The sequence below is a fragment of the Nicotiana tabacum genome, chromosome 4 (assembly GCF_000715075.1).
Source record: "Nicotiana tabacum cultivar K326 chromosome 4, ASM71507v2, whole genome shotgun sequence".
In the NCBI taxonomy this organism is placed as follows: Eukaryota; Viridiplantae; Streptophyta; class Magnoliopsida; order Solanales; family Solanaceae; genus Nicotiana; species Nicotiana tabacum.
Genome location: NC_134083.1, coordinates 48,940,091 through 49,084,104, shown reverse-complemented (window position 1 = coordinate 49,084,104; position 144,014 = coordinate 48,940,091). Strand labels below are relative to the sequence as shown.

The 144,014-nt window shown below is 39.0% G+C and overlaps 3 protein-coding genes and 1 long non-coding RNA gene across 12 annotated transcripts; all 4 read right to left on the bottom strand.

The window, feature by feature from the left end:
• Positions 1–16,528: 16,528 nt before the first annotated feature.
• Positions 16,529–33,009, bottom strand: LOC107816235 (GDP-Man:Man(3)GlcNAc(2)-PP-Dol alpha-1,2-mannosyltransferase-like). 5 transcript variants are annotated; one of them, XR_012708670.1, is made up of 10 exons: positions 32,888–33,009; positions 30,977–31,443; positions 29,600–29,821; positions 24,203–24,306; positions 23,969–24,124; positions 23,070–23,179; positions 22,749–22,982; positions 18,472–18,634; positions 16,870–17,459; positions 16,529–16,741 (listed from the first exon to the last, which is right to left on the bottom strand). XR_012708670.1 is itself a non-coding variant. In XM_075251830.1 (7 exons), the coding sequence occupies exons 3-7, from the start codon at positions 29,659–29,661 to the stop codon at positions 17,363–17,365; spliced, it is 666 nt and encodes a 221-aa protein (XP_075107931.1). In that variant the 5' UTR covers positions 29,662–29,821; positions 30,977–31,443; positions 32,888–33,009; the 3' UTR covers positions 16,529–17,362. The 5 variants fall into 5 exon arrangements, 1 of the variants encoding a protein (XP_075107931.1); XR_012708671.1 differs by having other exon boundaries at positions 23,969–24,306; XR_012708669.1 differs by lacking the exons at positions 23,969–24,124; positions 24,203–24,306 and having other exon boundaries at positions 29,600–29,831.
• Positions 33,010–43,454: 10,445 nt separating this feature from the next.
• Positions 43,455–48,555, bottom strand: LOC107821196 (uncharacterized). Its single transcript, XR_001656088.2, has 3 exons — positions 48,203–48,555; positions 44,618–45,083; positions 43,455–44,434 (listed from the first exon to the last, which is right to left on the bottom strand). It is a non-coding gene; the product is annotated as an uncharacterized LOC107821196 (long non-coding RNA).
• A 3,099-nt stretch (positions 48,556–51,654) lies between these two features.
• LOC107821197 (transcription factor bHLH51-like) lies at positions 51,655–53,351 on the bottom strand. Its single transcript, XM_016647618.2, has 2 exons — positions 52,992–53,351; positions 51,655–52,473 (listed from the first exon to the last, which is right to left on the bottom strand). Exons 1-2 carry the CDS (start codon positions 53,280–53,282, stop codon positions 52,033–52,035), a joined length of 732 nt encoding a protein of 243 aa, XP_016503104.1. The 5' UTR covers positions 53,283–53,351; the 3' UTR covers positions 51,655–52,032.
• An 8,933-nt stretch (positions 53,352–62,284) lies between these two features.
• Positions 62,285–130,562, bottom strand: LOC107763396 (putative cyclic nucleotide-gated ion channel 20, chloroplastic). 5 transcript variants are annotated; one of them, XR_012708667.1, is made up of 14 exons: positions 130,325–130,562; positions 128,506–129,025; positions 126,945–127,136; positions 125,636–125,734; positions 125,065–125,202; positions 124,534–124,782; positions 123,767–124,021; positions 110,085–110,230; positions 109,518–109,595; positions 102,693–102,822; positions 92,399–92,528; positions 71,303–71,549; positions 63,615–63,777; positions 62,285–62,599 (listed from the first exon to the last, which is right to left on the bottom strand). XR_012708667.1 is itself a non-coding variant. In XM_075251826.1 (10 exons), the coding sequence occupies exons 2-10, from the start codon at positions 129,007–129,009 to the stop codon at positions 62,503–62,505; spliced, it is 1,944 nt and encodes a 647-aa protein (XP_075107927.1). In that variant the 5' UTR covers positions 129,010–129,025; positions 130,325–130,562; the 3' UTR covers positions 62,285–62,502. The 5 variants fall into 5 exon arrangements, 4 of the variants coding, with proteins under 4 accessions (XP_075107927.1, XP_075107928.1, XP_075107929.1 ...); XM_075251826.1 differs by lacking the exons at positions 92,399–92,528; positions 102,693–102,822; positions 109,518–109,595; positions 110,085–110,230; XM_075251828.1 differs by lacking the exons at positions 62,285–62,599; positions 63,615–63,777; positions 71,303–71,549; positions 92,399–92,528 and having other exon boundaries at positions 110,085–110,222.
• Between the last annotated feature and the right edge of the window lie 13,452 nt (positions 130,563–144,014).

Here is a 144,014-nt window from a genome sequence, read left to right as displayed (position 1 = left end):
CAATCAATGCCCCTATATATCGACAACGAGTCCGGTCATCAGGGTGAGAATAACAACATGGCGCCCGGTAATGTAGGGCCACCCGCTGATCCTGTTGGAATTACGCTTGCAGAACTGATTGATGTTAATTTACATCTGGATATCGACACAAACTTGCCTACCGACCCCGAAAATAACATCCGTGGTGGGGCCCGATCGGCAGCTCGAAACACACAAAATAATAAAGAAGGCGGGATCAGCCTACAGATGATCTTCGAAATGTTGCAAGCTCAACAAGTGGCGATAGCTCAATGGTAGAGCCAAAGCTAGACGCCAAGCAGGGTTGGACCCGATCTGCCCCGTGAAGTCACCCGTAGAAATGAACCGGTCGTAGTAAGGTCAAATGAACAAGACTCGGATACTAACCCCGAGATTATAAAGATGCTCGAGAAGCTGATAAAGCGGATAGAATCAGGGGAAAATAAAATCGAAGCAAACAACAAAAAGGTAAAAACCTACAATTCCAAGGTAGATCAAATCCCAGGAGCACCTCCGATACTGAAAGGACTGGATGTCAGGAAGTTCGTGCAAAAACCTTTTCCTCCGAGCGCGGCTCCGAAGCCGATCCCCAAGAAATTTCGTATGCCCAAAATACCTAAGTATAATGGAATGACCAATCGAAACGAGCATGTAACCTCTTACACATGTGCCATCAAAGGGAACGACTTGGAAGACGACGAGATCGAGTCTGTTCTACTGAAATTATTTGGGGAAACCCTGTCAAAGGGAGCTATGATATGGTATCATAACTTACCTCCTAATTCTATTGACTCATTTGCTATGCTTGCAGACTCTTTTGTAAAAGCACATGCTGGTACCATCAAGGTCGAAACCAGGAAATCGGACCTTTTCAAAGTCAAACAGAAGGATAACGAGATGCTCAAGGAATTCGTGTCCCATTTTCAAATGGAACAAATGGATCTGCCGCCAGTCGCTGATGATTGGGCTATTCAAGCTTTCACCCTGGGACTCAATATTCGAAGCTCGGTGGATTCACAGCAACTAAAGCAGAATTTGATAGAATACCATACTGTTACCTGGGCCAATGTACATAATCGGTATCAATCAAAAATCAGAGTCAAAGATGACCAACTCGGGGGCCCTTTGGAGTCTGTTTATCCCGTCAGAACCCTCGACAGAGTCAAGAGAGACATCTATTGTGAACCAAGATCAAACAGGGATCGATATCTGCCATATAATGGAGAACGGAGGAGCAGTGGGTCCGAGCAGAACCCCATAACAAACGAAAGGAGAAATGACCAAGGTCGAAGTAATCGGGGGCTCATGGCCAAAAACAGCTTCGACAGGTCCATCAGGACTAAAGAACCGTCGAGGCTATCGGAATACAACTATAATGTTGATGTTGCCACCATCGTATCAGCTATCGGGCGCATCAAGTATACCAAATAGCCTCGCCCTCTATAATCTGATGCAGCTCAAAGGGATCCTAATCAGATGTGCAAATATCATGGGACTCACGGTCATAGAACGGAGGATTGTCGATAACTGAGAGAAGAAATAGCCCGACTATTCAACAATGGGCACCTTCGAGAATTCTTAAGCGACCGAGCCAAGAATCATTTCAGGAACAGTGATTCTAACAAACAGACAGAACAAGAAGATATCGAACCTCAACACGTCATTAATATGATCATCGGTGGAGTCGATATCCCACATGGGCCGATGTTGAAACACACCAAAGTATCCATCACTAGGGAGAAACGAACTCGAAACTACATACCGGAAGGAATTTTATCTTTCAGCGACGAGGATGTGGAAGGGATCGTACAGCCTTACAATGATGCACTGATAATATCAGTACTCATAAATAAAACTCAAATTAAACGTGTGTTGATTTATCCAGGTAGCTCGGCCAACATTATTTGGTCGAGGGTCGTGGAGCAGCTCGGTCTGTAAGACAAAATCTTGCCTATAATCCGAGTTCTAAACTGGTTCAACATGGCATATGAAACCACCAAGGGGAAGATAATGTTACCGGTCAATACCACCGGAACCATATAAGAGGCCAAGTTTTATGTGATCGAAGGAGACATGAGGTACAAAGCCCTTCTCGGGAGGCCATGGATCCACAACATGAGGACAGTACCCTCAACTCTTCACCAAGTATTAAAATTTCCAACTCCGGGAGGAGGGGGATTAAGACAATCTACAGGGTAAAACTGACCGCAAAAGAGATATTTGCAGTCGAAGAAGTGATTCCAATATCAATGCTCGCAACATCGAAGGAACTGAATTCAGGCGCAAACCAAGAGGGCAAATAGCACTCACCGATACCGGCCACGACCCAACCGGATAAGTAAAGGACTTATGAAGATGATGATTACGGGGTTCCCCGATCTTTTATTATCCCCGACGACTCCGACGCAACCAAATCGACTGTTGAAGAGCTAGGACAGGTTATATTGATCGAACATCTACCCGATTGGAAGGTATACCTGGGCACGGGGTTAACTCCCGATCTTAGGAAAAAACTTATTTCAATTTCTCATAGCTAGCATAGATTGTTTCGCTTGGTCCCATCTTGATATGACAGGGATCCCACCAGAGATAACCACTCACACGCTAAGCCTGAACCGAAAAATCAATCCGGTCAAGCAAAAGATGAGGCCTCAGTCCGAGGTCAAACATGTTTTCATCAAGGACGAGGTATCTAAACTCCATAAAATAGGGTCCATTAGAGAGTTTAAATACCCAGATTGGTTAGCAAACATAGTGGTAGTCCCTAAAAAGGGACAAATTAAGAATGTGTGTAGATTATAAGGATATGAACAAAGCATGTCCTGGGGACTCTTTCCCTCTGCCCAATATTGATTGCATGATCGATGCCACGACCAGCCATGAGACCCTCAGTTTTCTCGATGTCTATTCCGGGTACAACCAGATACGGATGGACCCGAATGATCAGGAAAAAACCTCATTCATCATTAAGTACGGCACGTACTGCTATAACGTGATGCCATTAAGATTAAAAACGTCGGTGCCACTTATCAACGCCTAGTAAACCGGATGTTTGAGGAAAAAATAGGAAAATCGATAGAGGTTTACATTGACAATATGTTGGTTAAGTCCCTGCGAGCAGAGGACCATTTCAAACATTTGCAGGAAACCTTCAGCTTATTGAAGAAGTACAATATGAAGCTGAACGTGGAAAAATGTGCGTTCAAAGTCGGATCAGGTAAATTCCTCGGGTTCATGGTATCCAACCGAGGAATCATGATCAACCCGACAAGATCAAAGCCATCGAAGATATCACGGTCGTAGACAACGTAAAGGCTGTACAAAAGCTAACTTGGCGCATACCCACCCTCGAGCGATTTATTTCGAGGTCATCCGATAAAAGCCATTGATTCTTCGCACTATTGAAAAAGAAGAATAACTTTTCATGGACTCCGGTATGCCAACGAGCTTTGGAGGAGCTAAAGAAGTACTTATCGAGCCCGTCGCTGCTTCACATACCAAGGACAGACGAACAACTGTACTTGTATTTGGCGGCCTCGGAGATAGCGATAAGTGGAGTCCTATTTCGGGAAGAACGAGGTACGCAATTTCCGATTTATTATGTTAGTAGGACCTTAGGTGAGGCCGAAAATAGGTACCCTCACCTAGAAAAACTAGCGTTAGCCTTGCTAAGCGCCTCCAGGAAACTAAAACCAACTTCCAATGTCACCCCATATGTGTCGTAACAACTTACCCGTTAAGGAATGTTATGCATAAGCCCGAACTCTCGGGTAGATTGGCCAAATGGGCCGTGGAAGTAAGTGGTTACAATATTAAGTACCGACCCGGACCGCCATTAAGTCCCAAATTTTGGTAAACTTCGTGGCCGACTTTACGCCGACCTTAATACCTGAGGTCGAAAGAGAGTTATTGATTAACTCGGGGACTTCCTAGAGAATCTGGACCCTCTTTACGGACGGTGCCTCAAACGCAAAAGGGTCCAGACATGGCATCTTACTAAAGCCACCAACAGGTAATATAATTAGGCAATCTATTAAGACTGTGAAATTGACTAGCAACGAGGCCGAATATGAGGCTATGATTGTAGGCCTTGAATTAGCCAAAAGCTTGGGGGCAGATGTGATCGAAGCCAAGTGCGACTCACTCCTTGTGGTAAACCAAGTTAATGGGACGTTCGAGGCTAGGGAAGAACGAATGCATAGATACTTAGACAAGTTATAGGTGACATTACATCGATTCAAAGAATGGGCTTTGCAACATGTACCTCGGGATCAAAACAGCGAAGCTGATGCCCTAGCTAACTTGGGATCGTCGATCGAAGACAACGAGATCAACTCGGGAGAAGTTGTACAGCTTATGAGATCGGTGGTGGAAGAAGGCCACGCCGAGATCAACTTAACGAGCCTAACTTGGGACTGGAGGAATAAGTACGTGGAATATCTCATGACCGAAAAATTGCCCTCGGACCCAAAAGAATTGAGGGCCCTACGTACGAAGGCAGTCCGGTTTAGTTTGTCCAAGGATGGAACCTTAGTCACAAGAACGTTCGATGGCCCGATCGCGATATGCTTAGGACGGGGGGATACCGAATAAGTTTTGAGGGAAATCCACAAAGGTACCTATGAAAATCATTCGGGCACTGAATCACTGGTTCAAAAAATAATTAGAGTCAATTACTACTAGATCGACATGGAAAAAGACTCAAAGGAGTTCGTTCGAAAATACGATGGATGCCAAAGGCATGCTCCGATGATTCATCGAGAAGGAGAGCCGCTACATTCGGTCTTGTCACCATGGCCGTTCATGAAATGGGGGATGGACATCATTGGCCCCCTTCCACGGGAACCCAGTAAGGCTCAATTTATTTTATTTATGACTGACTATTTTTCTAAATGGGTGGAAGCACAGGCATATGAAAAGGTCAGAGAAAAAAAGTCATCGATTTAATCTGGGACCACATTATATGTGGATTCAGAATACCGGCCGAGATTTTGTGTGACAACGGGAAACAGCTTATTGGCAGCAAAGTAAGCAAGTTTCTCGAAGACCATAAGATCAAAAGGATCCTATCCACTCCTTACCACCCTAGTGGGACCAGAACAAGCAGAATCCATCAATAAAACCATAATCCAAAACCTCAAAAAGAGGTTGATCGACGCCAAAGGAAAATGGAAGGAAATCCTGCCCGAAGTCCTTTGGGCATATCGTACAACTTCAAAGTCTAGTACCGGGGCCACCCCGTTCTCGTTGGTTTATGGTACCGAAGCTTTAATACTGGTTGAGGTCGGAGAACCAAGCATCTGATATGCAACAAAGGAATCGAACGATGAGGCTATGAGTACGATCCTGGAGCTATTAGATGAAAGGCACGAAACCGCCCTTGTCCGGCTGGCCGTCCAAAAACAGTGGATCGAAAGATATTACAATCGAAGGGCCAACCTTCGACACTTCAATACAGGGAATTTGGTACTAAGAATATTTACACTGAGCATTTGAAACACGAATGAAGGGAAATTAGGACCGAACTGGGAAGGACCGTAACAAATTATTAAGATCACCGGAAAAGGGTCCTACAAGCTCGAAACAATGAACGACGAGCAATTATCGAACAACTGGAATATAACTCACTTAAAGCGATATTACTGCTAAGGTATGACCCCTATTCTTTCTTTTATTTTTACATTTCAAACTAACACTAGCAGGTAACTAACAAGGGATGATACGAGATCCTAGGTCTGAAAGCACGCGTTGCACTCTATTTTCCTTGAACCGACTTTGTTCCAAATGGGTTTTTCGGCAAGGTTTTTAACGAGACAACAAGTAAATCATGCTAACTTAGAATTGGAGGTCGGCTACGAACCGGTGACAATAATCACAACAACATTTGAGGCCACTCTTCAGTAAGCCCCGAACACTAGGGGCAATACCCTCAGATATCGACTTTAACAAGGAAAGAAACTTCGTGATTGAAAGGTCTCGATCAATAAGATTTATTATAAGGGCCAAACTGTCAAATGATTTGTGCCCACACAGACCGCTCGAGCCCTGGCACAAAACATGTATACATGTACAACTATTGTGCACGAGAATAAAAAAAAGATTCTTCCTTCCACATAAACATCTTGTCCTTTAAAATATTTCTTACATCTTTCAAGGAATTTCCTAAAGCTATCGAGCACAAGGGTCACTTAATCCGAGTTCGAATATTCACTCTCACTCGGGGACTACCTATCAAAAATAATCTCGGGTGGTCCGAGATATCAGATCTCGGGGGCACAAGACCTATTAGGCAATGCCCAAAGTTTAAAGGCCACGGCCACCCCTACTCGGGGACTGTTATCTTAGGCATGCCCGGATAACTCGGGATAGCAAGCCCACTGGGCAACGCCCAAACTAAAAAGGCTACGGTCATATTAACACGGCTCGAAGACGTCCGACACTCGTAACAAAAACAAAACCTTCAAAAAATTCTTTTTTATAACCGGTTCTAAAGGCTACCCTCGACAAACCATAAACCTAAACTATTTTGGGGAAAAGTTTCGGTAACACCGAATCCCTCCGATTCCTAAACAAAAAATAATGTTAAAGGCAAGGTTTGTTCGAACCTTAGAACACAACCTAATTATTTCATGCTAAGGCATGTCGACCTTTGCGAATATAAATAAAAAAGTAAAGGAAAAATTCAAAAGCTGTGAAAGGGAAAAGCCTTAGATATATATCAAAATTTCTCTTTACAAGAGCTGAATAGCCCCAATACATGTTTTTACAAAGGCCGAACGGCCTCGACAAAAAGATAGTACAAAAAACAAAAGGCAAAAATGCCTAAAAATATCCTAAACGGCCTAATCTTCATTGGGGGCCACGTCAACACCTACGGGGTCTTAGCCACCATCGGAATTACCCGACTCTTCAGACCCCTCGGAATCTTCCTGGGGATAAGCCAGCTTCCTGGCCTTGGCTTCGTATATCTTGGTAGTCTCGACTTCAGCCAATAAGTCAAAATTCTGAGCATGGACTCTCTCGAGGGCCTCCCTTCGGGATTGCCACTTCGCATGCTTCACCATGTGTCTCGCTTGGTCCTGAATCGCCTCGGCATCAGCCTTGTGCTAGGAAACCTTATCATTTGCCTTGGCTCGAACCACGGCAACCTCTGACTTGGCTGCCTCAAGCTCTTTGGCTAGATTCTCTTGACCGCAGACAACCACGTTCAGTTGAGGCTGAAGCCATTCGATCTTTTTGGCCTGCACCAAGTTTTTCTCCTTTTCAGTACGAAGCTGAACCTCAACCGAAGCCAACTGAGCCCAGGCAGTCTCATTCTCCGAGGCCAGGCGATCCATGTTCTTCTTCCATTCTTCGGCCTCGGCTTTGACCGTATCCACCTCCCCCCGGAGCTGCTCGATATGGTCAAGCTTCTTTTGAACCTGTGGGTTCGGATCGTTAGCCACTATGTATGACTCATCATGACTAACTTCTAAAACTCTTCTTACCTGCTTGACCAGGTCGTAATGTGTCACGCCCCGATCTGGGAGCGAGACTGGCACCCGGTGCCTCAACTAACCTAGTGTACCAAATTGCGACTAAGGGACTCTAAACATATAATGTCATAATTTGGCCATGGGGCCACCTTACAAGACAATTTGCGAAGCAAAATATAAAACTGAATGGAAACTAGCACTGACTAAACATCAATATGAAGTTGGGCTGACAAGGCCGTCATAACTACTACAACTGACAAACCACTAAAATATACATACCAGGCCTACAAGCCCAACATAATGCACTAACTGATAGGATATGTCTACAAGCCTCTACTGATAGATATATTGTGATCGGAACAGGGCCCTGAACTACCCATAATATATATACATACAGAAGATGTACACAAAACTTCTAGACCCGGCAACTCCGAAGGACGTGGAGCTTACCGATAAAGCTGAACTCGGGCAACACCTACTAAGGAGGTCTACCCGTCTGTCTGTCTGAACCTGCACGCATGAAATGCAGCGTCCCCAGAAAAAGGGATGTCAGTACGAAATAATGTACTGAGTATGCAAGGCAATAAAATAACTGAAAGCTGAAACTGAACTGATAATATAATAACTGGAAGTAATTGGGAGTCAAAGATGATCTGGAGATATACTTACCCTGTTGATACTGACTCAACTCCTTCAATATAGTAAGTAAAATAATTATCCGGCCTTATAAGGCTCGGTATATATAACTGCTCTGCCGTAGTAGGCTCGCTCATAGGCACTCGGCCATACTAGGCTATGTATCTCGACCATGCTGGGCTCGCTCATAGGTGCTCGACCACAGTAGGCTCGGTATATAACTTTCCATCTGATCAGAGGTTGCCCAATAGGGGCCTGCTCATCGATTATAGCTCGATGGTAATGAAAATACTGTAAAACTGTATATATAGGCTTTCTGCTCTCTTGACTGGAAGAAGACAATACTAAATTGAATATAGAGTCTCGATAGGGAATAATATTGTAACTTATGAGACTAGAATAATGTGAATAAATTCATGAATACGAACTTCTCTTTATGTCTCATTACTAACACATGTAGCTACGAGATCATGCCAAAATGAAGGAAGGCTTAGCCTTAACATATCTTATCACACTCTTTTCAATCACCAAGTTGAACTCGCCTCTTCTCACCTTAATCTACAACAACGATAATAATACTATCATTAAGTTATGAAACGTATAACTATCGCACAACGAACGACATGCTTATTTTGTATTAAAACGGACAGCATTTCCCCTATAATCCTTACTTCCTCCAAATTCAAGATAACACCAACAACACCAAAAACAACAATAACAACATATATACATTATTTTACAACCTTATGTACACCACACGATACTACAAAACAGCCCAACACACCCCAATCTCTTCATATACAAAACAACTACCGTAGTAGTATCAACAACCCCGAAAATGTTACGACGAACGAACAGCCCAACATCCTGCATTTATGTGGTGTTTCTCCACACCCTTCCTCCTCCAAAACTCCACAAAACAGTAGTAAATTATGCAGCCCAACAGCAACACCAAACAGTCCACAAAACAATCCATAAAACAGTCCGCTACAAGTGAATAACTCAAACTCACGGCTTCCGATCACCGTCTCGTGAGTTCTTACAAATATAGAACAACTTACCATGCATCTACAACTGTAAAGAATGGATGAAAGAGAGCAGTAAACTTATTTTATTTGTGGGATAACTCAACTCCTATCTTGGTTCTTCAAACTCTAGGCTTTACCTCCAATTAGAACTTGAAAGGGAGAGAAAATCAATTGGGGTTTGTGGAAAATATTTGGGAGGATTTTTGCAGAGATTAAGTCTGGTTATTATGCCCTATTATCATCCTAATATATGAAGGCGATAGGCCTTTAAAAAGGCCTCTTTGAGCGACCCGAACTGGCCCAGTTTTGGACGACCCGAACTGGTCCAGTTTTGGATTCTCGTTTAAGCAAGTAGATGACAGTCTGCGTAGTCTCGCAAAAATGCCCATATCTCTCTACTCCGATATTATATTTACAAACGGTTTAATGAGCTAGAAAATATACTCATAGATCTTTAATTTGACAGGTGGAATACCCTATAACTCTAAGTATATTAGGAGAAAATCGCAGTTATATTTGACCTAAAGTTTCAGTAAAACTTATGAACGTAACTTGTGATGACTTTCATCGACTTTTGTTCCACCACTCGCTTGACTTTAAAACATAACACACAACTATCATACGAATAACATAACTCGTAACATAACCTCCTTATCATGTAAAACACCCTGGTCTCATCCCAAAAGTACAGGCTATAACATTCCTAATTTGTCGGCTTTCGACGAAACATTATTTTCTTCAATTCCTTTAGCTTTTAAACCTTCCAACCCTCTTTATACTTGTTGTTCATGATATTCAATATTTGTAACTTTCGAGGTAACATGATTAACTTGCTTTATATATTTTCAAAGGTGATCTCATTTTTGGGTCCTACATTAGTTTTCTCACGACGTAGTTTTACGTACAAAACAATATAGGGTGTAACAGCATGCTCCTTCCGAGCCGCTTCTAGCTTAGCCTGTGATTTCTCACTAAGAACCTTGTAAGCATCCTTCTTCTCAGTAAGCTCCTGAGTCTCAACCTCGTGACGGTTGAACTCTTCCCGATATCGAAGAAAATCCTCGTGATGAAGTACTGAGGTCTACAAGCACAAAGGAAAATGTCACGATTATTTACGAATAAATCTAAGTACATAATAAAGGGACATTCGAAGTTACCCGATTCAACACCTGTTGAGCTTCGTTGAACAGGCAGAGTGTTTCCACCTCATTCATTTTAGCCTGATCCTCTGCAGTCACCAAGCACCGAAGGTAACTGGCAATTACCACGAGGAAAGAGATAACCCAGGCATCCTTCTGAATGGACATAAAGATTTCTCGCTTCTAGGTAGGATCAACACTCGGAGCTGGGAACCGATTCACTACTTTTGGCCTCGAAGAAGACCCACCAGCTCCCGGAGACGGTATCTTCTTTGGTACCGGTAGGTCACCCAACCCGGTGACATCCTCCGAGGCGGTAGAATCCAAGTCGTCGAAGAAGTTGTGAAAAGAATCTGTTGCTCCTTGGGGCCCCTCGCTGAGGTGACCTTTCAACGTCTGAGCCTCGTTTATCATAGAACCAGTAAACGAAGGCGACCAGGAGAGATCAATCACCCCTAGTGCGTCCTTCAGAATATTATCTTCTTACCGAGAAGTACCACACAGTTTCTTTGTCGGCCTTACCAGCTCGGGGTAAAACGGCCTCTACCCTCTTTAGTTCGGGGGCCTCGACCATTGTTTCTTCTTCGGCCTCCCTGGTTTAAGACATTTCGGAACCGTTTCTCACGCGGGCCACCAATTCAGATTCTTCTTATTCTTCTTCTTCGGACTCATCCCTTAGCCGGTGGACTGAGTCCGATGGGAGTCTTAAGGTGCTAGTATTTTCTTTAGGTTTGCGCGCCAGTCGGTTCCTCGGTCTCTTCTTTTTGGGGCTCGAGCAACTTGGAGCTTTTCTTCTTTTTTTTCTCTTTATTCTGATTCGGATCAGGGGGCTCGGTGAAAATGTCATCATCACCGGACAGAGGCCTCATTTCAACATCTTTTGGAAAACCTACAAAAGGAAAGTAAAACAAGTTAGAAATCGACGGTAAAACAAGTTAAAAATTGACGACGTGAAAGTAAGGTCGAATGTAACTTAAAGAAAAATTATCACCATGAGAACGGGCCTCCCATCGGCCCTTCGAAAGCTCATGCCATGAGCGCTCGGAGTAAGATCTTTGTGTTGCGATACCCTCGACCCACTCCTTGAGTCGAGGAACTACGTCAGGAATCCAAGTAGTAGCTGCACTATCACAAAATATCGATGAGAAGGAAAGAAAAGGAAAAGCTATAAAATAAATCTTAAAGGCAAAATTATACTTACGTTTCATATTCCATTTTTCAGGAAATGACATATCCTCGGCGGGAATTAAATCTGAGGTCTTCACTCTAACAAATCGGCCCAACCAACCTCGGTCCCAATCCTCGTCGATACTCAAGAATAGGGCCTTACTGGCCCGACGTGAAAACTTGATTAATCCCCCTCGATAAAGTCGGGGGCTATACAAACGCATTAAGTGATCGATGGTGAAGGGATACCCCTCGATCTTGCTCACGAAGAAACGAAAGAGAATTACTATCCTCCAAAACGAGGGGTGAACGATGACCGAGTCCAAGGGGCCCAACGTGAAAGGATAAGTGTAAGTACTCAAAAAACCCTCCACGTGGGTGGTAATGGCTTCCTCTGGCTTGGGTACCACCATGTGCTTGCCAACCCAATTAAAATCTTCTTTGACCTTGGAGAGGACGTCCTCTGTGACCGAGCAGATATATCTCGAGACCGGCTCACACTGACCCGACACCGATGAGGTTTTCTCCACCTTAAAATCAGCACCGATTGGGCACCCCGTAGGTACGAACAATTTCATAGGGGGTTCCGGCACCGGTTCCTCAGCAGCAACAGACGAAACGTTCTCCTCAACAGATGGTCGTGAGGAAAAAAGTTTTCTTTTTGAGGAACGGACTTTGAAGTCTTTGCCATTGATTCTAAATAGAGTAGAAAAAAAGGTGCTGATAAAAGAGGAGGTGAAATTACCAGATAACTTATGAAAGCTTTCAGAAAACCAGAAGGGAAGAAGTTTTAAACTTAAGTTTTCAGAAAATCAGAAGATGAGAGTGATGGAGTTTTTCTTAAAACACAAGAGCCCAATGTAAAAGTTCTAATGCATGGATGAAATGGGGTATTTATAGGTTTCTCAAATGGCGGTTCACATCTTGTAGCGGCCACCGTTTACTGACACACATTTAATGCCTTGAAAACTAGACCGACGGGACTTTTCAACTATTCGTGTCACTTACGTCATGAATTCGTCGTCATGATTTATCGAAGTGAGAATCGGAAGCTCGTATCGTTTCTCATCTTTACTCTCTAAAAAACAAGGGGATTTGACGTCATGTTTTTGTCACTTACGTCATGATATATCAAAGTGAGAATCTAAGGCTCATGTCGTTCCTCGTCATCTACTCTCCGAAGAACGAGGGGACTATCTGTATACGGGTAAAATCGAGCTCGATATTTGATCGAGCTTCCGAACTCCCTGATTAGGCCATGGTCGAAATATCTGTGATTGTGTGAAGTCGAGCTTCAAAGATCGATTTGACGTCTAACACCATCAGCCAAGATCGACACATGATGATTATGATCGAACACAAAGCATTGTCAAAGTTAGCCATCGAAAGCATCAGATTTGCCCTCGAGTTTACCGAAGGCGTAACGGGTCCTGTTTCTAACGGTCTCAAAGAAAGCTTTGCTAACTCATCCGATAGGGGCCCGTAAGTCTCGCCGTTAACCAATCATTATGACAGAAATCACTGAACGAGTCAAAAAGGGACCAACGGTCAGCAAATCATGGACTTTTGCCTTTTATAGAACAATAAGATAATATCTTAAAAGGTAGTTTTTCCCTAATATATAAAGGGGGCTTAACAATTCATGGGACACATTGTAACATATACTGATAAGCAATACATTCTCTAAATTCTTACTCTTTGATATCTTTGTGTCAATAAAAGTGCATTCAACTCAAGGGTAACTTGCTTTCCTAAGCAGAAATCATCCAATTTGCATGGTTTGCAGTTAATTTGTCGCTATTTTGTTTCAATTGCAATCTAATTTATCGTTTTGTATCAAGTTAATTAGCATATTTTTTAAATCTCTAACAAATTCAATTGTTATCTGATTTTTAGGGTAAAGAGATTTATAAGAAACTAATAAAGGAGCTCTGAATAAAATATTTTAGTTGATAGACAGTGCTTCTGGTAAGTAACACCTCACATCTTTACACGCTAATATACAATTATTTTATTTTGTGCAGACCAATTCTCTTGTAACTTTCTTTACTCTTTGATTTGTTTCATAATCTCCATGTATCGGTATTTTTTCTTTCCATATTTAAATGGGGAGTTAATTGTCAAGCTACGTCCTCCTTTTCTTTTTTTTACTATTAATGTTAAAATTTGCTTCATCCACTTCGCCCGTGAGCTATTTTGAATTTTTTTTCTCTTTTTTAATGTCTCTTTCAGTCTCTATAATTTTAACGTGGTGAAAAAGGCAAATTAATTTTTTTTTCTCTCTATTTTTGCCGAATAAGAAAAGGACAGCATAGTCTATCAACTGAAAAAACAATACCGAAAATTTAGAAGGATGTTAGTAGTAGAAACTTAGCCACTGAAGTACACCCAAAGCAACAGTAATAAAAATGAACAAATGACTCAAACAATATTATCGATGAGCACATAATACAATTCCACTGATCGGCTGCCCAAATGAAAATGTTGTTACATTATTCCAATTCCAATCCAGAAGAATGGAAGACCAAACAACAAACACTCAAGCAAAATACAAAAGACACTACTACTTGCCTGTAGGAAGCGAATTAGCAATATTGCTCTTGTCGCCCATCTTGTTCGTTTCTTCGTCTCTTTTTTCCTCTCTATATTTCCGCCTTATCTAAAAATATTCTTCAACACAGCCAGAAAATCTTCTTTTTATAATGATGGTATCATAGACCATTTTGCGCAGAGATCTCGATTATTCCATACTAACATAAATACCGGATAATTATGTCAACCACAACTTAAAACGAAGAAATCAACATTTTCTTAACACGCTAGACGACCACAGACTCTTCTCTCTATTCTCTCCTATACAATAATGCTTAGCTCTTTCTGAACGTGTTTTTTGCTTTTTTATTTGAGAGAAATAAAGGTGGACAGAGTTTGCTCATTCGTAGTAAACTTGTAAGACGGTCAACTTGGGTTTCAAGAGCCGTCAAATAAATAAACGAATAGCGTTTACCCGAAACAAGAGAATTTTAATGCAGAGAGGAACACCTGATTAACTTCATATCATTACCAGCAATTAGTCGTCAATTTCTTTAATCAATCCAGCAAAATCTCCACCACTAACAGTTTGTCTGCGCTTTCATTAATTCGCAGCATATACTCCTTTTTTGCTCGTTGGTACTATCTTTCTGATCTCTATTGTTGTCAGAGTTCTATTGACTCTTTTTATCTCCACCACTAAGTTGTGGTCATTCAATTTTGTGTTAGAGTTCTATTGACTCTTTTTATCTCCACCACTAAGTTGTGGTCATTCAACTTTGTGTTAGAGTTCTATTGAGTCTTTTTATCTCCACCACTAAGTTGTGGTCATTCAACTTTGTGTTAGAGTTCTATTGAGTCTTTTTATCTCCACCACTAAGTTGTGGTCATTCAACTTTGTGTTCATTACGTAAAAATTATTTTTCTTCTTTTTGTTACGTAAAAATCATTCAACTTTGTGTTCATTAATCAAAAGTCATTTTTCTTTCTTTTGTTACACAAAAATTATTTTACTTTGCTCTATTTATCACAAAAGTCATCTTGGCCAGATTTTATAATACTTTTACTTGAAAAGTCTATTATGTACTTGACATTATAAATTCTCTCATTTATGTAATACCTTATATATTATATACTATATAATATATTTTTACCTAGGTATTTTACTTATAATTAAAAATACTTTAAATTATTTTATTTATTATTTTTATAATATATCCATACATCTAAGTTTTTTTTCATGGCACTCAATTTGTTTAATCATATTCAAACATGAACATATTTTAAATATAAAAATGATAAAAAAAATATTTAATTTTTAATATTTATTTAAAATAATAGAAACAGATTTGTTTAACAAATCATAGTTATTTTATAGTCAATAGAAATTTTTAAAGAAGTTTCAAAGATATTTGTCTTTAATATTAAGTTTTTTAAAGCTTAACCTGTTAATATTATTTATTTGAAAGTATTAATATGATGTGTCATTTTGCCGAATGTGAGTATTTTGTTTATTAAATTAATGGGTATGGCTTGGCTGATTAATCAATGAGCTTTGATTTTTTAATTTTCATTAAACATATTTTATTAAGCATGATTAAGAACGTGGACTTAAGATTTGTTCACGGTAATGTTACTGACAATTTTAATAATGCTATTATATATCTTGAAAATTAATATTAAGAAAAATTAAATTTATGAATATATTATAAAATAATAAATAAAATAATATTAAGTTATTTTAATTATAAGAAAAATCCGTGGGTAAAAATAAATTATATAACATATAATATAGAAGGTATTACATAAATGAGAAAATTTATAATGTCAAGGGCATAATGGACTTTTCAGGTGAAAGGTTTGAAAAATATGGTCAAAGTAATTATTGTGATAACTAGAACGATTTTTGTGTAACAAAAAAAAAAGTGACTTTTGGGTAATAAACACAAAGTTAAATGACTTTTACGTAATTAAAAAAAAAAAACTTTTGGGTAATGAACACAAAATTGAATGACCATCCTTCAATTTACTCCCAAAACCCCCCTCTTCCAAACCAAAAATAAATGGAGAATATGTGAAGGGTGATGCGACACGCCGTAGCTCAAACCTAGCTGCTCCTTTTACAAGAATAAGGATTCATCCTCAGTTTGTAAGTAATGCTTTAGTTCAAAACTGTCTACACTAAAAATCTTTCTAAAGTGCAAGTGGTAACTCATTGCACTATGGTTATGCAAAAGGTTATCCGGAGAGCAATTAGTGCCAACAAAATAAAGGGCAGTGCACTAAGCTCCCGCTATGCACGAAATCCGGGAAAAGGGTTAGACCACAAGAGTCTATTGTAGGCAGTCTTACCGTGCATTTTTGCAAGAGGCTGTTTCCACGGTCGAACCCGTGATTAGTGCCGATAAAAACTAGGTGGCCAAAAGTAAAAGGGTTGCTGGAAAAACAACCACCCTATGGCCACCTAAAATAACAGTAAAGGAAGCATATTCCTAGATAAGAACGAAAGTTGTAAATTTAACGCTAACCAATCTGTAAAAGTATGAGCCTGCAATGATAAGAGAAGAAATTGTACATTCTGTCTAGAGACACTACCCTTGAAAAAGTACGTGTTTTTGCAGGATAGTAGAGCATGATGTGAATCAATGGGGAATCATTGTCCCCCAGGACCTCAAAACCCATCTTCTGCAGTACTTCTGATGGAAAATATTGCTATTGTCGCGTATGCGTGCTAGTTTCTGAGCCCCTAAATAAAAACAACAAAGTTGCTCTAATGATCAGTACACAACTTTTTACTATCCCGGTGTTCAGATGCCATTACAATTATAACAAAGTGCAAAATAGGAGTAAATTTTGACAGTCAAAGTTTCTGACCTCTACTAGATCTTCACCTTTGTTGCGCAGCTGGAGGTGATATTGATGTGGCATACAGATGAGCTGGGCAAGTGTTGTACTTCAAATATTCAATAAGTTCCTGAAGATATTCGAACTTCTATATAGCTCTCTAGTCTACGCAATTTGTTCATTCATCAAGTATAAACCGTTTCAACAAAGCGGTGCATAAAGCACAGTATTACATCTCATCATCCATCTTGACACACGCACACATCTATATAGCCACAGAAGAAAACAGATTATACTAGTATTATTTTTTTCATCAAAAACATATTTTTTTAACATTATAAACCGTTCGTCTGGGGTTAATATATTGGTTATTTCAATACAAAGTTTCAGTCCGATTCTGATTACAACTACTATATATTACATACAAAACGTAGAAATAGATATACAGAAACAATTTGCAAATATTTTAAAATGTATTCAGAAGAACTAATGAATTATACTAAGGTAGTTTAAGATTGATATATTAGTGTCGGGGGCTGGAAGAGTCTGCTCGGCTTTGACGTTTCTTCTTGCATCTCCAGGCAACTTGTACTGGCCGCCGCCCATATGGAGATTTATACCTGAAATATGGCTTCTTTACATATTTTACATGCTACTATAAAGACTATCAGCTATTTATTAAATAGTGTCCAAGCTGAAAGATGGGAAAAAAGATAAAGAGCATCAAACAACAAGAAAACAAATATAGAGAATAGCATCATAAATCTTCTTCCTCCAATTTAAAGCTTTACATCTAACTCCAGCCACTGATCCGTCCATGATACCAGCAAATCCATTGCAATCTCGCGTCAACCCCCCTCCCACAGACACACACAAACCACCAAAAAAAACATCCCTCAAAGCAAAATATGAACATAGAAGAGAGCGAAAAACTTCCACAAGGTAATGCTTCAAGCCTATGATATGTCAGAAAAGGGAAATGCGGAGCAGAAACAAAGAGACAAGAAATAAGGGAAACAGGGCATTCTGTTATGAGGAAGAAGAGGGACAGAAGTATAGGATAGCTTAAAAAGACAACATAGCATTCCACAAAGTTTTGAACAAATAAGATGATAACTTCCTCCAGTTGGTGTTGAGTCTCCCACATCAGCTAAGGGATGGGGGAATTGGTCTCTTTATATGGCTTGGGCAATCCTCACCTCATGAGCTAGCTTTTGGGGTTGAGTTAGTCACAACGTCCATTTCTTTATCAGTTGGAGAGAATACAAGTATACTAGACTAAGTGTCGTTGTTCTAGTTCTGCAGAATGATAAAGATTATGGTTTTGCTGGTGGTCAGGAAAGTAGAAAGAAACTGGAATGGGTTTTAATTAGTGACATTAGCTTGAGTAAAGGCTCAATGACTTGAACTACCACCTAACTTGAAAACATATACATGTAAATCTGACATGATCAACTCCAGAGAGGCCCTTCTAGTTGATCTTCTCATATTTCGTCTACTTTACAAATCTGATACTATAGGTAGAGCCATGAAAAATCAATGCCACGTTATTTTGTTTATCACCATGTATCGAGTGTTTTCAACAAAACAAATAAATGGATTGGAGATTCAGTAGCTATAAATTTAAATTACCTTATGGCACCTTGAACACGTAGACTACTCGAGAATCTTGCGAAAAGATTGGTGACTTCTTTAAGATCTGCAGCGCGTAATATAAAGGCTTCAACATTTGTTAGGCACCTAACTAGTCTGTTGCTCAGCAATCTGTGTCCTGGAATTCTGATCTTTTTCCCATCTGCAAGGACAGAATGAAAAGCGACGATAAGAAATCATTACAATATGTATTTCAAATTCACAACTTTATCTCTTCCAAGACTGGAAAAATTACTTGGAGCTTATCAAAGTTTTAGACAGCCCACTGGTAGACTAAAGGCAGCAAAAGTTTTAAGCTTTAACCACTCTTCATATGGTTTTCAATTATATTCAATAAAAAATTGTGTAAGCTTAACTTCATTAAACAGGGAAGTCACCTCTGTGATTAGACTGATTGAAAGTTCACAGCAAATACTTATCTGAAAACCAAAACCATCAAATGTAGACACATAAACCACATACTTATTGACACTGACATTCTTATGACCACTGAATGTCCATCCTCTCAACACCAAAAATTTCGACAAAATCCAACTTTTGACATTTCCAGTTTATCTAGTCTGGTGCAAGAGAGCCAAAACTTGGTGAACCATATATGATATAAAGCTTCCAAATGATAAAACAGAAAAGAAGGGGGGGGGGGTGCGATTTTCTAGTTTGTATATCGGCTTTATATCAAGCACAAGACAAGAAAAACATCAATCCAGGGACGTTTGCATTATAGTTATGTCGTATAGACTTCATATTCTAAACATTTGTCCTAGTATAAGACCAAAATAAGAACAAGAAAAAAGAGTTGTTCCATAAGGAAGGACAATATCCAGAAGTCCAGCAAGACTCTGATAAGTTGGATTTTTACCAATTTATTCTGGACTTTACTTGCACTTGTCATGTCTTTTGAGTGATAATTATTGCCAAATCTTATGACTTTTGTATGGTTTCAGAAAATAATGTGCTGACAAGGTGGAAGAGTCCAAAAGATGGAAAAAACAACGACACCAATTGGTGGGTTTCAAGAGGCACATTGTTCCTGTCGAATATTAGGCACCCCACTTATCTCTTCCGAGTTGGATCAAACATTGCCAAAAGCTTGCAGAGAAAACCTTAGGTAGAATACGAACTTGATCAAATACGGAATCCAGAGTGACTAAAGATGGTAAGCTTGTTTTGTTTGGTATCTACACATTGGTTTAGGCTCTTCATATTGCCTAAACAGAAGCAGGTTATCAGAGCTATCTCACAACTGTTCCAATAATACTGCTATTCTTAATCAAATTTGGAATATTTCTGAAAAGGATTCTTAGTGCAATTAATGGGTGCATTTTCAGTGTTAACTTAGAAATAAGAATTTACAGGCAGTCTCAGATCCTCATAATTGCTCATGGTGTTAAATCCTGCAACTAGAGTACTAGACTTTTTATTCATTATCAAATTGCACATGATTGTGATATTTCTGTATGGTATAATTCTTCGCATTCTTTAGGACCATGGCACGAGGTTTTCTCTCCTAATTGCTGCAACAGTCATATTTGACTCTAAAATAACCGATTTGACTGTGGAGTATGGGCAGCATTAACCAACCAGAATCAAAAAAAATGCTCAACTAGTCAACTTTGGTGGAGCTTCTAACGGTTCATTTACCATCAATAATGCCATAAAGCAGAGACCTCTAACTTGGACTACAGTGCTTTGTTTCGCAATACGCATTTGAAGGATGGATTCATTCTTTGGCTTGCTATTCTAGATAGACTTAAGCATTACTCAAAAGTTGAAAATTGTGGACACTGAAAGTTGTTTGTGTATCAAACACCCTGAAAATGTACCCATCTGGCAGCATCTCTTACAACAGAGGCTAGTACATAGAGATATTTGCCTTTGGCCGGAGAACTCAATTGGTTGATTCGAGTACTAAACGGAGAGAACTGCGCAGCTGTATCCTGAGGTACTCTTTATTTGCCTGTGGGCAGTTGGCCTTGGAAGCTCATCTGGAAAACAAAATTACCCCCCAAAGTTATATGTCATAGCTGGACTGCATTGAAGGAAGCGTGTCTCACTCAAGATAATCTTTGCAAAAGGAGCATTCCCATAGTTAATAGATGCTATATGTGCCGGCAGGATTTTCAAACAAACAGACATCTATTTTTGCATTGCCCAGTTGCTACAGACATCTGGAATATTTTCCCTTCAGTTTTAGGATTCAACTGGGTGATGCCAGAGAGTATTAAAGATGCTTATAGTAGCTGGAGTCTATGGAAAGTTGGTAAATCCATCAGCAGGATCTGGAAAATGATTCCTGGATGTATTTTTTGGGCTATTTGGACAGAAAGGAATAGAAGATGTTTTGAGGATTTAGCAACTCCAAATTACTCCTTGATGGCTAATTGTATAGTTTTGTTATATAGCTGGAGTAACCTCTCCCCTATTAGCTCCCCCAAATTATTTTTGGATTTTGTTAGCTCCCTAACACTAGCATAGGACCATCTGTACAGAGCTAACATATCATCTTTTGTATTAGCACCTGGACAGTGCTCTTTTGCATCTTCTTGATGCTTTTTATAATATCTTTTACTTCATCAAAAAAAAGGTACTCTTCCGGTGGCAATTTACTTCCTATGACAGGAGTGGAAGGAATTGAAGAGTGCTTCAAAATTAAGCCCGCCCAACTACAACCCCTTTTATCTGTGATCCAAGAGAAATTGAATACTTGCCACAAATCTAGAACTAGAGTAGAGATAAGTGGGAGATGAACTAAAGTTTGGGCTTTCCTCTACACATTTTCAATGTGTAAAGAGTATCCAGTCGGAGCTCCATTGTATTTATTTGTGTGGGAGAGAGAGAGAGAGCGTAGTAAACTACCAGTTCAGACCACAATGCCTCACGGAGGACAAAGTTGAGCAATCTTTTCGTGTATAGCAGCATGTAAATTTCTACCATGTCTAGAATTATATCAACAATGGGATATTAAAAGTGTAAAGCAAGAATTGGTTATACAAGAAAAGAGAGGGAAAGAAAGAAGCATACTGTTGCTGAAAGCCCCCAAAGACTTGGAAACAGCTACTGTCTCCTCCCTTATTCTGGTTCCTCCAATGAGGAGTTGAAGACCCTACCATGAAAAGTGCTGGACAGTGGAGACTGCAGAAATTAACGGTCGCTGAGGAACAGTGTAATCAGCACTGGTGCACTTGGAACACTGCTTCTTCTTCACTTGCAAAATGTATGGTGCACATGGGGGCCCCGATATTATCCTCCACTATATTTTTCCTAATGGGATCTGAATTTCTATGATCTTACTGTTTCCCATGAACATAAAACCAACCAACAAATACATAAGCTACTGTTTTCCTTTTTTATTTTTGGTCTCAGAAAAGAAAGTCATTTCTAAAAGTGTATATGGAAATTAAGATATTAAACTTAAAATTTTACAACAATAAGTCAATAACAACATACCCAGTATTACCCCACACCGTGGGGTCAAACTTAAAATTTTACATGTAAATGAAAATTAAATTCAGAAGTGTTAGAAGCTTTTATTTATTCACTATGATAAACTTTTTTCCTTGTCAGACATATATAATTTCCACCGTTAATTTCATTTATTCACTGAAAAACTATATGAGAAGTATGTATAATCCATTTTTTGGGCAACACCCATCTTTTATTATTGTCAAGTAACTCCAGTTATTGCCAAGGAAACTGTCCAAGAAAAACATGTTAGACCAAATTCTTCCAAAAACATATCATTCTTTCTTTTAATAAATAAATCCCCCTCCTCCCCACCTTCCCAACAATAAATAAAAATGAAAACGAATTCTCGGATATGCTTAATGCATGAACATCACAGCAAAACTGATTGAAAAATTTACAGCTCCTAAGAAAATACGTAGCTGCACAAAATTCAACATGAATTAAAGATAGAATTGAATTTTTTTTCGCCAGACAGACATTAGACCCATAAATATTATTCCCTTCATCTGTAACGCCCCGCTGTGCCAGTATATATGACTATCTACTTTAGCTAAACCTAAAGAAAGGAGGACCATCTCTTTTATTCTAACTGCCAAATCAGAGGCAAACTTTTTTCCTGTAATTAGTAACTTCAAGGCTAAGTTACTGACAAAGTATAAATACAATCTAAAGTAAAATTTATAAGAAAAAGGAAAACCAGAAAAAGACAAGATAGGACAAAGTTTAAGTATGTTGCAACAAAATTCATCTCTTGTATTTATGGAAACAAAGATTTTGTAATCATTTGGTACCATCACAAAAGATTGGTCGCACAGCAGCCTTAAAATCTTCATAAAACCTTTGCTCTGAGAACATGGAGGCTCGCTTCCTCGCAGCAGCAGCTATCTCCAGCCTCTCATTCTCTGGCATCTTAATGACTTCAATAATGGCTTCAGCATATTCCTCTATGCTCTGGGCAAGGAACCCAGTCTGCTTCGAATCTTCTAGTAACACAATATCCATCCTTGGGCCAGCTGAATTATGTGCTGAACGAAACCGACAAACTTGAAGTCAACCAAATAAGTCATATACTCAAATACAGAACAAGAGAGAAACCACATAACATGACTAACCAATTGGTATCACGCCAGCAGCCATGTATTCAACTACACTTATGCCAAAGTGCCCATCTGTCATGGAATGGATTCCAGCTACAGCACCACCCAAAAGTGTGACCAAATCACTGCACCAACAAAGATTAAAAAACAAAAATGAAGATTTTTCACCATGGTAATCATGTATTAAATTGACGGAAATGGATAATCTACCAAAACATTTCACATTCTATGTCTAAACACAGAGCTAACAGAACTACCAAGATATCCAATCCAGTGGGGTAAGCAATTTACACGCATGCATAAATATATTTCCTCTTTGTGTATTACATTACCTGAACACCAGATGCCCTGTCAAAGCGGAAGCTGCGGGTTCGAGTCCCGTAAGTCCCGATGGATCCAATAAATATATCAATAAATCTCTCCCTTTTTATGAATTTTATGAAGGGGACCGGGGGCAGAACTTCATTGTCAAAGCATTCCTAGAGCTCCTCGTAAGGCTTGTTGGAAAACCCATTGTCGGACTTGATTAATCGCCCTTTGTTGTTCAAACTGAATCGTTTCGTTTTTGTAATTTTCTAATTGTTCCAAAGTCTTATAAGTTGAATTAATCAAATTCAATTTTTCTCGTTCTATTTCGGAGTATCCATTCACTCAAAACTGCTCGGCTTCGGTTTCTACTTTCCGTAAGTGAGAACGAGCCTTTTCGAGTGCAATTTTTATTTATTTTTTCAAAAAGCACTCCTCTTTTTTCATTATTTTTTCCGGGGGGGGGCTGCTAGCCGACGCAATAAAAAGCCCATCCCTAATGAATAGCTTCAAGCAATTAAAGAAAAGTTGTGGTCCTAAAAATTCAGTAAAATCATGCCTTGGAGTTAAAGAATTTCAGACAAACAAAATGGAGTTGTACCACTAACCACATTCAGTTTAATAGCTAGGTCCTTCAGATTTTGCAACCTTTTCTCATCTGCTTCATTCCTACAACTACCCACTAATTGGATAATCGGCCTTGGCAGATCTTGGTCTAACTTCTTGATGGCAACTGCAAATGCCTCAAGTTGGAGAGGGTGTGCCTAACTCACAGAAAAACCAAGTTTTACAAGAGTTCAATATTGCAATATACCTTGAAACACCTGCAAAAGTATGGGTACCTTGATTTCTACAAGGACCACACAAAAATGCCTATCTTCTCTGGACGGAACTGAGCCACAGATACTATCTTCGGAGGCTTCATTGACTTTTCCAGTGGAAGCGCCTGTCAAGAGCAGTGTCAAGTTTTTTGTTTATATTTGCCATGCAAAAATGCAATTGCTTACCATCCATCCCAGACTGAACAGAAGAATTAATAAGACCTTCTAAAAAAGGAATACAGTAATTTCCCACAATATTCAACAAAATCACGAGTCATGAAAGTCCAAATAAGGATTGAGAGGAGAAATTTGTCTGAAAGTTACACTCAGTCCTACTTTCGTCATATACTTCATTAATGCAAAAATGAAGGACAGCACAATAGTAAAATTATTAACCACAACTTATTAATTTAATCAAATCTACAGAAAAGAGGGAAAGCATAAAAACTTTAGGCGTCAGGAGGAGCAAGAAGGATTATATTAACACCAAAAGAGTTAAAGAATACAGACCTGAAGCATTATCATATTCAGTCCCTTGGATATATAATTATGGAAGACCCACTAATGCATCTAGATGTACACTTTCATGGAGAAGTGGAATAACATGTTGCCATTATATCTTCTTACGACTGCCAGTTAGTGAATGACCACATTAATTTGGAAAAAAGATACGCATACATGTCACAAGGTCAGCTGATAAAATTGTTAATATTAGTAGGTGTGAGAAGGCACGGGAGAAAATATGTTATTGATATTGGATGATAAATACAATACAAGAGGCCCCTATTTATAGCTATACACTACAAGGAGATATTACTCCTCTTCCAATGTGGGACAAGACTACACTATACATATCTATAAACTAACACTCCCCCTCAAGCCGGTGCATACACATCATATGTACCGAGCTTGTTACACATGTAACTAATACGAGAACCAGTAAGAGACTTAGTGAAAATATCTGCTAGTTGATCATTCGACTTTACAAACTTTGTAACAATATCTCCTGAAAGTATTTTTTCTCTGACAAAGTGACAGTCGATTTCAATGTGTTTAGTCCTCTCATGGAACACCGGATTTGACGCAATATGAAGAGCAGCTTGGTTATCACACACTAGTTCCATCTTGCTGATTTCTCCGAACTTTAACTCCTTGAGCAACTGCTTGACCCAAACTAACTCACACGTTGCCATAGCCATGGCCCGATATTCGGCTTCGGCGCTAGATCGAGCAACTACATTCTGTTTCTTGCTCTTCCACGAGACCAAATTACCTCCTACTAGAACACAATATCCAGACGTAGAACGTCTATCAAAAGGTGATCCTGCCCAATCAACATCTGTGTACCCAACAATCTGCTCGTGGCCTCGATCCTCAAATAGTAATCACTTGCCTGGAGCTGACTTTATATACCGAAGAATGCGAACAACTGCATCCCAGTGACTATCACATGGAGAATCCATAAACTGACTTACAACACTCACCGGAAAAGAAATGTCACGTCTAGTCACTGTGAGGTAATTCAATTTGCCAACCAACCTCCTATATCTCGTAGGGTCTTTAAGAGGCTCCCATGTCCAGGCAGAAGCTTAGCATTCGGATCCATAGGAGAGTCAATAGGTCTGCAACCCATCATTCCAGTCTCCTCAAGAATGTCTAAGGCATACTTCCGCTGTGAAATAACAATACCTGAGCTAGACTGAGCGACCTCAATACCTAGAAAATACTTCAATCTGCCCAGATCCTTAGTCTGGAAGTGCTGAAAGAGATGTTCCTTCAAATTAGTAATACCATCCTGATCATTACCAGTAATAACAATATCATCAACATAAACCACTAGATAAATACACAGATTAGGAGCAGAATGCCGATAAAACACAGAGTGATCAGCCTCACTACGAGTCATGCCGAACTCCTGAATAATTATGCTGAACTTACCAAACCAAGCTCGAGGGGACTAATTCAAACCATATAGTGACTTGCGCAATCTGCACACACAACCATTAAACTCCCCCTGAGCAACAAAACCAGGTGGTTGCTCCATATAAACTTCTTCCTCAAGATCACCGTGGAGAAAAGCATTCTTAATGTCTAACTGATAAAGAGGCCAATGACGTACAACAGCCATGGACAAAAAGAGACGAATAGATGCTACTTTAGCCACGGGAGAGAAAGTGTCACTATAATCAAGCCCAAAAATCTGAGTATATCCTTTTTCAACAAGACGAGCCTTAAGCCGATCAATCTGGCCATCCGGGCCGACTTTGACTGCATAAACCCAACGACAACCAACAGTAGACTTACCTGCAGGAAGAGGAACAAGCTCCCAAGTGTCACTCGCATGTAAAGCAGACATCTCGTAAATCATAGCATGTCGCCATCCTGGATGAGATAGTGCCTCACCTGTAGACTTAGGATAGAAACAGTGAACAAAGAAGATATAAAAGCATAATGTGGTGATGACAGACGATGATAACTTAAACCGACATAGTGGGGATTAGGATTAAGTGTGGATCGTACACCTTTGCGGAGTGCAATTTGTTGACTAAGAGGAGACAAGTCCGCAGTAGGTGCAGAATCTGATGCGGGGCGTGAATCACCTGGGCCTGATGCTGGATGTGGACGACGATGATAAGTCAAGAATGGTGGAGCTGCAGAAGGTTGAACTGGATTATGTGGAGGAACTGGAGCTATAGGTGGTGGAGCTACAACCGGAGCTGTAGGTGGTGGAACTGGAGCTATAGGTGGTAGAGCTACAACTGGAGCTATAGGTGGTGGAGCTACAACTGGAGCTGTAGGTGGTGGAGCTGGAGTGACTGAATCTCCAAAAGATGAAACTGGTAGTACCTCAAAAATATCTAAGTGATGACCTGAACCTGTGAAGTATGATTGGGTTTCAAAGAAGGTAACATCAGCGGACATAAGGTACCGCTGGAGGTCAGGAGAGTAGCATTGATACCCCTTTTGTGTTCTCGAGAAACCCAGAAATACGCACTTAAGAGCACGAGGAGCTAACTTATATGTTCCTGGAGTAAGGTTATGGACAAAACAAGTGCTTCCAAAGATACGGGGTGGAAGAGAGAACAAAGGTAAATGGGGAAACATGACAGAGAATGGAACTTGGTTCTGGATAGCTGAAGATGGCATACGATTAATAAGATAGCAAGATGTAAGAACGGCATCCCCCCAAAAACGCAACGGAGCATGAGATTGTATGAGTAGGGTACGAGCAGTTTCAATAAGATGTCTATTCTTTCTTTCAGCTACCCCATTTTGTTGAGATGTGTACGGACAAGATGTTTGATGAATAATCCCATGAGATTTCATAAACTGCTGAAATGGGGAAGACAAATACTCTCGGGCATTATCACTACGAAATGTGCGAATAGAAACCCCAAATTGATTTTGAATTTCAGCGTGGAAGGTCTGGAAAATAGAAAACAACTCATATCGATTTTTTATCAAAAATATCCAAGTGCACCTGGAATAATCATCAATGAAACTGACAAAGTAGCGGAATCCTAAGGTGGAACTAACCCGACTAGGACCCCAAATATCTGAATGGACTAAAGTAAAAGGTGACTCTGCTCGATTATCAAGACGTCGAGGGAAATGGGAGCGGGTATGCTTACCGAGCTGACATGACTCACACTCTAGAGCTGACAAGTGAGATAAACCAGATACCATTTTCTGAAGTTTTGACAAACTGGGATGTCCCAACCGTTTATGTAATAAATCTGGTGAATCAGTAACAGGACAAGTTGTAGAAGGAAGACAAGATGTGAGTCCATATGATTTAGCAAGGATGAGGTAATAAAGTCCGTTTGATTCACGCCCGGTACCAATGATCCGCCCCGTACTGCGTTCCTGTATAAAAACATGGTCATCAAGAAATAAAACAGCGCATTTAAGTGATTTGGCTAAGCGACTAACAGCTATGAGATTAAAAGGACTATTGGGAACATAAAGGACTGAATCTAAAGGTAAGGAAGGAAGTGGGTTTGCTTGACCTATTGCAGTTGCCATGGTTTGAGACCCATTGGCCATTGTGACTTTTGGAAGAGATTGAGAATACGAAATAGTAGTGAAAAGAGATTTGTTACCAGAAATATGATCTGATGCACCTGAATCAATGACCCAAAACTCAGAGGATGAAGATTGGGAGAAACAAGTCACGCTATTACCTGTTTGAACAACAGAAGCTATCTCAGAAGATGTCTGCTTACATGCTTTATAATGAAGGAACTCAATATACTCTGCTAAAGAAACCATCCGACTATTCAAAGCATCGGTTCCCATGTCGCTACAATTTGTAGTAGTAGGGTTAACTTGAAATAGTGGAAATAAGTAACTCCTGTGAGAAAACTGAAGAAATAGCTTGAAAAACACTGTTTACAGCAGGAAAACAGAATACTGTTCTGTGCCGGAACACTGTTCACGCCGGAAACACTGTAGCTCGCTGGAAAATTCCAAAGTTATCGGAATTTGTTGTAACCAGGATGGATAGACTCGGAATTTCTTTGCGAGCAAGCTGTCCTGAAGAAATATTTTCAAAAAAATGGCCAGGAAGGTCACTGTTCACGCCGGAAAAATATAAAAGTGGCCGGAATTTGATTTGAATTAGATGGGTGGGCTCGGAATTTTGAGGAGAACACACTGTCCTGAAGAAGCTTCGCGAAAAAATGGCCGGAAAGTGGCCGGAACCCTCGCCGGAAAAGTTGTTGCCGGCGCGTGGAGGAGCGTGGCGGCTTTTCTGCCAGATAAAATTTCAGGGGTTGGTAGTCGGAGGGTGATCTACCTCGTAGTGGTGTTGGTTTTAGCACAACACCAACAGAAAGTGACTTTCACTTAGACAAGCCTTAGGTCACCGGAAAAATTACACGATGACTAAGTTCTTTCTTCCCGGTTAACGCTGGAATGACGCACAGCGATCTTTTCTCACTAATGCTCTGATACCATGTGAGAAGGCACGGGAGAAAATATGTTATTGATATTGGATGATAAATACAATACAAGAGGTCCCTATTTATAGCTATACACTACAAGGAGATATTACTCCTCTTCCAATGTGGGACAAGACTACACTATACATATCTATAAACTAACAGTAGGCAAAGAAAAAAGACACAAGCAGATCAACAGTTCCTCATACGGGCCTTAGGCACCACTTAAGTTGACAGACAATGACAAAGGCTCGCCAAACTAAGCATGGCCTTTTCCTTTTTGTTTGAATAGCCCATTCTCATTTTTCTTCAACAAGGTAGACCAACGTTTAGGTGCTTAGTAACGGAAACTTCCATCAAAATGACTAATTGACTTGTTATCATGAAATTCTACAGATGACAGATTTTTACAATTTACAACACAAAAGAAAAAGGGAAAGATATCATATAGATGGCATATGCTGATATGTAGTACCTCTTGGCAATCAAGGAATCATTGTTGTACATTGAACTGCGCCCACGAACACGGGATAGCATGTCTAAACTGATAGTTGGATAATGAGTATAGGAAAAAACTTTGCATCCAAATACACGGGCAACTGGATAAGTAAAAGCATATCCACTAGAATCAAAGTAATATAAAGGTGTATATTTGCACAAAGCTTTGACCAATCATTGTAAACTGCAGATGGACCACCTGATGTAAACTGCAGGAAATCAGTAATCTTGAGCAAAATGACATTGAATGTCAATATATTGAAGTTTCGAAAGAATAACTACATTATTCAGCAATTATCTGGACAGGGTATTATATGTGTTTGTGATTACCACCGTCAAACATATACCAGTAATAAACCATCAAAAAGAGGAATATAAGATGCAGCAATACAGGTAAAAGGAGAAGAAGGAATATATAATACAGATATCTCAAAGCAGCTACAAACTAACATAAATAAATATTAGAATTCAAAAGAATAGGAGTGTATTCCTGATGCTACAATAAAGAATGTTGAGGAGGATTTCAATGCCTTATCAGGGATAGAAGAAGCACAAAGACTACGTGATACTGTTGAAATTAGTGTTGTCAAAGGCAAAAAGCCTTAAAAAGCGTTCTAGTTCTATCGGGAATTTAAGTGCAAAGCGCAACTAAAGTGTGAGCTTTAGTAAAAAAAGGCGCAACGGAGGAGGAAAAAAATACATATTTAATGCAAGAAAAAAGTAACAACTTTATTCATAATGATTTACTTAACAATTGATATAGCTTCATGCCAATCATATTAATTGTTTACTAGCGCTCTATTCAAGATAGAATTAATGGGCAATGAGGCGTACGCCTTAGTGCCTTGCCTAAACTGAAACGCAGCTTAAGTGAGGCAAAGCGCCTAGCCCGAGCTTCTATGAGCTTCAGGGCTTAAGCGCCCTCAAATGAGCCTTTGACGACCTGGGAGTTCCCTTGATAACTAAAACACTTGATACTAATGGTGGAGCTTGGGCGTGGGTATGGGGAGGGGAGGAAGATGAAGAAACGGGAGCAAATGTGAAAAAAGGAAGTTGTTTGTTTAGCTAAACAGAAAGCAAATGTGACAACATTTTATTTTGTGACTTAATGATTGATAGTATTCTAGTTTAATACTACTTTCACAACTTTTAAGAATTTAAATCCGTTATACTTTCAAATTTATTGACATTTCCTATCAAAGTATAACTTTTCAACCATCACTTTGATATTATTCCACTGTCGCTGATAAAATATGCAAGTCAAATAGATATCCCTAGAGTTCATTTCAAGTCAAACTCTATCATGAAAAATGAAATAACGGAAATAATAGCATGTACGCAGAGAAAAACACACCGAGAAGTAAAGGGTATCTTAGGAGGGTGGATTAATTTGACTCCAAATCGATCAAGGGCACGGCCAGTAAGGCTGTCGGGAGAAGCATCATGATCTCCTGTATATATGACACAATCTAGATTTGGGTTTTCATCTTGGATGGCTTTCACAGCGCACCACAAGACTCTTTCTCCACCACCTCCGTCATTGGCGTATGGGTGGAAGACCACAACAGCCTTCTTTCTATTTCTCCAGCCATTGATTACCATTAACAATAATCTTACTGCTTGAGCAATTACCACCGTAACAGCAATAACAGCACTGAGCATAAGTCAATATCCCATATTTCTTCCCCCTCTTGCAGTTCTCTGAAACGTGTTTTTATCAAATTACACTGCTTTCACAATAGGTTGTTGAAGTCACTGATTCTTTAGGCTTTTTTTCTCTAAAATGAAATTGAAGATCCTTGACTAACACGGATTTAGCTTCTGAAATAGAATTATATCAAAAGATCAGAGTGCATAATATGCAAAAATAAAATAAACAAATAAATACATAAAGAAAGAAAGATATAGATAGATATCTTTGGATCAACAAATGGGATCCTAAAAATGCAAAAAATAAATAGAAAGAAAGAGTTTGCAGCTAAATGGATAATGAAAAACAAATAGAAAATAAACTTAAAAATTTAAAGCTTGCTAAAATTTTACAATAAAAAAGAAAGACAAAGAAGACTTAAGCAAAAATCACAGTGGTGGATCAAGGTGTTCGCCACAGCAGATTCCTTTTTTTTGTTTTTTTTAAAACTGTGGTTTCCGGTCCAGCTTGCGCCCACCTTGACTAATTTCTCGACTAATTCCATAGGGTACCTGCCACCTCCCACCAGCAACAGGTACCAGGTAACTCTATCCATCAAGGCTTGGATAGATTGGAAGAAATCACCTAGTGTTTTTTGCCTCCGCTGGGATTTGAACATGAGACCTCATGGTTCTCACTCACTTCATTGACCACTAGCCACAACCTTGGGTGCAGATTCTATTAAGACAACAACTTCAAATCAACAAGCAACAATGATTGGATCAAGTTAACAAGTAAAATATATTTTCAGAAAAGTAATTTTCTCCAAATTTCGTTCTTTTTATTCTAGTCATTACAAATATCTCTTTTTTAATCCAAATAAAACTAAATAATCTCTCCGAAAAACTCTATTTTGGAGATTTTCCTTTAACTTTTGAATACTTCACTCTTGATAAGATAATCACTAAAAGTCGCCAAGCAACAAATTAAGAGGAAAATAAAAAGTTTATGACCTAAGAAGCAAAATCGAGTTGGTGTCAAGGCCAGCTTGTGCGCACCACCACCAGTTCCATGGGATACCTGCTACCTCCCACCAACAACAAGTATTACGTAACTTTATCCACCAAGGCTCGGACATATGGGAGAAATCACTTAGTATTTTTTTATCTCCGCTGAGATTTGAACCTTAGAGTTCATGGTTCTCAACCCAATTCATTGACCACTAGGCGACACCCTTGGGTGCAGAAGCAAAATCTACATAATGAGTATAGTATTACTTATTCAGGAAGTCCGTAACTCTCATAATTTACTTATCTAAGCCATCCATGATTATTAAATAATACGTTCTAATTCATTTAAATTCCAATGTGAAGTTACTTAAAAGCTGTTGTAAGCTAAGAAACATGAATTTCACTAATTAAATGACAAAGAACGTCTCCTGTAACCCAATAACAAATTAACAAATAGAAATTCACTGTAAGCTCGTAAATCATAACTAGCAATTCACTTTCACAAAATCAGAGTATTCAATGTTCCTTAATCATTCTCCAATTGAAAAAAAACGAAGCAAAAACTCAAAAACAAAAAGAGAAGATCAAGTAAAAAAGTTTAGAAGAGAGGAAAAGAAGAAGATACCTAGCCGAAGGCGCACTAGCAATAAGAGCGAGCCGATCGGCGGTTCTAATCCTGGTGGAGACTGTATGGAACCAGCAACTTTGGAAAACAGGTAAACTGTCAAAAATGCCCTTCTTCCACTTATTAAATCACAAAAATTGCCACTAACTTATTTTTAGTATCAAAAATGCATCTCCTTCCATCTATTGTATCACAATTGTCATTAACATTATTTTTTGGATTAAAAATAAAAAAAATAATAACGCAAAAGGCCCCTATAAGAACTTTATGACCAAAATGTTTCCTTTTTAAATATATACTAGTAGTATTTATACTCGCGCGTTGTACGGAGAATATTAAATATAATATTACTATATCAACTGATAAATATTGATGCAATATAATATAAAAACATATGAGTAATAATATAATTAATAGGTTGAAAAGTTGCCTGATTTGATAAATATATATCCCTTGGAGAATATTTTTAGGCGACCAAGAAATCTTTCTATGGTACAAATTTCATTTATATATTGTTCGTAATAATTATCACAATTTGTGAGAATGCTGAAATATGCTGGCATAATTGGATCAAATAGAAATTTTGAGAATAATAGATTTTTTTATTAAGAAGATGTTTTTTTATTTTATTAAGAAGATGTTTTTTTTTATTAAGAAGATTTTGATGATGGAATAAAGGGCAATTTCTTTTTAAGACGTGGGTTTTGGGTCAGATGTTTCTAGGAATTGTCAAAATTTATCAATAATTTTATTGAGTGATATTATTTAAATTATTTTTCCAATTAATTCAATTTATAAATATCCTAACATTAAGTCTAATTTCCTCCTTTCATATATATTTTTTTTACTGCTATATTTGATTAGTAGATAATATTACTATATAAACCCGTCAAGTGGCTTTTTATTATGTTGCCACATGGCTTACTATGGTGTCTTTGCCTGTCTTATTACATATAGATAGATGTTTAAATTCAAATTCAAAAACAGTAACTAGTTATTAACAACACATAGTGCATGATTTGTTTTTTTAAAAAAAATAAATTCAAAAGATACTAATTATTACTTAATTTAACTAATTTAGTCCTAAAATTGCCAAGTGACTTTTTATTATGTTGCCACTTGGCTTACTATGGTGTCTTTGTCTCTTCTATTATATATAGATAGATTTTTTTTATTGTTATATTTGATTAGTAGATAATATTACTATATAAACCTGTTAAGTGACTTTTTATTATGTTGCCACTTGGCTTACTATGGTGTCTTTGGCTCTCTTATTGTATTTTATTTATAGATAGATAGATAGATAGATAGATAGATAGATAGATAATTAAATTCAAATTCAAAAAGAGTAACTAATTATTAACAACACATAGTGTATTTTTAAAATTTAAAATTAAAAAAGAAACTAATTATTACCTAACTTAACTAATTTTGTCCTAACATTGCCAAGTGGCTTTTTATTATGTTGCCACTTGGCTTATTATGGTGTCTTTGCCTCTCAAATTATATATAGATAGATTACTATGTTGCTTGTAATTATTTCAAATTAGACTTGTCTTCTATATTTAAATCTAATTCAAAAAGAGTAACTAAATATTAATAATAAACAATACATAATTTAATTTTTTAAAAATTTAAATTGAAAAAGAGAGTAATTATTACCTAACCTAACTAACTTTGACCTAAAATTTCCAAGTTGCTTTTTATTATGTTTGCACTTGGCTTACTATGGTGTCTTTGCCTCTCTTATTATATATAGAGGAGATGTTTAAATTCAAATTCAAAAACAGTAACTAATTATTAACAACACATAGTGCATAATTTATTTTTAAAAAAATTAAATTCAAAAAGATACTAATTATTACTTAATTTAACTAATTTTATCCTAAAATTGTCAACTGACTTTTTATTATGTTGTCACTTGGCTTACAATGGTGTCTTTGTCTCTCCTATTATATATAGATAGATTTTTTTTATTGTTATATTTGATTAGTAGATAATATAACTATATAAACCCGTCAAGTGGCTTTTTATTATGTTGTCCCTTGGCTTACTATGGTGTCTTTGTGTAACGACCAGGCCGGTCGTTTCGAGAGTTATAACCTCATTTTCCCCATTCCTACTTCTTTTTGTGTTATTCAGCTATATTATGTTATATCGGGTTAGTTGGTTCGAGTCCGGAAGGAACTCGGAGTGAAATGAGACACTTAGTCTCATAATTGAAAATTTTAAGTTAGAAAAGTGGACCGGATATGGACCTATGTGTAAACGACCTCGGATTTGAATTTTGATGATTCCAATAGCTCCGTATGGTGATTTTGGGCTTAGGAGCGTGTCCGGAATATTATTTGGAAGTCCGTCGAGGAATTAGGCTTGAAATGCCGAAAGTTTTATTTTTGAGAAGTTTGACCGGGGGTTGACTTTTTGATATCGGGGTCGAAATCCGATTCTGAAAATTGGAATACCTCTGTTATGTCATTTAGGACTTGTGTGCAAAATTCATCATTTTTGCTCACCTTTGCATTGAGCCTTTGTTTGAAAAACTGTTGGAAAAATGTCTTTAAATGATTTTTTTTTACTGGAACTGGGTTTAAACGAGATGTTTGATTCAAATCCTGATTTTTTTAAGAGCATGTGGTATTTTATTGAGATTTTCTGATATGAACGTTATATGCTTTATTGCTCGTCACTACTGCTCAGTCTTTATTTATTGTTGTTACTTACTAAGTTGGCGTACTCACGTTACTCCCTACACCTTGTGTGCAGATCCAGGTGTAGTTGGACACGGTAACAGTTATTGACTGTTCTGGTTGCAGATTTTTTTTGGTGATAGCAAGGTAGCTGTTTGGCGATCGCAGCCCCTGCTCTTCTCCCTCTTATCTTCCTCTAGTTGTATTTAGCTATTTTCCGGGCTGAGTTAGCCTTGATATTGGAACTTAGAAATTTGAAAATAAAATTTATAGATTTGAGGGTCGAGTTAAGGTTGGATTTTGGTAAATTGGTATGGGTAGACTCGTGGTTGAATGGGCTTTCGGATTTTGTAACTTTTGTCGGGTTCCGAGACGTGGGCCCCACGGGCAATTTTTGAGCTAATTTTCGGATTTTTATGGAAAAATCATTATTATCTTGTGGAATTAATTCCAATAAATTTTATTGACTGAAACGAATTATTTGTGACTAGATTCGAGGCATTCGGAGGCCGATTTGCGAGGCAAACGCATAGCAGAGTAAAAAGTTTCACATTTTGAGGTAAGTAACAATTGTAAATCTAGTCATGAGGGTATGAAACCCCGGATTTTGTATCATTCTACTATTTTTTTGTGACGCACATGCTAGGTGACGGGCGTGTGGGCGTTCACTGTTGGGGATTTGTGACTTGGTCCGCCCCGTAGCAACTGTAAAGTTGCATACTTTGTTGAAACCATTGATACTTATATGTTTTAGAAAGATTTTCTGTAAATTGGGTTGAATGCCATGTTTGGGCCTTGCGCCAATGCTGTTTGGACCCTTAGGGGCTGTTTCTTACCATCCTCTCACTGTTTTCGATTGAAAATCTATACTCAGTCATGTTTATACTTGTTTACCGCATAACTCAGTTTTATGACTCTATTTTGATGCATATAAATATTTTGGGCCTAATGCCCTGTTTTACTGAAATGCCCGAGTGGCCTGATTTGTGAGGATGAGTGTGGATCAGAGCTGCCCGCCTGCAGCATACTTTATGACTGAGTGAGGCCGAGGGCCTGATTTGTGAGGATGAGTGTGGATCGGGGCTGCCCGCCTGCAACATATTTTATTATTATTGCACGTGAAATGTACGTGCAGATTATAGCGCTTGGGCTGAAGGAGCCTCTCCGGAGTCTGTACACACCCCCAGTGAGCGCAGGTACCTACTGAGTGCGAGTGCCGAGTGCCGAGTGTTGAGTGACTGGGAGGCAAGAGTGATTGTGAGGTATGCCCGAGGGGCTTTATACGAGTGATGTTTTGCCCGATCAGGGGGTGGTCAGGCCCGTTTCTATGCTCTCCCTGCCAGACCAGATGCTATTGCTTCAGTTGTTGTGATTACAGGTATTGTCTCAGTTTGCCACAGAGATGCCTCAGTATTATTTGACCCTGGTTCCACGTATTCATATGTTTCCTCGTATTTCACTCATTTTCTGGATATGCCCCGTGAGTCCTTAGTTTCATCTGTACATGTATCTACTCCTGTGGGCGATACTATTATTGTAGACCACGTATATCGATCATGAGTGGTGACTAATGGGGGTCTGGAGACCCGAGTAGATCTAATGTTGCTTAGTATGGTTGACTTTGATGTGATATTGGGTATGGATTGGTTATCTCCATGTCACGCTGTTCTAGATTGTCACACTAAGACGGTGACGTTGGCTATGCCGAGAATTCCGAGGGTTGAGTGGAGCGGTTCTGTAGATTATGTACCAAGTAGGGTGATTTCATATTTGAAGGCTCAGCGCATGGTTGAGAAGGGTTGCCTATCTTATTTGGCTTTTGTGAGGGATGTTAGTGCAGAGACTCCTGTCATTTATTCTATTCCGGTGGTACATGATTTTCCGGATGTGTTTCCTGCAGACCTACCGGGCATGCCGCCTGACAGGGATATTGACTTTGGTATTGATTTGGTGCCGGGCACTCAGCCCATTTCTATTCCACCGTATCGTATGGCACCGGCGGAGTTGAAGGAATTGAAAGAACAGCTTCAGGAACTCCTTGATAATGGGTTTATTCGGCCTAGTGTGTCACCTTGGGGTGCACCGGTTCTATTTGTGAAGAAGGATGGTTCCGTGAGAATGTGTATTGATTACAGGCAGTTGAACAAGGTCACAGTCAAGAACAAGTATCATTTGCCTCGCATTGATGATTTATTCGACCAGCTTCAGGGAGCGAGGGTGTTCTCCAAGATTGATTTGAGGTCCGGTTATCACCAGCTGAAGATTCGGGATTCAGATATTCTCAAGACAGCTTTCAGAACCCGATATGGCCATTATGAGTTCCTGGTGATGTCTTTTGGATGACCAATGCCCCAGCAGCGTTCATGCATCTGATGAACAATGTATTCCAGCCCTATTTGGACTCATTCGTCGTTGTATTCATTGACGACATCCTGGTGTACTCTCGTAGCCAGGAAGAGCACGCTCAGCATTTGAGGGTTGTTTTGCAGAGATTGAGGGAGGAGAAGCTTTATGCAAAGTTCTCTAAATGTGAATTTTGGCTCAGTTCAGTAGCATTCTTGGGGCACGTGGTGTCCAGTGAGGGTATTCAGGTGGATCCGAAGAAGATAGAGGCGGTGCAGAGTTGGCCCAGACCGTCCTCAGCCACGGAGATTAGGAGCTTTCTTGGTTTGGCGGGTTACTACCATCGCTTTGTGGAGGGATTTTCATCTATTGCATCGCCTTTGACCAAATTGACCCAAAAGGGTGCTCCATTCAGGTGGTCGGATGAATGTGAGGAGAGCTTTCAGAAGCTCAAGAATGCTTTGACCACAGCTCCAGTGTTAGTTTTGCCATCAGCTTCAGGTTCTTACACCGTGTATTGTGATGCCTCGAGGATAGGCATTGGTTGTGTTTTGATGCAGGAGGGTAGGGTGATTGCCTATGCCTCGCGCCAGTTGAAGACCCATGAGAATAACTATCCTGTCCATGATCTTGAGCTAGCAGCCATTGTTCACACCTTGAAGATTTGGCGTCATTATTTGTATGGGGTTCATTGTGAGATCTATACTGATCACCGGAGTCTGCAGTATCTGTTAAAGCAGAAGGATCTTAATTTGCGTCAGCGGAGATGGTTGGAGCTTCTTAATGACTATGATATAACTATTTGTACCATCCGGGGAAGGCCAATGTGGTGGCCGATGCTTTGAGCCGACGGGCAGAGAGTTTGGGGAGTTTAGTATATCTTCCAGCAGCAGAGAGACCTTTGGCATTAGATGTTCATACCTTAGCAGGCCAGCTTGTCAGATTGGATATTTCGGAGCCTAGTCGGGTATTGGCTTGTGTGGTCTCCAGGTCTTCTCTTTATGACCGTATCAGGGAGCGTCAGTTTGATGACCCCCACTTGCTCGTTCTTCAGGACAGGGTTCGGAGAGGTGATGCTAGGGATGTGACTATTGATGATGACGGCGTGCTGAGAATGCAGGGCCGGATATGTGTGCCTAATGTAGATGGGCTTCGAGAGTTGATTCTTGAGGAGGCCTACAGCTCGCGGTATTCTATCCATCCGGGTGCCGCGAAGATGTACCAGGATTTGAGGCAGCACTATTGGTGGAGGCGGATGAAGGAGGATATAGTTGGGTTTGTGGCTCGGTGTCTCAACTGTCAGCACGTTAAGTATGAGCATCAGAGACCGGGCGGCTTGCTTCAGAGATTAGAGATCCCAGAGTGGAAGTGGAAGCGGATCACTATGGATTTTGTAGTTGGGCTTTCACGGACTTCGAGGAAGTTCGACGCTATTTGGGTTATTGTGGATCGGTTGACCAAGTCCGCGCACTTCATTCCAGTCGGTACTACTTACTCTTCAGAGCGGTTGGCTGAGGTTTACATCCGAGAGATCGTTCGCCTGCATGGTGTCCCAATTTCCATCATTTCAGATAGGGGTACTCAGTTCACATCGCAGTTTTGGAAGGCCGTGCAGCGAGAGTTGGGTACTCAGGTTGAGTTAAGCACAGCTTTTCACCCTCAGACGGACGGGCAGTCCGAGCGCACCATTCAGATATTGGAGGACATGTTGCGTGCATATGTCATTGACTTTGGGGGTTCATGGGACCAGTTTCTGCCACTCGCGGAGTTTGCATATAACAACAGTTATCAGTCGAGCATTCAGATGGCTCCGTACGAGGCTTTGTATGGGAGGAGATGTAGATCTCCGGTTGGATGGTTTGAGCCGGGTGAGGCTAAACTCTTAGGTACAGACTTGGTTCAGGACGCATCCAGAGAAGGAGGACGTAACTACCCGGCCGGTCGTTTCGAGAGTTATAACCTTGTTTTCCCCATTCCTACTTCTTTTAGTGTTATTCAGCTATATTATGTTATATCGGGTTAGTTGGTTCGAGTCCGAAAGGAACTCGGAGTGAAACGAGACACTTAGTCTCATAATTGAAAATTTTTAAGTTAGAAAAATGGATCGGATATGGACCTATGTGTAAACGACCTCGGATTTGAATTTTGATGATTCCAATAGCTCCGTATGGTGATTTTGGGCGTAATAGCGTGTCCGGAATATTATTTGGAAGTCCGTAGAGGAATTAGGCTTGAAATGCCGAAAGTTTTATTTTTGAGAAGTTTGACCGGGGGGTTGACTTTTTGATATCGGGGTCGGAATCCGATTCTGAAAATTGAAATACCTCTGTTATGTCATTTAGGACTTGTGTACAAAATTTGAGGTCAATCGGACGTGATTTGATAGGTTCCGGAGTTGTTTGTAGCAATTAAAAATTTCAAAGTTCATTAGGCTTGAATTGGGGTGTAATTCATGGTTTTAGCGTTGTTTGAGGTGATTTGAAGATTCGACTAAGTTCGTATAATGTTTTAGGACTTGTTGGTATATTTGGTTGAGGTCCCGAGGGCCTCGGGTGAGTTTCAGATGGTTAACGGATCAAAAATTGAACTAGAACAGCAGCTGCAATTTCCTTCTGTTAGAAATTGCTTCTGCCCAGAAATCGAACCCAGATGTGAGCCCAGATCGAGCTCAGGGTCGAGGGCCACGATCGAAGCCATGATCGAGCCCAGAGTCGAGGGCCACGATCGAAGGCATGATCGAGCCCAGGGTCGAGGGTCACGGTCGTAGGCCGGGTCGAAGACATAATCGAGGGCCAGGATCTAGGGGCAGGACCGAGGACCAGGATTGAGGACTTCGATCGAAGGCCAAGATCGAGGCAGAGCCGAGGTTGTTTGGGCAGAATTATAAAAACAGGGACTTCGTCCCATTTGCCATTTTTGACAAATTGGAGCTTGAGCAGAGACGATTTTTGATATATTTTCAAGGAAAACTTGAGGTAAGTCCATTGTGATCATTTCTACTCCATAATATTGAATTATCATCGAATAATCTGACTAGATTACATGATTTTGAGGTGTAAATCGGAGATTGGAACTTAGAAATTTGGAAATAAGATTTGTAGATTTGAGGGTCGAGTTAAGGTCGGATTTTGGTAAAATTGGTATGGGTAGACTCGTGGTTGAATGGGCTTTCGGATTTTATAACTTTTGTCGGGTTCCGAGACGTGGGCCCCACGGGCGATTTTTGAGCTAAGTTTCGGATTTTCCTCAAATCTAGTCACAAATAATTCGTTTCAGTCAATAAAATTCATTGGAATTAATTCCACAAGATAATAATGATTTATGGAAAAATCATTATTATCTTGTGGAATTAATTCCAATGAATTCTATTGACTGAAACGAATTATTTGTGACTAGATTCAAGGCATTCGGAAGCCGATTTGCGAGGCAAAGGCATAGCAGAGTAAAAAAGTTTCACGTTTTGAGGTAAGTAACGATTGTAAATCTAATCCTGAGGGTATGAAACCCCGGATTTTGTATCATTCTACTATTTTTTTGTGACGCACATGCTAGGTGACGGGCGTGTGGGCATGCACTGTTGGGGATTTGTGACTTGGTCCGCCCCGTAGCAACTATAAAGTTGCATACTTTGTTGAAACCATTGATACTTATATGTTTTAGAAAGATTTTCTGTAAATTGGGCTGAATGTCATGTTTGGGCCTTGCGCCAATGCTGTTTGGACCCTTAGGGGCTGTTTTTTACCATCCTCTCACTGTTTTCGATTGAAAATCTATACTCAGTCATGTTTATACTTGTTTACCGCATAACTCAGTTTTATGACTCTATTTTGATGCATATAAATATTTTGGGCCGAATGCCCTGTTTTACTGAAATGCCCAACTGGCCTGATTTGTGAGGATAAGTGTGGATCGGAGCTGCCCGCCTGCAACATACTTTATGACTGAGTGAGACCGAGGGCCTGATTTATGAGAATGAGTGTGGATCGGGGCTGCCCGCCTGCAGCATATTTTATTATTATCGCACGTGAGTTGTCCGTGCAGATTATAGCGCTTGGGCTGAAGGAGCCCCTCCGGAGTTTGTACACACCCCCAGTGAGCGCAGGTACCTACTGAGTGCGAGTGCCGAGTGCCGAGTGCCGAGTGTTGAGTGACTAGGAGGCAAGAGTGATTGTGAGGTATGCGCGAGTGACAAGAGTGATTGTGAGGTATGCCCGAGTGGCACGAGTGACTGTGAGGTTTGCCCGAGGGGCTGTATATGAGTGATGTTTTGCCTGAGGGGTTGTTTATGATTTCATCATTTTTGCTCACCTTTGCATTGAGCCTTTGTTTGAAAAACTGTTGGAAAAATGTCTTTAAATGATTTTTTTTACTAGAACTGGGTTTAAACGAGATGTTTGATTCAAATCCTGATTTTTTTAAGAGCATGTGGTATTTTATTGAGATTTCCTGATATGAACGTTATATGCTTTATTGCTCGTCACTACTGCTCAGTCTTTATTTATTGTTGTTACTTACTAAGTTGGCGTACTCACGTTACTCCCTACACCTTGTGTGCAGATCCAGGTGTAGTTGGACACGGTAACAGTTATTGACTGTTCTGGTTGCAGATTTTTTTTGGTGATAGCAAGGTAGCTGTTTGGCGATCGCAGCCCCTGCTCTTCTCCCTCTTATCTTCCTCTAGTTGTATTTAGCTATTTTCCGGGCTGAGTTAGCCTTGATATTGTTAGACAGATTGTAGTATGTGCTCATGACTAGTGACACCCCGATGTCGGACTTTTCTTTTCCGCACTTCTGTTTTTCTTTGATTTGAACTCTTTAAATGGAGGTTTTATGTTAAATAACCTTGAAATTTTCTTTGAAATGAAAATATCGGTTTGTTTTGAAAATGAGTCGGCTTGCCTAGTTCCACGATAGGCGCCATCACGACAAAGGTTAGTTTGGGTCGTGACACTTTGGCTCTCTTATTATATATAGATAGATATTTAAATTCAAATTTAAAAAAAGTAACTAATTATTAACAACACATGGTGCATAATTTATTTATTTTAAAATTAAAAAAGAAACTAATTATTACCTAACTTAACTAATTTTGTCCTAACATTGCCAAGTGGCTTTTTATTATGTTGCCACTTGGCTTATTATGGTGTCTTTGCCTCTCATATAACATGAGATAGATTACTATGTTGCTTATAATTATTTCAAATTCAAATTAGACTTTTCTTCTATATTTAAATTCTAATTCAAAAAGAGTAATTAATTATTAATAATAAACAATACATAATTTAACTTTTTTAAAATTTAAATTCAAAAAGAGAGTAATTATTACCTAAGTCCTAACCTAACTAACTTTGTACTAATATTTCCAAGTGGCTTTTTATTATGTTGCCACTTGGCTTACTATGGTGTCTTTGCCTCTCCTAATATATATAGATATATTTAAATTCTAAATCAAAAAAAGAGTAACTACTTATTAATAATAAACATTACATAATTAAATTTTTAAATTTGACAAAATACATAAGTTACCCCCGAACTATGGACCAAATCCCTATTACACACTTTTTACGGACGAAAATCATTTTACACACTCAACCTTTTCAAAGTGTGCCTAAGACACTGCTTTTTTCTTGACCAATTTGTCAAATTATGTATGATATCACGCACCAATTAGGTCTTGACACGTGTCATAATTAAAAAAATCACTTAATTTCCACCCTAATTAATATTTTTCTTAAAAAACAAAAATAATCAAAGGACCCCCCTCCCAAACCCATGTCTCAAATTTCCCTACTCCACTCTTAGTCATCTTCTCCATTAAAATTTTTTTCTCCATTAAAATCCGCCGGAATGATCCTCCAAATCACGTGTCCTCCATTTTCCTCCATTCTCCTCTCACTTCACACCCAACAGCTGCCAAACTCCTCTCTCACCATTATTAGCCACCGAACAACTTGACGCCAGTCGGAGTTGGCGGCTGGCTGACCAAATCGCTCCCTTGCCGATTCCAGATAATCGGATCTGGAAGAAACTCGCTGAAGAATGGTCAGATCTTGGCCGGATCAGCCGAATTTGACTGGAAAAGGAGCTTCTCCGTCGTTTTTTATTTTTGTGTCTCTTCTTCTCACCTTTTGTTTCATATGAAAGATTGACCGAAAAATGAAGGACTCCGGCGACCCATAGTTCTGATCAGTGTTGTTGTGAAGAGCGTGAAGCGAGAAAAAGCGACAAGCTCCTTTTCGCTTAAAGCGAGAAGCGAAGCGCTCGCTCTTTTGAAGTGAAGCGGAATTTTAAAAAAAAAATTATTAAAATAAATATTGCATAGACACATGTAACTGTAAGCAAATGTTCAATACTTCAATGTAAAAACTAAAGAGTAGCATCAATTCAAGCACAAAATGAGCATCATATTCTTCTACAAGATTATCAAATTCTTGTATTCCACTATCATTATTATATTGCTCGTCATCTTCTTCAACTTCTTCTTCTTCATCAATTACGAAAAAGGGCAGTATAACTGAAACGAAAAAATGGGCAGCATTTCAGCATTTTTATCACTGAAACAGTGCAAGAAAATGAAGAAGAGGAGAAGAATGAGAAAGAAGAACTAAAGGGAAAAAAAAATCGCCAACATTTCGCTGCTATTTGGACGCTGAAACAGTGAAAGAAAAAGAAAAAGGAGGAAGAAGAAATCACATACCTGGACTAAACTTGATGATCTTGAAGTTGAAAAGTGTAGAAAACTTGGAATTCTAGTCGCCTCTTTCTTTCTCTGTTGCTGCTGGTCGATATGTTTTAATAAAAGAACAACTTTTTTTAATTAAAAAGGTTGGCAGCCCTTTAAAACAGAGAAGCGCTCGCTTCAGTCGCCTCGCTTCGCATCGCCGCTTCTCGCTTTTTAGTGGGAAGCGACCGCTTTTGAATACCTACTACGCTTCAGATAGCAGAAGCGGTGGTTGGGTCACCTCGCTTCGCTTTTCTCTTTAAGCGAGGAAGCGCCCGCTTTTCACAACACTGGTTCTGATGTCGTTTTTTCGTTTCACGGTTGCATTACAATCGCAGCTCCGTCGATTGCCAACTTGCTCATGTTATCGACTGAGATCTTCACATAATACCTTGCTTACATCTCCAACTTGAACAAATCCTTTCTTTATCAATTCTGCCAACTATTAATTTATGGACAGCATTAGTGTAATTATAGGTACTAATAATCATTAGTAAAAGGTAAAGAATATCAAGAGTAAACGTCATCCTTGTAGGAAAATCATCATACTTCATCTTCAGTTTGCTCAAGTAACCTTCATCATAATAAAAAAAAATTAAAAGTGTAAATTTAGAGTGGAGTCAGGAACGAAATAGGAACACAATGTAGCTGAAATGACTCTAAAAATTTTTAAAAATAAAGAAGGCTGGATATGTGGCATTTAGATAATGGTTCAGACCGAAAAAATTTAACTTCACTCGCCCTCTTTAATGTGAACACGCGCGCGCCAGCTGTTAAAAGTAGTCTCTTAGGCACACTCTGGAAAGGTTGGGTGTGTAAAGTGATTTTCGTCCGTAAAAAGTGTGTAATAGGGATTTGGTCCATAGTTCGGGGGATACCTTATGTATTTTGCCTTTAAATTTAAATCCAAAAAGAGAGCAATTATTACCTAACCTAACTAACTTTGTCCTAAAATTGTCAAATGGCTTTTTATTATGTTGCCACTTGGCTTACTATGGTGTATTTGCCTCTCTTATTATATATAGAGAGATGTTTAAATTCAAATTCAAAAACAGTAACTAATTAATAACAACACATAGTGCATAATTTAATTTGAATTTAAACATCTCTTGGTTTTTCTTGATTTTATTTTCCCTATTCTAGAAGTCGGTTAACATGCAAGCCGAAACAAACAAATGCACAAGTAGCACGTAAGATGCATCAGGATGGTCTTTAATTTTGGGTGCACTTGTCCTAGACGGACTCAATCCCTGTGTTGAGTCCCCAAAGTCAAATGCACGTGATGCAAACAAACGTACCTACTAAGGATATGTTCTTCTAAGTTTAAACCTTAAAGATGTGGAGTTCTAGACCTTGCTTACCCGAGCGGACAACTCGAGCCGGGGGGCCAACATACCGAGAACCAAAAGGCCATCAGGCTTTGTAACTGATCCGATCCTCGTTCTAAAATTAGGGGTATGACACTCTAACAGAAAAGAAGTCACGCCAGCGTGCGCTCCCTAGAAGATTTAGAAGACTCAGAGAGAAAAAGGGTATCGTAATATACAATTCACGGCAATATCAAAGCGGTAAAAAGCGGCAATTAGCACATTAGGCTCAAACAAGTAATATCAGACAATCACAAGTAGCCAAGTATAACAGTTATTTTAAGCTCGAATTCTGAACCCTGAACCAAAAGGTCTGGGTTCGTATCCCCAGTGGAGTCGCCAGAGCTGTCACACCTCCTTTTTCCGAAGATAAGGAGTTTTTTCCAATTAAAGTGACATTGTTCGAAATGAGATTATTTATTTAATTAGAGTCGCCACTTGGAATAATTATTAGGGTGTCCCAAGTCACCGGTTTATTTTAAAGTCCCAAATCGAGAAAATTGACTCTATTTTATGGTCCGCGAACATAGAAGACCGGGTAAGAAATTCTGTTAACTTGGGAGAAGGTGTGAGGCACTCCCGAGTTCCGTGGTTTTAGCACGGTCGCTTAACAATTAATATTTGGCTTAATTATCTGAATTATTATATGTTTAAAACTTTTTATGTGTTACCGCTTCTATACCGCTTTTAATTATTTTAAACAATTATGAAATTTATTTAAACAAGTCACGGTGTCGCGCACTTGTCGTTTTCGTACACATCGCAAATCACGCCACGTGAAATATACCCGTGATTCACAACATATTTATTTTAATTATTTGAAGTTGTGGTCAAATCGCGTAAACGTGCACTTGAGTTTGGAGTTATACATCATGACTATGCCACGGGAACCATAGCCATAGTCACGATGATTTATGATTATTCCCGCCTAAAGCAACTAGCGCATTTGAATTATTTATCTTACTTTGAAATTATTGTGAGGCCTTTGAAATATGAAAATTATTTTGGGAATCAAGTGTACCAAAGCCTAAACTCATAAACTACAGATGTTCATAGAGTTAACACCTTTGATTCAATTAACTGTTGGTTTTAGTTTCAAATCATTAATTTGTAATTAGGAATTACAGTGAAATCTACTCATTTGAGTCAATAAGATCAATTTATCCAAACAAAACATCCACAAGCTAAGTCCCAAGCAAAGTGAGTTTACCAAACTTATTTAAACATTCTAGGGAAATAGCTGAAGCATGATATTCATATAAGCATAAAGACTACCATGACCATCTAAAACAAAATCTCATGTATTAACCAAGAACAAGATAAGCTTTATGTAGTGTTTGCGGGCTGGATTTCGGGGCTGTTTTGTTGCGTTTTTAGCTGGAGTTTCCAGCTAGTTTTCATGGAGTTTTCAGGTGGGTTTAAGGCTGATTTCCATGGCTTTTGAGGGCTGGTTTTGGGGTGTTTTCAGGTGGGAAAGGGGCAGCGTTTTGGACTATTCTGCTCGCATCTAGTGGCTGCGTTTTTACTACTTGTTATGGCTGGATTTTGGAGTGGTTTAAGGGAGCTTTAAGAACTGAATTTCGTGGCTGAAAAATGGAGTTTTTGAGGCTGATTTTCAGCAATAACGCATCTGTCTTGGAGCTAATTTGCAGCAACTATGGGGTTGTATTGTTGGTGTTAGAATGGAACTTTTGTTAGATAGTTAACGTGCTGGACTGGAGGACAACTCATGGATCACTTCAAACCTGACAGAATATTTACAAGACTAAAATGCGAAACTGTTCCTACGGACGAAGCTCAAATTCAAATTCAATCCACCAATGACTGATTACATAACTGAACTAGAAATGAAGTGATGTTTGAACTCGTTGAGAGTCTCTTAACGTCAAATCTGCATACAATAGCTTAACAGCAGCATATGAACTACTCTTTGGCTTTGGCATTACAAATCCAACCAATCAAAGGCTCACAACTAACAACAGTGTCCTAATTGAGAGCATGAAACGAGTAATTCACATAAACATCTCATTTCGAGTTATTTAACTGTTTCAATCAAATGGAGGCCAAATACACATTCAGTAAACAACAGAATCAGCACAAGTCATACTTGAACAAATAAGAAAAAAAAACTAAATAGGAATTCAACAGTTTTCATTCATTTACTGAAAGCATAAGACAGAAATTTCAAACTAACCTGGTTGAACAAAGAAAAGCTAGAATAAACCAAATAAAGGCAGAAGCAAACTCGAACGGAACTCGGCAATTCCAGAAACAGCAAAAACCAGCGGAATCGAATAACGATTTGAATCTGAATTCTCCTTAAAACCAGAAATTAACAGAGAGCCTCTTGTTTCAGATCTTAGAGTGTCATTTTAGTTTTCAAATCCGTTTTTCATCTCTCGTCCTTGTTTTGAATGTATGTGTCGATGAAATCAGAGAGACGTGAGAAGAGAAAAAGCGTGTGAGAGGAAGGTGGGCGAATTATTCTCTCTTCAGAGCATCAGGGAATTAGGGGCGGCTAGGATTTGTATTTTTTTAGGAGGATGATTTCTATATCGGATTGGAGGGAGTTGGGTTGTTTAAAACTTTAAATGTGGGGGGAAGTGGCAACGACGCCGTTCCTGGGATGAACGGCGTCGTTGGGAGCTGAGCTAGGCGGATCGGGTAGACAAGGGAATGGGCTGGTGTGATTTAAGAAGATTTGGGTCAAAGCATTTGGCCCAATTCGATTTCAAAACAAAGACACAGCGCCATTCTCCCTTCTTTGTTTAATTTCCTCACTAGACGTCTATTCTAATTAAAACTAACTTTTGCAAAGTTAACCCAAACTATCCATTTTAAATTGACCAATTATCTAACTAATTAATAAAAGAAAACTAACAAATTTAAAACTAAAATGCTAAAATGCAAGATAATTAATGTGCTTTTTGTGATTTTGATTTAATAATGCAAATTAAAATGTGACTAAGACTTAAAAGTGCAGTTAAAGTCTAAAATGCGACGAAAATGAAATATAAAAATATTTTTGATATTTTCCTAATTTAAAGTATTTTTAATCATGAAAATGCAAACAACAAATAGAGAAAAATCCTTAAGAATCCTACAAAATCCAAACTAATTAGAAAACTATTTTTGGGATTTCTATGAGTAATTTTATATAGGGCAAAAATTAGGTGCCCACGCCTTCTTGCAAGGCGACTTGGTTGAAGAAGTTTACATGTTTGTACCTCCAGGTTTCTCTAAAGGGACTGCCAAGCAGGGGGAGTACCTTGCATGCAGGCTACATAAGTCCTTGTATGGCCTCACGCAGGCATCCCGACAATGGAACATCAAGCTATCTGAGGCACTACAGACCATGGGGTTCTCCCAAAGTCACTATGATTACTCACTATTTACCCGGAAGACTGGTGCTTACATTGTCCTAGTGCTAGTTTATGTGGATGATCTGATAGTTACTGGGAACAACATTGCAGAAATCAACAGGACAAGGAAAAACTTGCAGCAGTTATTTAAGATAAAGGACCTAGGAGAGTTAAAATTCTTTCTTGGGATTGATTTTGCTCGATCAGACAAAGGCATATACACGAGTCAACGAAAATATGCTCTAGAGCGATTTCAGAACTTGGACTAGCAAGAGCCAAACCTGCTAGCACACCATTAGAAGTAAATCAAAAATTGACTTTTGTAGAATAAATTGGTATCCTCTTCAATGGATACTGCTCAAGACCCTTCAAAGACTAGTAAGAAGGTTACTATACTTAACAATGACTTGGCGAGATATATCTTTTGTTGTAGAGACATTAAGTCAATATATGCATTCTCCAAAGCAATCTCACTTGGATACAGCTAGGAGAGTTGTCAGATATGTCAAAAGTGCACCAGGGCAAGGACTGCTATTGCCTTCATCTGGTGATGGCACTCCGAAAGCATATTGTGATGCTGATTGGGGAGCATGTCTTCAAACTAGAAGGTCAGTCACTGGTTACTCAGTGTTCTATGGTAATGCTTTGGTTTCTTTGGAATCAAAGAAGTAGGAAACAGTAGCAAGGAGTTTAGCTGAAGCTGAGTTTAGAAGCATGGCTTCAACTGCAGCTGAGATTGTTTGGCTCATTGGGTTGTTTGGTGAATTAGATGTTAAGCTGTAATTGCTTGTGCCTATGTTCTGTGACAGCAAGGTTGTGATCCAAATTGCAGCAAATCTCATTTTCCATGAACGCACAAAACACATCGACATAGATTGTCATTTTATCAGACAAAAGATAAAGGCTGGAATTATAGGGACTGTGCATGTGAACACTATGGAGCCGATAGCAGATTTATTCACTAAGGGTCTTGGCAAAGCACAGCACCATCATATATATATATATATAGGAATTTTAGGGGTCAAAGTGTACACGATGAAAGTTAGCAACTAATTTAACCAATTAGCTATATTAATAGTGGTAGTTAGAGTTGTCTATACAGAACTTTTATTCTCTTATTAGCTTCTCATTTGCAGTCGACAATGGAGAAATGGAGTTCTCGAAAATCTCTCTCATCTCAATTCCTTATGCATGTCATCTTCCATGGAAAGTTAACAGTAGGGACCTACAAATTTATCACATTCTTATGAAAGAGTTAAATATCTTACTTCTCCTTATCCTCTTTAATTTGCTTTATACCCAACATGAATTCAAGGGCGGATCTACGTTGCAAGTTAGGGGTACCACGACACCCGCTCGCTTCGCTAAAAATTTTATCATGTACATAATATCTCTGTGAAAAAATATATAAATGGATAGAATGACACCCAAAAGTTACAAAGTGGAAGTGGGTGTCATTGGTTTAGCCTATAATTTCTATAGTAAACAATTATTTTCTATATTAATTTCTATCATTATACCTTACTTTATAAACAATTATTTTCTATAGTAATTTTAATTGATTTTAATTAGAATATAATTTCTTTATTTTTAATGAAACAATATTAATTTATATATTGGAATATAATTTGAGCAATATCTTCTATTGAGTTTTGAAAAAAAATTAAATGGCTTGATTGATAGTCGTTTTTGAGTTGAATATCATAGGTTGAATGTTGAATGTTGAAGGTTTTTCTTTGAAAATAATTGTCATATAACTCAACAATTAAGATGGAAAAATAAACAAAGAACAATACAAGTAAATTAATCTAGTCAAACAAAGAATATAATGTAGTTAAGGTACCCTTTAAGCAAATATTTATATTGGAGGCGCTCTTTCATGAAATGTTATTTTCCTTTTGCATTTTTATTTAGAATGTGTTTAAATTAAGCGTTAAAAATTTGAACTAAAATCAAATTTATTTGCTTTGTGAATGAAAGGCTTATTCAAATTAACCAAAAACTAATCGAACCGACCCATTATTCCTAATCTGTCTTTGTATTGTAGCTACTGACATGTATACTGTATGCATAATATGGTGGCACCCGCAACCTTCGAATCCTGGATCCGTTACATGATCGTTATATATTCTCACCTAGCATCTTTATGTTCAGGTCGAACTTACAGTTCAACAAATCATAATCTGGCTTGTCTCCCCGTATGTGCTATATGCAATGACCTCTCTTGGCATGTGTTGTGACTTGTACTTTAAAACACATATGTGGTGGAAACTGGAAACTGGGATACTGCAACTACTATTATATAGAATACTCAGGTAAAAAACAAGATGATTCACTTGGCTATTAAGATTCAAGGACATGATATATACTTTCTCAGACAAATACCATATTGAACCAGGGACTATGAAAACTGGCAACAAATTTAAATAAAAAGACCTGTTAAAAAAAAATAAAAAATAAACAGAGACCTGCTGAGCGAGTCCAATCAACACAGGAGTACTGCACGGACGCACACTAGATCAAAACAAGTTTAGCTGGTCCAGTGGCACAGACACCTACTTGGATGAGGCATAGCAGGAATTAAACCCGCACCTCGTTGAGCTACTCCAGCAAGCACTCATTTCGAAAGCTCAATATATAAGACCAGGATAAAATAAAAGAATTAAGCAAAATTAGCAGGCAAAAAGAATCTCTGCCTCTTACTTTTGATGCGATAATTGGATGTAGAAAGGGAAATAGCAATTCTACTAAGCACCACTCTAAGAGACTGTTTAAGTGAATTCAAGCAAACACCATTAACGGACTTAAGCACGAAAACGCACTTAATTCTGACGCCCAAACTAGTTATATTAGCCTCCTCAGTTGTTAGTTTGAGGTTCTTAAGTGCCCTGTTTAGCTCTGAGAACAATTCAGGTCGATCATCACAGCTTAGACAAACCTTGAGAATTATACTATTGCTGGAATTTTCATCCTCATCTAAATGCTCAATTATTACTTCATCAATGTCAGTTGGAGTGTTCACTACCTTGCTGATTTCCTTTGCTCTTTCTTTTAAATCTTTAACGTGCTCAACTACACTTCTAAGTAGAGCTGCCTTATCCATCTGCAAGTTAAATGATTTGGTAAATCATAGAAAAAGCATTTGGTACATGGAAGATATATATATTACCGATGTTTAGGATAGTTTAGTATGTTTGATACGATGGAAGTTATTTTCTATGAAAAATATATAGTTGGAGCATTGGCGGAGCGAAGTATTTATATTAAGGCAATTCAAATAAATACTTTGAATATCATAGCTGAGATTTGAACTTGTGATCTAAGCAACTTTTGAACCCCTTCTACCACTACCACTGAGCTAGAATTTTCCCGCAGTTTATATATTAACCAAAAAGTTCCTTCTTACCCTATTTGCACCCTTAGATTGGAGCAAGAAATATGAAGTTAAATTAAGATAAAGTATAAAGAAAATGACTCCGTCCATTAGTGAGAAAAGTCATTTTCCTTATACTGATTGAAAACATTTTCCTTTCTCTAGTAACCAAACATCAATGACCTTCTTATACAAAATATTGTTTAGAAAAATAGCTTCCGTACCCAACAGACAAAATAAAAGCTTACCTTTTCAGACATGGGAATGAGTTTTCTAAGAGTGGAAAGCTGAGCATTAATTCTGTCTCTGCGTCTTTTCTCAGCTTCACTATGGCTCCTAGAAGCACTTGCACTTGTATCTTCTTCAAACTGTTGAGACCAATAACAAGGGTTTTCATAAAGTTGAAAGGAGGTATCATCACAAGAATTTGGAACCAATGGAAGTAGAAAAGGTGAAGCAGCAACTTCTTGGAAATGATGAAAATGAGTCTCAGTTTCAATCTCAGGCCAATATTCAGAACATGAGGAATTATCCATCATGTCCTATGTTCTAATTTCTCACTTAATGATCTTGGCATATCTTGTGTTTTTAATTTAAAGATCCATAAAAAGAGATTTGGGTGTCACTGTTTATGCACTAGTAGAGTGATCTTCAAGTACTGATGCTGATGTGTGTGATATCTAGTAACCTTTAATTGGTCAAATGAAAAATCATATTTGGCCTTATCACTTATCACCATGTCATTTCAATGTGACAAAAAAGTTTTTCGTCTGAGCTCCCTTTACCAACAGACACTTCGATGGACAAGAGTACCTTAAATTCCAAGGGAGCATTTACACTTTTATGGCAGTACATAGAATTTTAGGTTTGCCCTATATAATCATATAATTTGATCTTTGTAATAGCATATAAAGCCCCCATAGAATCAGGCTACAGATTTTCCAGTAGTTAGAGAATACAAAAATGTCATTAGTTAACTGAAAACTTGTCAAATAAAAGGGATATGAAAAATGAAACTCGCACATAAAGTGATTTCTATAAAGTATACCTAATGATGACGAAGGGAATTTAACTAAAAAAGTTTCTTAGTCAAGCTTGTCCTGATAAGTCATCCCCTTCATAGACGATAGATACAAGAAAAGAGTTATCTTTATAGTGGGGAATGACAATACATAAGATGTTTTTTTTTTTTCTTGTTCATGCATTATGTGATCAATCATTTTGATGTGTAGAGTTTTGCTCCCTTTTATATAAATGTAGCATGTAAGAATTTCCCTGCAGAAGAGTACAAAAGAGCTTCAATTAACTACTACCCCTCAAATCATGGAGTAGGATCACAATTACTCTCCTTCTTGTAACTTCTACTATAAAGAAGATTTAAAATACGGCAAAGGGCCAAATATACCCTCTATTTTCGAAAATGGTCTAAGAATACCCCTCGTTATATACCCCTACAGTCATACTTTGGGTTCAAAAATACCCCTCATTTAAACGGAGGGACACATGTCATCGTCATGTTGGTCAATTCTAAATATCTCCTAATTAATTAAAAAGACTCATTACCCATACCCGAAAAATAATTATTTTTTTTTGTAAAAACTGGAAAAAACTAAAAAACAAAATTACAAAAATTGAAAAAAACGAAAATATTTTTTTTTTTCCAGTTTTTACAAAAAAATATACTTTAAAAAAACTGAAAAATATTTTCTAAAATTATTTTTGTAAAAACTGGAAAAAAACGGAAAATCAATTTTCTAAAGCAATTAAAAACTGGAAAAAACTGAAATATTTTTAACTAAAAACTGGAAAAAAAAATATTTGTTTTTTCAGTTTTTACAGAAACATTGCTTTAGAAAATTATTTTTTAATTTTTTTTTTTTTTACAAAAATATTATTTTAGAAAATATTTTCAGCTTTTTTAAAGCAGTTTTATTGTAAAAAACTGGAAAAAAATTTTCGTTTTTTTCCCCAGTTTTTAGTTAAAAATATTTCACTTTTTTCTAGTTTTTAATTTCTTTAAAATTACTTTTCAGTTTTTACAAAAATATTGTTTTAGAAAATATTTTTCAGTTTTTTGTAAATTTGTTTTTTAGTTTTTTCCAGTTTTTACAAATTTTAGTTTTTTTCAGTTTTTAGTAAAAAAATATTTTAGTTTTTTTCAGTTTTTATAAAAAAAAAATTATTTTTCGGATATGGGTAATGAGTCTTTTTAATTAATTAGGAGATATTTAGAATTGACCAACAGGACGATGACATGTGTCCCTCCGTTTAAATGAGAGGTATATTTGAACACAAAGTATGACTGCAGGGGTATAGATAACCCAATAGTATAACGAGGGGTATTCTTAGACCATTTTCGAAAGTAGATGAGTATATATGACTACCAATCTACCATTCCCCTTTCATCAAATCTAATAGAATTGTGTGGTCCTTGTAGTTACCCCCTTCCAATTTTTCCTCTCAATTTGATGTATAGCTTACTTTCAAGTGCTACTGCATTTATGTTCTGTTCCTTAGTTTCCTCTTCTTTCTCTTACCAGCCCCCCATCATTTTGTCCAATTATCCTTATATCCTTACATCTTTGTCGGTGTCACAGTATAAATGAGGGGAGTACTGAAAAAAAATCAGAAAAACATAGTGAAAATACGACAAGTCTGAGAAGGTGTGTCCCAGAAGAGGATTAGGACACAAGTTGGATACGCATGCAATGAAATTTCGGCAGCGTCAAAATAGCAAAGGACACACTGCACATGCCACTGGCCAAATCAAAATGGAACAGTTACCATGAACGCAATATGCTCCTCCAAAAGGAAAGGTTGATGTTGGAGTTGGGGATAGGAAGAAAGGGGAGGGGGGGATTGAAAGGTAATGCAATAATTCAACACGTGATTGCAAGAAAAGAAAACACTCAATCTTAGATTAAGCTCGTGATTTCAAGTTGAACCATCAAATATATTTTACATTTGCCTAATGAAACTACATCACAAAGCATATTGTTGAACAGCATCTTTCGTATAATCAAATATACCCCAACCTCCAGACACCCATTCCTCATGAGAACTAAGAAATCTAGAGGAACCATGGCCAGATATAGACATGACAAAAGAAGCACTTGTTGTACATAACTCTGCTAACATTGGTCCTCACAAACAGGGGCAGAGCTAGCTCTTTGGTTAGGGGTTTGACCGAACCCCAGCAGCTTTGATCCAAACCTTGTATTTGTCTAAAATATCTATTGAAAATATATAAATTATTAGAATCCAGTAACTTAAAAGGACTATAATTCCGAACTTATAAACTTCAAATTCTTGCTCGGGCTCTCCTCATGAATTGGTGAAAATGACAAGTTGTACGTCCCAAAAAGCCAAGGAAACTAACCACCTCGTGACCATCTATCTCAGTACTGAGAAATTAATAGCACCAACTTTCCACACAATGCATATTTTTTCTAACATAATTGTGCTGATAATTAAAAAAGAACATACTATGCGAAAGACAATGAGTAAAATTAAAACGCCCAGCCTGGTTTTGGAAGCCCCTTTTTCCCGGGGTTAATTTCACCCATGGTCATCAAACTTATCATTTATTTCACAAAAGTCACTTATTTATTTTTCACCACTTAAAAGTCACTCTACTTTACCTTTGTAACTTAAAAAGTCATTCTAGTTCAAAAAATATAAAAAAACCCAATAAAAAATATGACATAGCATTACATTTAATTAAAAAATCTAACAATAATGCCACATAAGCTTAAATAGACCATATCTAAGTTAGACTCATTTCTTCCTCAGCCCAATTTCAGTTGGTTTTTTGAATATTAGTTTAATTTATTTTATATGAAAAACCGACCGATTTCAGTCGGTTCCTTAAAGAATAAATTTTGCGGGATTCTAAAATAGTTTCCCGCATTTTTGTGCTAAAAACAACCGACCGAAGTCGGTCGGTCTCGTAAAAAAAATTAAAAAATAAAATATTTTGAAAAACCGACCGACTTTAATCCCACATAACATATAAATGTACCACTAACAGACAAGAACAACAAAGCTAATAAGAACTTATTTTCACAAATTACTATTCCATTAAAGTCAAAAGATCGGTAAGAAACACCCATTAAAGTCAAAATATTTTCACAACATTGGTAATTCGTGAAAATAGGTTTTTATTAGCTTGTTGTTCTTGTCTGTTAGTGGTATATTTATATGTTATGTGAGATTAAAGTCGGTCGGTTTTCCAAAATATTTTATTTTTAAATTTTTTTTACGAGATCGACCGACTTCGGTCGGTTTTTTTGGGCGCAAAAATGCGAAAAACTATTGTAGAATCCCGCGAAATTTATTTTTTAAGAAACCGACCGAAATCGGTCGGTTTTTCATATAAAATAAATTAAAACTAATATTCAAAAAACTGACTGAAATCGGGCTGAGGAAGAAATGGGTCTAACTTAGATATGGTCTATTTAAGCTTATGTGGCATTATTATTAGAATTTTTAATTAAATGTAACGCCATGTCATATTTTTTATTGGATATTTTATAGATTTTGAACTAGAACGACTTTTAAGTTACAAAGGTAAGGTTGAATGACTTTTAAGTGATGAAAAATAGATAAGTGACTTTTGTGAAATAAATGATAAGTTGGATGACGTTAAGCGAAATTAACCTCCTTTTCCTATCATCAAACAAATTTGTAGGTGCCTCAGGAAGTCCAGATATTTTTTCCCCTTCACTTTCTAGAAGGGCCTCTACAAATTTGCTTCCAAGCTCTAGTTTAGAGATCTTTTTATCAATTGTACCGGCTGAGAACCCTGGCAGCTCTAGTTTGTGATTCTCTTCAAGGTTGGTTCCATTCTGAGAAAGATGCAACCCCCTGCAAAGTTTTGGAAGTTACTGTAAACGACCATTTGAAACTTTTCTTGATGACCGAGTTTAACCACCAAGCTGCATTGGAACCTCTCTCTTAAAGATCAATGGGTAACATAATTCACAGTAGGCGTATTATTTTCAGACTCGAGCTTCCAGCACCATTAGCAACTAAAATATTACTTACTATAATTAGTGATTATATCTGTCTTCTTAAACCCAGCATCTGAGAGAGTGAGAGGGATATTTGAAGTGCTGAACCTTCTGCACTGAGGCACTTGACACTTCTTCGAGATGTGCTGGTAGTCGAGTCTGAAGCTTTCGTTGATAAGAAACTAGTAATGAATTATGGTGATACAATGGTCAGCTCTTCTCCATGTATATCTACATATATTGTACAAACCATCTCATAAATTTTTAAACAAAAATCATAGAGTTTTCCCGTAGAGTCTGATGTCATTGTTGGCTGTCCAATGACTATCAATAGACTCAACCCCCTCCCACCCAAAAGCCACAGAAAAAAAATGAAAAAACAAAATACTCTATGAAATGCCTTCAATAAATTCTTGAACAATGAAAATGGCCAAAACCAGCTAAGACCAAAGCAGCTAGAACTTTAATCAAATACTAGATATATATAATTGATGTTGATAATATGCCAGCTATAGCAAACCGTTTCACTAGGTCAAAGGGCAGGATGTCAAGAAAATTGGGCAGAATATGATGCATGAAGTTTGACTATTATCGCTTTGTGTTATAAAAATAACTTTGGGGTGTTTGATCACTATCATACGTTAGTTACTTTATATAAGAGGTTTGTAGGAGACCATAAACCTTTTATATATTTCTCATTTTGGGAAACGCATTAGAAATACTCAGATATTATCTCACTGGCCTGGAATCTAACATTTTCTGCTTCCACTACATATTTTTTGTGGAGAAAGCAGCAAAAGCTGCCATTAAGCAATTCAAGAAAAGCCTATGCTGCCCAGGTTCTTTCTCGGTCTCAACAGCTTAAACAACAAGTGTCTGCTGCCTACGACAAATAGGTCTAGATGGACTCTTCTAATACAAGAGAGGAAGCTTCTGCTTGATTATGTGGAAGCCCTGAGGTGCGAAGAAGAATTGTGCAAGGCCAAGGCCACAAATAAATGGTAACCAGTTGCTGATGCTAATGATGCTTTTTTTTTTATAAGGTAAAATTTTATTGAAAAGGTACCAGCTTGTATAAAAGAAAACAGAATTCATACAACCAGACAAACTGCTACTCTTTCCTTCCTAATAACGCTAGAATTTCCATGTATTGTGCCATGCTAACTGCTTTTTTTCTCTCAGACGACTAACTCAACATAGAGCAAGGAGTACATTTCTAAGTTGCTCCGACATGGCAGTTTAGGTGCCACACCCGTGTCGACATGACACTAATTGGGTGTAGGAGGTATGGGATCCGTATTGGATCTGGACAAACAATTTTGGGTACTTTGACCCCGATGGACAGAAATTTCAAGACTTAATACTTTTTGATTCCCAAGATCAGAACCAAAAACTAGGGTAAATTTGAAGAAAATAACATACATTATCTAGGAAAGCAATCCTTTACTTATCTACAACTTGAGAATATATAAAAAAAAAATCACACTCTAGAAGAGTACGTTAAAAAAAAGGGCAGCCCAGTGCACTAAGCTCCCGCTACGCGTGGGGTTCGGGGAAGGGCCGGACCACAAGGGTCTATCATACGCAACTTTACCCTGCATTTCTGCAAGAGGCTGTTTCCACGGCTCGAACCCGTGACCTCCTGGTCACATGGCAACAACTTTACCAGTTACGCCAAGGCTCCCTTTCAAGAAGTTGTACGTAAGTATTCCACAAAATTTCTCATAATTTATAGATATTTTTTATATTTTTATTTTTTTGAATTATTTTTAGCCGGATCCCCGCACATGTATCTGTACTAGGATCCGTATTCCCGAATCTTAGAATTTATATCTCGACGGATCCAACCTCTAGATCCGCACCCGTGTCCGAGCAACTTAAGTACATTTATCTGGAGACATGATCAAAGAGGGAGGGCGATCACCAAGTACAATTGAGCAGTAGGAGTGTCTACTCACATTTGTTAGTGAAGATGAAATTTATAACACACTGCTAAGTGATTGATGACTAAACATAAAGCTCCACGCCGTGATGGTTTTACAGCAGAATTTACCAACATAACTGGCTCTTAGTGAAGGTAGAGGTAAATTGCATCTTTCAACAATTTTTTTGTAATCATTAGCAGAGAGCTATCTGCTGCTCTTAATTGTACCACTATTATTCAGTTCCTAAGGTGAAGACATTACAAGGACTTAAAGCCTGTATCATGAATGAAAGTCATTCACACACTGATTTTCAAGATTATTACTAACAGATTGAAACCGCTCATGACATCTTTGATCAGTAATTGTCAGAATGCTACTGTGTAAAGAAGCAGCATTACATATAATATGCAGAATTACCATAAAATGATGGGAAACCTAGGTCCAATAAAGGTGGACATAGTTCACGGCTCCAAGCTCATGATAAGAAAATTGTTTATTTTTTTCAATGAATGTACTCAAAGCTTTTGGCTTTACAGCATTACAGATAATATGCAGAATTACCATTAAAATCATGGTAAACCTAGGTGGAATGAAGGTGGACATAGTTCACGGCTTCAAGCTTATTCAACTGTTTATTCTTAATGAATGTACTCCAAGCATCTTTTGGCATTTCCCATGAGGTCACCTCCCGAATAAAAGTCTTTCTCCATCTTATCTTATCAAAAAATAAATAAATAAAGTCTTTCTTCACAATGCTAAGTCCTACATGAACTTAAACGGTTCCTTAACCCCTCCACCCTCCGGAGGGGGGGTGGGGGGAGGTTGAGTTAAGGAGATTCTATACCTCCTTACCTGTTCCACTCGCCGTTGAGGTCCTCACATGTTTGTTCAACACAAATATTGCTCAGCAGGAATTTAATTTCCTCCCTACATTGCACATGTTTTTTGTGGGTTGTTTCTTCATTGGTGTTTGTTGTTAATGAGAAGTCCATCCATACTTCTTGTCAAACAGGCTGTTGATCAATTTGGAAACCTGGTTTATTCCTAATATGCCAAAAAGTGCTAAAGATTTTGCTGGCTTACCTGTTGATGATACTAAAAGATCAGCCATTGGTGGGTTTCAAGAGGCACATTGTTCCTGTCGAATATTAGGCACCCCACTTATCTCTTCCGAGTTGGATCAAACATTGCAAAATACTTGCAGAGAAAACCTTAGGTAGAATACGAACTTGATCAAATACGGAATCCAGAGTGACTAAAGATGGTAAGCTTGTTTTGTTTGGTATCAACATATATTGGTTTAGGCTCTTCATTATCACCCAAGTATTTTATGCCAACTAGATCATCAACTCTTCTTATAACCTGATAAATTCAAGAACTTTTAATTAGCTAATCAGTATGCTATATGGACTTCTTCTTTCTTTTTTTAATAGATACTCCATGGCCTATTATGTACTCTCTCGCAAAATTTGATAAACTGAGATATCAAAATATGTCATCCATGCATGACAATTCAAGTAAAATGTCCTTCACCATCTCCCCCCCCCCCCCCCAAACCCCCTCTTCCAAACCAAAAATATGGAGAATATGTAAGGGTGATGCGACACGCCGTAGCTCAAACCTAGCAGCTCCTTTTACAAGAATAAAGATTCATCCTCAGTTAGTACTAAATTGTATGCCATGCTTTAGTTCAAAACTGTCAACACTAAAAGTCTTTCTAAAGTGCAAGTGACAATCATTGCACTATGGTTATGCAAAAGGTTATCCGGAGCGTGATTAGTGCCGACAAAATAAAGGGCAGCCCGGTGCACTAAGCTCCCGCTATGCACAGGGTCCGGGAAAGGGTCGGTGCACTAAGCTCTAACCTCCAGTGCTTTATCAAAGATCTTCCCGTGATTGAGTTATGAGTGTTCTGGCCAAAAGTAAAAGGGTTGCTGGAAAAACAACCGTCCCTATGGCCACCTAAAATAACAGTAAAGGAAGTAAATTCCAACATAAGAACGAAAGTTGTAAATTTAACGCTAACCAATCTGTAAAAGTATGAGCCTGCAATGATAAGAGAAGAAATTGCAGGATAGTAGAGCATGATGTGAATCAATGGGGAATCATTGTCCCCCAGGACCTCAAAACCCATCTTCTGCAGTACTTCTGATGGAAAATATTGCTATCATCGCGTATGCGTGCTAGTTTCCGAGCCCCTAAATAAAAACAACAAAGCTGCTCTAATGATCATTACACAACTTTTTACTACCCCGGTGTTCAGATGCCACTACAATTATAACAAAGTGCAAAATAGGAGTAAATTTTGACAGTCAAAGTTTCTGACCTCTACTAGATCTTCACCTTTGTTGCGCAGCTGGAGGTGATATTGATGTGGCATACAGATGAGCTGGGCAAGTGTTGTACTTCAAATATTCAATAAGTTCCTGAAGATATTCGAACTTCTATATAGCTCTCTAGTCTACGCAATTTGTTCATTCATCAAGTGTAAACCGTTTCAACAAAGCGGTGCATAAAGCACAGTATTACATCTCATCATCCATCTTGACACACACACGCACACATCTATATAGCCACTGAAGAAAACAGATTATACTAGTATTATTTTATTCATCAAAAACATATTTTTTAACATTATAAACCGTTCGTCTGGGGTTAATATATTTGTTATTTCAATACAAAGTTTCAGTCCGATTCTGATTACAACTACTATATATTACATACAAAACGTAGAAATAGATATACAGAAACAATTTGCAAATATTTTAAAATGTATTCAGAAGAACTAATGAATTATACTAAGGTAGTTTAAGATTGATATATTAGTGTCGGGGGCTGGAAGAGTCTGCTCGGCTTTGACGTTTCTTCTTGCATCTCCAGGCAACTTGTACTGGCCGCCGCCTATATGGAGATTTATACCTGAAATATGGCTTCTTTACATATTTTACATGCTACTATAAAGACTATCAGCTATTTATTAAATAGTGTCCAAGCTGAAAGATGGGAAAAAAGATAGAGCATCAAACAACAAGAAAACAAATATAGAGAATAGCATCATAAATCTTCTTCCTCCAATTTAAAGCTTTACATCTAACTCCAGCCACTGATCAGTCCATGATACCAGCAAATCCATTGCAATCTCGCGTCAAACCCCCTCCCACACACACACAAACCACCAAAAAAAAGCATCCCTCAAAGCAAAATATGAACATAGAAGAGAGCGAAAAACTTCCACAAGGTAATGCTTCAAAAGCCTATGATATGTCAGAAAAGGGAAATGCGGAGCAGAAACAAAGAGACAAGAAATAAGGGAAGCAGGGCATTCTGTTATGAGGAAGAAGAGGGACATAAGTATAGGATAGCTTAAAAAGACAACATAGCATTCCACAAATTTTTGAACAAATAAGATGATAACTTCCTCCAGTTGGTGTTGAGTCTCCCACATCAGCTAAGGGATGGGGGAATTGGTCTCTTTATATGGTTTGGGCAATCCTCACCTCATGAGCTAGCTTTTGGGGTTGAGTTAGTCTCAACGTCCATTTCTTTATCAGTTGGAGAGAATACAAGTATACTAGACTAAGTGTCGTTGTTCTAGTTCTGCAGAATGATAAAGATTATGGTTTTGCTGGTGGTCAGGAATGAAAGTAGAAAGAAACCGGAATGGGTTTTAATTAGTGACATTAGCTTGAGTAAAGGCTCAATGACTTGAACTACCACCTAACTTGAAAACACATACATGTAAATCTGACATGATCATCTCCAGAGAGGCCCTTCTAGTTGATCTTCTCATATTTTGTCTACTATACAAATCTGATACTATAGGTAGAGCCATGAAAAATCAATGCCACGTTATTTTGTTTATCACCATGTATCGAGTGTTTTCAACAAAACAAATAAATGGATTGGAGATTCAGTAGCTATAAGTTTAAATTACCTTATGACACCTTGAACACGTGGACTCCTCGAGAATCTTGCGAAAAGATTGGTGACTTCTTTAAGATCTGCAGCTCGTAATATAAAGGCTTCAACATTTGTTAGGCACCTAACTAGTCTGTTGCTCAGCAATCTGTGTCCTGGAATTCTGATCTTTTTTCCATCTGCAAAGACAAAATGAAAAGCGACGATAAGAAATCATTACAATATGCATTTCAAATTCACAACCTTCTCTCTCCCAAGACTGGAAAAATTACTTTGAACTTATCAAAGTTTCAGACAGCCCACTGGTAGACTAAAGGCAGCAAAAGTTTTAAGCTTTAACCACTCTTCATATGGTTTTCAATTTGTTAGTTTACAGATATATATAGTGTAGTCTTGTCCCACATTAGAAGAGGAGTAATATCTTCTTGTAGTGTATAGCTATAAATAGGGACCTCTTGTATTATATTTATTATCCAATATCAATAATATATTTTCTCCCGTGCTTTCTCACATGGTATCACAGCATTAGTGAGAAAATCGTCAATGTGCATCATTCCAGCGACTTCCGGGAAGAAAGACCTCTTCGCCGTGCAATTTTCCGGCGACTTAGAAGGTTGTCCGTAAGCAAATCACTTTCTGTTGGTGTTGTGCAAAAAACCAACACCACCACAAGACTCCTCAGGCTCCGACGACCAAACCCCAGTCAACCCCACCTGAAAACACACGTCCACGCGCCCTCACGCGCTTGGAAAAGCAAAAAATTTCCGGCGAGATCTCACACACGCGCCGGCGTGTGAACATTGTTCCGGCCAGATTTTTAAAAAGTTCCAGTTGAACAGTGGGATCGCCTAGTAATTCCGATCCTACCCTCACTGATTTTGTTTAATTCCGACGACTTTGAGTTTTTCCGTCAGCTACAGTAGATTCCGGCTAGCTACACTGTTTCCAGTGTGAACAGTGTTTCCGACGCAGAACAGTGTTCTGTTTTCCTGCTATAAACAGTGTTTTTAAAGTTTTTTCTTCAGTTTTTTCACAGGAGTTACTTATTTCCATTATTTCAAGTTAACCCTACTACTACAAATTGTAGCGACATGGGAACCGATGCTTTGAATAGTCGGATGGTTTCTTTAGCAGATTATATTGAGTTCCTTCAGTACAAAGTATGTAAGCAGACATCTCGTAGCGACATAGGAACCGATGCTTTGAATAGTCAGATGGTTTCTTTAGCAGATTATATTGAGTTCCTTCAGTACAAAGCATGTAAGCAAACATTTTCTGAGATAGCATCTGTTGTTCAAACAGGTAATAGCGTGACTTGTTTTTCCCAATCTTCATCCTCTAAGTCTTGGGTCATTGATTCAGGTGCATCGGATCATATTTCTGGTAACAAATCTCTTTTCACTACTATTTCGTATTCTCAATCTCTTCCAAAAGTTACAATGACCAATGGGTCTCAAACCATGGCAACTGCAATAAGTCAAGCAAGTCCACTTCCTTCCTTACCTTTAGATTCAGTCCTTTATGTTCCCAATAGTCCTTTTAATCTCATAGTTGTTAGTCGCTTAGCCAAATCACTTAAATGCGCTGTTTTATTTCTTGATGACCATGTTTTTATACAGGAACGCAGTACAGGGCGGATCATTGGTACCGGGCGTGAATCAAACGGACTTTATTACCTAAATCACATGGACTCACATCACATGGGCTCACATCTTGTCTTCCTTCAACAACTTGTCCTGTTACTGATTCACCAGATTTATTACATAAACGGTTGGGACATCCTAGTTTGTCAAAACTTCAGAAAATGGTATCTGGTTGATCTCACTTGTCAGCTCTAGAGTGTGAGTCATGTCAGCTCGATAAGCATACTCGCTCCAATTTCCCTCGGCGTCTTGATAATCGAGCATATTCACCTTTTACTTTAATCCATTCAGATGTTAGGGGTCCTAGTCGGGTTAGTTCCACCTTGGGATTCCGGTACTTTGTCAGTTTCATTGATGATTATTTAAGGTGCACTTGGATATTTTTGATAAAAAATCGATTTGAGCTGTTTTCTATTTTCCAGACCTTCCACGCTGAAATTCAAAATCGATATGGGATTTTTATTCGTACATTTCGTAGTGATAATGCCCGAGAGTATTTGTCTTCCCCATTTCAGCAGTTTATGAAATCTCATGGGATTATTCATCAAACATCTTGTCCGTACACATCTCAACAAAATAGGGTAACTGAAAGAAAAAATAGACATCTTATTGAAACTGCTCTTACCCTACTCATACAATCTCATGCTCCGTTGCGTTTTTGGGGGGGATGCAATTCTTACATCTTGCTATCTTATTAATCGTATGCCATCTTCAGCTATCCAAAACCAAGTTCCATTCTCTGTCATGTTTTCCCACTTACCTTTGTTCTCTCTTCTACCCCATATCTTTGGAAGCACTTGTTTTGTCCATAACCTTACTCCAGGAACAGATAAGTTAGCTTCTCGTGCTCTTAAGTGCGTATTTCTGGGTCTCTCGAGAACACAAAAGGGGTATCGATGCTACTTTCCTGACCTCCAGCGGTACCTTATGTGCGCTGATGTTACCTTCTTTGAAACCCAAATCATACTTCACAGGTTCAGGTCATCACTTAGATATTTTTGAGGTACTACCAGTTTCATCTTTTGGAGATTCAGTCACTCCAGCTCCACTACCTACAACTCCAGTTGTAGCTCCACCACCTACAACTCCAGTTGTAGTTCCACCACCTATAGCTCCAGTTCCTCCACATAATCCAGTTCAACCTTCTGCAGCTCCACCACTCTTGACTTATCATCGTCGTCCACATCCAGCATCAGGCCAGGTGATTCACGCCCCGCATCAGATTTTGCATCTACTGCGGACTTGTCTCCTCTTAGTCAACCAATTGCACTCCGCAAAGGTGTACAATCCACACTTAATTCTAATCCCCACTATGTCGATTTAAGTTATCATCGCCTGTCGTCACCTCATTATGGTTTTATATCTTTTTTGTCCATTGTTTCTATCCCTAAGTCTACAGGTGATGCACTATCTCATCCAGGATGGCGACATGCTATGATAGAAGAGATGTCTGCTTTACATGCGGGTGACACTTGGGAGCTTGTTCCTCTTCCTGCAGGTAAGTCTACTTTTGGTTGTCCTTGGGTTTATGCAGTGAAAGTCGGTCCTGATGGCCAGGCTGATCGGCTTAAGGCTCGTCTTGTTGCAAAAGGATATACTCAGATTTTTGGGCTTGATTATAGTGATACTTTTTCTCCCGTGGCTAAATTAGCATCTGTTCGTCTCTTTTTGTCCATGGGTGTTGTACGTCATTGGCCTCTTTATCAGTTAGACATTAAGAATACTTTTCTCCACGGTGATCTTGAGGAAGAAGTTTATATGGAGCAACCACCTGGTTTTGTTGCTCAGGGGAGTTTAATGGTTGTGTGTGCAGATTGCGCAGGTCACTATATGGTTTGAAACAGTCCCCTCAAGCTTGGTTTGGTAAGTTCAGCACAATTATTCAGGAGTTCGGCATGACTCGTAGTGAGGCTGATCACTGTGTGTTTTATCGGCATTCTGCTCCTAATCTGTGTATTTATCTAGTGGTTTATGTTGATGATATTGTTATTACTAGCAATGATTAGGATGGTATTACTAATCTGAAGCAACATCTCTTTTAGCACTTCCAGACTAAGGATCTGGGCAGATTGAAGTATTTTTTAGGTATTGAGGTCGCTCAGTCTAGCTCAGGTATTGTTATTTCACAGCGGAAGTATGCCTTAGACATTCTTGAGGAAACTAGAATGATGGGTTGCAGACCTATGGATCTGAATGCTAAGCTTCTGCCTGGACAGGGGGAGCCTCTTAGAGACCCTATGAGATATAAGACGTTGGTTGGCAAATTGAATTACCTCACAGTGACTAGACCTGACATTTCTTTTCCGGTGAGTGTTGTAAGTCAGTTTATGGATTCTCTCTGTGATAGTCACTGGGATGCAGTTGTTCGCATTCTTCGGTATATAAAGTCAGCTCCAGGCAAAGGATTACTATTCGAGGATCGAGGCCACGAGCAGATTGTTGGGTACACAGATGTTGATTGGGCAGGATCCACCTTTTGATAGATATTCTACGTTTGGATATTGTGTTCTAGTATGAGGTAACTTGGTCTCGTGGAAGAGCAAGAAACAGAATGTAGTTGCTCAATCTAGCGCCGAAGCCGAATATCGGGTCATGGCTATGGCGACGTATGAGTGAGTTTGGATCAAGCAGTTGCTCAAGGAGTTAAAGTTCGGAGAAATCAGCAAGATGGAACTGATGTGTGATAACCAAGCTACTCTTCATATTGCATCAAATCCGGTGTTCCATGCGAGGACTAAACACATTGAGATCGACTGTCACTTTGTCAGAGAAAAAATACTTTCAGGAGATACTGTTACAAAGTTTGTAAAGTCGAATGATCAGTTAGCAGATATTTTCACTAAGTCTCTTACTGGTTTTCGTATTAGCTACATGCGTAACAAGCTCAGTACATATGATGTGTATGCACCGGCTTGAGGGGGAGTGTTAGTTTACAGATATGTATAGTGTAGTCTTGTCCCACATTGAAACAACAACAACAACAACCCAGTATAATCCCAATAGCGGGGTTTGGGGAGGGTAGTGTGTACGCAGACCTTACCCCTACCCTGTGGTAGAGAGGCTGTTTCCGATAGACCCTCGGCTCCATCCCTCCAAAAACTCCCCACCTTGCTCTTGGGGTGACTCAAACTCACAACCTCTTGGTTGGAAGTGGAGGGTGCTCACCGCCTGAGCAACCCACTCTTGTTCCACATTGGAAGAGGAGTAATATCTCCTTGTAGTGTATAGCTATAAATAGGGACCTCTTGTATTATTTTTATTATCCAATATCAATAATATATTTTCTCCCGTGCTTTCTCACAATATTCAATAAAAAATTGTGTAAGCTTAACTTCATTAAACAGGGAAGTCACCTCTGTGATTAGATTGATTGAAAGTTCACAGCAAATTCTAAAACCAGCAAATGTAGACAGATAAACCACATACTTATTGATCCTGACATTCGTATGACCACTGAATGTCCATCCTCTCAACACCAAAAATTTCAACAAAATCCAACTTTTGACATTTCCAGTTTATCTAGTCTGGTGCAAGAGAGCCAAAACTTGGTGAACCATATATGATATAAAGCTTCCAAATGATAAAACAGAAAAGAAGAAGGGGGGGGGGCAATTTTCTAGTTAGTATATCGGCTTTATATCAAGCACAAGACAAGAAAAACATCAATCCAGGGACGTTTGCATTATAGTTATGTCGTATAGACTTCATATTCTACACATTTGTCCTAGTATAAGACCAAAATAAGAACAAGAAAAAAGAGTTGTTCCATAAGAAAGGACAATATCCAGAAGTCCTGCAAGACTCTAATAAGTTGGATTTTTACCAATTTATTCTGGACTTTACATGCACTTGTCATGTCTTTGAGTGATAATTATTGCCAAATCTTATGACTTTTGTATGGTTTCAGGAAATAATGTGCTGACAAGGTGGAAGCGTCCAAAAGATGGAAAAAACAACAACACCAACAACTATGCCTCAGTCCGAAACAAGTTGGAGAAAAGATAGAAAAACACTTAAAAAGATGCAAAAGTGAAGAAACTGGACTCAAAACGAGAAGCTGAGCACAAGGCGACTGCAGTCTGCAGCTGATAAGTGTGGAGCACATAATATAGTCGGCAAGACTGGTCAAGATGAGAATCCAGTGGTCGCAATTCCAGAGTCACCAGGCCATTTCTGCGGAACACTCGAAGACATCATGCGGACCGCAGCATCTTGTGCCATCAGCATTTTCTCCCGAAGGGCATTCTTGGGAACATTTGTTAAAAAGTTTCCCTAAACTATAAATATGTAGTATTAGGTCATTTTGAATATCTGCTAGGAGCAAGCTTGAGGGAGCACTTTCAACCTCTCTACACCATGGAATGAAGAATTAGAGCTACACTTAGAGAGATTTATTTACTTTTATCTCCTTTTTTTAATAACCATGGCGTCCGGGACAACTTGCATGCACCTTAACTAATTCCACGGGATACCTGTCAACTCCCACCAGCAACAGATATCAGGTAACTCTGACCAGCAAAGCTTAGACATATGGGAAAAAATCACCTAATGTATTTGCCTCCGATGGGATTTGAACCTGAGACCTCATGGTTCTAACCCACTTCATTGACCACTAGGCCACACCCTTCGGTGCAACCTTTATCTCCTTTCTTTATTTCCTCATTTTGTATTGATAAATTTGGTATAAATTTTGTGGGTTGGACAACCTTGTTGGGAGCTATGGTGCTCGGACTCTCTGAAAATGTCGTTGCGTGTGTGTCGGATCCTCCAAAAGTAGTTAATTTTTGGAGGATCCGACATGGGTATGGTAGCAGTTTGGAGAGTCCGCGTAACATAGGTTGGGAGGCATTGTTGATTTGGGTTTTGATTAGCTTAATTTCTACCTTGTGTATTTATTGACTTTTTGCTCATTGATGAGTGGGTCTTTTGTTTATTTGATTTTTCTTGCTTTATATTGATTCCAAAGGGAGTAGCTAACCCCAAGATATCCCTAAATTGCCTTGATTTGCCTTTGGGAAAGGAAATTAGGATTGAGTTTGGAGTAATCAACAAGAATTTTAGGTTAATTAAGGGATTAATTGAACCTAGTCTATTGATAGAGGTTAGGGATAACCCATTCATGCTTGTAGCCAAAATTGGAATGTGCTTGATGCAACTTGGTTAGGGATAATTAACTGAGTTAGACTAGCTAATTTATTGGGAAACAACTAGGGGGTAATCAAGAATCTATTATATGTTGGGAAATACTAATGGGTAATTGATTTCCAAGGCTAATGACATTGACCTAGGTTTGATTAGTAAAGTTTAATTAAGACACTTGGGTGGATTTGAGCTAGTTGAGACTCCAAGTCCCAATCCCATGTTCTCCCTTGCTTGTGAGCCATTACTTACTTTCCCTTTTAATCTTAAAACATTTCCACATTTGATATCTCAAACAACAATGATTAATTGCAAATTTGGTGTTTCTCATGGAACAGTACTCTATCCGTTCGCTTTATTGTTTGAAATGATGAGTACGCTTGCTAGGCAAGACATGGCGATGCTCCAGCTTACCGAGGACATGACCCTTTATAGGAGGGTTTGGAGGACGAGAATTAGGGTAGAAGGTTAGATAGTCGAGCGTTTTCCTTGTCCATAAAGTATTAGTGTTAGTCTTGTATTTTCTTAGTCGTAGATTTTTGTTACTAGTTGGTGTTTCTTTCGCTTCGATGTTCTTATAACTTGATAGCTCATGTTACTGCTTGTTGCTATTGCTTCGTTTTTCCTCTTTCTTTGAGCCGAAAGTCCATCGGAAACAACCTCCCTACCTTCTCTAGGTAGGGGTAAGGTCTGCGTACACACTAACCTCCTCAGACCCCACTTGTGGGACTCAACTGGGTTTGTTGTTGTTGCTGCTAGTGTAATTAGTTGCCTCAAAAGCTTTGTCAAGTTTTTTCTTCTTACACTGTTCCAATGAACATTGTCTTATCTAATAACCATAAATTTAGAGCCAACATTATATCATGCATATATGCCAAAAATGAATGCACCCACAAGACAATCTTAAAATATCTGTAATCACCTCTGTTTATAGAAGAATGTTCAAGGCACCATGTGAGGAATTCTTCCCCACAGGCATCCCCTTCAGACAAGAAGGCCACATTTCCATCTTCTCCAATGCTTTCCATCTTACCCCGAATTATGAAAACCATCTTGTCAACCAGACCACCACGGTATAAAACTTTGCTTCCTGCTATGTATGTTTTCAGTCTCAATCTCTCACAGATGGCATCTAAGATGGGTTCATCGAGAAGTGCAAATATCTGGACCTGCAAATCAATAACATAATGTGAAAGTCATGACCGAAGTATCCAAAAATATATGTTCAGTATAAAGAGCCATTTACTACTATTAGCATGAAGTTGTTGAAGGAAGAGATCAAATATTATCTGTTTCAATAATTGAACAAATTAAAATTTGCATGGCTAAAATAATGTGTATTTTAATGTGTTAGAACTCCCACATAAGTTGTGGATGGGAGATTTGATCTCATTCTATGGTCTTGGACAATCCTCCCCTCAAGAGCTAGTTTTTGACGTTAAGCTAAGCCTTAGATCCATTTCTTTATCATAATGCGCATAACAAAATCATTCCTTAACCCTTGCATCTCTACAAAATCAACACATTCATACCTAATCCCTATCCCCATCCCCAAACTTGCTCTATAAAAACCCCTACTGATCATTCTCCCAAACTGCCATCTATTTGTTCCTTCTAAATTTGTTTCTAAACATTTTTTGCATCTACCTAATTGGTTAGTGTTCTTTTGTTCCCAATTTCCCTCACAACAAAAATTGATCCTAACTGTTTATTCCAATTCCCACACCATGTGCCACCTAGAGAATCGGCCAATTGGGTTTCTACATAATAGATTCATCCAATACATTTTCTGAAAGCCTTTCCTTAGATTACGTGGCAGGTGCTAAAGAAAATGAATATGAAAACAACAACCTTGCAAAGCTCCTTTAAGTGAGCAAAGAACATGCACAATTACCAAACAATACCAAAAGTCAAAACAAGAACAAGTCCAATTAAACCGCCAGAGTCCAAAGACCAAGATCCAAAGGAAGTGATGCAAAGCAAAAAAGAATATTCAGGCAGCACTCTAGTCTCCTCTCTTGTGCTTGTTTTCATCATTGATCTTAGTCATTTTGTGCTTGTTTTCACCAGTACTCTTAGTCCTTTTCAAACTTGATTCACCAAATTTCCAGGTTTCCCTCTTCTTTCATATCTAAGTTGTTCTTCAAGGTTTTCTATCTTTGTGACGAGTAAAATCACTTAAATTCCCCAGGTTTTTGGAGTTCTTGTGTTCTCTCCACATTGCATCAACTAGTTCTCTTTCTTTGCTCTTCAAATATATGACAGCAGAAATTCTGCTAGAGAAACAGAAGGAAAACCGAAAAGCATTTGATAGAGTCCCAATTCTAAAGACTTATTCTAGATGAAAGTATCAGCAAAAGGATAAAGAATTGAAAATCATGATTAGTTTACAGATATGTATAGTGTAGTCTTGTCCCACATTGGAAGAGGAATAATATCTCCTTGTTGTGTATCATTCCAGCGACTTCCGGGAAGAAAGACCTCTTCGCCGTGCAATTTTCCAGCGACTTAGAAGGTTGTCCGTAAGCAAATCACTTTCTGTTGGCGTTGTGCAAAAACCAACACCACCACAAGACTTCTCAGGCTCCGGCGACCAAACCCCAGTCAACCCCACCGGAAAACACACATCCACGCGCCCTCACGCGCCTGGAAAAGAATTTTTTTTTTCGGCGAGATCTGACCCACGTGTTCCGGCCAAATTTTGAAAAGGTTTCAGTTGAACAGTAGAATCGCCTGGTAATTCCGATCCTACCCTCACTGGTTTTGTTTCATTCCGCCTATAAACAAAGTTTTTCAAGCTATTTCTTCAGTTTTCTCACAGGAGTTACTTATTTTCACTATTTCAAGTTAACCCTACTACTACAAATTGTAGCGACATGGGAACCGATGCTTTGAATAGTCGGATGGTTTCTTTAGCAGATTATATTAAGTTCCTTCAGTACAAAGCATGTAAGTAGACATCGTCTGAGATAGCTTCTGTTATTCAAACAGGTAATAGCGTGACTTGTTTCTCCCAATCTTCATCCTCTGAGTCTTGGGTCATTGAATCAGATGCATCAGATCATATTTCTGGTAACAAATCTTTTTTCACTACTATTTCGTATTCTCAATCTATTCCAAAAGTCACAATGGCCAATGGGTCTCAAACCATGGTAACTGCAATAGGTCAAGCAAGCCCACTTCCTTCCTTACCTTTAGATTCAGTCCTTTATGTTCCCAATAGTCCTTTTAATCTTATAGCTGTTAGTCGCTTAGCCAAATCACTTAAATGCGCTGTTTTATTTCTTGATGACCATGTTTTTATACAGGAACGCAGTACGGGGCGGATCATTGGTACCGGGCGTGAATCGAACGGACTTTATTACCTTATCCTTGCTAAATCATATGGACTCATATCTTGTCTTCCTTATACAACTTGTCGTGTTACTAATTCACCAGATTTATTACATAAACGGTTTGGACATCCCAGTTTGTCAAAACTTCAGAAAATGGTATCTGGTTTATCTCACTTGTCAGCTCTAGAGTGTGTCATGTCAGCTCGGTAAGCATACTCGCTCCCATTTCCCTCGGCGTCTTGATAATCGAGCAGATTCACCTTTTACTTTAATCCATTCAGATGTTTGGGGTCCTAGTCGGGTCAGTTCCACCTTGGGATTCCGCTACTTTGTTAGTTTCATTGATGATTATTTAAGGTGCACTTGGATATTTTTGATAAAAAATCGATATGAGTTATTTTCTATTTTCCAAACCTTCCACGCTGAAATTCAAAATCAATTTAGGGTTTCTATTCGCACATTTCGTAGTGATAATGCCCGAGAGTATTTGTCTTTCCCATTTCAGCAGTTTATGAAATCTCACGGGACTATTCATCAAACATATTGTCCATACGCATCTCAACAAAATGGGGTAGCTGAAAGAAAGAATAGACATCTTATTGAAACTGCTCGTACCCTACTCATACAATCTCATGTTCCGTTGCGTTTTTGGGGGATGCAGTTCTTACATCTTGCTATCTTATTAATCGTATACCATCTTCAACTATCCAGAACCAAGTTCCATTCTCTGTCATGTTTTCTCACTTACCTTTGTTCTCTCTTCCACCCCGTATCTTTGGAAGCACTTGTTTTGTTCATAACCTTATTCCAGGAACAGATAAGTTAGCTCCTCGTGCTCTTAAGTGCGTATTTTTGGGTTTCTCGAGAACACAAAAGGGGTATCGATGCTACTCTCCTGACCTCCAGCGGTTTCTTATGTCCGTTGATGTTACCTTCTTTGAAACCCAATCATACTTCAGAGGTTCAGGTCATCACTTAGATATTTCTGAGGCACTACTAGTTGCATCTTTTGGAGATTCAGTCACTCCAACTCCACCATCTACAGCTCCAGTTGTAGCTCCACCACCTATAGCTCCAGTTCCACCACCTACAGCTCAAGTTGTAGCTCCACCACCTATAGCTCCAGTTCCTCCACATAATCCCGTTCAACCTTCTGCAGCTCCACCACTCTTGACTTATCATCGTCGTCCACATCCAACATAAGGCCTAGGTGATTCACGCCCCGCATCATATTCTGCACCTACTGCGGACTTGTCTCTGTGAGAAGGCACGGGAGAAAATATGTTATTGATATTGGATGAACAATACAATACAAGAAATCCTTATTTATAGCTATACTATACAAGGACATACTACTCTTCTACCAATGTGGGACAATACTACACTATATACATACTATAAACTAACACTCCCCCTCAAGTAGATGCATACAAATCATATGTACCGAACTTGTTACATATATAACCAATACGAGGACCAGTGAGAGACTTGGTGAAAATATTTGCAAGTTGATCATTCGACCTCACAAACTTTGTAGCAATCTCTCCTGAAAGTATCTTTTCTCTGACGAAGTGACAATCAATCTCAATGTGTTTAGTTCTCTCATGGAACACCGGATTTGATGCAATATGAAGGGCAGCTTGATTATCGCACACAAGTTCCATCCGACTGATTTCACCAAATTTTAACTCCTTGAGCAATTGTTTGGTCCAGACTAGCTCACATGTTGCCATAGCCATTGCTCGATATTCTGCTTCTGCACTAGACCGAGCAACAACATTCTGTTTCTTGCTCTTCCAGGACACCAAATTTCCTCCTACTAAAACAAAATATCCAGACGTAGAACGTCTATCAGAAGGTGATCCTGCCCAATCAGCATCTGAGTATCCAATGATCTGCTCATGACCTCGATCCTCAAAGAGTAACCCTTTGCCTGGAGCCGATTTTATATATCGAATAATGCGGACAACTGCATCCCAATGACTATCACAGGGAGAATTCATAAACTGACTTACAACACTCACAGGATAAGAAATGTCGGGTCTAGTCACTGTGAGATAATTTAATTTTCCAACTAGCCGCCTATAGCTTGCAGGATCGCTAAGCGGCTCCCCCTGTCCTGGCATAAGTTTAGAATTCGGATCCATCGGAGTGTCAACAGGTCTGCAACCTATCATCCCCGTCTCCTCAAGAATGTCTAAAGCATATTTTCTTTGAGAAATAACAATACCTGAGCTAGACTGGGCAACCTCAATACCTAGAAAGTACTTCAATCTGCCTAGATCCTTAGTTTGGAAGTGCTGGAAGAGATGCTGCTTCAGATTGGTAATACCATCCTGATCATTGCCAATAATAACAATATCATCAACATAGACTACCAGATAAATACAGAGACGTGAAGCAGAGTGCCGATAAAACACAGAGTGATCAGCTTCACTACGAATCATGCCAAACTCCTAGATAACCGCGCTGAACTTACCAAACCAGGCTCGAGGAGACTGCTTTAGACCATAAAGTGACCGACGCAAGCGACATACAAGGCCACGAGACTCCCCCTGAGCAACAAAACCAGGTGGTTGCTCCATATAAACCTCATCCACAAGATCACCGTGAAGAAAGGCATTTTTAATGTCCAGCTGATAGAGGGGCCAATGACGAACCGCAGCCATGGATAGAAAAAGGCGGACTGAATCCACTTTAGCCACGGGAGAGAAGGTGTCACTGTAATCGAGCCCAAATATCTGAGTATATCCTTTGGCAACAAGACGGGCCTTAAGTCGATCAATCTGTCCATCGGGACCAACTTTGACTGCATAAACCCAACGACAACCAACAGTAGATTTACCTGAGGGAAGAGGAACAAGCTCCCAAGTACCACTTGTATGTAAAGCAGACATCTCGTCACTCATAGCATGTCGCTATCCTGGATGAGACAACGCTTCACCTGTAGACTTAGGGATGGAAACCGAGGACAAAGAAGATATAAAAGCATAATGGGGAGATGACAGACGATGATAGCTCAAACCGACATAATGAGGATTAGGGTTAAGTGTGGTCCGTATACCTTTCCGAAGTGCAATCGGTGTACTAGGAGCAGGGTCCGCAGCAGGAGCAGGGTCAGGTGCAGGACGAGAACCAGTTGGGCCTGATGGAAGACGCAAACGACGATGATAAGTCAAGAGTGGTGTTCCTGTGGCCGAGGAACTAAGGGGAACAACACTAGACTCCTCAACGGTTGGTATGGGTAAGACTTCTGTGGCTGAAGGTAGAGGAGGAGCTATAGTAAACTTCTCAAAGGTCGGTATAGGTAAGACCTCAGATATATCATGGTGGTCAGCAAAGGTAAAGAAAGGTTTAGACTCAAAAAATGTGACATCAGCTGACATAAGGTACCTACGAAGATCTGGAGAATAACAACGATATCCCTTCTGAACACGAGAATAACCAAGGAAGACACACTTGAGAGCACGAGGAGCTAACTTATTTTTCCCAGGGGTTGGGTTAAGTTATGAACAAAACACGTGCTCCCAAAAATACGAGGTGGAAGAGAGTATAAGGGTAACTGGGGAAACAATACTGAATGCGGAATCTGATTCTTGATGGGAGATGAAGGCATCCGATTAATCAAATAACAAGATATGAGAACTGCATCGCCCCAAAAACGCAACGGAACACGAGATTCAATTAGAAGTGTGCGAGCAGTCTCAATAAGGTGCCTATTCTTTCTCTCAGCAACCCCATTTTGCTGAGGGGTATAAGGACAAGATGTCTGATGAATAATTCCTTGAGAAGTCATAAACTGCTGAAATTGAGAAAATAAATATTCTAAGGCATTATCACTGCGAAAAATGCGAATAGATACACCAAATTAGTTTTTGATTTCAGCACAGAAACTATGGAATATAGAAAATAACTCAGAACGATCTTTCATTAAGAAAAGCCAAGTACATCTTGAATAATCATCAATGAAACTGACAAAATAACGAAATCCCAAGGATGAACTGACTCTACTAGGACCCCATATATCAGAATGAACTAAGGAGAAGACAGACTCTGCATGACTCTCAACACTACGCAAAAAGGAGGCTCGGGTATGTTTCCCAAGTTGGCACGACTCACAATCTAATGTAGACAAACTAGATAAACTAGGCACCATCTTCTAAAGTTTGGATAAACTCGGATGTCCTAAACGTCTGTGGATTAGATCTGGAGGATCTGTAACTAGACATGTTGTGGAAGGACTGAGTGAGTTAAGGTAGTAAAGGCCTTCTGATTCACGTCCTGTACCAATTGTCTGTCCCGTACTGCGGTCCTGCATAATAAAAGAATCGTCAATAAAATATATACCACAATGGAGGGCACGAGTCAAACGACTAACAGATGCAAGACTAAAAGGACAGCCAGGGACATAAAGAACGGAATCTAGGGTGATAGAAGACAAGAGATTAGCTTGTCCAACTCCTTTTGCCTTAGTTTGACATCCATTGGCTAAAGTAACAGTGGGAAGAGACTGTGAATATACAATATTTGACAAAAGTGATATATTACCAGAGATGTGATCAGAAGTGCCAGAGTCCATGACCTATGGGCCAAGAGTGCTAGACTGGGAAACACAAGCAAAAGAATTACCAGTAACAGAAGTATCAGTCTAAGCAACTGAGGCTACTTGTGGAGATGTCTGCTTACTTGCTCGATACTGAAGGAACTCATTATATTCTTCGTTAGATAAAGAAAATCCTTGGTTACCTGGAATCTCGGTCTGAGCAATGTAAGCATTTTTGGGTGGACGACCATGTAAGGAATAGCACATTTCACGAGTGTGTCCAAGTTTGTGACAATAAGAACACTTGGGTCTAGATCTTCCAAAACGACCTCCTCCTCGTCTATGCTCCATAGTTTGAGATGCCCGAACATCCATTGTCTGGGATGCAAGAACAGAGGAATCAAGTATCTGTGATGAGATCACTGGTGGACTTGGTGCTGCAGCAAGGCGGAGTAATCGAGAGAATAATTCATCAACTGTCGGGACAGACGGACTAGCCAAAATCTGGTCGCGTACTGAATCAAGATCATTAGGAAGTCCAGCGAGGGTAAGAACGAGAAACATCTTCTGTCGCTGCTCTTGTTGTTTTTCCACATTAGCAGAAACTGGCATCAACTTCTCAAATTCCTCCATGACTGCCTGTACTTGACCCAAGTAAGTAGACATATCCAATTCCTGCTTCTTTAAGTTTGTCATCCATGATATCACATCATAGAAGCGAGATATGTCATTAGTGTATAAGGTGCGTGCCTTTGCCCAAACCAAATAACATGTCTGGAATGGACTAAACAAGGGCATCAACTTGGAATCAATAGATCGACACAAGATGCTACATAACTGAGCATCGATTTTTGCCCAAAGTGCTGTTGCCTTTTCATCTCCATCGCTAGACTGTTTGATTAGATGATCTTGAACACCTTGACCTCTACACCATAACTCGACAGATGAAGCCCAAGCTAAGTAGTTTGAACCTCCCATTAAAGGTTCCGAAGTAATAATAGCACTAGAGCTTCCAGAACTCATGTTTCTAGATCCAAAAGCATCAAATCCAAAAGACATTATTGCAAATTATTACCAAATAGGAGAAAGAATCAACTGTAATCCACTGAAACAGTGTACGGAAACACAGAAACAGAATACTGAAATATTGTAGCTGCCGGAAAAAACTCAAAGTTGTCGGAATGAAATGAAAACAGTAGGGGTAGGATCGGAATTACCAGGCGACCCAACTGTTCTGAAGGAAGATTTTCAAAAAATGGCCGGAAGTGGTTGTACGCGCCAGCGCGTGAGCTCATGCGCATGAGTTTCTGGTGGCGCGTGGAGGCGCGTGAGGAGGCTGCTGCCGGAGTTTTTCACTGGGGTTTGGTCGCCGGACAGTGACGACTCATGTGGTAGTGTTGGATTTTGCACAACACTGACAGAAATGAAGCAGATAAAAAACAGCCTTAAAAAAGTACTGATTTCTCTTTCCCGGAATCGCTGGAATTTATGCACATCGATTTCTCTTTCCCGGAATCGCTGAAATTTTATGCACAGCGATAAGTCTCTCACAATTGCTCTGATACCATGTGAGAAGGCACTAGAGAAAATATGTTATTGATATTGGATGAACAATACAATACAAGAGGTCCTTATTTATAGCTATACTATACAAGGACATACTACTCTTCTACCAATGTGGGACAATACTACACTATATACATGCTGTAAACTAACAGTCTCCTCTTAGTCAACCAATTGCACTCCGCAAAGGTGTACGATCCACACTTAATCCTAATCCCCACTATGTGGGTTTAAGTTATCATTGTCTGTCGTCACCTCATTATGGCTTTATATCTTCTTTGTCCACTGTTTCTATCCCTAAGTCTACACGTGAGGCACTATCTCATCCAGGATGACGACATGCTATGATTGACGAGATGTCTGCTTCATATGCGAGTGACACTTGGGAGCTTGTTCCTCTTCCTGCAGGTAAGTCTACTGTTGGTTGTCGTTGGGTTTATGCAGTCAAAGTCGGCCGTATGGCCAAGTTGATAGGCTTAAGGCTCGTCTTGTTGCAAAAGGATATACTCACATTTTTATGCTTGATTATAGTGATACTTTCTCTCCCGTGGCTAAAGTAGCATATGTTCATCTCTTTTTGTCCATAGCTATTGTACGTCATTGGCCTCTTTATTAGTTAGACATTAAGAATGTTTTTCTCCACGGTGATCTTGAGGAAGAAGTTTATATGGAGAAACCATCTGGTTTTGTTGCTCAAAGGGAGTTTAATGGTTGTGTGTGCAGATTGCGTAGGTCACTATATGGTTTGAAACAGTCCCCTCGAGCTTGGTTTGGTAAGTTCAGCACAATTATTTAGGAGTTCGGCATGACTCGTAGTGAGACTGATCACTGTGTGTTTTATCGGCATTCTGCTCCTAATCTGTGTATTTATCTAGTGGTTTATGTTGATGATATTGTTATTACTAATCTGAAGCAACATCTCTTTCAGCACTTTCAGACTAAGGATCTGGGCAAATTGAAGTATTTTCTAGGTATTGAGGTCGCTCAGTCTAGCTCAGGTATTGTTATTTCACAACGGAAGTATGCCTTAGACATTCTTGAGGAGAATGGAATGATGGTTTGCAGACCTATTGACTCTCCTATGGATCCGAATGCTAAGCTTCTGCCTGGACATGGGGGAGTCTCTTAGAGACCCTACGAGATATAGGAGGTTGGTTGGCAAATTGAATTACCTTACAGTGACTAGACCTGACATTTCTTTTCTGGTGAGTGTTGTAAGTCAGTTTATGGATTCTCCATGTGATAGTCACTAGGATGCAGTTGTTCGCATTCTACGGTATATAAAGTCAGCTCCAGGCAAAGGATTACTATTTGAGGATCAAGGCCACGAGCAGATTGTTGGGCACACAGATGCTGATTGGGCAGGAACACCTTTTGATAGGCGTTCTACGTGTGGATATTGTATTTAGTATGAGGTAACTTGATCTCGTGGAAGAGCAAGAAATAGAATGTAGTTGCTCGACCTAGCGCCGAAGCCGAATATCGGGTCATGGCTATGGCGACGTGTGAGTTAGTTTGGGTCAAGCAGTTGCTCAAGGAGTTAAAGTTAGGAGAAATCAGCAAGATGGAACTAGTGTGTGATAACCAAGTTGCTCTTCATATTGCGTCAAATCCGGTGTTCCATGAGAGGGATAAACACATTGAGATCGACTATCACTTTGTTAGAGAAAAAATACTTTCAGGAGATATTGTTACAAGTTTGTAAAGTCGGATGATCAACTAGCAGATATTTTCACTAAGTCTCTTATTGGTTCTCGTATTAGCTACATGTATAACAAGCTCGGTACATATGATGTGTATGCACCGGCTTGAGGGGAGTGTTAGTTTACAGATATGTATAGTGTAGTCTTGTCCCACATTGGAAGAGGAGTAATATCTCCTTGTAGTGTATAGCTATAAATAAGGACCTCTTGTATTATATTTATTATCCAATATCAATAACATATTTACAACTGCTGCAGTTTTTGAAATGCACATCTGATGAAACTGTCAACCAACAACTGCTGCCTGGAATTGCTCCAGCAGTTTAGTCTATTCCTAGTTTTTAGTTGTCTGATCTTATCTTATTATGTGGTTCTATAAATATGTAATTAGTACTAGTTATTTAGGCATGTTCTATCAGAAGTAAAAGTACTTAATTTGGAGCCTTGTCCTCTCCATACGGACAACTTTATTGGTGTAAGTGTGTTTAAGATTCTTGCACAAACTATTGACAATAATATTAACTTCTTTGTTCTATTTCTTCTATTATCTACTTCTGGTTACTATCAGTTTGGTATCAGACCAGATCGATCCAAAATGGTCAATACCAGATCTTCTAATTCTCAAGAAGACGTTCCCAATGTTGAATCCCTTGCCCAGCAATTATCTGACATAGCATCAAAACTGAATTCAATTGATTCACTGGCAGCAGAAGTTGCTACGTTGAAAGCCCAGATTGGCCGCACCCAACAAGAGGAAACCAGTTACCGAACCCGTCATGGAGGAAAGTCCGCTTGGCATGAAGAGGAAGAAGATATCGATAGTCCAAGGAGGCCAAAAAATCCTTCACGGAGGCCACACACGAAGATGGAAATCCCTAGATTTGAAGGAGGTTATCCCAAAGGATGGATTTTGAAAGCAGAAAAATATTTCTGCTACTATCAAACTCCAGAAGAACACAAAATTGACATTGCTGCAATGTATCTGGAAGGTGATGCTCTTGATCTCTTCTCTTGGATTAATCGTGAGCGGACGTTGCTTTACTGGGAAGAGCTTGTTAAAGCATTGCAAGAAAATTATGGTCCTGCGGAGTTCCAAAACCCGGACGAGCATCTCTGTAGCATCCAGCAAACAGGTTCTGTACAGGAGTACCATCAAGAATTTGCAAAACGTTCTTCTAGAGTCACAAACTGGCCAGATCATTGTCTGTTAGGTGTGTTCTTAAATGGGCTTGTGAGAAGGCACGGGAGAAAATATGTTATTGATATAGGATGAACAATACAATACAAGAGGTCCTTATTTATAGCTATACTATACAAGGACATACTACTCTTCTACCAATGTGGGACAATACTACACTATATACATGCTGTAAACTAACACTCCCCCTCAAGAAGGTGCATACAAATCATATGTACCGAACTTGTTACATATATAACCAATACGAGGACCAGTGAGAGACTTGGTGAAAATATCTGCAAGTTGATCATTCGACCTCACAAACTTTGTAGCAATCTCTCCTGAAAGTATCTTTTCTATGACGAAGTGACAATCAATCTCAATGTGTTTAGTTCTCTCATGGAACACCGGATTTGATGCAATATGAAGGGCAGCTTGATTATCGCACACAAGTTCCATTCGACTGATTTCACCTAACTCCTTGAGCAATTATTTGGTCCAGACTAGCTCACATATTGCCATAGCCATTGCTCGATATTCTGCTTCTGCACTAGACCGAGCAACTACATTCTGTTTCTTGCTCTTCCAGGACACCAAATTTCCTCCTACTAAAACACAATATCCAGACGTAGAACGTCTATCAGAAGGTGATCCTGCCCAATCAGCATCTGAGTATCCAATGATCTGCTCATGACCTTGATCCTCAAAGAGTAACCCTTTGCCTGGAGCCGATTTTATATATCGAATAATGCGGACAACTGCATCCCAATGACTATCACAATGAGAATTCATAAACTGACTTACAACACTCACAGGATAAGAAATGTCGGGTCTAGTCACTGTGAGATAATTTAATTTTCCAACTAGCCGCCTATAGCTTGCAGGATCGCTAAGCGGCTCCCCCTGTCCTGGCATAAGTTTAGAATTCGGATCCATCGGAGTGTCAACAGGTCTGCAACCTATCATCCCCGTCTCCTCAAGAATGTCTAAAGCATATTTTCTTTGAGAAATAACAATACCTGAGCTAGACTGGGCAACCTCAATACCTAGAAAGTACTTCAATCTGCCTAGATCCTTAGTTTGGAAGTGCTGGAAGAGATGCTGCTTCAGATTGGTAATACCATCCTGATCATTGCCAGTAATAACAATATCATCAACATAGACTACCAGATAAATACAGAGACTTGAAGCAGAGTGCCGATAAAACACAGAGTGATCAGCTTCACTACGAATCATGCCAAACTCCTAGATAACCGCGCTGAACTTACCAAACCAGGCTCGAGGAGACTGCTTTAGACCATAAAGTGACCGACGCAAGCGACATACAAGGCCACGAGACTCCCCTGAGCAACAAAACCAGGTGGTTGCTCCATATAAACCTCATCCTCAAGATCACCGTGAAGAAAGGCATTTTTAATGTCTAGCTGATAGAGGGGCCAATGACGAACCGCAGCCATGGATAGAAAAAGGCGGACCGAAGCCACTTTAGCCACGGGAGAGAAGGTATCACTGTAATCGAGCCCAAATATATGAGTATATCCTTTGGCAACAAGACGGGCCTTAAGTCGATCAATCTGTCCATCGGGACCAACTTTGACTGCATAAACCCAACGACAACCAACGGTAGATTTACCTGAGGGAAGAGGAACAAGCTCTCAAGTACCACTTGTATGTAAAGCAGACATCTCGTCACTCATAGTCTGTCGCCATCCTGGATGAGACAACGCTTCACCTGTAGACTTAGGGATGGAAACCGAGGACAAAGAAGATATAAAAGCATAATGGGGAGATGACAGACGATGATAGCTCAAACCGACATAATGAGGATTAGGGTTAAGTGTGGTCCGTATACCTTTCCGAAGCGCAATCGGTGTACTAGGAGCAGGGTCCGCAGCAGGAGCAGGGTCAGGTACAGGACGAGAACCAGTTGGGCCTGATGGAAGACACAAACGACGATGATAAGTCAAGAGTGGTATTCCTGTGGCTGGAGAACTAGGGGGAACAACACTAGACTCCTCAACGGTTGGTATGGATGAAACCTCTGTGGTCGAAGGTGGAGGAGGAGCTTTAGTAAACTTCTCAAAGGTCGGTATAGGTAAGACCTCAGATATATCATGGTGGTCAGCAGAGGTAAAGAAAGGTTTAGACTCAAAAAATGTGACGTCAGCTGACATAAGGTACCTACGAAGATCTGGAGAATAACAACGATATCCCTTCTGAACACGAGAATAACCAAGGAAGACACACTTGAGAGCACGAGGAGCTAACTTATCTTTCCCAGGGGTTAAGTTATGAACAAAACACGTGCTCCCAAAAACACGAGGAAGAGAGTATAAGGGTAACTGGGGAAACAATACTGAATACGGAATCTGATTCTTGACGGGAGATGAAGGCATCCGATTAATCAAATAACAAGATATGAGAACTGCATCGCCCCAAAAACGCAACGGAACACGAGATTCAATTAGAAGTGTGCGAGCAGTCTCAATAAGGTGCCTATTCTTTCTCTCAGCAACCCCATTTTGCTGAGGGGTATAAAGACAAGATGTCTGATGAATAATTCCTTGAGAAGTCATAAACTGCTGAAATTGAGAAGATAAATATTCTAAGGCATTATCACTGCGAAAAATGCGAATAGAAACACCAAATTGGTTTTTGATTTCAGCACAGAAACTCTGGAATATAGAAAATAACTCAGAACGATCTTTCATTAAGAAAAGCCAAGTACATCTTGAATAATCATCAATGAAACTGACAAAATAACGAAATCCCAAGGATGAACTGACTCTACTAGGACCCCATATATCAGAATGAACTAAGGAGAAGACAGACTCTGCATGACTCTCAACACTACGCGAAAAGGAGGCTCGGGTATGTTTCCCAAGTTGACACGACTCACAATCTAATGTAGACAAACTAGATAAACTAGGCACCATCTTCTGAAGTTTGGATAAACTCGGATGTCCTAAACGTCTGTGGATTAGATCTGGAGGATCTGTAACTAGACATGTTTTGGAAGGACTGAGTGAGTTAAGGTAGTAAAGGCCTTCTGATTCACGTCCTGTACCAATTGTCTGTCCCGTACTGCGGTCCTGCATAATAAAAGAATCGTCAATAAAATATATACCACAATGGAGGGCACGAGTCAAACGACTAACAGATGCAAGACTAAAAGGACAGCCAGGGACATAAAGAACGGAATCTAGGGTGATAGAAGACAAGGGATTAGCTTGTCCAACTCCTTTTGCCTTAGTTTGACATCCATTGGCTAAAGTAACAGTGGGAAGAGACTGTGAATATACAATATTTGACAAAAGTGATATATTACCAGAGATGTGATCAGAAGCGCCGGAGTCCATGACCCATGGGCCAAGAGTGCTAGATTGGGAAACACAAGCAAAAGAATTACCAGAAACAGAAGTATCAGTATGAGCCACTGAGGCTACTTGTGGAGATATCTGCTTACTTGCTCGATACTGAAGGAGCTCATTATATTCTTCTTTAGATAAAGAAAATCCTTGGTTACCTGGAGTCTCTGTCTGAGCAATGTAAGCATTTTTGGATGGACGATCATGTAAGGAATAGCACATTTCACGAGTGTGTCCAAGTTTGTGACAATAAGAACACTTGGGTCTAGATCTTCCAAAACGACCTCCTCCCCGTCTATGCTCCATAGTTTGAGATGCCCGAACATCCATTGTCTGGGATGCAAGAACAGAGAGAATAATTCATCAACTGTCGGGACAGACGGACTAGCCAAAATTTGGTCGCGTACTGAATCAAGATCATTAGGAAGTCCAGCGAGGGTAAGAACGAGAAACATCTTTTGTCGCTGCTCTTGTTGTTTTTCCACACTAGCAGAAACTGGCATCAACTTCTCAAATTCCTCCATGACTGCCTGTACTTGACCCAAGTAAGTAGACATATCCAATTCCTGCTTCTTTAAGTTTGTCATCCGTGATATCACATCATAGAAGCGAGATATGTCATTAGTGTATAAGGTGCGTGCCTTTGCCCAAACCAAATAACATGTCTGGAATGGACGAAACAAGGGCATCAACTTGGAAACAATAGATCGCCACAAGATGCTACATAACTGTGCATCGATTTTTGCCCAAAGTGCTATTGCCTTTTCATCTCCATCGCTAGACTGTTTGATTAGATGATCTTGAACACCTTGACCTCTACACCATAACTCGACAGATGAAGCCCAAGCTAAGTATTTTGAACCTCCCATTAAAGGCTCCGAGGTAATAATAGCACTAGAGCTTCCAGAACTCATGTTTCTAGACCCAAAAGCATCAAATCCCAAAGACATTGTTGCAAATTATTACCAAATAGGAGAAAGAATCAACTGTAATCCAATAAAACAGTGTACGGAAACACAGAAACAGAATACTGAAATACTGTAGCTGCCGGAATCTACTGTAGCTGTCGGAATAGTATTGTAGCTGTCGGAAATAGTATTGTAGCTGCCGGAATTTTTCACTGGGGTTTGGTCGCCGGACAGTGACGACTCTTGTGGTAGTGTTGGATTTCGCACAACACTGACAGAAATGAAGCAGATAGAAAACAGCTTTAGAAAATACTGATTTCTCTTTCCCGGAATCGCTGGAATTTATGCACAGCGATAGGTCTCTCACAATTGCTCTGATACCATGTGAGAAGGCACGGGAGAAAATATGTTATTGATATAGGATGAACAATACAATACAAGAGGTCCTTATTTATAGCTATACTATACAAGGACATACTACTCTTCTACCAATGTGGGACAATACTACTCTATATACATGCTGTAAACTAATAGGGCTAAAGGAAGAACTTAAATCTGATGTTAGAATTCACAAGCCCAGAACACTTTACAAAGCAATGAGTTTGGCACTTGAATTTGAAAACAAATTAGGCCCAATTCGCAGCAATAGAGGGCCTAATTGGACCCCAACTAGTAGACCAACTATACAAAACCCATTGCACTCTATTAAAAATACCCAGAATAATGCTGCTTCTTCCTCTGCACATCAAAATTCACGAAGCAGTGTTTCTACCAACCCAGCAGCCTCCCAACCACTTCAAACAGGAACATGGGATATCGAGAGGAGAAATCTCATGGCACAGGGGCTTTGTTATCATTGCCACGAGAAATTTGTTCCAGGTAAATTTACGAAACTATCTCTCATGGACTTACAGGAGGAGATCAATTAGATGATATTGATGACGTCAACGCCACCAGCGGTGGCAAACCTCAGGAAACTGACATTGCTGAAATTTCATTTCATGCCATTTTGGGACACTCAGTTGGTACTACAATGAAGCTTCAGGGTGCAATCAACCAGAGACGGGTTTTAATACTTGTGGATAGTAGTTCCACGCATAACTTTGTGGTTGAATCCATTGTAGAAGAGCATAAACTTCCAATAGAAATTGTTCCAACATTTGGTGTGCAGATAGGGAATGGGGACATCATACGCTGCAATAAAGAAAACCGAAATCTTCAAATTCAGTTGCCAGGCTTAACCATCACTCAGGATTACTACCCTTTTGCAATTGGAGGGGCTGATTTGGTCTTTGGTATCAAATGGTTAGCTTCTCTTAACACTATTCAAGCTAACTGGAAGGATATGTTCATAATTTTCAATTGGCAAGGGAAACGCTACAAACTGCAAGGGGTGAGATAGGCGAATTCCAATGTGGCTTCCCTCCAATCTTTTAACAAGTTATCAGAGAATCCGGATAATCCAATTCAGACACTTTTAGATGAGTTTCAGTGTGTGTTTTCTGAACCAAGAGCATATTCCCATGTTATTCCTCTGTTACCAAATTCTAAACGTCCAAACATAAGACCTTATCGTTACCCACATAGCCAAAAGACTGAAATTGAGAACCAAGTTGCTGCTTTATTAGAATCCGGTTTCATTCGTCCTAGCTCAAGCCCTTTTGCTAGTCCGATTCTGTTAGTGAAAAAGAAAGATGATTCTTGGAGGTTTTGTGTGGATTACCGTAGCCTTAACAAAATCACTGTACCAGACAAATATCCCATACCCAATATTGATGAGTTACATGGAGCTACTATTGTTTCAAAAATTGATCAACGTTCAGGATACCATCAAATCCGAGTCCAACCTGATGATGTCCATAAAACTGCCTTCCGTACTCATTTAGTCCATTATGAATTTCTTGTAATGCCTTTTGGGCTCACCAATGCACCATCCACGTTCCAAGCTGTCATGAACGATCTTTTCAGGCCATATCTTAGAAAATTCGTCCCGGTTTTCTTTGAACGATATACTAATATATAGTCCTTACCCTCAAACACACCAACAACACCTGCAAACAGTCCTTCATCTTCTATCCGTCAATTTCTTTTTTGTTAATCCAAAATAATGTCTATTTCAACAATCCCAAGTTGGATTTTTGGGCCATGTGATTTCCCGAGATGGAGTAGCCGTGGATCCGGACAAAATATCCGCTGTTTTGGAATGGCCTATGCCAAATGTCAAAGAACTTCGCGGTTTTTTAGGTCTCACAGGGTATTACATGCGGTTTGTTAAGAACTATGGGATCATTGCTCGTCCTTTAACAGAATTGACCAAGAAAGATGTTTTTCTATGGAATGCAAAGGTAGAAGAGATTTTTCAACATCTTAAGAGGATCTTGACATCAGTGTCGGTGCTTCGTCTTCCCGACTTTACTCAGCAATTTACAGTTGAGTGTGACGCTTCATCTGATGGAGTAGGGGCTATTATACTGCAACAGTACCATCCTATTGCATATTTTAGTAAGGGATTCTCCTTTTCTATTCGAATTAAATCTATTTATGATCGCGAGTTATTGGCTTTGGTCCTTGCATTGCAAAAATGGAAGCACTATCTTCTGGGTCGGCATTTTATTGTCACTACTGACCAGTGCAGCCTCAAATACCTCTTGAATCAGCGGGTGACTACTGCTTAACAGCAGCGATTGTTGGTTAAATTGTTGCCTTTTGATTTCACTATTGTCTATAAGTCTGGAAGTGAAAACAAAGGAGCTGATGCCTTATCCCGTCGCCCTCAACATGCTGATTTTTTTTACTTTGGTGATGCCTATTCCATTAGACTTCAGTGATTTGAGAGAAGCAATTGAAGCTGATCCATATACTAAGCAGATTCGAGATCAACTTTCTTCTGATCCTTCAACTTATTCAGATTTTTCGTTGTCTGCTAACCATCTTTATTACAAATCTCGGCTGGTTATTCCCGATTATCCTGAGCTCAAAGCCAAGTTATTCCCGATTATCCTGAGCTCAAAGCCAAGATTTTAGCAGAGGCGCATGATTATCCAACAGGAGGGCATGAAGGATACTTGAAAACTCTCAAAAGAGTATCTGCAAATTTTTTCTGGCATTGTTTGAAGCATGATGTTAAGTTGTTTGTCCTGAATTGTTTGATATGCCAGCAACATAAATATGAAACATTAGCTCCAACTGGTCTCTTACAACCTCTGCCTGTTCCTAACAGAGTCTGGGAGGATATCTCCTTAGACTTCATTGTTGGACTTCCTCCTTCTAATGGCTTTGATACTATTCTTGTCGTGGTGGACAGGTTTAGCAAATGCAGCCATTTTCTTGCTTTATCTCATCCCTTTACTGCCAAAACAGTGGCTGGTGTTTTTTTGTAAAGAAATTGTCAGATTGCATGCTTTACCTTGCTCCATTATTTCGGATCGTGATGTTGTTTTCTCAAGTATATTTTGGCAGGAACTTTTTCGCCTTAGTTGCACGCGTCTCCATATGGGTACTTCATATCATCCCCAATCTGACGGTCAAACGGAGGTGGTCAATCGATGCCTTGAAACTTATTTGCGCTGTTTTGCACACGACAAGCCAAAATCATGGCTTCGGTATCTACCTTGGGCTGAATACTCTTTCAATACTAGTTACCATTCTTCAGCCAATATGACCCCTTTCCAGATAGTGTATGGAAGAGAGCCACCGCCCTTGCATTCCTTTGGTCATGGCGAAACTAAAATTGCTGACCTTGAACAGCAGCTCGTGGAGCGAGATTAGATGTTAACATTACTACGTTCCAATCTCTTGAAGGCACAATCCAGGATGAAATCTTAAGCTGATTCCAAGCGGCGTGACTTATCTTTTAATGTGGGTGATGCTGTCTTCCTTCGTTTGCCAAACGTCCTAATGAGAGGCTTTCTCCTCGATATTTTGACCCGTACAAAATTGTGCGCAAAGTTGGTCATGTTGCTTATGAATTGCAGTTGCCTCAAACATCCAAGGTTCATCCCATTTTTCATGTTTCGTTGCTTCGCCCTGCTCGTGGTTGTTCTGATGTTACCTCTCCACCACCCTTACCACTTTCGGGTGAATTGAAACTCATGTTGGAACCTGAAAAAGTTTTATCGCATCGTTGGGTGAAAGAATCTGGAGTGCCAACTCTGGAACTACTTATTCAATGGCATCATCGTCCTATTGAAGAGGCTAGTTGGGAAGACTATGACCTGCTTGCTGTTCAATTTCCTTCTTTCTGCCTTGAGGACAAGGCATCTTTCTGGGGGGTGCACTGATAAAGTCCCAATTCTAAAGACTTATTCTAGAAGAAAGAAGAAAGTATCAGCAAAAGGATAAAGAATTGAATAATCTTGATGAAGTACAACTGCTGCAGTTTTTGAAATGCACATCTGATGAAGCTGTCCACCAACAACTGCTGCCTGGAACTGCTCCAGCAGTTTAGTCTATTCCTAGTTTTTAGTTGTCTGATCTTATCTTATTATGTGGTTCTATAAATATGTAATTAGTAGTTTAGTACTAGTTATTGAGGCATGTTCTATCAAAAGTAAAAGTACTTAATTTGGAGCCTTGTCCTCTCCGTACAAACAATTTTATTAGTGTAATTGTGTTTAAGATTCTTGCACAAACTATTGCCAATAAAATTAACTTCTTTGTTCTATTTCTTCTATTATCTACTTCTGGTTACTATCATCATTGCATTGTCTCCCTAGCATCACACCATCACCTCACTTAGATCTCACATCAAAAGCATTCTTTGTGCCAGTACAATGTTATCCTTCCAAAGCACATCTCAAGGAATGCATCTTCCTTCCCTCTTCCTTCACCACCTTTACCCATCCTTCCTACTAAGAATAAAATATGATTGCATGTTATGTGGTTCTTCTATACTAATATACTTGGGTCATACAGTTCTCGCCAAAATAGCACCATCAATCGCAGACTCGAGTAAATGTGCAGGACAAAGGATCTATTTGAATTTTTTTGAAACAGTGGTGAAAACACCATTATCTTAAACTTGAGACGATATGTGCAAACCAGAGGATTTATTCAGGATGAACATAATTTACAAACAATTATACATTTATTTGTGCAAATAACAATGATCGTAACAAACCAGATGTGCAAACCAGAGGATTTACAAGTTCCAAGCTTCCAATCAATGAATCTCTTCCATGCTGGGGAAGGCTAAACAACTTAAATCTAACCCAAACCAGGAAGCCCCTTTTTTCTTGTCAGTTCAATTTGGTTAAACTAGATTAACAAAAAGTTGAAATGTTTCACAATCTAAACCTTGATTGGCTAGACTCAATGATTCCATCACAATATATGTACTGCAAGTGAGCTCGTCTATAAAAAGCATGAGGAATAAAAGAATAAAGAGAAAAATGATCCAAATGATAGTCCAGTGGAATTAACCTTTTTGATGAATCTAAAAAGATGTCTCCGTATCTCTCTTTGAACGTCTTCGGGAAGATTCTCTAGTAGCATTTCTTCGTTGACCCCGCTGGTAGCTGCCCAATTATATCTCTCTGCCTCAAGAACTCGCCTACAAAGGAGAGGATCATGCCTTTAGGTTTCCTTGTAGTGCAGTAGTGAGAAAGATTTCAATAAAAGCTCATTTCTAGGACACATGGTAGTTTCTCATTTTGGATTAACATTGATCATATTGCTGATGCTTTAATTTGCAAGAATAAAAGAAATACAATGACAACCTCTTCTATATTTCTCGAACAATTAATAGGAAGCTTAAGTGTGGTCCATTTAGGAAAATGGCCTCGCATTACAGCTCAACTAGAATCAATCTATCTCGGAGTCTTTCACTTAGAAGTAGAGATACAGTCGTTACTCAATTTCCAAAAGTACAATAGTTTTGTCCATACAATTTTTGATATTCTTAATATCATTAGATATTTAATAGCTATCCAAGACTCGGAGGTGGAAAGGGTAGTCCAAATTTGACAAAATCATTTGCAAACTTTTGACTGAAAGATTTGAAGGTGATGCACAAGTTGGTTGATAGACATCAGATGGATTTAACTGAGGGGAGGCAGATCATGGGTGCTTGCCTTATAGCTAATGAGTGTGCAAATACCAGACTAAAAAGTAAATAGCCTGGAATTCCATGCAAGTTGGTATTGAAAATGCATATGACCGTGTGAACTGGGATTTCCAACTGCATTGTCCTTAAGAGCATGGAATTTGGAAGGGAATGGATCAAATGGATATTCTTTTGTATCAGCGCGGTAAGATTTTTCTGATGCGCTTCTTCCCTTCACAAAGTGGTATTAGATAAGGAGATCCTTTCTCTTTTTTCTTGTTCCTATTGGTCATGAAGTTCAGCAGAATGAAAAGAATAGTCAGTCATAATGGTTGGATAAGGGGTTTTAAAGTAGCTAGCAGCAAGACCAACAATATGGAAATCTTACGTTTGTGTATGCTGATTATACATTAGTATTATATGATGGCATGGAACAAATAAGGCATTTAAGGCTGATAGCAACTGGTTTTAAAGCACAATATGTAGATTTTGAGAACAAGAAAAGACTTCTTGTATTTCTATGTGTGTTTACATCCTATGAGCAATGCTAATTAAGGAAATAAAATAAATATATATAATCAAATCAAATCAAATATACTAAATATAATCAAATCTCCTGAAATCATGTTAATCAACAATTTCCTAAATATAATCAAATCTCGTTGAATCATGTTAATCAACACTCTTCCTCAAGTTGGTGCAAAGATGTTGCACATGCCCAACTTGCAACTCAATGTATGGAAAGTTCGCTTGTTGAGACCTTTGGTAAACACATCAGCTAATTGTTTTTCCAACGGCAGATGAAACAAACTCAAGACATTAGTTGTAACTTTTTTCTTTGATGAGGTGTCAATCAATTTCCACATGCTTTGTTCGGTCATAGTGGACTGGATTATGAGCTATACTGATGGCAGCCTTATTGTCACAGTACAAGGAAAGTTTTCCTTTTTCACACAGTCTCAATTCCTCTAGTAGCTTTTGTAGCCAAAGCAGTTCGCAAAAACTCTGGGCCATAGCTCTATATTCTGCCTCCGCACTTGATCTAACAACTACACTTTGCTTCTTGCTTCTCCAAGTAACCAAGTTTCCTCCTACGAGCATACAATAACCGGATGTAGATCTTCTGTCATCTATAGATCCAGCCAATTCGCGTACGTAAAGGATTCTATTTGGAGGTGATCATGTTTGGAGGAGAGGTAGACCTTTCCCTGGAGCAGATTTCACATACCGCAAAATGTAAAAGACAGCTTGAATATGAGGATCTCGAGGATCATGCATGAACTAACTCACCAGGCTAAATGAATAGGATATGTCTGGTCTAGTGTAGGAGAGATATATGAGTCCTCTACCCAACCTCTAATATCTCTTTTTATCAACGGACTCTCCAACTACGCTTTGTAATTTGTGATGCTTTCAATAGGCGATTCTGCGGGTCTGCAACCTGTCATACCAGTTTCTTTTGAGAGACCCAGAATATACTTCCTTTGAAGATTAAGGATTCCTCTTTTTGATCTAGCAACCTCAATTTCCAATAAGTACTGCAATTTTCCTAGATCCTTGATCTCAAATTCATGTGTCAACAACTTCTTCAATCGGACTATCTTTTCTTTGTCATCTCCTATCATTACTATGTCATCAACATAAACTATGAGAATAGTGAGTTTACTCGTTTGATGTCATATGAAGAGGGTATGATTAGCATTGCTTTGTTGGTAATCGAAAGAGATTATTGCTTTGCAAAATGTGTCAAACCAAGCTTTGGGGAGATGACAGACGATGATAGCTCAAACCGACATAATGAGGATTAGGGTTAAGTGTGGTCCGTATACCTTTCCGAAGCGCAATCGGTGTACTAGGAGCAGGGTCCGCAGCAGGAGCAGGGTCAGGTACAGGACGAGAACCAGTTGGGCCTGATGGAAGACACAAACGACGATGATAAGTCAAGAGTGGTATTCCTGTGGCTGGAGAACTAGGGGGAACAACACTAGACTCCTCAACGGTTGGTATGGATGAAACCTCTGTGGTCGAAGGTGGAGGAGGAGCTTTAGTAAACTTCTCAAAGGTCGGTATAGGTAAGACCTCAGATATATCATGGTGGTCAGCAGAGGTAAAGAAAGGTTTAGACTCAAAAAATGTGACGTCAGCTGACATAAGGTACCTACGAAGATCTGGAGAATAACAACGATATCCCTTCTGAACACGAGAATAACCAAGGAAGACACAATTGAGAGCACGAGGAGCTAACTTATCTTTCCCAGGGGTTAAGTTATGAACAAAACACGTGCTCCCAAAAACACGAGGAAGAGAGTATAAGGGTAACTGGGGAAACAATACTGAATACGGAATCTGATTCTTGACGGGAGATGAAGGCATCCGATTAATCAAATAACAAGATATGAGAACTGCATCGCCCCAAAAACGCAACGGAACACGAGATTCAATTAGAAGTGTGCGAGCAGTCTCAATAAGGTGCCTATTCTTTCTCTCAGCAACCCCATTTTGCTGAGGGGTATAAAGACAAGATGTCTGATGAATAATTCCTTGAGAAGTCATAAACTGCTGAAATTGAGAAGATAAATATTCTAAGGCATTATCACTGCGAAAAATGCGAATAGAAACACCAAATTGGTTTTTGATTTCAGCACAGAAACTCTGGAATATAGAAAATAACTCAGAACGATCTTTCATTAAGAAAAGCCAAGTACATCTTGAATAATCATCAATGAAACTGACAAAATAACGAAATCCCAAGGATGAACTGACTCTACTAGGACCCCATATATCAGAATGAACTAAGGAGAAGACAGACTCTGCATGACTCTCAACACTACGCGAAAAGGAGGCTCGGGTATGTTTCCCAAGTTGACACGACTCACAATCTAATGTAGACAAACTAGATAAACTAGGCACCATCTTCTGAAGTTTGGATAAACTCGGATGTCCTAAACGTCTGTGGATTAGATCTGGAGGATCTGTAACTAGACATGTTTTGGAAGGACTGAGTGAGTTAAGGTAGTAAAGGCCTTCTGATTCACGTCCTGTACCAATTGTCTGTCCCGTACTGCGGTCCTGCATAATAAAAGAATCGTCAATAAAATATATACCACAATGGAGGGCACGAGTCAAACGACTAACAGATGCAAGACTAAAAGGACAGCCAGGGACATAAAGAACGGAATCTAGGGTGATAGAAGACAAGGGATTAGCTTGTCCAACTCCTTTTGCCTTAGTTTGACATCCATTGGCTAAAGTAACAGTGGGAAGAGACTGTGAATATACAATATTTGACAAAAGTGATATATTACCAGAGATGTGATCAGAAGCGCCGGAGTCCATGACCCATGGGCCAAGAGTGCTAGATTGGGAAACACAAGCAAAAGAATTACCAGAAACAGAAGTATCAGTATGAGCCACTGAGGCTACTTGTGGAGATATCTGCTTACTTGCTCGATACTGAAGGAGCTCATTATATTCTTCTTTAGATAAAGAAAATCCTTGGTTACCTGGAGTCTCTGTCTGAGCAATGTAAGCATTTTTGGATGGACGATCATGTAAGGAATAGCACATTTCACGAGTGTGTCCAAGTTTGTGACAATAAGAACACTTGGGTCTAGATCTTCCAAAACGACCTCCTCCCCGTCTATGCTCCATAGTTTGAGATGCCCGAACATCCATTGTCTGGGATGCAAGAACAGAGAGAATAATTCATCAACTGTCGGGACAGACGGACTAGCCAAAATTTGGTCGCGTACTGAATCAAGATCATTAGGAAGTCCAGCGAGGGTAAGAACGAGAAACATCTTTTGTCGCTGCTCTTGTTGTTTTTCCACACTAGCAGAAACTGGCATCAACTTCTCAAATTCCTCCATGACTGCCTGTACTTGACCCAAGTAAGTAGACATATCCAATTCCTGCTTCTTTAAGTTTGTCATCCGTGATATCACATCATAGAAGCGAGATATGTCATTAGTGTATAAGGTGCGTGCCTTTGCCCAAACCAAATAACATGTCTGGAATGGACGAAACAAGGGCATCAACTTGGAAACAATAGATCGCCACAAGATGCTACATAACTGTGCATCGATTTTTGCCCAAAGTGCTATTGCCTTTTCATCTCCATCGCTAGACTGTTTGATTAGATGATCTTGAACACCTTGACCTCTACACCATAACTCGACAGATGAAGCCCAAGCTAAGTATTTTGAACCTCCCATTAAAGGCTCCGAGGTAATAATAGCACTAGAGCTTCCAGAACTCATGTTTCTAGACCCAAAAGCATCAAATCCCAAAGACATTGTTGCAAATTATTACCAAATAGGAGAAAGAATCAACTGTAATCCAATAAAACAGTGTACGGAAACACAGAAACAGAATACTGAAATACTGTAGCTGCCGGAATCTACTGTAGCTGTCGGAATAGTATTGTAGCTGTCGGAAATAGTATTGTAGCTGCCGGAATTTTTCACTGGGGTTTGGTCGCCGGACAGTGACGACTCTTGTGGTAGTGTTGGATTTCGCACAACACTGACAGAAATGAAGCAGATAGAAAACAGCTTTAAAAAATACTGATTTCTCTTTCCCGGAATCGCTGGAATTTATGCACAGCGATAGGTCTCTCACAATTGCTCTGATACCATGTGAGAAGGCACGGGAGAAAATATGTTATTGATATAGGATGAACAATACAATACAAGAGGTCCTTATTTATAGCTATACTATACAAGGACATACTACTCTTCTACCAATGTGGGACAATACTACTCTATATACATGCTGTAAACTAATAGGGCTAAAGGAAGAACTTAAATCTGATGTTAGAATTCACAAGCCCAGAACACTTTACAAAGCAATGAGTTTGGCACTTGAATTTGAAAACAAATTAGGCCCAATTCGCAGCAATAGAGGGCCTAATTGGACCCCAACTAGTAGACCAACTATACAAAACCCATTGCACTCTATTAAAAATACCCAGAATAATGCTGCTTCTTCCTCTGCACATCAAAATTCACGAAGCAGTGTTTCTACCAACCCAGCAGCCTCCCAACCACTTCAAACAGGAACATGGGATATCGAGAGGAGAAATCTCATGGCACAGGGGCTTTGTTATCATTGCCACGAGAAATTTGTTCCAGGTAAATTTACGAAACTATCTCTCATGGACTTACAGGAGGAGATCAATTAGATGATATTGATGACGTCAACGCCACCAGCGGTGGCAAACCTCAGGAAACTGACATTGCTGAAATTTCATTTCATGCCATTTTGGGACACTCAGTTGGTACTACAATGAAGCTTCAGGGTGCAATCAACCAGAGACGGGTTTTAATACTTGTGGATAGTAGTTCCACGCATAACTTTGTGGTTGAATCCATTGTAGAAGAGCATAAACTTCCAATAGAAATTGTTCCAACATTTGGTGTGCAGATAGGGAATGGGGACATCATACGCTGCAATAAAGAAAACCGAAATCTTCAAATTCAGTTGCCAGGCTTAACCATCACTCAGGATTACTACCCTTTTGCAATTGGAGGGGCTGATTTGGTCTTTGGTATCAAATGGTTAGCTTCTCTTAACACTATTCAAGCTAACTGGAAGGATATGTTCATAATTTTCAATTGGCAAGGGAAACGCTACAAACTGCAAGGGGTGAGATAGGCGAATTCCAATGTGGCTTCCCTCCAATCTTTTAACAAGTTATCAGAGAATCCGGATAATCCAATTCAGACACTTTTAGATGAGTTTCAGTGTGTGTTTTCTGAACCAAGAGCATATTCCCATGTTATTCCTCTGTTACCAAATTCTAAACGTCCAAACATAAGACCTTATCGTTACCCACATAGCCAAAAGACTGAAATTGAGAACCAAGTTGCTGCTTTATTAGAATCCGGTTTCATTCGTCCTAGCTCAAGCCCTTTTGCTAGTCCGATTCTGTTAGTGAAAAAGAAAGATGATTCTTGGAGGTTTTGTGTGGATTACCGTAGCCTTAACAAAATCACTGTACCAGACAAATATCCCATACCCAATATTGATGAGTTACATGGAGCTACTATTGTTTCAAAAATTGATCAACGTTCAGGATACCATCAAATCCGAGTCCAACCTGATGATGTCCATAAAACTGCCTTCCGTACTCATTTAGTCCATTATGAATTTCTTGTAATGCCTTTTGGGCTCACCAATGCACCATCCACGTTCCAAGCTGTCATGAACGATCTTTTCAGGCCATATCTTAGAAAATTCGTCCCGGTTTTCTTTGAACGATATACTAATATATAGTCCTTACCCTCAAACACACCAACAACACCTGCAAACAGTCCTTCATCTTCTATCCGTCAATTTCTTTTTTGTTAATCCAAAATAATGTCTATTTCAACAATCCCAAGTTGGATTTTTGGGCCATGTGATTTCCCGAGATGGAGTAGCCGTGGATCCGGACAAAATATCCGCTGTTTTGGAATGGCCTATGCCAAATGTCAAAGAACTTCGCGGTTTTTTAGGTCTCACAGGGTATTACATGCGGTTTGTTAAGAACTATGGGATCATTGCTCGTCCTTTAACAGAATTGACCAAGAAAGATGTTTTTCTATGGAATGCAAAGGTAGAAGAGATTTTTCAACATCTTAAGAGGATCTTGACATCAGTGTCGGTGCTTCGTCTTCCCGACTTTACTCAGCAATTTACAGTTGAGTGTGACGCTTCATCTGATGGAGTAGGGGCTATTATACTGCAACAGTACCATCCTATTGCATATTTTAGTAAGGGATTCTCCTTTTCTATTCGAATTAAATCTATTTATGATCGCGAGTTATTGGCTTTGGTCCTTGCATTGCAAAAATGGAAGCACTATCTTCTGGGTCGGCATTTTATTGTCACTACTGACCAGTGCAGCCTCAAATACCTCTTGAATCAGCGGGTGACTACTGCTTAACAGCAGCGATTGTTGGTTAAATTGTTGCCTTTTGATTTCACTATTGTCTATAAGTCTGGAAGTGAAAACAAAGGAGCTGATGCCTTATCCCGTCGCCCTCAACATGCTGATTTTTTTTACTTTGGTGATGCCTATTCCATTAGACTTCAGTGATTTGAGAGAAGCAATTGAAGCTGATCCATATACTAAGCAGATTCGAGATCAACTTTCTTCTGATCCTTCAACTTATTCAGATTTTTCGTTGTCTGCTAACCATCTTTATTACAAATCTCGGCTGGTTATTCCCGATTATCCTGAGCTCAAAGCCAAGTTATTCCCGATTATCCTGAGCTCAAAGCCAAGATTTTAGCAGAGGCGCATGATTATCCAACAGGAGGGCATGAAGGATACTTGAAAACTCTCAAAAGAGTATCTGCAAATTTTTTCTGGCATTGTTTGAAGCATGATGTTAAGTTGTTTGTCCTGAATTGTTTGATATGCCAGCAACATAAATATGAAACATTAGCTCCAACTGGTCTCTTACAACCTCTGCCTGTTCCTAACAGAGTCTGGGAGGATATCTCCTTAGACTTCATTGTTGGACTTCCTCCTTCTAATGGCTTTGATACTATTCTTGTCGTGGTGGACAGGTTTAGCAAATGCAGCCATTTTCTTGCTTTATCTCATCCCTTTACTGCCAAAACAGTGGCTGGTGTTTTTTTGTAAAGAAATTGTCAGATTGCATGCTTTACCTTGCTCCATTATTTCGGATCGTGATGTTGTTTTCTCAAGTATATTTTGGCAGGAACTTTTTCGCCTTAGTTGCACGCGTCTCCATATGGGTACTTCATATCATCCCCAATCTGACGGTCAAACGGAGGTGGTCAATCGATGCCTTGAAACTTATTTGCGCTGTTTTGCACACGACAAGCCAAAATCATGGCTTCGGTATCTACCTTGGGCTGAATACTCTTTCAATACTAGTTACCATTCTTCAGCCAATATGACCCCTTTCCAGATAGTGTATGGAAGAGCCACCGCCCTTGCATTCCTTTGGTCATGGCGAAACTAAAATTGCTGACCTTGAACAGCAGCTCGTGGAGCGAGATTAGATGTTAACATTACTACGTTCCAATCTCTTGAAGGCACAATCCAGGATGAAATCTTAAGCTGATTCCAAGCGGCGTGACTTATCTTTTAATGTGGGTGATGCTGTCTTCCTTCGTTTGCCAAACGTCCTAATGAGAGGCTTTCTCCTCGATATTTTGACCCGTACAAAATTGTGCGCAAAGTTGGTCATGTTGCTTATGAATTGCAGTTGCCTCAAACATCCAAGGTTCATCCCATTTTTCATGTTTCGTTGCTTCGCCCTGCTCGTGGTTGTTCTGATGTTACCTCTCCACCACCCTTACCACTTTCGGGTGAATTGAAACTCATGTTGGAACCTGAAAAAGTTTTATCGCATCGTTGGGTGAAAGAATCTGGAGTGCCAACTCTGGAACTACTTATTCAATGGCATCATCGTCCTATTGAAGAGGCTAGTTGGGAAGACTATGACCTGCTTGCTGTTCAATTTCCTTCTTTCTGCCTTGAGGACAAGGCATCTTTCGGGGGGGTGCACTGATAAAGTCCCAATTCTAAAGACTTATTCTAGAAGAAAGAAGAAAGTATCAGCAAAAGGATAAAGAATTGAATAATCTTGATGAAGTACAACTGCTGCAGTTTTTGAAATGCACATCTGATGAAGCTGTCCACCAACAACTGCTGCCTGGAACTGCTCCAGCAGTTTAGTCTATTCCTAGTTTTTAGTTGTCTGATCTTATCTTATTATGTGGTTCTATAAATATGTAATTAGTAGTTTAGTACTAGTTATTGAGGCATGTTCTATCAAAAGTAAAAGTACTTAATTTGGAGCCTTGTCCTCTCCGTACAAACAATTTTATTAGTGTAATTGTGTTTAAGATTCTTGCACAAACTATTGCCAATAAAATTAACTTCTTTGTTCTATTTCTTCTATTATCTACTTCTGGTTACTATCATCATTGCATTGTCTCCCTAGCATCACACCATCACCTCACTTAGATCTCACATCAAAAGCATTCTTTGTGCCAGTACAATGTTATCCTTCCAAAGCACATCTCAAGGAATGCATCTTCCTTCCCTCTTCCTTCACCACCTTTACCCATCCTTCCTACTAAGAATAAAATATGATTGCATGTTATGTGGTTCTTCTATACTAATATACTTGGGTCATACAGTTCTCGCCAAAATAGCACCATCAATCGCAGACTCGAGTAAATGTGCAGGACAAAGGATCTATTTGAATTTTTTTGAAACAGTGGTGAAAACACCATTATCTTAAACTTGAGACGATATGTGCAAACCAGAGGATTTATTCAGGATGAACATAATTTACAAACAATTATACATTTATTTGTGCAAATAACAATGATCGTAACAAACCAGATGTGCAAACCAGAGGATTTACAAGTTCCAAGCTTCCAATCAATGAATCTCTTCCATGCTGGGGAAGGCTAAACAACTTAAATCTAACCCAAACCAGGAAGCCCCTTTTTTCTTGTCAGTTCAATTTGGTTAAACTAGATTAACAAAAAGTTGAAATGTTTCACAATCTAAACCTTGATTGGCTAGACTCAATGATTCCATCACAATATATGTACTGCAAGTGAGCTCGTCTATAAAAAGCATGAGGAATAAAAGAATAAAGAGAAAAATGATCCAAATGATAGTCCAGTGGAATTAACCTTTTTGATGAATCTAAAAAGATGTCTCCGTATCTCTCTTTGAACGTCTTCGGGAAGATTCTCTAGTAGCATTTCTTCGTTGACCCCGCTGGTAGCTGCCCAATTATATCTCTCTGCCTCAAGAACTCGCCTACAAAGGAGAGGATCATGCCTTTAGGTTTCCTTGTAGTGCAGTAGTGAGAAAGATTTCAATAAAAGCTCATTTCTAGGACACATGGTAGTTTCTCATTTTGGATTAACATTGATCATATTGCTGATGCTTTAATTTGCAAGAATAAAAGAAATACAATGACAACCTCTTCTATATTTCTCGAACAATTAATAGGAAGCTTAAGTGTGGTCCATTTAGGAAAATGGCCTCGCATTACAGCTCAACTAGAATCAATCTATCTCGGAGTCTTTCACTTAGAAGTAGAGATACAGTCGTTACTCAATTTCCAAAAGTACAATAGTTTTGTCCATACAATTTTTGATATTCTTAATATCATTAGATATTTAATAGCTATCCAAGACTCGGAGGTGGAAAGGGTAGTCCAAATTTGACAAAATCATTTGCAAACTTTTGACTGAAAGATTTGAAGGTGATGCACAAGTTGGTTGATAGACATCAGATGGATTTAACTGAGGGGAGGCAGATCATGGGTGCTTGCCTTATAGCTAATGAGTGTGCAAATACCAGACTAAAAAGTAAATAGCCTGGAATTCCATGCAAGTTGGTATTGAAAATGCATATGACCGTGTGAACTGGGATTTCCAACTGCATTGTCCTTAAGAGCATGGAATTTGGAAGGGAATGGATCAAATGGATATTCTTTTGTATCAGCGCGGTAAGATTTTTCTGATGCGCTTCTTCCCTTCACAAAGTGGTATTAGATAAGGAGATCCTTTCTCTTTTTTCTTGTTCCTATTGGTCATGAAGTTCAGCAGAATGAAAAGAATAGTCAGTCATAATGGTTGGATAAGGGGTTTTAAAGTAGCTAGCAGCAAGACCAACAATATGGAAATCTTACGTTTGTGTATGCTGATTATACATTAGTATTATATGATGGCATGGAACAAATAAGGCATTTAAGGCTGATAGCAACTGGTTTTAAAGCACAATATGTAGATTTTGAGAACAAGAAAAGACTTCTTGTATTTCTATGTGTGTTTACATCCTATGAGCAATGCTAATTAAGGAAATAAAATAAATATATATAATCAAATCAAATCAAATATACTAAATATAATCAAATCTCCTGAAATCATGTTAATCAACAATTTCCTAAATATAATCAAATCTCGTTGAATCATGTTAATCAACACTCTTCCTCAAGTTGGTGCAAAGATGTTGCACATGCCCAACTTGCAACTCAATGTATGGAAAGTTCGCTTGTTGAGACCTTTGGTAAACACATCAGCTAATTGTTTTTCCAACGGCAGATGAAACAAACTCAAGACATTAGTTGTAACTTTTTTCTTTGATGAGGTGTCAATCAATTTCCACATGCTTTGTTCGGTCATAGTGGACTGGATTATGAGCTATACTGATGGCAGCCTTATTGTCACAGTACAAGGAAAGTTTTCCTTTTTCACACAGTCTCAATTCCTCTAGTAGCTTTTGTAGCCAAAGCAGTTCGCAAAAACTCTGGGCCATAGCTCTATATTCTGCCTCCGCACTTGATCTAACAACTACACTTTGCTTCTTGCTTCTCCAAGTAACCAAGTTTCCTCCTACGAGCATACAATAACCGGATGTAGATCTTCTGTCATCTATAGATCCAGCCAATTCGCGTACGTAAAGGATTCTATTTGGAGGTGATCATGTTTGGAGGAGAGGTAGACCTTTCCCTGGAGCAGATTTCACATACCGCAAAATGTAAAAGACAGCTTGAATATGAGGATCTCGAGGATCATGCATGAACTAACTCACCAGGCTAAATGAATAGGATATGTCTGGTCTAGTGTAGGAGAGATATATGAGTCCTCTACCCAACCTCTAATATCTCTTTTTATCAACGGACTCTCCAACTACGCTTTGTAATTTGTGATGCTTTCAATAGGCGATTCTGCGGGTCTGCAACCTGTCATACCAGTTTCTTTTGAGAGACCCAGAATATACTTCCTTTGAAGATTAAGGATTCCTCTTTTTGATCTAGCAACCTCAATTTCCAATAAGTACTGCAATTTTCCTAGATCCTTGATCTCAAATTCATGTGTCAACAACTTCTTCAATCGGACTATCTTTTCTTTGTCATCTCCTATCATTACTATGTCATCAACATAAACTATGAGAATAGTGAGTTTACTCGTTTGATGTCATATGAAGAGGGTATGATTAGCATTGCTTTGTTGGTAATCGAAAGAGATTATTGCTTTGCAAAATGTGTCAAACCAAGCTTTGGGGGATTGTTTCATTCCCTGCAAGGCTTTCTTTAATCTGCATACCTTTCCTTGACTTTGTGCAGTATCAAATCCAAGAGGAATCTCCATATACACCTCTTCTACTAAGTCTCCATGAAGAATTCATTCTTCACATCAAAGTGTTGCAAGTTCCAATCAAGATTAGTTGCACAAGACAAAAGAATCCTAATAATGTTCATTTTAGCAATACGGGCAAATGTCTTTTGGTAATCCACTCCATAAGTCTTAGTGAATCCCTTAGCCACCAATCTTGCTTTGACTCTTTCAATCGAGCCATCAGCTTTGTGCTTCATAGTGAAGACCTATTTGCAGCCAACCAACTTCTTGTCGGTGGTGAAGTGACAAGTTACCAAGTGTCATTTTTTGACAAGGCCTTCATTTCTTCAATCATAGCTTGCTTCCATTTGGAATATGCTAAAAGCTGCCCTTCAATTCTGAGGAAGACATAGAAGAAATAGACAAGGCAAAGACTCTATAGGAGGGAGACAAAGAATTATAGAAGACAAAATTAGATAAAGGGTGTTTGGTGGTGCAAGATCTAACTCGTTTTCTGTGAGCAATAGGCACATCTAACTCATTAGGAAATGTAGATAACTCACCGGTCGAAGAAGATTCAGCTTCAGTAGATTGCATGATGGCTTCTGCTTTATTTCTCCTTGAGTAAGTTTTCAAATCAGGCCTATCCAAACGCCCAACAGTCTCCCCCTGAATTCTTTCTCTGATTTCACTTTGTCATATGACAATGTCATCAACAGGTCCAGTAATGGAACTAGATAGAATCACCTCTTCCTCCTTACTGCTCTCCCCCGGAAGAGGTGATGAGGTAATACTAAATAGGGCTCAGATTCTCAAAAGGTAACATCCATGCTAACAAAAGATCTCCTAGATAAAGGATGATAACATTTGTAACATTTCTGTGCGGGAGAATACCCAATGAAAGCACACTTTATAGCTATAGGATCAAGTTTCCCAAAATTCCTAGTATGTACAAAGCAAACACACCCAAACACCTTTGGAGGAACAGTATATTCATTTTTATCCTTTAAAGCTTCCAGAGTACTTTGAAAATTGAGGGTTTAAAGTGGCATTCTGTTGATAAGATAGACAGTCACTACAATAATATCCCCTAGTAAGGTTTTGGTAGATGCATGGTGAACATAAGAGATCTTGCTACTTCTAACAAATGTCTATTTTTTCTTTCAACGACCACAATTTGTGTACTAGTGTAAGGACAACTAGTCTGATGGACAATCACACTGGACTCCAATAAGCACTAAATCTTTTATCCATGTATTCGCTGTCATTGTCAGTTCTCAAGTTTTTTATTTTGGCATCAAATTGAGTACAAATCATCTTATGAAATGACTGAAAACAAGAAAAAACTTCACTTTTGGTTTTTAACAAATACACCAAAGTCATCCTAGTGCAGCAATCAATGAAAGTGACAAACCATCGACTACCAGTCAAAGAAGTAGTTTAGGTTAGACCCCATACATCATAATGAATAGTCATAAACGGAGTTGTGCTTCTATTATCACTCACAGAATAAGAGTTCCTAGTATGCTTGGCATATTTACACGCATCACAGAACAAAGATTCAAATTGAGTCTTTGAAAATAAAACGGAATATAACTTCTTCAAAACAAAGAATGATGGGTGTCCTAATCGTCTATGTCACTGTATTATTTCTTGGTTGATATCTTTATTTCCCTGAAAAAGGCTTGACCAGAGTTTTGAATTCTATCTAATATATACAAGTCATCACGCAATCTACCACTGCCAATCTTTTCCTTATTTGAAGATCCTGAAAAATACAATGATCGAGAAATAACTCGATTTTACAGTTTAGAGCTTTGGTGATGGCACTATCAGATGAAAGATTGACAGGGAACTCAGGGACATGAAGCACAAATGATAGTTTAATATTAAGAGTACAAACGACAGAACATGTTCTAGAGATAGGTGTTAAAGAACCATTGGCTATTTTAATATTATCTCCTTTAAGCCATGGGGAACAGTTTTGAATGCCTTTAGAAGAGCCTGTCATGTGTCTATTTGCACCAGAATCAACAATCCAATAATTAAGGTGAGTAGCAAAGTTAGTACCTCATTACACATAACTGGATGTGGCAATATTAGCGGAGTCAAGTTTGGCTAGGAGGCGACGAAAAAGTTGAATTTCATCTGAAGACAAGATTTCTCCAGAAACTGTCTCCATGAATGTCTCCATATCTTCTGCCCAATCAGAAGGAAATCTGAAGAAATTGCTCAAAAATAATTTGCCTCACCGGAAACCATATTTGTCTCGACGGAACCTTAACTTTGGTGAACGAAAAAATCAAAACTGGTAGGGATAGGCTCAGAATGTTCCAGCTATCCCAACAGAAAAGAACGGCCAGGAAAGAATGACCAGAAGGAGTTTGTGTTGCGCACCGTCACCAAGAGAGAAAACTCGATCTCTTTGAAAAAACGGAACTCTAGTGCTGCGAGGGAGATAACTCACCTCAAAAAGGCTGCAATACCTCTGATACCATGTAGATTTTGAGAAGAAAAAGCTTCTTGTATTTCTATGTGTGTTTACATCCCATGAGCAAGGGAATTAATACAAAGCTCCTACTGCTAATTAAGAAAATATAATAAATCTATATAATCAATCCAGCTATCAAATCAAATCAAACATAATCAAATCTCCTAAATATAATCAAATCTCCTGAAATCATGCTAATCAACAATCTTCTAAATATAATCAAATTTCATTGAATCGTGCTAATCAACACAGTATTGCCTAAAAGTAAATTAGAGAAAAAGTTTTATGTTTTATGCGAACCCATTGCAGACTGTTTCAATACTTGCTGGTATACCGGACTGCCAAGTTGATTCCCCACCAACTAGCTATTTGGGTCTTCCCTTGGGTATAAGCCACAGGAAATATAGCAAGGAATAATAGAAAGATCAAAGATGTGAGAAAAGATTAGCATGATGGAAAAGTCAATCTCTTTCTGGGCGATCAACAGTGTGTTGGACTCAATGCCAACTTATGTGATGTAACTATTCCTCTTACCAGCCAATGTGGAGAAAAGACTGGATATTGTGAGGAGAAATGTCCTCACAATATGGAACACTACAGAGAACTCAATGGGTGTAATACTTGGGACGCAGATGGAGTTACATAAGATTACAGAGAGCTCCAATAGGTGTAACACTTAGGATGCAGGACAAGAGAAGGGAAACAAGACAAGTGCACATTGAAATAAGTGGAGAAGGAAGAATGAACTTTATGTCCTTAAAACTCACAAGGGCATGAAAACCTTTCTCTGTTAATTCTCAAAATTCAACTCTAATTAAGTTAAACAATAAAAGTGTATTTGGACATCCAACTATAAGACTCACTAGCCAGAGAGGACTATCAAGGATATGATTATAAGTTAGTAAGGACTATTAACTTAGTTAGATATTTAGACAAGTAATAACCATGCAACATCTCATAAAACTAAAATTTACATCAAACAATTGTCGAGTTCCCACATTGAGTGGGGTGTGGATACTTGGTCTCCTTATATAGTATTGGGCAATCCTCAACTTATGAGGTAGCTTTTTCGGTTGAGTTAGTCCCAAGATCCATTTTCTTATCATCCCATCAAAGCCAAGCAATACCAATTCATGGTTTACCAGATGTTAGGCCCCAATCTAGATGTCCCATCCTGGGTGTGCGCGCGCACGCGCGCAGGGGGAGGTGTTGGGGTTTGAGTTCCCTCATCGTGTGGATGTGGATATTTGGTCTCTTTATATAGTATTGAGAAATCCTCACCTCATAAGCTAGCTATTGGGGTTGAGTTAAGCCAAAGATCCATTTTCTTATCAAAAATCAATTAGAAATATACTTAATTTGAGCTTCCTGCACTGGCAACCCACATGACTAAACATACAGAATATAAAGCCAGATTGAGCTAAATAAATAGAATCTTAATAATTCTTTAACTGTGATATCCTAGACAGTGGAATACAGAGTCGAAACAGAAACTTTAAGTGTTTCACTTCAAGCTTTGACTGGGGTCCAGAACAAATGAAGTATGAAGATAGCATGGGCGGAGCTAGGGAGTGCAAGGGGGTTCATCCGAAACCCTTAGACGGAAAATTAGATTATATATGCAAGGTTAAACTTATTTTTTATGTATATATAATAGATATTGAAACCCCCTGGAAGCTTCGTGTGTGTACTTTTTTATATTTTGAATCCCCTTGGTGAAAATCCTGGCTCCACAACGGGAAAATAGGTGTGAGATATGATGATGCATAGCAGATCAGGCATGCCCTCAAACACCCAAGCCAGGGATGCAATCAATCTATACAGGTAATTTAAGGAGAAGAAGAACTTCAGATAATAGAAGTTAGATGTCAAGAAACAAGAGCATCAAAGGCTACCTTCTCAGTTCTTCTGGAAAGCGCCTATGGCTCATCCATTGTCCAACATCACGACGCCTGAGAGACATTTCTAACCTCCTGCAGAGAAAAATAATGCTCACCAACGGTTGCCCAAAAAGTGGTGCACAATCAAGACAAGGACATACTAACAAATCAAACAATTACATTCAAGTAAGAGAACGTTAATCATGTTATACAATAAGACTGGTGAACAATGTATCAAAATTTCCACACAACCAAATAGTTTTGTTATCCAAAAATGTTCCTCCAGGGATTTCTTTCTTCCATTTCCCTCACATAACTAATCTTTTTCTTGAGAAGAGGAAAAGACGTCATGTTTCAGTTGAGAGAAATAGTTACAAAATACTTATGTATAACTCTTGTGGCAGATTAATATAGTTACACTCCCTCACAATATATTTCTTCTGCTAACTAGTAGCAGTTCCTAAACAGAAAAACTGAATAGCAAACATGATTATTCACAATCATTAAATACATTTCATTAAAAATAGGCCTCCTTGGCATACACAAAAACTGATCTAGTTTAGTTAGAATAGTAAAATCTACCTGCGATTTAGAGACTGCTGAAAGCTCTGCATATTTCCAATCAGGAGTGCAAAAAGTAGGAGTCCCGTTCCGATGATAGCAATTGTGAAAACAACTTCCAATAGAAAATAACTCGGGACTTGATTGCCAGCCAGTGTACTAATTTGCTTTGTAAATACACCATTTAAAAATTATGGGTCGAAAAATATAATTTCCACATTAAGTGACACAAGTAACTTAGTGAATGCAATGAATAAAGCTCCTGGGTTGGCTCATGATCGGATGAAATTGCATTGATATTATTCTGCCAAGAGATGCTCAATCAAAGATGGGTTTTTAATGCTTGTGTAAATTTCTGACTTGATTACTTTAATTATGTAGGAGAGAAGAAAAATTACAAGATTGAGCAAAAAAGAAGAGTATAAGCAGAAGAGCACACTGCTGCAGCACTATGAGTTTAGCTGCTGCGGCACAGGAAGAAACTAGGAAGAAAAAGGTTTTATTTTCAGCACTGAAGAATTGCCACAGCAATTCAATGACCCTGTATCAAAATTCAACACCAAAGCAGCATAAAGTCGCCAAGAAGGCCGTTCTGCAACTTGCACCAAATTTTTCAACTTTTATCATATAAAGTCCTCAGACTTCTTGGGAACTTTCTGCCCCCTTGAGGAACATGCATTTCAACTTCCATAATATAAGGTCCTCAGACTTCTTGGGAACTTTACAGGGAGGAATATCTGAGAACAAAGCTTTCTGTTCTAGTTCTTCATTTCTTTTTCTTTCCCTCTTTTTGAATTTTTCATGATTCTTTGTAACTCTATAATGGTAAGTGTTAACACTATTTAAGTTGGGAATAAATGAATCCTTTTGCTTAAATCTAAGGTTTAACTAATAGATCTTCACTTTTGCTTTTGTGAGAAGGCACGGGAGAAAATATGTTATTGATATTGGATAATAAATACAATACAAGAGGTCCCTATTTATAGCTATACACTACAAGGAGATATTATTCCTCTTCCAATGTGGGACAAGACTACACTATACATATCTGTAAACTAACACTCCCCTCAAGCCGGTGCATACACATCATATGTACCGAGCTTGTTACACATATAACTAATACGAGAACCAGTAAGAGACTTAGTGAAAATATCTGCTAGTTGATCATTCGACTTTACAAATTTTGTAACAATATCTCCTGAAAGTATTTTTTCTCTGACAAAGTGACAGTCGATCTCAATGTGTTTAGTCCTCTCATGGAACACCAGATTTGACGCAATATGAAGAGCAACTTGGTTATCACACACCAGTTCCATCTTGCTGATTTCTCTGAACTTTAACTCCTTGAGCCACTGCTTGACCCAAACTAACTCACACGTCGCCATAGCCATGGCCCGATATTCGGCTTCGACGCTAGATCGAGCAACTACATTTTGTTTCTTGCTCTTCCACGAGACCAAATTACCTCCTACTAGAACACGATATCCAGACGTAATACGTCTATCAAAAGGTGATCCTGCCCAATCAGCATCTATGTACCCAACAATCTGCTGGTGGCATCGATCCTCGAATAATAATCTTTTGCCTGGAGCTGACTTTATATATCGAAGAATGCAAACAACTGTATCCTAGTGACTATCACAGGGAGAATCCATAAACTGACTTACAACATTCATCGGAAAAGAAATGTCAGGTCTAATCACTGTGAGATAATTCAAATTTGCCAACCAACCACATATATCTCGTAGGGTCTCTAAGAGGCTCCCCCTGTCCAGGCAGAATCTTAGCATTCGGATCCATAGGAGAGTCTATAGGTCTGCAACCCATCATTCCAGTCTCCTCAAGAATGTCTAAGACATACTTCCGCTGTGAAATAACAATACCTGAGCTAGACTAAGCGACCTCAATACCTAGAAAATACTTCAATCTGCCCAGATCCTTCGTCTGGAGTGCTGAAAGAGATGTTGCTTCAGATTAGTAATATCATCCTGATCATTACCACTAATAACAATATCACCAACATAAACCACTAGATAAATACACAGATTAGGAGCAGAATGCCGATAAAACACAGAGTGATCAGCCTCACTACGAGTCATGCCGAACTCCTGAATAATTGTGCTAAACTTACCAAACCAAGCTCGAGGGGACTGTTTCAAACTATATAGTGACCTGCGCAATCTGCACACACAACCTTTAAACTCACCCTGAGTAACAAAACCAGGTGGTTGCTCCATATAAACTTCTTCCTCAAGATCACCGTGGAGAAAAGCATTCTTAATGTCTAACTGATAAAGAGGCCAATGACGTACAACAACCATGGACAAAAAGAGACGAACAGATGCTACTTTAGCCACGGGAGAGAAAGTATCACTATAATCAAGCCCAAAAATCTGAGTATATCCTTTTGCAACAAAACGAGCCTTAAGCCGATCAACCTGGCCATCCGGGCCAACTTTGACTGCATAAATCCAACGACAACCAACAGTAGACTTACCTGCAGGAAGAGGAACAAGCTCCCAAGTGCCACTCGCATGTAAAGCAGACATCTCGTCAATCATAGCATGTCGCCATCCTGGATGAGATAGTGCCTCACTTGTAGACTTAGGGATAGAAACGGTGGACAAAGAAGATATAAAAGCATAATGAAGTGACGAAAGACGATGATAACTTAAACCGACATAGTGGGGATTAGGATTAAGTGTGGATCGTACACCTTTGCGGAGTGCAATTGGTTGACTAAGAGGAGACAAGTCCGCAGTAGGTGCAGAATCTGATGTGGGGCGTGAAACACCTGGTCCTGATATTGGATGTGGACGGCGATGATAAGTCAAGAGTGGTGGAGCTGCAGAAGGTTGAACTGGATTATGCGGAGGAACTAGAGCTATAGGTGGTGGAGCTACAACTGGAGCTGTAGGTGGTGGAAATGGAGCTATAGGTGGTGGAGCTGGAGTGACTGAATCTCCAAAAGATGAAACTGATAGTACCTCAGAAATATCTAAGTGATGACCTGAACCTGTGAAGTATGATTGGGTTTCAAAGAAGGTAACATCAGCGCACATAAGGTACCGCTGGAGGTCAGGAGAGTAGCATCGATACCCCTTTTGTGTTCTCGAGAGACCCAGAAATACGCACTTAAGAGCACGATGAGCTAACTTATCTGTTCCTGGAGTAAGGTTATGAACAAAACAAGTGCTTCCAAAGATATGGGGTGAAAGAGAGAACAAAGGTAAGTGGGGAAACATGACAGAGAATGGAACTTGGTTCTGGATAGCTGAAGATGACATACGATTAATAAGATAGCAAGATGTAAGAACTGCATCCCCCCAAAACGCAACGGAGCATGAAATTGTATGAGTAGGGTACGAGCAGTTTCAATAAGATGCATATTCTTTCTTTCAGCTACCCTATTTTGTTGAGATGTGTACGGACAAGATGTTTGATAAATAATCCCATGAGATTTCATAAACTGCTGAAATGGGAAAGACAAATACTCTTGGGCATTATCACTACGAAATGTGCGAATAGAAATCCCAAAATTTTGAATTTCAGCATGAAAGGTCTAAAAAATAGAAAACAGCTCAAATCGATTTTTTATCAAAAATATCTAAGTGCACCTGGAATAATAATCAATGAAACTGACAAAGTAGCAAAATCCCAAGGTGGAACTGACCCGACTAGGACCGCAAACATCTGAATGGACTAAAGTAAAAGGTGACTCTGCTCGATTATCAAGACGCCGAGGGAAATGGGAGCGAGTATGCTTACCGAGCTGACATGACTCACACTCTAGAGCTGACAAGTGAGATAAACCAGATACCATTTTCTGAAGTTTTGACAAACTGGGATGTCCCAATCGTTTATGTAATAAATCTGGTGAATCAGTAACAGGACAAGTTGTAGAAGGAAGACAAGATGTGAGTCCATGTGATTTAGCAAGGATAAGGTAATAAAGTCCGTTTGATTCATGCCCGGTACCAATGATCCGCCCCGTACTGCGTTCCTGTATAAAAACATTGTCATCAAGAAATAAAATAGCGCATTTAAGTGATTTGGCTAAGCGACTAACAGCTATGAGATTAAAAGGACTATTGGGAACATAAAGGACTGAATTTAAAGGTAAGGAAGGAAGTGGGCTTGCTTGACCTATTGCAGTTGCCATGGTTTGAGACCCATTGGCCATTGTGACTTTTGGAAGAGATTGAGAATACGAAATAGTAGTGAAAAGAGATTTATTACCAGAAATATGATCTGATGCACCTGAATCAATGACCCAAGACTCAGAGGATGAAGATTGGGAGAAACAAGTCACGGTATTACCTATTTGAACAACAGAAGCTATTTCAGAAGATATCTGCTTACATGCTTTGTACTGAAGGAACTCAATATAATCTGCTAAAGAAATCATCCGACTATTCAAAGCATCGTTTCCCATGTCGCTACAATTTGTAGTAGTAGGGTTAACTTGAAATGGTGGAAATAAGTAATTCCTCTGAGAAAACTGAAGAAATAGCTTGAAAAACACTGTTTACAGCAGGAAAACAAAATATTGTAGCTCGCCGGAAAATTCCAAAGTTGTCGGAATTTGTCGTAACGAGGATGGATAGACTCGGAATTCCCTTGCGAGCAAGCTGTCTTAAAGAAATATTTTCATAAAATGGCCGGAAAGGTCACTGTTCACGCCGGAAAAATATAAAAGTGGTCGGAATTTGATTTGAATTAGATGGGTGGGCTCGGAATTTTGAGGAGAGCACACTGTCTTGAAGAAGCTTCGCCAAAAAATGGCCGGAGCCCTCGCCGGAAAAGTTATTGTCGCCGGCGCGTGGAGGAGCGTGGCGGCTTTTCTGCCGGATAAAATTTCAGGGGTTGGTCATCGAAAGGTGATCTACCTCGTGGTGGTGTTTGTTTTAGCACAACACCGACAGAAAGTGACTTTCACTTAGACAAGCCTTAGATCACCGGAAAAATTATACGATGATTAAGTTCTTTCTTCCCAGTTAACGCTGGAATGACGCACAATGATCTTTTCTCACTAATGCTCTGATACCATGTGAGAAGGCACGGGAAAAAATATGGTATTGATATTGGATGATAAATACAATACAAGAAGTCCCTATTTATAGCTATACACCACAAGGAGATATTATTCCTCTTCCAATATGGAACAAGACTACACTATACATATTTGTAAACTAACAGCTTTCATGAAATGGTATATCTATGCTTGTGAAACTTGTTATATGCAATATCTATGTTAAATGTGGTGAGAGCCCAAAGTATGTTGATGGAGTCGTGTTGAAGCCAGATCTTCAGTGTGGCATGCAAGTTTTAAGATCTAAACTGAAATGGCGTCTTTGAACCAAAAGTATCTAGAATAGGCAATCCAGCGGAAAGGACATTGCATATATATGACGGTTACCATTTTAAGAAAGCTAGTGTGATGGTGCTTCTTGCATTGTGAAGGATCTACGGATATAAATTCCCAAGGAGAACTTATAAGCTTAGAAAATTCATAATTGCCAATTGTATCTCAAAAGGACAAACTTACTTTAGAGAAATAATTAAGTGTAGTTTATGCTTATTAACCATAGATTTGAGCATTAGGTGAAATAGATTTCAGAACATTATTTACCATTGATAAACTTCTTAACCTTGACTCCGTTCATCTCAAGTGTGAGTAAACTATTTCACTTGTCGTAGATCCACCTTTTCACTACCAAATCGAACTCTCAGATAATGCATATTGTTAGTTTATAGATATGTATAGTGTAGTCTTGTCCACATTGGAAGAGGAGTAATATCTCCTTGTAGTGTATAGCTATAAATAGGGGCCTCTTGTATTGTATTTATCATCCAATATCAATAACATATTTTCTCCCGTGCCTTCTCACACCTACTAATATTAACAATTTTATCAGCTGACCTTGTGACATGTATGCGTATCTTTTTTCCAAATTAATGTGGTCATTCACTAACTGGCAGTCGTAAGAAGATATAATGGCAAGATGTTATTCCACTTCTCCATGAAAGTGTACATCTAGATGCATTAGTGGGTCTTCCATAATTATATATCCAAGGGACTGAATATGATAATGCTTCAGGTCTGTATTCTTTAACTCTTTTGGTGTTAATATAATCCTTCTTCCTCCTCCTGACGCCTAAAGTTTTTATGCTTTCCCTCTTTTCTGTAGATTTGATTAAATTAATAAGTTGTGGTTAATAATTTTACTATTGTGCTGTCCTTCATTTTTGCATTAATGAAGTATATGACGAAAGTAGGACTGAGTGTAACTTTCAGACAAATTTCTCCTCTCAATCCTTATTTGGACTTTCATGACTCGTGATTTTGTTGAATATTGTGGGAAATTACTGTATTCCTTTTTTAGAAGGTCTTATTAATTCTTCTGTTCAGTCTGGGATGGATGGTAAGCAATTGCATTTTTGCATGGCAAATATAAACAAAAAACTTGACACTGCTCTTGACAGGCGCTTCCACTGGAAAAGTCAATGAAGCCTCCGAAGATAGTATCTGTGGCTCAGTTCCGTCCAGAGAAGATAGGCATTTTTGTGTGGTCCTTGTAGAAATCAAGGTACCCATACTTTTGCAGGTGTTTCAAGGTATATTGCAATATTGAACTCTTGTAAAACTTGGTTTTTCTGTGAGTTAGGCACACCCTCTCCAACTTGAGGCATTTGCAGTTGCCATCAAGAAGTTAGACCAAGATCTGCCAAGGCCGATTATCCAATTAGTGGGTAGTTGTAGGAATGAAGCAGATGAGAAAAGGTTGCAAAATCTGAAGGACCTAGCTATTAAACTGAATGTGGTTAGTGGTACAACTCCATTTTGTTTGTCTGAAATTCTTTAACTCCAAGGCATGATTTTACTGAATTTTTAGGACCACAACTTTTCTTTAATTGCTTGAAGCTATTCATTAGGGATGGGCTTTTTATTGCGTCGGCTAGCAGCCCCCCCCCGGAAAAAATAATGAAAAAAGAGGAGTGCTTTTTGAAAAAATAAATAAAAATTGCACTCGAAAAGGCTCGTTCTCACTTACGGAAAGTAGAAACCGAAGCCGAGCAGTTTTGAGTGAATGGATACTCCGAAATAGAACGAGAAAAATTGAATTTGATTAATTCAACTTATAAGACTTTGGAACAATTAGAAAATTACAAAAACGAAACGATTCAGTTTGAACAACAAAGGGCGATTAATCAAGTCCGACAATGGGTTTTCCAACAAGCCTTACGAGGAGCTCTAGGAATGCTTTGACAATGAAGTTCTGCCCCCGGTCCCCTTCATAAAATTCATAAAAAGGGAGAGATTTATTGATATATTTATTGGATCCATCGGGACTTACGGGGCTCGAACCCGCAGCTTCCGCTTTGACAGGGCATCTGGTGTTCAGGTAATGTAATAAACAAAGAGGAAATATATTTATGCATGCGTGTAAATTGCTTACCCCACTGGATTGGATATCTTGGTAGTTCTGTTAGCTCTGTGTTTAGACATAGAATGTGAAATGTTTTGGTAGATTATCCATTTCCGTCAATTTAATACATGATTACCATGGTGAAAAATCTTCATTTTTGTTTTTTAATCTTTGTTGGTGCAGTGATTTGGTCACACTTTTGGGTGGTGCTGTAGCTGGAATCCATTCCATGACAGATGGGCACTTTGGCATAAGTGTAGTTGAATACATGGCTGCTGGCGTGATACCAATTGGTTAGTCATGTTATGTGGTTTCTCTCTTGTTCTGTATTTGAGTATATGACTTATTTGGTTGACTTCAAGTTTGTCGGTTTCGTTCAGCACATAATTCAGCTGGCCCAAGGATGGATATTGTGTTACTAGAAGATTCGAAGCAGACTGGGTTCCTTGCCCAGAGCATTTATCATCCAATATTAATAACATATTTTCTCCCGTGTCTTCTCACATGGTATCAGAGCATTAGTGAGAAAAGATCGTTGTGCGTCATTCCAGCGTTAACCGGGAAGAAAGAACTTAGTCATCGTGTAATTTTTCCGGTGACCTAAGGCTTGTCTAAGTGAAAGTCACTTTTTGTCGGTGTTGTGCTAAAACCAACACCACCACGAGGTAGATCACCCTCCGACTACCAACCCCTGAAATTTTATCCGGCAGAAAAGCCGCCACGCTCCTCCACGCGCCGGCAACAACTTTTCCGGCGAGGGTTCCGGCCATTTTTTCGCGAAGCTTCTTCAGGACAGTGTGCTCTCCTCAAAATTCCGAGCCTACCCATCTAATTCAAATCAAATTCCGGCCACTTTTATATTTTTCCGGCGTGAACAGTGACCTTTCTGGCCATTTTTTGAAAATATTTCTTCAGGACAACTTGCTTGCAAAGGAATTCCGAGTCTATCCATCCTGGTTACAACAAATTCCGACAACTTTGGAATTTTCCGGCGAGCTACAGTGTTTCCGGCGTGAACAGTGTTTCCAGCGTGAACAGTGTTTCCCGCACAGAAAGTGTTCTATTTTCCTGCTGTAAACAGTGTTTTTCAAGCTATTTCTTCAGTTTTCTCACAGGAGTTACTTATTTCCACTATTTCAAGTTAACCATACTACTACAAATTGTAGCGACATGGGAATCGATGCTTTGAATAGTCGGATGGTTTCTTTAGCAGAGTATATTGAGTTCCTTCAGTATAAAGCATGTAAGCAGACATCTTCTGAGATAGCTTCTGTTGTTCAAACAGGTAATACCGTGACTTGTTTCTCCCAATCTTCATCCTCTAAGTCTTGGGTCATTGATTCAGGTGCATCAGATCATATTTCTGGTAACAAATCTCTTTTCACTACTATTTCGTATTCTCAATCTCTTCCAAAAGTCACAATGGCCAATGGGTCTCAAACCATGGCAACTGCAATAGGTCAAGCAAACCCACTTCCTTCCTTACCTTTAGATTCAGTCCTTTATGTTCCCAATAGTCCTTTTAATCTCATAGCTGTTAGTCGCTTAGCCAAATCACTTAAATGCGCTGTTTTATTTCTTGATGACCATGTTTTTATACAGGAACGCAGTACGGGGCGGATCATTGGTACCGGGCGTGAATCAAACGGACTTTATTACCTTATCCTTGCTAAATCATATGGACTCACATCTTGTCTTCCTTCTACAACTTGTCCTGTTACTGATTCACCAGATTTATTACATAAACGGTTGGGACATCCCAGTTTGTCAAAACTTCAGAAAATGGTATCTGGTTTATCTCACTTGTCAGCTCTAGAGTGTGAGTCATGTCAGCTCGGTAAGCATACCCACTCCCATTTCCCTCGGCGTCTTGATAATCGAGCAGAGTCACCTTTTACTTTAGTCCATTCAGATGTTTGGGGTCCTAGTCGGGTTAGTTCCACCTTAGGATTCCGCTACTTTGTCAGTTTCATTGATGATTATTCCAGGTGCACTTGGATATTTTTGATAAAAAATCGATCTGAGCTGTTTTCTTTTTTCCAGACCTTCCACGCTGAAATTCAAAATCAATTTGGGGTTTCTATTCGCACATTTCGTAGTGATAATGCCCAAGAGTATTTGTCTTCCCCGTTTCAGCAGTTTATGAAATCTCATGGGATTATTCATCAAACATTTTGTCCATAACCTTACTCCAGGAACATATAAGTTAGCTCCTCGTGCTCTTAAATGCGTATTTTTGGGTTTCTCGAGAACACAAAAGGGGTATCGATGCTACTCTCCTGACCTCCAGCGGTACCTTATGTCCGCTAATGTTACCTTCTTTGAAACCCAATCATACTTCACAGGTTCGGGTCATCACTTAGATATTTCTGAGGTACTACCAGTTTCATCTTTTGGAGATTCAGTCACTCCAGCTCCACCACCTACAGCTCCAGTTGTAGCTCCACCACCTATAGTTCCAGTTGTAGCTCTACCACCTATAGCTCCAGTTCCACCACCTATAGCTCCGGTTGTAGCTCCACCACCTATAGCTCCAGTTCCTCCACATAATCCAGTTCAACCTTCTGCAGCTCCACCACTCTTGACTTATCATCGTCGTCCACATCCAGCATCAGGCCCAGGTGATTCACGCCCCGCATCAGATTCTGCACCTACTGCGGACTTGTCTCCTCTTAGTCAACCAATTGCACTCCGCAAAGGTGTACGATCCACACTTAATCCTAATCCCCACTATGTCGGTTTAAGTTATCATCGTCTGTCGTCACCACATTATGCTTTTATATCTTCTTTGTCCACTGTTTCTATCCCTAAGTCTACAGGTGAGGCACTATCTCATCCAGGATGGCGACATACTATGATTGACGAGATGCCTGCTTTACATGCGAGTGACACTTGGGAGCTTGTTCCTCTTTCTGCAGGTAAGTCTACTGTTGGTTGTCGTTGGGTTTATGCAGTCAAAGTCGGCCCGGATGGCCAGGTTGATCGGCTTAAGGCTCGTCTTGTTGCAAAAGGATATACTTAGATTTTTGGGCTTGATTATAGTGATACTTTCTCTCCCGTGGCTAAAGTAGCATCTGTTCGTCTCTTTTTGTCCATGGCTGTTGTACGTCATTGGCCTCTTTATCAGTTAGACATTAAGAATGCTTTTCTCCACGGTGATCTTGAGGAAGAAGTTTATATGGAGCAACTACCCGGTTTTGTTGCTCAGGGGGAGTTTAATAGTTGTGTGTGCAGATTGCGCAAGTCACTATATGGTTTGAAACAGTCCCCTCGAGCTTGGTTTGGTAAGTTCAGCACAATTATTCAGGAGTTCGGCATGAATCGTAGTGAGACTGATTACTCTGTGTTTTATCGGCATTCTGCTCCTAATCTGTGTATTTATCTAGTGGTTTATGTTGATGATATTGTTATTACTGGTAATGATCAGGATGGTATTACTAATCTGAAGCAACATCTCTTTCAGCACTTCCAGACTAAGGATCTGGGCAGATTGAAGTATTTTCTAGGTATTGAGGTCGCTCAGTCTAGCTCAGGTATTGTTATTTCACAGCGGAAGTATGCCTTAGACATTCTTGAGAAGACTGGAATGATGGGTTGAGACTAAGGATCTGGGCAGATTGAAGTATTTTCTAGGTATTGAGGTCGCTTAGTCTAGCTCAGGTATTGTTATTTCACAGCGGAAGTATGCCTTAGACATTCTTGAGGAGACTGGAATGATGGGTTGCAGACCTATTGACTCTCCTATGGATCCGACTGCTAAGCTTCTGCCTGGACAGGGGGATCCTCTTAGAGACCCTACGAGATATAGGAGGTTGGTTGGCAAATTGAATTACCTCACAGTGACTAGACCTGACATTTCTTTTCCGGTGAGTGTGGTAAGTTAGTTTATGGATTCTCCCTGTGATAGTCACTGAGATGCAGTTGTTCGCATTCTTCGGTATATAAAGTCAGCTCCAGGCAAAGGATTACTATTCGAGGATCGAGGCCACGAGCAGATTGTTGGGTACACAGATGCTGATTGGGCAGGATCACCTTTTGATAGACGTTCTACGTCTGGATATTGTGTTCTAGTAGGAGGTAATTTGGTCTCGTGGAAGAGCAAGAAACAGAATGTAGCTGCTCGATCTAGCGCCGAAGCCGAATATCGGGTCATGGCTATGGCAACGTGTGAGTTAGTTTGGGTCAAGCAGTTGCTCAAGGAGTTAAAGTTCGGAGAAATCAGCAAGATGGAACTAGTGTGTGATAACCAAGCTGCTCTTCATATTGCGTCAAATCCAGTGTTCCATGAGAGGACTAAACACATTGAGATCGACTGTCACTTTGTTAGAGAAGAAATACTTTTAGGAGATATTGTTACAAAGTTTGTAAAGTCGAATGATCAACTAGCAGATATTTTCACTAAGTCTCTTACTGGTTCTCGTATTAGTTACATGTGTAACAAGCTCGGTACATATGATGTGTATGCACCGGCTTGAGGAGGAGTGTTAGTTTATAGATATGTATAATGTAGTCTTGTCCCACATTGGAAGAGGAGTAATATCTCTTTGTAGTGTATAGCTATAAATAGGGACCTCTTGTATTGTATTTATCATCCAATATCAATAACATATTTTCTCCCGTGCTTTCTCATACATATAACAACATTGCTTTGATAGTGTGTGTGTGTATATATAAAACCTAATTCTTATGGGATCCACATCTTCTTTAGATTATATTACTTGTAATGGCTAGTATGTGCTCAAATCGCATCAACTAATCAAAGCTTGTTTTCTGGCATGAGAAACACAGGAAAAAGAATAGTTGTTTTTCGGCTTGATGAGTAACTTTTTCAAAACCTGTATAATGTGGAGCTACAGAATTTCACTTCTTGAAGGGGAGCCTTGGAGCAACGGTAAAGTTGTCTCCATGTGATCTATAGGTCACGGGTTCGAACTGTGGAATCAGCCACTGATGCTTGCATTAGGGCAGACTGCCTACATCACACCCCAAGCCCTTGGGTGTAGCCCTTCCCAGGACCCTGCGTGAACACGGGATACTTCGTGCACTGGGCTGCTTATGATATGAAATTGTTCTTCAGCCTTGCAGTCTCAGATTCTCTTTGGTGAACTTTTCTTTCATCCAACAAAAAAGAGAAAAAAAGTATACCCAAAATGCATGATGAAACTATGATTCCTTACACTTACACGAAGAAGAGACTAGAGAATCATGCACATCAGTATCGAAGTCAAGAAATAAAATTAAGATAACTCCTCAAAGACATAAAATTTATATAAGACATAAAAAAGATTTTTAAAAAAAAAAGATAGGAGCATAATGAAACCAAAAACACACACGAAATAGAATTGCAAAATACTAATCATATCGGCTCGACTCCTGGTCTTACGTTTGGAAAATAGGGAAAGATAAAGAAAGGAAGGTAATCTCCCATCCCTTGTTTGATTTAAGGAAGTAAGTGGAAAGTGAGCTATAATTCCAATTTGGGCCCAACAATTTCTGCATGCTTTACTATGCTTTGGCACAAACTAAGAAACGATCTCTCCAATGCGAAAATGGTTGAAAGTTCACATTGTCATCATCTTTAGTAAAATTAAGTCCCCCGTGAATAATGATAAACATAGGCGGATCTAGGATTATAACTTGATGGGTTTGACCTCTAAGGTTCTTAGCAATGAACCCATCGTACTTTTAAAATTATGGGATTAATATTTGTTGAAATTTTGTGGGTTTTCATATAAAAATCCATACGCCGCATCGAAAATGCGAGATTCAGATGAACCTGGTGCCGAAGCATATCTGCCCCTGATCATAAACAGCTATATCGTAGTTTTTAGCAGATAAACCCAATTTAGGTTTAATAATACATCCTAGCAGAGGACAACCATGCTATTTTTCCTACAGGTAATTTTCTATTCCCTTCCTTCCTTGCCCTAGTTTATAAACATAGGGTAAAGGTATGACAATATTTGAACAACTGATCATGCAATGTGGATCTAATCTAGAAGTCCCTACAAAACAACGAACCTTTTGCCTACCATAGTACTTGACCAATACGTTGGGGGACACCTACGTTGTATTCCCAAAAAAAAAAAAGTTAATAATTCTTTATTAAAGAAGTAGTCTTACTTAAATCTGGTGTCATATAGAAATATCAATAGCTCTGCAGAAAAACATACATAGATCCACCAGAGCATGTATACAAATTTCAATTTTTTAACAGCTGGTATAGAAATAAGCAGATTACGTCCCACAATCATAAAGGCTGGGTAAATATACCTGGAAGCCCCAAAAGAATGAGTACACATATCTTGTGACAACACTCGGTTCGGTGGTGAGATCAACAGCTTGTTTATAGATTCCAAAGTCAAAACTACTTTCAGTAAAACAAGCATCAGTATAATTCTTCCACTGGCCCCATGTAATATCCGACCGAAACTTTGTGTAATCGGTGCCATGACCACAGTCTATGAACTCCATACACCTTTCTATGTTTGAGCTACGACAAGCAACTTGAAGGCATTGATTCACCCTCTAGAGATGGAAGGAAAAAAGTTAAATCCGAGTATGATCTTGGAAACAAGGACAAGGCAACTGGTAGAAAGCACTTAAAAAAATTCAACATATTTGTTTCACGCATTCCCACAAACCCCTCTACCCTCAGAAGTGTACTAAGAAGTAAAAGTAATGGCTGTATCATCAACAAAAGACATAATTAAATTTAAGTAAGGAACAGAACAACTAAGCACAGTGAAGAACAAGTATTCACCTGTAAACCAAAAAGATACCAGCATGATCCCACCACATGGCTCGATAGAGATGGAGGAAAAAAGTAAAATCAGAGTATTGTTTTGAAAACAAGGACAAGGAAACTTGTTGAAAGCACTTAATGATTTTCAATATATTTGTTTTACGCATGCCCTAAAACCCCTCTACCCTCAGAAGTCTACTAAGAAGTAGAAGTAATGGCTATGTCATAAACAATGATATAATTAAATTGAAGTAAGGAACAGAAAAACTAAATACCGTGAAGAACAAGTTTTCACCTGTAAACCAAAAAGATACCACAATGAGCCCACTATATTGCTTGATACAACAATTATGAGAAGATTTATGACAAAAGTTGCCCATATCGACTCAAATATAAAACCACTTGGAGACTGGCCAGCTACCAAATAATAAATCCTGTACAACCTAGAATTGTACTGGAGTAGTATAGCTGCCCACAATAGATTCTTCGCGTAATTTACCCCAGATGATCCAATAGACTTGGGTAAAACCAACAACAAGATGATCTGCACATAGCGAATCTATTAAGTATACCTCAAAACCAACAAGTGCCAGAGAAGGCAACAAGGGAATTAACTTTACTAACAACTGAACTCCTATGTTCAGGTTGCGTACAATAAAATCAACATAAGGTTGTCCCAGTACAATCAGTTAAAAAGTGGGTGCCATTGGGTTCATGGTGTACATAAAAGCACTTAGATATGCGAGAGAAGTTACTTTTCACTCCTAATTCTATCAGTATTGACTCCTAGCATGTCTAAATTATAAGACAGGGAAGACACATTTACCTGAGGAAGTGGTAGTACGACAAAGAAGTCAATAACAAAGTATCCAGAAAGATAATTTGCAGCAATCTTTTTAGGGTGGTCAACCAGGTCACCTGCTCCCACCACCCTAGATTCAGGAACAACATAAGCTAAGCGGAACTGCAAAAATTGACATCATGTAACCGCACATTATTGAGATAATAAATAAGATGAACAAAACTGAGTGTCAAACACTTGTCTCTAAGCAGGAAATTGGAAGTAAAAAAAGTAAGGTCAACCAGCTTTTGAAGATCTATTAACTATTTAGTTGTCACGTTGAATTGACTAAGTATTAAACAGGATGTAGTAGAACTGCCAATAAATATTTCTGGAATAGCTTTAATCTGCAGAAGAATAAAAATGACATTCTGGAGAAACAATATTTGTTATAAAACCAACCACGAAATACCAAAAAGCCAGTTTTGCTGACAGATCAGGAAAAGAAGAGTGCCAGATGACAACTCATATGGTGCACAAAGAATACTGCATAGGTAAACTGGTGTTGCTAATAGAAAGAAAAAAGGATTCTGCAGAGAGAAATGGGAAATGTTACCTGAAGAAGAATGTGCACTAAGTAAATGATATCAGTGATGCTCCTCAAAATCACAATAGTTTTTGTCATGGGCCAATTTAGCACTATGCAGTTGTTCCCCTAGAATCAGAACAAGAAGATTAATCTTAATTAATTCAATTGTAAACCTTGTTTATCATATATAGAAGATTTTGGCACTTTAAAAAAATTCCAATGAGCAAGATAGAATGTAAATTTCCATATAAATACCTAATAACAACATACATTTTAGATTAAAGATCCATAGAAACTAGAAAGAAAGCAATATCTTGTCTGAACAAATATTTAAAGGAGTTAAAGGTCTGAAGATCACAACATGCCTACAAAGCATATGACTTCTGCTTTAACAGTTTAAACTCTTGGCCTGAAAAGCATAAAACCTCCGCGAATAACTTCAGTTGAAGAGATAATGGTCATTAATCTCAGGCATAAGACAGTGGCTATATGTTCTTGAGCTCAAAGTGGCCTACTTTAGAATGAAACAGATTTTCCATAGCATGATTTTGTCTAAGTATTGGAATGGCAAACCTGTGTTACATAGCTAGTCAATACTGTACATTTATTTCAGAGCAAACCTTTTGTAGTCTTTTATAATTGATAGGTCGTTTGCGTGAAAGTTAAAGGGAGCCCGGTGCACAAAGCATCCCGCATTCATGTAGAGTCCGGGAAAGGCCCGCACCCTAAAGGGTGTGATGTAGGCAGCCTACCCTAATGCAAGCATTAGTGGTTGTTTCCATGGCTCGAATTGTGACCCACAGCTCACACGGAGACAACTTTACCGTTGCTCTAATGAAAGTTATGTTCTTTATTATGCATGGTAATTATCGGAGTTATGGTTCCTTCACAGTTTCTAGAATAGGAAGTTCATATAAAGCAACAATACAGAAAGGAAACTTTAATTTCAGTATGCACAAGGTGATGGAGTGGTCATTTTACATATTTGTGTATGCCTGTCATATTTGACATACTTTCATTATATTAGATAAATTCTGGTTCTGCAAAAGCTATCATCTCTTCACCAATCTATTCACTTCCTACTTTGAGAGAAATGAATTTGCACATCTTAGATAGTAGTAAAACTTAGTGGGTGAAAGACAGAATGACTTGATTCTTTCTTATCCAGGTAAAAGCATGCCAAATTATGTGCACTTTGGAAATATACTGCATGTACCTAGATCTAAGTAGCACAAGCTAAGTGACAGGTTTTACACAAAAATATGTATGCCTTATCCTACATAACCAAATATAGAAGGGAAAGTAATTTCACTTTCATAGAACTATAAAAGAATACCTGTTGGACATTAAGCACAAAGAAGAATAGGGGATCTATAAATACTGCAAATAGGCATGAGATGACAAAAAATTTGTTCCACTTCTGGATAATCTTCGCATGAGGATTCATGACACCAGGAATATATGGATGCAAGAAAGAACAAGTTCTCTCCGCCCATCCTTTTGTATCTCCATACAGCATATTGTGAAACTGTAGATAAGAACAATAAGAGCAAAACACATGAGAATTTAGACAGCTTAACATCCAGTGCATCCTTTGGAATTCATACGAAATGAGATAATGTATCTAAGAGAAACATCAGAATAACTCTAACAAAGCAAATCCAGAAAAAAAAAAAAAAAAAAGAAGAATAAGAAGAAGAAATAGGCCATAACGCCTTCGAAGCCTTCAGCATGCACATGCCCATGGAGTATTTAAGCTTAAAGTTTGTATCAATTGCCACGAGAACATGACAACTCTATTCGTCTCTTTCATTTCCTTTTCAGGAAATGACATGGAACACCATCTGCAAGAGCCTTAACTAACTTTGAGGCGGCAACCGTTTCTACTCAAGACTTACCATAACTGTGGGGCGATGGAAAAAGTCTAGTTCATCCTCCCGAATGAAACAATGAAAGCGTCATTGGAAGCAGCTTTAGACCACTTTTTTGGACAACAGATCATATGCTTCAGTACACTTTATTCATCTTTATCTACATAGACTACATAATCCCTTCTCATCCTTATAACATCTTGACAATAATTGCAGGAAGTTGCTAGAACATCTTCCATTTCTATTTTCACCACGCACTATACCAGAAAGATTATAATTAGCGCAAGCAAAGACATAATGGGTGGAAGGGTTGAGTATTTTAGTCTTGGACTGTTAATCAGCCCTACCATATAATTATCCTTTTCATCTGTTAACAAAGCGACAAATATACTTGCAATTGAACTTGCACAACAGTTTTTTTTTTTTTTTTTTGATAACGTAAAGGTTGTCATTAAATAAAGTAGGTACACAAAAATACATGGCTAGAAGGATAAAAAATAGCCTATTATGTAATCCTCCCAAGAATCTCTAGAAAATCAAAGTATTGTTTCACATTTTCCGGTATACTACTCTTACACCATAAACTTGCAAAACATTTAAACTGATGAATTCAGACTAAAAATATTATTTGAGATATGGACAAGGTCATTCTAATAAGGAATATTGGAACTGGGAAACACAAAGCTCTTTTAATTGCAAAACCATAACCGATAATAATACCAAATTTTGAGCATTATGGAGTCATCAGTATATCATCAACTTGAGTGCAAAAATAGGGAAACTTGATTGGACATGTACAGTAGTTTACGAAACAATAATATTCTAACAAAAAGCAGAAACTTCCTACGTGGCCAAAGCTGAAATTCTGACTATGCGAGATGATAAACACAAAAAAAAAATTAAAAAAAAATGCATATTTTGAAAATAGTGTGCATGGTAGATAAAGCTAGAATGGGGGCTCCAAAACAAACACACCGTAGCACATAGCTAGGAAGGTATACATTTAACTTGAGCAAAGTGCAATACCCGGTGATCAAACATATCTGAAAACTTTGAACTTTTTTTTTGTGCTTTCAAATGGTTATCGGTTGGGCATGTTGTGCAGTAAGGATCACTGCACATGCCCAGTTGACCAGACTTCAATAGATGTTCATTTTTTCCAGTGTAGTCATTATTAGGCCAACCATTTTGTTCTCCACTACCAATTGAAGGATATTTTTCCGTTGTTGGCAGAGTTGGTTTGTGCACTACTGCAGCGGGAGTGGGCCGAGAGCTATTCTCAGGCTTGTGACTAATATACAATGGCCCGCTCATATGAACCAATGAAGTTCGCCCCTCACTTCTCAAAGGACCATTATAGCCTACAAAACTGCTATCATCTCCAAAGGAATCCATAGAGCTCATTGGCATTGATAAGGATGCACTCCTTGTCCTGTACACAAAACGTTGATTTTGAAAGCCATCAATTTCATTAGACTGCGGATATGATGGTGATAACATCGGCATCTCATCTATTTCAGAAGTTCCCATCCCTCAGATACTCAACCTGCAAGAGGAAATTAGCAGCATTTTAATGAAGAAAAGCTTTTGTCATGAAACTTGACAGATTAAAGAACAGAAGGTGCAAAATGACTTCACAAGTCTTTGTCAACTGAAACTACAAAATCCAACACAGAAATAAAAGTTTGACGAGTACGCGAAACAAATTTCTAAAGTAAGCTGGATTAGTTAACGCAACTTAATAAAGCAAATTAGCAAATTTCCAGGACCTCAGGAGGAAAGAGGAAAACCACCATCCAAAGTGAACCAAAGTTTTCAGACAATAGCATATTAAGACAACTGAAAAAGCTGTATACGCAACAGAGATGAATAAGTAGTGAGTGTGCATTCATCTCCTGAGACATATAGATCTGTATACTTCTGTTCAAATACTTCCAGTACTGGGAATTCATTATAATGCATTAAAATACTAGTAATTTTCTTTAGAGGAAAAGGCTTGTATCAACAGAAAACCATAAGTTAGATTCATTACGAAATAAGTTATCATTCTTCTTAGTACTGCTACTCTAACTTCGCCTTCGCTTCCAATACTATAAAAATGAATATCTAGCAGCTAAGCAGTGGCGGAACCAGAAATTTTGTACAAGAGGATTCAAAAAAAGAAAAAGGATATTACAGTTGGGATTTAAACCTATGACCTAAAGCAACTTTTGAACCCCCTTCACTACAATACTTGAATTTTAGTGAAGGGGATTCAACAGCTCACATATAACCAAAAAAATAGTTTTTAATCCTATTTGCACAGTGTAATTTTCCGAGGAACCCCTTCACTCTACTTAGTTCCGCCACTACATCTAGGTAACCGAAATCTCCTTTCACGTAGAAATGTATTCACATAGGTATTACAGCATTTGATTTCAGGGTATAATATCTTGAAACTTAAGAGACATAATTTAAGAGTATAATTATTTTGTCAAATTCATTATCTTCCAATCATATCCTCGTGTAATTTTTTTTTGTAACATTAAAACATAGATATGTTAAGTTGGCTTTTGTTTTGCTCTCATAGAAATTTTAAGGAAGGAGAACAATTTTGCCTAGACAACTGATGCCTCAAAAACTTTTTTGATCAATAACATGCTTCACTGAGGCTAATTTTACTTGTCGACATGCATTCCCAATAAAAAATTAAGAAAAAAGAATGACAAATATCCGAAAACAGACAGTTCACCTTCGCTTGTAGCAAAAGGATAGTGAAATTGAATATCAAGAAACTCAAAGAAACGTGTCGAACAAGTAAAACCAAGTAAAGAAAAGCTATCTCTACTAAAGCAAGAAAGTAAACCTGATAATTCCAGCTGAATTATGGGTTCTACTGGGAATTTCAGTAAAGAGACAGAGGAGAGAGTAGCAGAGAAAGAGCAATGGCTAATTGGTAGTAAATTACGAAAGAAAAGGAGCCGTAGAGAGGGAAAAGAAAAAAGAAAGAAAGAAAAAGGACGAATTCAGAGTTGAATTCATTTAATTAATTTTTCCTTTCCTCCTTTGGTCGTCCTTGACGACTTTGTGGTTTCACCGAAAATATAGATAGCATTTTGGCCCCTCTTCCTCCTACATATTTTGTTGTCTATTTTTCGTTCATATATAATATTTAAAATTTATTTATTAAAATTATTTTAATTTTATATATTATTCATATCAAACAAAAATTATTTATAATTTATATAAAATTTATTATTAATGCTTTAATTTAAGAGATTCAGTTATATTCTTTTTTTTTTCCTTTCCTTTTTTCCTATTCTTAGCCGCATTTCTCCACCTAAAAGCTAGCTAGTTGAAAATCAAATAAGAGTAATAAGATATGCAAAACAACAAAAAATTAAATGACGGAAATTTGATGTGAAATCATTAGTTAAAAATTTTGTTGAGTAAGCTTTCGTACACTCATACTTATTTGGACAACAATGGCCTTACTTGCATCTCAAGTTACCAAATTTTTCCTTAATTTCAAAACTTTCATTAAACTGGACAGTCTCGAAAATTTGAGATTCCTTTTTCTACGTAACACTTACCCTTCTCAAGTTACCATTTTGTTTCCTTAATTTCCGAAACCTAGACAATTTAGGAAACTTGAAATTCCTATTTCTATAGGCAAAATACATCTTATTTGTATACAACTTATTTATAACTTTTATACATTATTTTTACCTAATTAAATACAACTACAACATCATACAACTTAAATACAATTTTCATACAAATTTTATACAATATCTCTTTTGTATGTATTTTGTATACGACAACAACAACAACAACAACATATCTAGTATTATCCCACATTGTGGGGTCTGGGAGGGTAGTGTATACGCAGACCTTACCTCTACCTTGTGAGGATAGAGAGAATGTTTATAATAGACCCTCGGTTCAGGAAAGAATAAGCACCACATTAATGAAAATACATACAAGAAGGGACAGTACCAAAAAGGCATATAAAAGCAGAATAAAAACAGCAAGATAGTAAGGTGATCAACAATGAAAGAAAAAATGGTTAGTCATAAAAACCTACTACCAATAGAAAGCGAGACTGCGCGCCAATACTGTTGTTATGAACTCTCTAGACTACCTACTCTACTACCCTAATCCTCGACCTCCATACCTTCCTATCAAGGGTCATGTCATCGGTCAGCTGAAGTCGCACCATGTCTTGCCTAATTAGCTCTCCCCACCTCTTCTTTGGCCTACCTCTACCTCTATGTAGGCCCTCCAATGTCAGTCTCTCACACCTCCTCACCGGGGTGTCTGTGCTCCTCCTCCTCACATGACCAAACCACCTAAGTCACGCTTCCCGCATCTTGTCCTCAATAGGGGCCACACCCACCTTGTCGCGAATAACCTCATTTCTGATCCTATCTAATCCGGTGTGCCCACACATCCATCTCAACATCCTCATCTCTGCTACTTTCATCTTCTAGACATGAGCGATCTTGATTGGCAAACACTCAGCCACATACAACATCGTTGGTCTGACCACTACTCTGTAGAACTTACCCTTAAATTTTGATGGCACTTTCTTGTCACACAAAACACCGGAAGCGGGTCTCCATTTTATCCATCCCACCCCAATACAATATGTGACATCTTCATCAATCTCCTCATCCCATTGAATAATAGACCCAAGGTACTTAAAACTCCCTCTCCTAGGGATGACCTGCGAGTCCATCCTCACCTCCCCTTCATTTTCTTGAGTCTCGCCACTGAACTTACACTCAAAGTATTATGTCTTTGTTTTGTTCAACTTGAAATCTCTAGATTCCAGGGTCTGCCTCCATACCTCTAATTGCGCGTTGACACCGTATCGCATCTCTTCAATCAATACAATATTATCTGCAAATAGCATGCACCACGTCACCTCCCCTTGGATGTGGCGCATCAGTACGTCCATCGTCAGGGCAAACAAAAAAGGGCTGAGTGCTGACCCCTAATGCAACCCCATCATAATCGGGAAATGGTCCAAGTCCCCACCCACTATCCTCACTCGGGTCTTTACTCCATCATACATGTCCTTAATCAACTTAACGTAGGCAACAGGTACACCTCTAGCTTCCAAACATCTCCACAAAACCTCACTAAGAACTTTATCGTATGCCTTTTCTAAGTCGATGAACACCATATGCAAGTCCTTCTTTCTCTCCCTAAACTGCTCTATCAATCTCCTAACAATGTGAATGTCTTCTGTTGTCGAACACCCCGGCATAAACCCAAACTGGTTCTCGGAAATAGACACACTCCTTATCGCCCTTAGCTCTACTACTCTCTCCCATACTTTCATCATATATTGCAAGGTAAGTAATTCCCACATAATGTTAGCAAAATACATGGATTATATGTGGATTTAAACATAAAAATTAGTAGAAATTGTGATATTTTGAAAGAAAACCTAGAAATTAGTATTTTTGAATTTTTACCACAAAATTGAACAATGAATAAGGAAGAAATTATATATTTGAGGTCATGGTGTTATGGGTAAAGTTTATCTTCGAAATTTTTTGGAATCCGGGTACGTGGGCCCGAGGGTTGACTTTATTTACTTTTCTAGCGAAGTTGGGATTGTTATAAAATGATTAATTATAAGCATTGGGGTATATTTTTGATTGATTTGCACATTATTTGGCTAGTTTCAGACCGATGGGCTTTGGTTTGAGCTAGAGAGGCGTTGGAGTCGGTTATGAAACTTCGGAGCGAGGTAAGTCTCATTCTAACCTTGTGAGGGGTAAATTATCCCGTATGTGTTATTTTGATTACATGCTACATGTTGTGGGAGCTACGCACGTATGAGGTAACGAGTGTACGTGTGTATGCTAGAATTCCTGATTACGTCCGGGTAGACTAAGATTCATGCCATGTTTTAAATGTGCTATTTGAGATATCCTTGCTTGTTTAATTACTTTATTTCGTATTACGACCTGAGATTAGACTTGCGTAGAGTAATAGACTCGCTATTTTAGAAATTGGATGAGCTACTTGATTAACTGCGAAACAATTGTGTTTCCCTTACAAATTCCTCTCGCGTTGTGCATTTTCATTGAAAAGCTTCTTTATATTTCATAACTCACACGTATCTTTCTAAGCAGGGTCAAGGATCTGTTAAAGCTTCTTATTCTAATTGGACCGAGTCGTTCGCCTCGGCAATATCATATTCTTATGGGAGTGGGTCATTTGCCTCTGCAGTATAATAGATGCATCTATGGTTTGTGTCGTTTGACCCTCGGCAGTGTACACATTATTATGGGATCAGGTCGTATGCTTCGTCATTTCTATAAATATTCTTATGGGATCGGGTCGTTCGCCTCGGCAACGTCGTGCGTAATATTTGGCAAGAACCCACCGTATCTGTGATTTTTCCTGATTTGAGTTGTGACGATCTATCTGGTGGGGACCATTTTCCATATATACTCCGGTTGAGGAGGTGACCGATAATTGAGGGCTTGCGTTTACTGTTTAGAGGAGGATCGTACCACGTGCTTAAATTTGTTTACACTATTTTTACCATGCCTCATACTTGTTTATTTTCTGTTGTACTTGATTTATTGGACCACTAGTAAGTTTTGATGTCGACCCCTCGTTATTACTTCTCCGAGGTTAGGCTAGATACTTACTGGTACGCGTTGATTTACGTACTCATGCTATACTTGCTGCACTTTTTGTGCATATATATATATATATATATATATATATATATATATATATATATATATATATATATATATATATATATATATATATATTTATATGGCTTTTGGGCACAGAGGTGCGACTATTGTGGGGACTTTATGGAGAGTTGCATTCCAGGTTACGATCAGCAGCATACAGAGTCTCCATCAAAATTATTTACATTCTCCTGTCTAACTTGTATTCCAGAAAGATGTGTTACTTTATTATATTTCTTAGTAGATGCCCATGCACTAGTGACACCGATTTTGGGGGGTTCCTAATGGATGTTCATTATTGTAGTCACGTAATTATTATTATTTTATCTTATAATTTATACTTTATACGGAAATTGGTAAAGAGGATCACGGGTTTGACCGAGTGCTAGATTTTTACCTTATTTATTTAATGTGATTTATGATTTCAAAAATATTCAAAAGAGTAATTAAGTTAAAAATTCACCGTTGGCTTGCCTGATGACGACGTTAGGCACCATCACGGCCTATAGGGGACTTTGGGTCGTGACAAATTTCTTTAAATCACATAAATATTATTAATTAATATATTTATGTTTATCCTAAAAAAATAGATAACAATTAAATTTATATGTGATTTTAAGGATATGTGAATTAATTCAATACGAGTGAATAATGACGTTAGATTAAGCAAATGAAAAACGTAATAGATGACCAAACCAATGATAAGGGTGATTCCGAGCATGGTTGATGGCTCGATGAAGAACCTGCCCTCGATTCCAAGATTATACTTATGAAGAACTTAAGAACAAGAATAGGAACTTTAAACAACAAAGAGAATTGAAATAAATTACCTTGATATACGTGTTACAATATGTCTTAAATAATACTCTTTCCTCTTTATATAGTAGGAGAATTTTACCCTAAGTACAATTCCAAAAAAAGTAAAATCTTTTGTTTCGCCAATCACTTATTTTTTGCCGATACGGGCCGAGATTCACGCCGCGATATCCGGTTGGGCACAGACATTACGGTCATTTGTTAGTTGTGTGTAGCTGTTAGATAATACCCTTCGAAGTCCTAATCCTTGAACCCGAAGGACATGGCCTCGATACCCCTGAGGGTAGATGTTTTGCCCAAGATCTGATACGAAGGCTCCTCACTTTGACTCTGATTCATTACGGTCATGTTCATGTTCCAATTTGCTTACCGAAAAATCGAGGTGTTCAGTAGGCTTGATTTTACCTGTATACAGATAGTCCCCTCGTTTCTTAGAGAGTAGGTTTGCCGAAATGATGGAAAACGACAAATGACTCTGGTTCCTTCCTTCGTACGTTATGAAGAGGGAGCCAAAACATCTCATAAATCGTGTCGTTCTAACCTCGGACATGTGTCGCTCACCAGCAGATTGCATCCGAATGCGAAGCGTCGGCTGTTTCCCTATAAAATCTTCCTTCTTTTGTTCCGTTTCTACTTTTAGAACAAACCACTACCTTCGAGCTTTCCATCCATCATTAAACCTTCTTCAAACCTTTATATCTTCATTCTTGTTCTTTAATTTCCATAGCAATCTCCATATTTCCTTCAAATCTTCATACTCTGTTCTTCATCTCCAAAACCCGCTTTTTCAAAACTTTGTGTTCATTTCTCATATTTTCAAACACACCCTCACATGACAATGGTCAAAACATCGAAAACCGTTCCTCAACAAGTTGCCTCTTCATCTTCTCAACCGTTCGCTGGTACTAAAGTGGTCGCACCTGAGGTGGTTGTCCTCGAAACGTCCTCCCCCATTGTGGCTGATAACGAACCGGCTGCCGAGCTTCCCTTGTCGTCGTTCATCTCGAGGGATTCTCTATTGCAGATAACTTCAAGGTCGAGAAGCCTTCGCACAAATAGGATAGGGGCGAAGGAGTCTCAAGAATATATGTTCTGTGACCGAAGACGTTCTTCCCATAGTTCGTATGGACTGCAATTAGGAAGGCAAGAATGTGGTAGTTCCCCGGCCTGAGGACACTGTTACTACCCGTGTGGAAGGTTACTTAAGTGTTTACACTTATCCCTTCACGTTAGACCTGATGGATCCGATCGTTCTAGATTTTTGCAAGAGGTATGAGGTGTGCCTCGGGCAAATTCACCCATCATTTTGGAGGATTGTGACCCTCCTTCATTACTTCATGAACAAGACCGAATCTCTTCGGTTTACGATCGACTACCTGCTTCGATTATACAGTCCCCCGATGTTCCGAGGGGGTCGGATCAAGCTTACATGCCAGCCCAGCAAGGCTCTCTTCTCCAGTATTGACGAATACCGAGACCGGGGTTGGCAGGAATGTTTTTTCGAGTGAAGACCGAGGATTTGATCCCCCCGGAATACATGTCATTCCCCGAAAAATGGAATATGTCTTGTAAGTACAACTCCTTCTTTCAACATTAAATTTTCTTCTTCTTTAACTTCTATCATCTCATTCATGTATGTGGTTGTGCAGTGGTTGGCCCTCCGATTAAAGGCGTAGATTGAGGGAATATGTACTCAGATGTCCTACTTCGACCGCACATGGCGCGGACTCTCGAAGGGTCGATAGGAGGCCCATTCTCATGGTAAGGTCTCTTTCCGAGTAGCCAACACTATATTTACACCTTTCATTTTGCTAACTCATCTTCCCTCTTTGTTGTTGCAGGTTTTCCTAAGACCACTGAACTTAGGCCTTCGGAAGGGGATAAAGATGTGCCCCCGTCCGTGATCCCTCAATAAAAATCCCTCAGGCTCCCTAAGCTCTAAGGTAAAGAAACCAAAGAAATGGGTGCTCTGCAAGCTCAGGAGAGGCTTCGGTTCTGGGGTTCCTGACTCTGACTCCCTCCTTCGGCTTAGGGACGAGCCGGAGAATGAATCTATTTTTTGTAACCCACGGGACAACCTATCTCGGGGACTGGGATGTATTTGAGGGGGAGACTCTTTAGATCTACCCCCTCAAACTCAAAAAGTCGACGTTGATACCCGGGATGAAACTTACCAGGATGTTGGCTCTACACCAAAGGAAACGCGTGGCGTAATTGAGATCTCGGGGATTCCCTCCTACACCGAGTCTATGATCGAGGAGGCCCAAGCGAGGAAGGAGAAATCCAATAAGGGGGGCCAGAGTATGGAAGATACCATTCACTCCTTCTTCGATAGAGTGGATTCATCCACTTTGGAAGACTTCTTCGGTCTGGGTGACGTGGAAGTTCCGAAGAAAGACACTTCCTCGAAGGCCGACGGGCCGAGCTCGAGATCGAAATTAGTCAATCGATTCCCCGCTCTGAGCATGGACCCTGGACACAAGAGGTCGATTATACTGACCGTCCCGGAGGATGCCCGGGTTTTGTCCCCTCCTGTGGGGGTAGCTAGCTATCTCTGATGCCTGGTGACCAAGGAGAACCAGGCGAAAATGAATGCGGTGAACGTGACATGCCTTTTCAATGAGGTGCGGCAGGCGTTGATCTGGGTAAGGCATCGTTCCCTTCTATCTATCCAGATAGTTAACTATGTTTAATGTTTCTCGCATTTTCTTTGCCTTTAGTAGGCCTCGGTTCTTCAGCACGAGAGTTTCCTCCGATGTCGGGTTGAAGTCAATCAACTCGAGCTCGAGATCAAAGAGCTTTCCTAGAAAAAAGACATGTACAATCTTCTTAGCGAGCAGCAGGAGGGGGTCGCTAAGAACCTCCAGGCCGAGCTGGATGTGGCTCGGAAGGAGTATGCCGACATGGTGGAAAATGTAAAGGTTTTCGAAGTTAGAAACTAAGGTCCAGTCGCACAGGCTAACAACAATACTTCGCAGGTCCAGTAGAAGATCGATCAAATCGACCAACTCCGCAAGGAGATGGATGAGATCCAAGTGATGGGCGACGGGTGGAAAAACAAGATGGACCTACTCACCTCAGAGAAGGAGAATTCCCAAGCCATGCTATCTTCAGTGGAAGTTCATCTTCGAGTGGCGAAGGAGAAGGCTAATGCACGGGATCGACAAAAAGAGGACCTCCAAGCTCAATTGGGTTCGACCATTTCTAAATGAAATGCCCTTGGCAAGGAGCTCGAAACAATGAGGTCCAAGTTGGAAGCAACCTCGGCTGATGCTGACGAGGTGGTGGCCCAGTACAAGGCCGATGTTGAAGCAATCGAGCCCCGCCTGAAGACTACCATCGAGTATGTGAGGCGGCTTTCTCAATAAGAGAACCTCGAGGAAATACATGGCCGAGGCTTCGACCTATATGTCGAGATTGAAGAGGCAAAAATACTTGAGGTCGAGGCCAAAAGGCTAGCTGAAACCCGAGGCGAAGAAGGATCTGAGGGATATGAATAATCCGATGGCCCCGACGATTTTGGTGACGAGTCGGGTTCCGGTGAAGATCAGGCGGAGATGCCTTAGGATTTTCTGTTTTCGTTTTTGTATCTTGTATATTTGGTTTGTAGAGGGCGTTTTTATTGGCTTTGTAAAGATATTTCGGAATGTATAAAGTTTTCCTTTCTTTCGGCAATTTTCAAGTCTATTATCTCCAGCATCCTTTTACAATTGTAAACATTTCTAATGCCTTAACACAGAATCAAACGTCGTAATAAGTCATTTTTCGGAGGTCCGAACAAGACCTGTCCTCGATGCGACTTTTGCTCAAACTTATTAAAGCTTGGAGTGACCAGGAGCTTTCCCCAAGTTGCTTCTTTAAATGATTTTAGACTATATCTTTGTCGAAGGTAACCTTTGAACAGGTTTGGAATTTTGTTGAAGGCCTTATGTTTTGATTATAGGCTTCGGAGGTCTCCAAACCGTTTTTATGGTGACCGTAGCCTTTTAAGTTTGGGCATTGCCTAATAGGTCTAGTGTCTCTAGGTTTCAATAACCCGAGCCGCTCGAACTTTTCTAGGACAGTAGTGCCCGAGTGGAGGTAGCCCTTTGGGCTCAGATAAGGGTGGCCCTAATTGGGCTCGATAGTTACCGGGTAGGAATAGCCCTTAGGCTCGATACTTTGAAGAAGCAAAAAACATTTGTTAGCAAGGTAGAAACTTTCTTTCATTTTCGTGTGTAATCATACAAGATTGTAAGCGTGTAAAAGCTCGTATTATGGCTGAGGTGACCTACATGGGCACGATTCATTTGATCATTTGGCCTTTACAATAAATCCTAACCATCGATCCTAGACTGTTAGAGCACAGAGTTTCCTTCTTTGCTAAAAAACATGACCCGATGTTGAAGCGACCATTAACTCTGATTTAAAATCGGTCTTTGACTCAAAGTTAGCACGTTTTATTGTTGCCAAAGTAAAAACCCTGCCGGAAAACACATTTGGGACAAAATCGGTTCAAGGAAAAAAAAGTGCAACGCGTGCTTTCAGACCTAACGGCTACATTCTCCTTCGGTCGTTGCCTGCAAGTGTTAGTCCAATTTGTAATATTAAAAGAAAAGAGAATGAGGTCGTACCTTAGCAATAGTATCGTTTTAAGTGGGTCATGTTCCAGTTGTTCGGTAGTTGTGCGCCGTTTCCTGCGTCGAGTTTATACAAACCTTTACTGGTAATATAGATGACTCGATATGGCCCTTACCAATTTGGTCCCAGCTTCCCTTCGTTTGGGTTTCGGGTGTTCAATATTGCTCTTCTTAATACCAAGTCCCCTATATTGAAGTGTAAGAAGTTGGCTCTCCGGTTATACTATCTTTCTATCTGCTGCTTCAGGGCGGCCAACCGGACTAGGGCAGCCTCACGCCTCTCATCCAGCAGTTCCAGGCTCGTGCTCATGGCCTTACCGTTTGATTCTTCAGTTGCATATCAGAACTTGAGGCTCGATTCACCCACCACAACCGGTATTATTGCTTCGTCACCATAGACCAATGAAAATGGAGTGGCCCTGGTACTGGATTTTGAGGTCGAGTGGTATGCCCATAAGACTGTGGGCAAAATTTCCTTCCACTTTCCTTTGGCATCAGTCAACCTTTTCTTAAGGTTTTGAAGGATGGTTTTGTTCGCCGACTCTATCTGTCCGTTTTCACTAGAGTGATAGGGTGTTGATAAGATCTTTTGATCTTATGGTCCTCAAAAAGTTTGCTTACCTTGCGCCCGATGAATTGTTTCCAGTTGAATTGATCCTCAAAAAAATGAATAACAAATGAATTTATATGTGATTTTAAGGATATGTGAATTAATTCAATACGAGTGATTAATGACGTTAGATTAAGCAAATGAAAAATGTAATAGATGACCAAACCAATGATAAGGGTGATTCTGAGCTAGGTTGATGGTTCGATGAAGAACCTGCCCTCGATTCCAAGCTTATACTTATGAAGAACTTAAGAACAAGAATAGGAACTTTGAACAACAAAGAGAATTGAAATAAATTACCTTGATATGCGTGTTACAATGTGTCATGAATAATACTCTTTTCCCTTTATATAGTAGGAGAATTTTACCCTACGTAAAATTCTAAGAAAATTAAAAAAAAAATTATTTCGCTAATCACTGATTTTCTGGTGATACGGGTCGAGATTCACGCCGCGATATTCGGTTGGACACGGACATTACGGCCCTCAGTTTAGTCGTGTGTAGTTGTTAGATAATACCCTTCGAAGTCCTAATCCTCGAACCGGACCCGGAGGACATGGCCCTGATACCCCCGAGGGCAGATGTTTGCCCGAGACCCGATACGAGGGCTCCTCGCTTTGAGTCAGATTCATTACGGTCACATTCCTGCTCCGATTGGTTTACCGGGAAATCGAGGTGTTCAGTGGGTCCGGTTTTACCCGTATATAATTTATAAATAAAAAATAAAAAAATCAAATTCCAAAAAATGATAAAGATTAATGATATTTAATTCAACAAAGGAAGAAATCGTACCTTACTTGTCACAGATGTCCTCAGATATCTTATTAAACTTTTCATATATTATTGAATCCACTAAAATGGCATAAATGCCATGTTTATAAGTAACTCTTGCAAGTTTATAGCAAAATTGTTATGAAAATAATTATATTGTAGATGTTCATTTATTACTCCGCTATAGATAATCTTCCTGAAGAAGATTATCCATTTAGTACTCTGTTGAAATTTATCTACAAGCAGCTGATACAGGCAGGTTGCAAGCAGCTTAATGAAATATTTTTCAGCAGCTTCTTATTAAACAGGCAGGTTGCAAGCAGCTCATGCAGACAACTTACAAGCAGCTAAAGAAAAGCCCTGCAGCTGCTTCCCGAAAAGCCTCGCAGTTGCTTTCTTTCTTCTACAAAATAGAGGAGTTTTCAGTTTATTATGTACAGAAGTTTGAAGTTTGAATAATATATCAGTTTCTCTCTATAATTGTCTTTACTTTACAGTTTTTATTTTATAATACGTTATCAGCACGAGGCTCTGCTATCTCGAGAAAATACTTTGAAAGTATCAGAGGTACGAACTTTCTTTTTCTAAATAATGTCAAATCCTTGTAAACTTGAGTTTGTAGCCCTGGATATATCGGGCAAAAGCTATATGTATTGGGTGCTTGATTCCGAAATTCATCTTGATGCGATGGGTCTGGCAGACACCATCAAAGATAAAAATCAGGCATCAAACCAAGGTCGTGCTAAGCAATGATATTCCTACGCCATCACCTTGATGAGGGCCTGAAAATGGATATCTTACTGTTAAAGATCCAGTCATACTGTGGAATAATTTGAAAGATAGATATGACCACCTGAAGATGGTCGTTCTTCCTCAGGCACATTATGATTGGACTCATCTAAGGCTACAAGATTTTAAATCTATCAGTGAGTATAATTCTGCTATGTTCAGAATTATTTCCCAATTGAAACTATGTGGTGATAATATTACTGATCATGATATATTGGAGAAAACTTTCGCCATTTTTCATGCCTCGAATATGCTCATGCAACAGCAATATCAAGAGATGGGATTTAAAAAGTATTCTGAACTTATTTTACATCTTCTTGTAGCCAAGCAACATAATGGGCTATTAATGAAAAATCATGAAAGTCGACCTACTAGTTCTTGTCAATTCCCTGAAGTGAATGAGACGAACTTCCACCAAGATAAGCGTGGAAGAGGATGTGGCCCCAGTCGTGGTCATGGCCGTGGTCGGGGAGGAAACTCTAATCGTGCTAATAACAATGCACCAAAGAACCCTCCTCACCACCAGCAGTGGAAAAGGAAGGAACAAAAGCATGAAGTGGTACAAGCAACAAAGCCAAAAAATGCATGTTATAGATGTGGAGGAAAAGGGCACTGGTCATGTACATGTCGTACGCCAAAGCACCTGGTTGAGCTGTATCAAGCCTCCCTGAATAAGATAGAGAAAAATGCTGAAGCAAATTTTATTTCTGAAGATAATTTAGACTTCATGCATTTGGATGTAGCTTATTATTTTGCACTCCCAGAAGGAGAAACAAGTCATGAGATCGGTAGTGAATATGTAGAAATATAAATATTTTAATTTTTATTGTTTATAGTAGATAGTATGGTTATGTAATTATTGTACATAAATAAAAGTTATGCTTTGATAATAATGTTTACTATCATATTTATTTTGTTTATGTCATTTTGAAGAATATGGATAATCCTCAAATTATGTTTGGATCAAAGACCAATCATGAATATATTTGTGTAATTGATAGCGGAACAACTCATGCCATATTCAAAGATCAGAAATACTTTTCTTATTTGCATAAGGAAAAAGCAAATATTTCTGTAATTTTTGGTAATATAAGTTTGATTGAAGGATCCGGAAGAGCTATTGTATTTCTGTCTAAAAGAACAAAACTTATTATAGACAATGCATTATTCTCCTCCAAGTGCCGAAGAAACTTGTTGAGTTTTATAGATATCCGCCGAAATGGGTATCATGTTGAGACAAAAGATGAAATGAACGTGGAATATATTTGTATTACAAAGAATATTTCTGGCTAGAAATGCATTGTAGAAAAGTTACCAACTTTATCTTCTGGCTTATACTATTCAAAGATTAGTACAGTTGAAGCACACTCAATCGTAAACCAGAAGTTTACTGATTCAAATACTTTTGTACTTTGGCATGGCCGTTTGGGCCATCCTGGATCAATAATGATGAGACTAATTACTGAAAATTCGAGTGGGCATCCATTAATGAACCTGAAGATTCTTACAAATAATGAATTTTCTTGTGATGCTTGTTATCAAGGCAAAATGATCACTACATTATCACCAATGAAGATTGGCATTAAGTCCCCCTACCTTTTTAGAACGAATACATGGGGATATATGTGGACTATTCACCCACCAAGTGTGATGTTTAGATATTTTATGGTCCTAATAGATGCATCTTCAAGATGGTCTCATGTTTGCCTACTATCATCTCGCAACCTGGCGTTTGCAAAGTTATTAGCCCAAATAATTCGATTAAGGGCACAATTCCCAGATTATCCTATAAAGGCTATTCACCTTGATAATGCTGGAGAATTCTCATCTCAAGCTTTTGATAATTACTGTCTATCAGTTGGAATAAAAGTTAAACATCTTGTAGCTTATGTTCATACTCAAAATGGCCTTGCAGAGTTATTTATTAAACGACTGCAATTGATAGCAAGACCACTACTTATGAAAACAAAATTGCCCACTACTGTTTGGGGCCATGCTATCTTGCACGCAGCATCACTTATCCATCTCAGACCAACACATTATAATAAATATTCTCCGTCACAATTAGTTTTTGGTCATGAACCAAATATTGCCCATCTACAAATTTTTGGATGTGTTGTATATGTGCCAGTAGCACCACCACAGCGCAGTAAGATGGGCCCCCAAAGAAGGTTAGAAATATATATTGGGCTTGAATCACCCTCTATTATTCGCTATCTTGAA

Coding starts and splice junctions, on each gene's coding strand:
- LOC107816235 (XM_075251830.1), bottom strand. CDS start 29,661: ATGCTATCCCGTGTTCGTGGGCGCAGTTCAATGTACAACAATGATTCC. Junction 18,635..22,748: donor GCGACCAATCTTTTGTGATG/GTACCAAATGAT, acceptor CTGTCCTTGCAG/ATGGGAAAAAGATCAGAATT. Junction 17,460..18,471: donor CGTGTTCAAGGTGCCATAAG/GTAATTTAAATT, acceptor GCCATATTTCAG/GTATAAATCTCCATATGGGC.
- LOC107763396 (XM_075251826.1), bottom strand. CDS start 129,009: ATGGGAACTTCTGAAATAGATGAGATGCCGATGTTATCACCATCATAT. Junction 71,550..123,766: donor CATTCTTTTGGGGCTTCCAG/GTATATTTACCC, acceptor ATTGATTTGCAG/GTCCAGATATTTGCACTTCT. Junction 62,600..63,614: donor CGTGTTCAAGGTGTCATAAG/GTAATTTAAACT, acceptor GCCATATTTCAG/GTATAAATCTCCATATAGGC.
- LOC107821197 (XM_016647618.2), bottom strand. CDS start 53,282: ATGATGGATAATTCCTCATGTTCTGAATATTGGCCTGAGATTGAAACT. Junction 52,474..52,991: donor TCATTCCCATGTCTGAAAAG/GTAAGCTTTTAT, acceptor TTTAACTTGCAG/ATGGATAAGGCAGCTCTACT.